The sequence below is a fragment of the Cupressus sempervirens genome, chromosome 4 (genome assembly GCF_028749045.1).
Source record: "Cupressus sempervirens isolate cs-2001-9-10 chromosome 4, ASM2874904v1, whole genome shotgun sequence".
Classification (NCBI taxonomy): Eukaryota; Viridiplantae; Streptophyta; class Pinopsida; order Cupressales; family Cupressaceae; genus Cupressus; species Cupressus sempervirens.
Window position 1 is genome coordinate 631,331,174 of NC_143121.1, and position 144,179 is coordinate 631,475,352.

General features: G+C 35.0%; 1 protein-coding gene across 1 annotated transcript; it reads left to right on the plus strand.

Annotated features, from left to right (window-relative positions):
• The first annotated feature begins 34,620 nt into the window (after nt 1-34,620).
• On the plus strand, nt 34,621-96,864 carry LOC149562824 (2-oxoglutarate (2OG) and Fe(II)-dependent oxygenase superfamily protein). The gene is made up of 7 exons (XM_089826274.1): nt 34,621-35,232; nt 71,871-72,044; nt 72,141-72,233; nt 72,359-72,427; nt 72,534-72,740; nt 72,839-72,964; nt 96,271-96,864. Exons 1-7 carry the CDS (start codon nt 34,924-34,926, stop codon nt 96,466-96,468), a joined length of 1,176 nt encoding a protein of 391 aa, XP_089682400.1. The 5' UTR covers nt 34,621-34,923; the 3' UTR covers nt 96,469-96,864.
• The last annotated feature ends 47,315 nt before the right edge of the window (nt 96,865-144,179 follow it).

Sequence of the window (144,179 nt, forward strand, 5' to 3'; positions counted from 1 at the left end):
GATCGATGAAGAGGATTTAATCAATAAGAGGTAACAATAACACCTAGAGGAAAGGTTGAGTTATGATTATGTAATGAAGTACAAGGATTAGTTAAGACAGTGATGACATGATGTACTGATAATCTACTTAAGGTTACAAATGTTGGCTACACTAAGAAAGTTTAGAAAAACAAGTTACACAGAGTTTTTCTTCCAAGCTTGCCCGAGTGAACAGAAGGTGCCGAGCAAAGTCAATGTAAGTTGAGCAGAAAGTCAGTTGGAGCTGAGTGAAAGAAAATTCTAGTAGATGTCAAACAAGACAGTTGATGTCAAGTAAAGTTTAGTTGATGCCTAGCATCAACTTTAGTTGATGCCAAGTGATTTTATAGTTGATGCTGAGCAACATAGTATGTGCCAAGCATTAGAAGGTTGATAATGTTGAGCTGTTGTATTATTTTAAAGATCAAAGATTCACCAAGTCTAAGCTGACAAGTTTATTTTATTGAAACTTATGAATTGAGAGGAAGATAAGGTTGATGAGCTAGTGGCATAAAACTTGATGTAAACCATTTTTAGGTGAATTCAAATGGATTCTAGAAGAAATTTCTAAAAGTGTATACAAGATATGGGATAAATACATTGTATCCCACCTAATATAATCAAAAACCTAAATTGGATGATGGAAAATGAGTAGGAAAATATCCTAATTTCCTATTTATAGGAATGTCTAGTCACGAAGAAAAAGTTGTCATGTGTGAGAACCTAAGGAGGAGAAGGAGTTAAGGATTCTTCTTCATCGAGTGACCCAAGAGAAGAGTCTGCAATGGCATGTTAAGCAAGAAGGCTTAAGGAGATGAATGCTTGAAGGGTGAACAAGCTGTCAGAGCTGCAAAGTATGAAGGCCAAGTAGAATTGAGGACTGAACAGAGATTTGTAATTTGTAAGAGAAGTTGTAAGTTGTATCAGATCAAAGCTCTATTGTTATTCTCTAACAATTGTATCAGTCTAGGGTAAATCCTTTGGATTAAGGTTGACCTAACAGTCATTTGTAAATCCTTTAACTAGGTGGCATTCCAAGTGAATAACCTAAAATCCTCTAACAAGGCTCACTTCTAACAAGGTGATTGAAATCCCTTAACTGGGTCACATTTAACAGTGTGTATTGTAACCTTTAACAGGGTTGGTCATTCATAGAGCATCACTTTAGAAGAGTGAAAAGGAGTAGCATGTTACTGGTGTTTTTCCCAAATTGGGTTTTCACATAAATTAGTGTGGCAAGTGTGTTGATGAATCTATTGTGATTCATGCTTTATATTTCTGCAAGTTGATTTGATAGTAACATACAAGTTTTAATGATTGCATAATCCAGTAAGTTGCATGTATGGGTATAAATGTTTTATGAGTTCAATAAGCTGTGAAAAGTTTTATTTATACATCTAGAACTTGGATAACTGATTAACCCACCCCCTCCCCCCTCTCAGTTATTCTAAAGTATTCCAACAATTGGTTTCAGAGCCATATGCTTAAGAAGACTAGTTTCAAGGTACTAGAAGCACAAAGATCTAGATGTCTAAAGGAGAAGTGCCCAAGCTCACTAGAGATAACTTTCCTACAAGGAAAAGTTTGATGAAGCTACACCTTGGAGGACTTGGAGATCATGCACAATCTACCATTACAATGGAACATGTTGATCTAGTTGGAGCCCTAACTAATGAAGATATGAAGAAGAAGAAAGAACACAATCATGCGATGTTGGAGATTGCCTCTGCTCTAAGCTATGCCAAGTTTGATGATATCAAAGGTCTTGACAATGCAAAGAAAATGTAGGATGCCCTAGCCACCATCTATGGAGGAGACAAAAATGTTCAAAGAGCCAAATCTGAAAGCCTCTAAGGTAAGTTTGATGATATGAGAATGGAAGAAGGTGAAAATTTTTCTCAATATGTTGCTAGAGCAAAAGAAGTTGTTAGTGCAATAAGAGGAGCTACTAGTCACATAGATGATGATACTATGTTAAGCAAAGTTTTGAGAAAACTATTGCCTATTTATGCTATTAGAGTTTCTGCAATTCAAGAACTAAGATGTATTCCAAGAAATGATCTAACCCTTGAAGGTTTGGTAGGTAGACTCACTGCTTTTGAGCTATCTAACTTTGATAATTACAAACCTGAGAGCCTAGAATATGCTTTTAAAGCTAGGCTATTATTGAAGGACTCAGATGATGTGAAGCAAAAGAAGAAGAAGAAGAGAAAGATAAAATATGTATCCAATGATAATGATATAAATAAGAAGGATGTTGAACAATTGGAAGCACTAATTGAAAGAAGATTTCACAGAGGTAAAGGAAAGTTCAAAGGTAAGTTACCCATCATTTGTTTCAATCGCAATGAGGTTGGTCATATTGCTGTAAGATGTACACAGAAGAAGAACTACAGAGGAGGTGATAAGTACAAGATCAAAAGAGAAGATGACAACAAAGATTAAAAAGACAAAGGCAAAGAGTCATGCTACATTGCTGAAGAGGAAACCAAGGATGATTCTGATGAACATGATGATGAAGTGGTGTATGTTGCAATGAAGGATGAATCTGATGAAGATGAGGCAACTACACTTGTGACTTGTATGAACAAAAATGATAGATGGATCATTAACAGTGGATGCTTGCATCACATGAATGGAGACAAAAGTAAGTTCATTCCCTTGAATTGTTATGATGGAAATAGTGTAAGATTTGGTAATGATGCACCATGTTTGATAAAAGGAAAAGGTTCTATCAAACTCATAGATAAAATTTCACGTGACAATGCTTACTATGTTGAAGGACTAAACTATAACTTGTTGAGTGTATCAAAACTGAACAATTTGGGATGCAAGGTTGAATTTGGAAACAAGACTACTAAGATATATGACACAAATGGGAAATTGATTAAAAAAGGTGATCAAACTAGGAGTAATATATTCTATCTTGATATAGAGGATGCTACTTGTCTTGTTGCAAAATTTGATAATGTATGGCTTTGGTACAAAATATTATGTCATGTTAACTTTGATAACTTGATTAGTATTAGTAACATGAAGAAAGTTAGAGGTTTACCTAAGTTGAACAAACTTGAAAATGTAATGTGAAAACAATGTCAGTTAGGAAAAATAGCAAATTCAAGCTTTAAGAGTAAAGCTTATACATCTAAATAAATACTAGAGATTGTTCATACTGATTTGTGTGGACCAATTGAAGTGCAAAGCTATAGAGGAGATAAGTACATAATGTTGTTTGTTGATGATTATTCTAGGATGATGACAGTTATGTTTTTGAAACAAAAATCTAATGCTTTTCAAATGTTTAAATGGTACTTGGCAAGAGTTGAGAAAGAAACAGCTAAGAGTCTAAAATGTTTGAAATCAGACAGAGGAGGAGAATTCAAATCAAATGAGTTTGAGATATTCTGTAATGACAGAGGAATCAAAAGATAGACATCTGCCCCTAGGACCCCTCCACAAAATGGAATTGTGAAAAGAAGAAATAGGTCTATAACGAACTATGCCAAAACACTTATGATGGAGAAGAATGTTACTTTGAAATACCAGAGAGAAGTTGTAAGTACAACTATCAATATTTTGAACCGTGTGCAAATCGAGAAAGGTACTCATTCAACACCTTTTGAACTATGGCATGGATATTCACCCAATGTAAAATACTTTAAGGTATTTGGAAGTAAGTGTTACATTCTTAAAGATGTTAGGAATGGCAAACTTGATGCAAAAAGTGAAGAAGGTATATTCCTAGGATACTCCACAAGAAGTAAAGCTTATAAGTGTTTGAATACTAACACTAAAAAAATTGTGAAAAGTGCAAATGTGAATTTTGATGAATATACAGAAGTACACAAGGCTAAACCTATGAAAGAACCAGAAAGATACAAATCATTTGTATACTTTTATGAAGGAATGCCTGCTGAGGAAGATGTTGTAAATCAAGATACAAACCAACAGCAAGTTTTAGTGACTGTCGAGTCACATCTTATGAATGCCAAGTTGCATTCAGATGTCGAGTTATAGAATGAAGGGGGTGCACATTCTGATTCTACGATTAGTACACATGAAAGAGATGTTAAGATACCTGACAAAGATGTACACAGTGATTCTGAAGCTAAAAGACAAAATGAAGAAACAAGAGTTGAGCCAAGATTGTCTAAATATGTTAAAAGACATCATCTAGCTGATCAAATCATTAGAGATAGAGATGTCAAGCCAATGATGAGAAACAAATTTAGAAGTGAATCATGTTTTTTGAGCATGAAGGAGCCCAAAATAGTGAAAGAAGCAGTAGAAGACGTGGACTGGTACACAGCCATGGAAGAAGAGATTGAATAGATAGAGAAGAATAAAACATGGATTCTGGTTCCTAAACCAGAAGACAACAATGTGATTGGCACCAAGTGGGTATTCAAAAACAAGCTAGATGAAAATGGTGAAGTCACACGAAATAAAGCAAGATTAGTTTCCAAGAGATATGCACAAGAAGAAGGAATTGACTATGGGGAGACATTTTCCCCTATTGCTAGAATGGAAGGAGTAAGAACTCTACTTGCTTATGCTATATACAAAGGTTTCAAATTTTATCAGATGGATATTAAATCTGCATTTCTGAATTGCATACTAGAGGAATAAGTTTACATAGAATAGCCAGAAGGTTTTGTTGATGATAACAATAAGAACATGGTATGTAGACTACAAAAATCTCTATATGGTTTGAAACAAGCAAGAAGAGCATGGTATGAGACAGTTCATACTTATCTTGTGAAAATTGGATTTGAGAGGACTAATGATAACAACAATCTGTACATAAAGATAGAGAAAGGCAAAGCTATTTTGCTATCTAAAATATTTGTTGATGATATCATATTTGGAGGACAAGATGCTTTATGTAAAGATTTTGCAAATCGGATGAAGCAAGAATTTGAAATGTTTATGTTTGGAGAAATCAATTTTTTTGTAGGTTTTCAAGTTTATTAGATGAAGTATGGTATATACATCACTCAGTCAAAGCATGTCAAAGAAATATTGAAGACTTTTGGATTAGAAAATTCCAATCCAGTAAGTACACCTATGGTGACAAGACACAAGTTGTCAAAGAATGAAAATTATGCTGAGGTGAATCAAACATTATATAGGTCTATGATTGGAAAATTACAATATGTAGTACATAGTAGACCTGATATTACATTATTTGCAGGGATAGTTGCAAGATTCTCTGCTAATCCTAGGGAGAATCATTTAATGGTTGTGAAGAGAATAATAAGATATTTGAAAGGAACATAAGAGTTTGGTCTATACTACAAGTAGAATGAAAAGTTTGAACTAAGAGCCTACATTGATGTTGATTGGGCTGGAAACATTGATGACATAAAGAGCACTAGTGGAGGAGCATTTTTCTTAGGCAGGAGACTAGTTACATGGACTAGCAAGAAATAGAGTTGTACTTCACAATCTATTGCTAAAGTTGAATATGTTGTTGCTGCTATAAACTGCACAAACATTATATGGATCAAATAGCTACTCAAAGGAATAAAGGAAGAAATCACAGAACCAATGATACTTTATTGTGATAATACAAGTGCTATAAATATATCAAAGAATCTAGTCATGCACACGAAGACAAAACACATTGCAATCAAGTATCGTTACTTGAGAGAGTTAGTTCAAGACAAAGAGGTGAAGATGGAATATGTTAACTCAAAGGAGCAAATTGCCAATATCTTCACAAAACCATTACCTTAGGATGCTCATGAGTATTTAAGAGGTAAATTAGGGGTGATGCCCCTATCAAAGGCTATCTGAGCAACAAGAGGAGTGCCCTGTATCAAACAAGCTGATATTCATATATTACACATTGATGCAGAGGATCTTACTTTAGGAGCTGCCTAAAGTAATTACAGATCAGTCATGAGCAAGATGATAGAGGAAGAAGCTAAAGAAACTGCAAAAGCTTATATCTGCATATTTTAAGATGACAAGTTTTTGGTATATGTTTTTGGCATTGCTGTCAAAGAGGGAGAAAGTACATTAAACTGATCAAATTCAGAAAGGGAGATCTACTGATTAGAAAAAGAGAAAGTACATCAAAGAGAGAAAGTGTAATCACAGAAAGGAGATATTGATTAGAGAGCTAAAATGTACAATCAGAGAGGGAGATATTCCTTATAAATGTTGAGGGAGAAAGTACAAGAGATTGTTATCAAAGAAGCTAGAGAAGCTACTGATCTTAGAGGGAGATCATATAATTGCTAATGCTGTTGATTAGAAGAAGACACATGTATGTAAGAAAGAGGGAGAAATCCTTTTCTACCTAGTAAGAGGAAGATACAAGAAGGAGCTCAGAGGGAGTTATAAGAAAGAGTTTTGTAACCTAATCAAAAGATGGAAGTTGCTGATAGAAGGAGAAATTTTGGTGCAAATTTTCTTTTTGGTATTGTCTTACTATTTTAGCTTAGTCAGTTTGTTTGAACAAGATGTTCATCATTTGATTGACTTGGTTGATCAATTTGATTTGCCATCAATGCCAAAGAGGGAGATTGTTGAAATCTGATTGAAAAGATCATTGTTAAGAGAGATTGTTGAAAGAGAGAGATTATTGAAGAAGACTATGTGTTTCAATCATTATTTTGTCACTGATGTCAAAGATGCTATTTGCTAGTAAGAAAACTAGTTACAAGATTCAAGTACTATCATTTAGTTGATCGATGAAGAGGATTTCATCAATAAGAGACCTAACAATAGCACCTAGAGGAAAGGTTCAGTTATGATTATGTAATAAAGTACAAGGATCGATTAAGATAGTGATGACATGATGTATTGATAATCTACTTAAGGTTACAAATGTTGGCTATACTAAGAAAGTTTAGAAGAACAAGTTACACAAAGTTTGTCTGCCAAGCTTGGCTAAGTGAATAGGAGGTACCGAGCAAAGTCAATGCAAGCTGAGCAGAAAGTCAGTTGAAGTGAGTGAAACAAATTCTAGTGGATGCTAAGCAAGATAGTTGATGCTGAGTAAATTTTAGTTGATGCCAAGCATTAGTAAACTTTAGTTGATGCCAATAGATTTTACAGTTGATGTTGAGCAACACAATATGTGTCGAGCATCAGAAGGTTGATAATGTTGAGCTATTGCATTATGTTAAAGATCAAAGATTCACTAAATCTAAGCTGACAAGTTTATTTTCTTGAAACTTGTGAACCAGAAGGAAGATAAGGTTGATGAGCTGGTAGCACAAAACTTAATGTAAACCATTTTAGGAAAATTCAAATGGATTCTAGGAGAAATTTCTACAAGAGATACAAGATATGGGATAAATACATTGTATCCTACCTTATCCATCCAAAAATCTAAATTAGATGATGGAAAATGAGCGGGAAGATATCCTAATTTCCTATTTATAGGAATGTCTGGTAATGAAGCAAAAGTTGTCATGTGCGAGAACCTAAGGAGGAGAAGGAGTTAAGTGTTTTTCTTCATCAAGTGACCCAAGAGAAGAGTCTACAATGGCATTTTAAGCAAGAAGGCTTAAGAAGAAGAATGCTTGAAGGGTGAAGAAGTTGTGAGAGCTACAAAGCATGAAGGCCAAGTAGAATTGAGGACTAAACAAACATCTGTAATATGCAAGAGAAGTTGTAAGTTGTATCAAATCAAAGCTTTACTGTTACTATCTAACAATTGTATCAGTATAAGGTCAATCCTTTGGATTAAGGTCAACCTAACAGTCATTTGTAAATCCTTTAACTAGGTGGCATTCCAAGTGAATGGTTTAAAGTCCTCTAACAAGGCTCACTTCTAACAGGGTGATTGAAATCCCTTAACCGGGTCACATTTAACAGTGTGTATTGTAACCTTTAATAGGGTTGGCCTTTCATAGGGCATCACTTCAAAAGAGTGAAAAGGAGTAGCATGTTACTGGTGGTTTTTCCCAATTTGGGTTTCCACATAAATCAGTGTGTCAAGTGTGTTGATGAATTAGTTGTGCTTCATGCTTTACATTCCTACAAGTTGTTTTGATAGTAACATACAAGTTTTAGTGATTGCATAATCCAATAAGTTGCATGTATGGGTATAAATGTTTTATTGGTTCACTAAGCTGTCAAAAGTTTTATTTATACATTTGGACCTTGGATAACTAATTCAACACCCCCCCCCACTTTCAGTTATTCTAAAGTATTTGAATAAATTGCTCATAGCTCTAATACCATGTTAAATTATAATAACTCGACTATAGATTAATTGTACAATAAATTCACAGAAAGAAACTCAATCTGATTTAGAACAATTAATACTTTGGGTTAATTAGTTGAAACTAATAGTGAAAACACAAATAACATAAGCCAATCACACATAGATAATAACATATATATTTCCAAAAAATCATATTTTGGGAAAAACCTAACAACCAACTTTCTCTTCGAGAATATAATAGAATCTAATACAAGTTTGCTATTGCAACCTTACATATATAGATCTCAATTGCTTTACCTAGCTTGTAAGAAAATGATTTTTTTTTTGCTTTCTTTGGTTTTGAATCTGAAGGATTTGATGAGAATAAATCCACAGATCCAATAGAACACCTGAATGCAAGAACTTGTCATAGAGAAGAAAAAGACAAGAGAAGGCAAGCGTTTGGCTTTGAAATATGAAAGATTATATTATCAAACAAAATGAATAATAGAAATATATAATGGATCAATCCTTGTAGAAGGAGATTATAAAACCTAGGAGGTAAATGAAATTTAATAATTAAATGGGAATGCATGTGAATAATGTGTAATCTTAAGTAGGGAGTAAAGATAATTTAATAAATTAAATTAAATTAATCCTTTACTCTAACACCCCCCCCTTAAGATGAGCAATGATGCAAGAAAAAGAAAGGAAACTATAATGCTGAAAGCATAAATGGGTCCTAGCAACATGGCCTGATGAGGTACCTAACACAACCAAATCTCTAGAAAATAGAGAAATAGCAAAAATCTCATGGGAAAAAACCCTACTCCAAAAAGAGATAGAAGAATGCTAAAAACAAAAGAAGGAAGTAAGGACTCATCACAAAGACCCCCCCAAGGAGAACTTCCTTCACCCCAATCATAGAACATAGTTGAAGATATAGTGGGGATGCAAAGGGTTTAGTGAAGATGCCTACAACTTGCTCAATAGTGGGAATATACTCCAAGCTAAGAGAGTCATCCTAAATCAAATGCATATGAAGCTCAACATGCTTGGTTTGTTGATGCTCAACTGGGTTGTGGGAAATGTGAACAGCACTTAGATTGTCACACCAAAGAAAGGTGGAACTATCAGGGGGAAATCTAAACTCTATCATCAAATGTCGAAACCATAAAACCTCCTAAATAGCTAGCACAACTACCCAGTAATCTGCCTCTGTAGATGATAATGTGTGAGGATGCTTTGTCTTGCAAGACCATGTGATAGGACCAGAACCAAGACAAAAAATAAAGCTAGAAGTAGACCTTTGATCATCAATATCACTAGCCCAATTTGAGTCTATATAACCATCAATGTAAGGATCCCCTGATTTGTAGTGAATGGCATAACATGTAGTACCCCATATATACCTCAAAATATGTTTTGTATCTTGTTAATGACTCTCATGAGGATTATGGGAGAATTGAGAGACAAGGTCAACCACAAAGGAAAGATCAAGACGTGTGTGCACTAAGTACAAAAAACTACCCACAAGCTATTTATATAAAGTGGAATCCACTATATGAGTAGAGCAAGTGGTAGACAAAATAACACCCAACTAAAAAGGTGTGGGAGCAGGCTTGCAATCAAGCATGTTGAATCTTTGAAGTATATTAAAAGCATACTTCTGTGGGAGTATGGATATCCCATCTAAAACCTGAACAACCTATAGGCCTAAAAATTAGTGCACAAGTCTAAGGTCTATCATCTCAAACTTCTCTCTCAAAGCTCTTTGAACACTCTAAATCATAGAGGGTGAGCTACTTGTAAAATGAGGATCATCAAAATACAACACAAGTATCAATAGATCAGCCCCATGGCGCTGAATGTACACTATAGGATCAAAATGATAGTGTGTGAAGTGTGATGCAAGCGAGAAGGAATCCAACTTCTCATACCAAGCCTAAGGGGCTTATTTGAGATCATACAAGGACCTTCGAAGTCTGCACACCATAGAAGAGTCCTACACAAAACCTTGAGGGCACTCCATATAGATACAATTATGTAGGTATTCATGCAAAAAGGCACTCTTCACATCCATACTAAATACTATCCATCCCTGAGAAGTTACAAGAGAGAGGACAAGGAGAAAATAATTCATCTTGGCAACAAGAGAAAAGGTCTCGGAGTAATCAATACCCTTCACTTGTGAAAAGCCCTTTGTAACAAGAAGTGCCTTATACCTACCAATAGACCCATTTTCAACATACTTGGTATGGTACACCCAACTATACCAGACCAAATTTCTTCCTTTCAAAAGAGGAGAAAGATCCCAAGTGTGGTTCTTCATCAAGCAAGAGTACTCCTCATCTATAGCCCTATCCTAATATGAGTGTCCTGTCACCCGTAAAAAAAACTTTGTGGATCATCTAAATGTCATGACCCAATAGTCTAGTACTAGATGTCTGAGCACGAGTGTGACAAGAATTTGAAGGATCTCTTGCTATAGGTCCAACTGCATCAACATTATTACGAGCCCACTTGGGTACTTGCAGAACATTAGGGGGATGAGGGGAAGGTGGATCATCATCAAGATCTTCCTTGAAGGATAAGGAATCCTATAGAGAAGAAGATGAAGTACTGGATAGTGAGGGAGAAGCTGGTGATGGAGGATCCATTAGAGGATAACGCTCATCAAACTGGACATCTTGTCGAAATAAGACCTCTCTCGAATTAGGATCAAACAATTGGCACACCTTCACATCCTCGCAATAGCCAACAAATATGAGTGGTTGACTCTTCCTCTTCATGGATTTCCTCGTTGTATATGGAATAAATGCCCAAGCCTCACTACCAAAAATACAAAATATAGAAACATCAGACATGACATGAGTTCAAGCCTCCTAAGGAATCAAATTGCAATGCCTTGCGAGGCATTTGATTTTGAATATAGTTGGCACAATTGATAGCCTCAACCCAAAAAGAAAGAACTCATATCTTGGGACTGTCTCATATAATTGGCCATCGCATATAATGTTATGTTCTTTCTCTCATCAACCCCATTCTGTTGAGGGGTATGGGGAAATGTGAACTGATGATGTAAACCATGCTCAGTGCAAAAATCTCTGAAAGATTGATTCACATATTCCCTGCCATTGTCAATTCATATATGCTTAATAGAAAGACTAGACTGCTTCTCCATAAATTTCTTAAAGATTTGAAATGACTACAAACATTAGACTTTTACTTCATAATGTACACCCATGTGCATCTAGAGAAGTCATCTACAAAGGTAAGCACATATCGAGCACCTAAAAAATTTAGAGTGGGAAATGGCATAGATCATTGTGTATAAACTCCAATGGTGCCTTAGCATGTGTGGATCTACCTACTAGAAAATGATCTTTGTGATGTTTTCCAAGTGCACAACCTTGACAAATATCGTTAGTACAAGAGATCTAAGGTAGCCCAATCACTAACTCCTGTGTACTCATCTGTTGTAGAGATCTGTAGTTGACATGGCCAAAAGGCTAATACCAAAGTTTACTCACAGTATCAGCATGAGAAACAAGAGAAATACCTATAGAATCAGAGCTCTCGAAGTTGTCAAACTAATATAAGTGAGACTGTAAATCAACAACCAAATCAAGATCGTGGAGGTCTCAAATTAGTTAATAACCACATCATGTGGCAAGAACTCAATTGTCTTACTAGAGCCAAAATGAAAAATCTGATAGAGAGAAAATAGGTTCATAGAAATGGAAGGAACCAATAGAACATCCTATAGGGAACCACCCTCCAAAGAGATAGTGTGAGAACCTGAAACTAAAAAATGTGTGGAGTCACCAACTGCAATATATGTAGTAACACTTAGAGAAAGTGAGGCAACCAAATCAGGTGAGTGTGCCATATGGTACCCTATTATGCCAAAAAAAAGGGCTTAAAAAAGCCTCCTAAGGTGTCCACATGACCATCATCTAAGTGGGGCTGGCTTGGTGGTGCATAGGTGATGGATCTGAGCAAAGGCAAAGCATGGGTCGGGCGACGATAGTGGAGTCAGGAGGTCGTGGTGACACCTTGGTGATGCACTGGCCATGAATTATACGGGTGGCGCGTTGGCAGCTGTGTGACAATACATTTTAAAAAAACACATTTAACAAAAAAATTTGCATCGAAATGTGTGCTAGGGGTCGTATGACCCATGTATACAATTTTTTTGCCTCCACTGTCAACTGTGGCCAAAATTGAAGTGTTTTATATGAAAATACGGGTTTAGACATGCTCTAAATCCAACAGTGATATTGTTTAGACTCAAAGTGCCCCAAAATTCAGAGACCCCCCTATTTCCACAAAAAAAAACTTGAAAAATGTTAGATATGATCCAGCAAACCCTTGTTCCTACTTTCTTCAATAAACTCAAACAAGCTATAGTAGATCCAACTCTGATACCATGAAGGATTCGATGAGAAAAAATCCACAGATCCAGTAGAATACCTACATGGAAGAACTTGTCATAGAGAAGAAAAAGACAAGAGAAGGCAAGGGTTTGGCTTTGAAATATGCAAGAATATATTATTAGACAAAAGAATAATAGAAATATACAATGGATCAATCCTTATAGAAGAAGATCGTAAAACCTAAAAGGGAAACCCTAAGAGTTATATGACATTTAATAATTAACTTTTAATTATCAAGTGAGAATGCATGTGCATAAGGTGAAATCTTAAGTAGGGAGTAAAGGTAATTTAATAAATTAAATGAAATGAATCCTTTACTCTAACAAAAAAATATATAAAATCACTTCTTATTTTTCTCAAACTCACAAACTTAGAAATATTCTTTTAAAGAATAAAAATATGATCGTTGTTAAATATCCAACTCAAGTTGCTTTAAAGAAACTCCACTCCATATTCCGAGCTAAATAACATAAAACTAACATGATACATTGTCAAGAACCTAGATGGCTATAGAAAAGCTTATCAAGAAAACACTAACGATTGTAAAATATCACATGAAAAACCATGATACATAGTTCAAAACACATCAATGATATAATAATATATCATTGATAAGTTTAGTGTAATGGACTATGAAAGATGTATCTTACAAAAGACTAATAAAACACTCAATCCAACATATAACATGCATATCAAATAATACACACCAGTATTTTTTACACCTTGATCTTACATATACCTTCAGGTATATTAGAAGTCCCTCTGGGTTTCACATAAGCCTCAATGTAAGTAATTGGTTATGATTTGTATATCTATAACACACTCATTATTAGTTATCCCCAAAAAAAAAAAAATTATTTTGTACAATGGAGACAAGATAACGTCTCTATGAGAAGGTGTTCATTCCTCTCCAGTAATCTCCAAAATATATGAGACATTCACTATTTATTAATGGGTCAAGTATATTGAAGGTCATGTAGATTAGATATACCTTTGCTCAATAAATTCAATTGTAGACCCCAATTGTGAATCTAGGTTGGGAATCTTGTGTAGTGATTAGTAGATTTTAGAAGTATTATACATATATGAGTCAATCTATATAACCTCATTTGATTCAACCACATTGAGTATATTTTTAAAAAATACAATGGGTTAGTGGTATATTATGTTTAATACAATCATTCTATTTGTGTGATGGAGCTCGAGCCTTATAAAATTTGACAAACTAAACTTTCAAGCCCAATCTCTCTCCAATTTTTAGTAATTTGCTAGTTTTGGCTAAAAATCCACCTATAGTGTGATATTCACATTAAAAAATTAAGTTAGATAGTTTCCTCCATGCAAATAATTATACTACTACAATAATCTCATCAAAATTATCATTTCGAGAGATAACCTTAATACACCTTTTTGTAAACTCAAGTAACCACCATGTTTCATGGTCATAGATAAGATGACCATCATGGTCCTCCTTTAAAAAAGTACCAACATTTCTTTGAAATTTACAATCTACTATGATAGCTCAATTATCTAAATATTAAAAATGCTAAATGATCTTGACATCCACTTTGTCAAGCTTAATGCTAAACATGAAATACAAATAGAAAGACCTAATATAATGCATCTCTCTCTCTCTCTCTCTCTCTCTCTCTCTCTCTCTCTCTCTCTCCCTCAATCAATACGATGCTTAAAATCTTTGTAGGACGCAACACATGCCTAATTTTACTTTCCATAGTTTGATAATCACAACCATACCAATAATTGAGGTCAACAAATAATTATGGAATACACTTAGATCACAATGAATTGGGGATTTTTCTTTTATATGCCACATGTAATTTGAAACATTTCGACATTTAGTTGACTCATAACAACTACAAAGATCGAGGAAAAAAGTTCAAATTTAGAAGTTTAGGAATCATTTCCATTATATGCAAAACTAATTCACATTAGTTCTACATTCTACAAATTTGACTCAATATAAAAATAAAAAATAAAAATTAACGATAATCCCTTAAATTATAATATTAGATCATATTAAAAACAAATTCTTTTGCAAAATTATATGCATAATTGATTTCATTTTCCAAACATTAGATTAAATAATCCTTTGAGAATGAGCCAAAAAAAAGTGTATGTATTTTAATCTATTGCAAATATATAAAGATCAATTATATAGATAACTAGTAAGATCCATTAATCTAATTTGGAGTTCTACATAGAGAAGGTTGAGATCCTCATGATAGTTTACTCAATTAAGAACTCTCATCAACTTTGTTGTGATATCAAGTGTTGGAAAAGACCAAAAGCAAATTGAGAAAGAGTGTATTTTTTCACTTCAAAACAAATAGAAATAAAAACATATTTCATTTTAAATTATACCGTCAAAGACAATAAGAACATTTATATGATATTATATAATTATTAATTAATTAGTTGTTGGAATGATTTATCCTTGTCAAATTGCATTAAAAAATCAAAATACACTAGTTTAACCTCATAGACGTTTTAATACACTATACTCATAACCATTTTTTAGCCAATAGGTTATTATAGGTGGGCATTTCAGCCCAAACCTGTCCGTCTAAACCCCATACAATTTAGGGCCCATTTGGCTGCGAGAATAGGAATATGTATTTTGGAATAGAAAATGGGGCTACGTGTTCCTATTCTCCGTTTGGTTCAACCAATATTTGATGGGAATTTGCGGACCTCAAAATTTATGTTTTCTAAAATTTAAAAAAATGGAATAGGAATACGTATTCCAATAACACCTATTTTGGTAGAATTGCAAAACCCCATTTTCGGGCAAAAAATGGAATACAAATTCCATTTTTACTTCGTATTCCAATTCTATTTTGGTGCATCCAAACAAATAATTCAAAATTTTTGAAATTTACATATGCCTATTCCGCTTGTATTCCGCTCGCCAAACGGGCCCTTACTGTTTTAATCTCAGTTGAAAACTGCTAAATGGAGCAATAAATGTAGAACCATGTGTAATCTTATACGTCACATACTACATTAACGCAACGATGTATTAATTTTTTATCGATTTACACAATATTGCTGAGATTTTTCAGAGGTCATGGTTGAGAATGAGTTGGCAGCCCAGCCTGGCATGTTAGATTTCAAAATGTAGAGCTCATCTTCGGAACGGGGAGGAAGTTTTTAGAGACTATCGACGGTGACACTGACCTTGCACTCAGCAGAGCAGGCAACAAGATCCTCCAGGCGATGTGAGCCCGGATTGATGAGGTCGTTGTTGGCAAGGGCTTTCAACAGGGTGTGGCCAGTAAGCCCCCATAATGGAGTGCGTCTCGTCGTCTGGGTCGACTACGTTAATTTTGAAATTGAAATGCCATAGCCATTTGTGCATGATGGGTTTGTTACTATCTATAGGGGCCGTCTCCCCGACGTTGTAGAAGCTAACAGAAAAGAGGCGGCGTTCTTGTTCCATATGCATAGAAATGCCCTCTCATCATCGGCGCCCGGGACAGTTGTAAAATGAATGCCCTGAACTGGTAAGATAGATGGGAATTGAAATAACTGTCCCATGTCATCGGTCCCTATATCTGGATTATAGTTGAAAGGTGCATTTTCGTGGGACTGAGAGGTGTGGTGACTCCAAGCTTCAATGATTTTGGCCTCTAGGATGCACAATCTTATCAATTAACAATATCAAGATAAAATTTCAACCATTTTTATTCGTAGCATAAGCTTATCAAATTTGATCATCATTTAAATATACATGTACTATATGTAGCACATGCATGGAGTAGACAAGGTGGTGTGACATCTAGGACTACTGAGATTTGTACATGTGATGGATCTTGGTTATGAATTTTATTATATGATTATCATATATTTCTTTTGTAGACCTATCTATCGGTATGTCAAGAGCTATGAGTGTGCAAAACTAAGGTTTTGTGGTTTTAGGGGTTTTAGAATTCTAATGTTAGACTTATTTTTACATATTTTACCAATGAATTCTCTCTCATATAGTGTAGTAAATGATAAATGAAAACAAAAATATCTTTTCATCCAAATGAACGTTATATATTTTTGTAAAATGATGAATAAATGATTTTCTGAAATGGTGAAGATGTTTATTGAATTATATTATTTTTTGTCAATGTTGATCTCGATCAATGGAAGCGCATTTTTTTTGTGTCTCTCAAAGATTAATGTTTGTTGATAAAAATAATAATAATATTTGGCTTGTCCTATAATTTCATCACCTATAATGTTCGGGCTCCATTAATAAAAACAAGTAGGAAGATGATTTCATGCAAGAAACAATTTCTTACTACTAAAAATCTAATGATAGCATAATGACTCTATAAACATCTAAAATGACAAATTGTATATACATGTTGATCGACAATGATCGACAAAATGTACTCAAAATACCTCCATTACATGCCTTTCTTCTACAAAACATAACTTCTCTATTATTTCTAACACACACTTCTACATTGAAATCATTTAAACATGTTTGTTCATTATGCATGATTCACAAGGACCAAGTAATTAATAATGTGGTTTGCACCAACCAAAAAAATAGCAATAGGTTTAGTGAATTCATGGGTTCCAATCACAGGAAGTATTATTTTTGTTTTAGCAAATGGTTGAGAAGGTGCCGGATAGGTTTCCTTGGGATGATTTTTCTTTTGATAACAAGTAATATTGTTACTCTGATTTGTTAGGGATTTTTCTTTGATGAGTGAGAATTTGATCCAAGATCTCTTGCCTTGTAAATGTGGGGCTTTTGGATGACAAGCATTGTTTTATTGAGTACACCCAAATTTTCTTGTGTAGTGAATTTTGTTTGAATTTCAAGGTATTTTATGATTGAAGCGATCAAGATTTAATAACCTTGATTCCCAATGACCATTTGTGCAACCTCATTCATTCAAGTTAGATGATTAGGCCAATCCTCTTATTGGGTACACAAAAGTAAGACTATTAGGCATCTACCTTCGGTAGGATTCGAGCAATTCTATTATAAATAAGTACCTCCTTGGATCAATGGATAGCCTTCAACCCAACTTACAACAAAAGTGGAAGTCATTTTTTTGTGCCTTTCAAGCTCAAAGCTCAAAACTTTGATTTGTGAAATTATTATAGATATGAAATAATAGGTGAGCATCTAAGAATAATATACACCTTTTTGAGATAATGTATCAATATTCTTGCGACTTTGAGAAAAGAAAATCTTTGCAATTTTTTTAATGTTCTTTAGTTTGCCAGTATTATGATAATGGTAGTAGGAATGAGTTGCTTTTTGTTGAGAAACTTGTAAAAATGTAGGAATAACTACAATTTTAAGAGTGATATGAGCTTGTGATCTAAAGTCATATTTCAAGCTCTCCTCTCTGGAAAGTTTTCGATTTTCAAGTGTAGTCTAGATTTCTCATAATTTATAGTTACTCTAAATTGTAAGAAGTAGAATTTAAAATGCTATAGAAGATTTGACATATCCCATGAAACCATTTTAATTCAAAAGAAGCTTCCAACTCTTGTATATGCTTCTTGATGCATATACTTGTGATTGTAGTTGTGGTATGCACTAGGAAACATACTACTAGAGAGAATCACATGACCTCTCATTAGGGAGAGAGGTATAAATATGGTGACAATTGATAATGGTTATTCCAGTTTATTAGATTTAGTGAGTTTCTCTATTGCGTGCATTTGTTATTTCCCCCACACTAAATTTCACCAATTTATTTCTAGTGATAAACCTTTTAGCGAATAAAATGGGTGGTGAATCTATTGTCAATTGTTTCTCTTAGTTTTTAAGATTAATTTCATTAGAGTTGCAATTTTTTAATGCTCACTAGGACTTAAATCATGCAAGGTTAGTGTAATGCCCCGCCAAGGGATCCAAAGAATTAACCTAGAATTTCACTAAGTTTGGTAACTTTTTTTTTTTTTTTTTGAAAGTAAATACCACATAAAACTTATTCACATTAACGGAAGCAACAACAATGTCCATCTAAAGAGTAAACATGATATGCACAACAGGTTACATTCTTTAAGATCCCTTAATGTGAATTACATACATGATTACAACATCCACATGTAATAATAATGATAAGTCCAATGTTCAATTATTACATATTCAACTGCTCATTCATCCATTATACATGTCACAGGGTATGAAGGCTTAAAAGAGTATACATATGTAGAATAAGGTACATCATCCTATTCTAATCCATGATACATCAAAGTAAAGATAATCACATGATACTCATGATACATCATCATAAAAGTCATTTACATCCATCATAAAGATCAAATAAAATAAACTAAGTGCACGGTTCCTCCCAACTGTTAATAGCATCATTAGACCATCGTGGGCCCTAGCCATCCCTCTGTGCGTAACATCCCAAATCACCGAAGAGATCATCGGTATTAACATAGTAGGAATGTCACTCCTAATAAATACAACATCATATGTAGAAAGTAATCTAACATGCAGATATAAGCATAATATAACATCATCTAACATATACTAATCATCAATGAAAGGATACATATCCACCATCACGAAGGACGCATCAGCCACGATATCTCAATGAATCTCAAATGATAAGAGTGAAAAATACACTACCACCTGACCGCGTGGTACCTAAGTGGTCCACTCCCACCGTGCTGAGGAGATAATCTCAAGTCCCAAACAGGCTATCAAAACCACATAGCACAAGTCTCTAAAGTCCAGGAATCCTAAAAGTATACTAACTCAAAGGTTCCAATCACGAAATAGACATCTACTTCCCAGAGGCACATGATGACATGTAGGAACTTACTATGCAAGCGGGAAAGTGTCATCGCATTTATCTCGTACAAGTTACCCTGGCAGTTAGCTAAACTCCACGGGTCCATACAGATCTCATGCGGCTACTAGTATCCTTTCATACTGACAAGGCATACTATGGAATGCAAGGTCGCAACCATGCGTTCTCTCTACTCCCATCCTAGCCTGTACAAGCACTCAAGGCATGGGCGAGAACCAAAACTCTTATCCTTTTAGGTTCATTCAGTTAGTATTAAGTGTGAATGTTATCACTTATTAATCCAACTTACAATGAGTTACCTTGGCAGCCTCTTAGGGCCCCAGCCCCCATTGCAAGCCACTTCTCGACACTACATGCAGATATCCTACCCTAATGCTCATGGTATCATAATCATAAAGAAAGTCCATAAAAATCATCAAATATCCACAATAAAAATCATCAAATATCCATGATAAAATCATCAAATATGCATAAAAGCATCAAATCTCCATGAGTGCAATATCCATAGAAAATCATGACTACAACAACTCTCTATTGGCAACTGAAGTATCACTAAAGTATCCATTGGTTCTTAATAACCAGAATATATCTCAAAATAGATCATCATATCCATTGGTTCTCAACAAGCAACCAAGAATATCTCAAAACATACTGATCGAAGACTCCAAAATGGTTGAGTCATACATGTCACCACATGACATCATCAAGAATAAATCCACATATTAGTCCCATCATGGCGACTAGAATATATCCAAGGATAACTGATCGATGACCAAAAATAATGGTTAAGTCAAGGGTCTCAAACATAAGATTCTCAACTATAACAATCAGTATACACAACCAATACATAGAGCATTCCATCACATAATCATGGTTGGGTTTATAAAGATCGAGAAATAAAACATCATCATGACATCACAATCACATAATCCCCCAAGCCTCTGGTAGACGTCTTATACTGGTCAACACTAGTCAACCCAAAACCCAAAATATTAACATAAGGAATACACAATGTAAACACATGTTTTGGTTTCGCTAAGTGTTCAAATTTAAATTCAAATGCCAAATTTTAGTTTATGTTTCCAAGTTTAGAGAAAGAATTTAAAGAATCCCTTATGTACGTTTTTCCCCATGTACTATTTTTGAATAGATTAAAAGTTCCCTCTAAACTTCAGTTTCCAATTATAATATTTAAAAACGTTTCCACCAACTTTGATTTTTCATGTACTTTATATATTTTATAATCTTAAACTATTAATTAAATCTTAATAGTTAAAACTATAAAATTACAAAACTATTCATCATTATAAAGATGAATTCTTAAATCTTTTATCAACAAATTTAAATCTTTTAATAACATATTTATATATTACATATATATATATATATATATATATATATATATATATATATATATATATATATATATATATATATATATATATATATATATACACACATACATACATATATAATATATAATATTTATTTTCGCATTTTAAAAAAAACCGAATTTTATTAATTTCGATTCATATCACATAATAATAAAAAAATCGAATAACAAACTTTCCTTTTAAACAAAACCGAATTGAACATGCCGTCGGCTGTCACTGATGTGACTCTTGCCGCAGGTACCCTACGATCGATACTATCGCGAGTACGCTGCGTAGCAGGTACCGCGCGACCCCTCTGAGCACGGGTACGGGGTGCAATTCCGCCCCCACCCAAACATGCATCAATATATGTTTTTTTTAAACATACAATCGCAGCGCAATTTTATAAATTGTGAAATACGTTTATTAAAACGTTTCCGCCCACAGTAAGGGTATCTGACTTTTAATTCATATGAACATATTATATATATATATATATAGAATCACAGTATATTTAGAAATGATAATTTATGAATACAAGCTTTCATTTTCAGAATCTCTCTATGAAACTTGTTCTTTTAAAAAAATTTTGATAACTAACTCTAATGGGTTTGTCCATGAATTGCAACCCTAGCCCGTGGCATTTTCAGATCTAAGCATATAGAATCCTCAAATAAATTTTATTTGCCCAAATTGAAAATGCATATTGAAGACATATGGAAGACACGACGAAGACAGGGGAAAGCAAGATGCAGAAGTAGCATAAGTGAAAACACAAGAATCTACCCGGATTCTGATGCTAACTCGCTCTCCCTCAGATAACCCGCAGAGCAAGCTCCCCTTCTTCAGAATTCCCGAATCCTTCAATGCTTCAATTGTTCTCCACGCTATCCACACTATCCACACTATGTCCAAGCTTCTAAGGAATGCCCGAATATAAAGAGCTCTCAGGAAAACCCTAGAATGCTTCTAGAACCAGCTGGAAGATGTCACCAACTAAGCATGGGCCTTTTTCCAACCTTTTTGATAAGCCCTAGGGTTGTAGACACCATGTGCTCAATTGATGCACTAACCCCCGTGTTGTTGACACATGAAAAATGGAGAACTGCATTAATTTCCAAGCAAGCTTATAATTCCAATTATTTTTAAATAATTTCCATTTAAATATTTATAACTCCCATTTTAATTTAATAACTTTTATTTTAATTTTTATAACTTTTATTATTATTATTTGTTTATTAATTTATTAGTATTTTATAATTATTATTTATTTTAATTTTCTAATTTTCTTTTTATTTAATTCTTTTCTCTCAATTAATTCTCCTTGAATTAATTATAATCAAAATATCAAAATCATGATATTTAATCTTCTCAAATAATTAATTTTATTAATTAAATCTATTTGTTAAGATTTAATTAACAGAAAATTCACCATAGACCTTCATAACAAAATATGAAAACCCATCATAGGTCAATTCATACAAAACCAGTCTAAAGGATTAAAAATTACGAAATATGTCATCCGACACATTCAGTGGGTGCTCAACTCTGATACTTGTCCCAACTCACTAGGACAAATGGTTTTAGGGTTTGGGATTTGGACTTGAGAATTTACCTCCCTTCTCTTATCATTGAGATAGTATAATAGGGTACGCTCATCCTGGCAATTCAGGGAAGTCGATACCCGGTACCTGCAACCTGCAGAAAAACCATGCATGTACATACAATATATATAGTGCTAAGCTAAACAGGCAATGGCAGGAAGTGGTGCATCGTGTAGATCCCGACTAAGCAGGTGACTACGACTCCCTTCCTTAACCACATCAAAAATGCCATACAATAAAAAAACACGCACACCATACACATGCAAGTATGGGGTAAGTATCCATAATAAAACACATGAAATAATAACCATCTAACTAATCATCAACAATAACTGAAAACAATATAATGATCATCATACATACATGAAATGTAAAGTCTAAATGATCTCATCATATGACAACTGAATCCATAACATAATGTCAGATAGTCTCAAAACAATACCACTAATCCATCAAAGTCTGATAATAATAGAAACAAAGAGTCTAGAAAAGATGTGAACGAGGGTAGGCACTACATCCACCCCCCCTTGGATTAGGCTTACTCCTGGAAGCCTACAAACAAGTAGAGATATAACTCCCTCAATCTAGCTGCATCCTCCCAAGTAGCTGAAGAATCATCAGTAGGGTCCCATTGGACCCTTACCTGCTTGATGGTTCGACCCTTGAGGGTCATCTCCCGCTACTCCAGAATACGAACCGGCTCCAAAGCCAGCTGCCAGTCCTCTACTTGCAACGCATTCCAATCAAGGACATGCACAATATCAGGAATATACTGTCTAAGCACTGAAACATTGAAAACATCATGAATGCGAGCTAGGCTGGGCGGTAGAGCAAGGTGGTAAGCAACCGGGCCAATCCTCTCCAGAATCTCGAATGGTCCAACAAAACGAGGTGCTAGCTTAGAACCCTTTCCGTAACGGATCGGACTCTTTCGCGGTCGCACTCTCAAGAAAACCTTATCTCCCACTGCAAACTGCTTATCAGTCCTATGAGCATCAGCATACTTCTTCTGTCTATCCTGTGCCGTAGTCAAATGCTCGTGGATACGCACTACCTGTTGCTCCATATCACGAAGCATCTCAGGACCCAACAGAATGCGATCCTCAAGGTTGTCCCAACTCAAGGGTGTATGACAAGGACGACCATATAATGCCTGAAAAGGTGCCATGCCAATAGAACTATGATACCCATTGTTATAAGCAAACTCCACTAGATAGAGATAGTCCTCCCAATGTGTCTGCCTATCCATCACATACATCCGTAACATATCCTCCAAAACTTGATTCACCCTCTCTGTCTGACCATCAGTCTCTGGATGATATGTCGAACTGAAGTTTAACTGCGCTCCAAGCTTATGCTGCAACGATGTCCAGAATGCAGATGTGAATACAGGATCCCTGTCAGAAATGATCTTCCTAGGAATACCATGTAATCTCACAATGTCACGCATGAAAACATTAGCTACAGAAGCTGCTGTGTAGGAAGACTTGATAGGTGAAAAATGTGCCACCTTAGTCAACCAATCAACGGTGACCATGATAGCATCATGATGACGAATGGTCATAGGTAATCCTACAATGAATTCTATGGAAATGATATCCCACTTCCAAGAAGGAATGAGATTTGGCTGCAAAAGTCCAGCTGGGTGCTGATGTTCTGCCTTGACTCTTGACACTCAAGACATCTAGCCACAAAATCAGCAATATCTCGCTTCATTCTGGACCAAAAGAACAAACGTCTCAAATCAGCATGCATCTTCTTGACACCTGGATGTGCTGAGTATGGTGTACGATGGGCTTCTGCTAGAATCAGGGTGCGAAGCTCATCCAGTAATGGCACATAAATCCTCCCCAAATGTCTCAAAAGACCATCTGATTCTCGAACGTAACCTGCAAACTTTCCTTCCAAGGGTCTTCCTGAATCTATCTCTCTGCACACTTCCTGATACCATGAATCCGTAGGAAGTGCCTAAAGAATTTGACTCCTCAAATCGACACTAAGAGTCATAGATGTTACCACATGTCTCCTGCGACTCAAAGCATCCGCCACCACATTCTCCTTACCCTGAATGTACTTAACCTCAAAATCATACTCGCATAGAAACTCCATCCATTGTCTCTGGCGAGCATTCAAATTAGGCTGAGTAAAAATATACTGAAGACTGCGATGATCGCTATGTAACTCAAATCTATGCCCCAACAAGAAATGTCTCCATCTTGTCAAAGCATGAACTACTGCTGCTAACTCAAGATCATGCGTAGGATAATTTAACTCATGATCCTTGAGCTTGCGTGATTCATATGCTATCACCCGTCCATTCTGCATCAACACTGCCCCAATCCCTTCAAGAGAAGGATCTGTACACACCATGAAATCTCCCTCTGGATTAGGTACTGCTAAAATTGGTGCACTAGTCAAAAGCTCCTTGAGCTTCTGAAACGCTTCCTCACATTTCTTTGTCCACACAAACTTCTTTCCTTTCCTCTGAAGAGAAGTGATAGGATATGCTATCCTAGAGAAGTTTTGGACAAATCTGCGATAATATCCTGCTAGGCCCATGAAACTACGAATCTCTGACACGTTAGTCGGTGTCGGCCAATCTATTATCGCCTGAATCTTTGCAGGATCCACTGAAATACCATCACCTGAGATGACATGCCCTAAATATGGAATCTTTGATTTTAAGAATTCGCACTTGGCTGCATTAGCATAAAGCTGGTTGTCTCTCAAACACTGCAATACCAACCGCAGGTGTTCCTCATGCTCCTTTTGATTCTTAGAGTATATCAATATATCATCAAGAAACACAAGTACAAACCTGTCAAGATATGATCGAAATACACCATTCATCAAACTCATGAACACCGATGGAGCGTTAGTCAACCCAAAAGGTACCATTGTGAACTCATAATGCCCATAGCGAGTTTGAAAAGCGGTCTTGTGAATATCAGCTTCCTTAATGCGAAGCTGGTGGTATCCTGACTTAAGGTCAATCTTGGAGAAAACTGTAGCCCCCTTGATCTGATCGAATAAGTCATCAATCCTAGGCAAAGGATACCTATTCTTAATAGTCACCTTGTTCAACTATCTGTAGTCGATACAAAGGCGCAAGGAACCGTCTTTCTTCACAAAGAGCACTGGAGCTCCCCATGGTGATACACTAGGTCGAATGCTCCCTTTGGCCAAAAGTTCCTCTAACTGAAGACGTAGCTCTCCCAGTTCCTGTGTAGTCATGCGATAAGGAGCTTTAGAGATAGGCTCTGCTCCAGGAACTAGATCAATGCTAAAGTCGATATCCCTCTTTGGAGGCATGCCTGGAATCTCACTTGGAAAAACATCTGCGTACTCTTGCAAAATTGGGTGATCTAAAGTCTTCCTCACAGGATCTTCCTCATCAAGATAATTTACCCTAACAGCAAATATTTGACATCCCTTACGAAAACTTTGCTTCATTTGCATAGCAGAAATCATCCGCAGAGATATAGGCCTTGGTATCCCAACTATCTTCACATCATTCCCTTGGTCATCTTGGCACATAATAATCTTCTTCCTGCAATCTATACTGGCTTTATGAGTTCCAAGCCAATCCATGCCCAAAACCACATCATAGGAACCAAGGGGTATGACTCGAAGATCCACTACGGATATAAAGCTTCCTAAGCTAAGCCCACATTTATGAATTACAGAGTTCGTGGAGACCTTGATACCTGAGGCTAGTTCCACTTGCCAACCATGATCTTGCTTCACCGCATCCAGCTTACACTTAGAAACTATAGATGGTGAAATAAATGAGTCTGTAGCTCCTGAATCAAATAATACTGAAAGAGATATACCTCGAATAGCACCTGTGGTCTCAACCACTGTACCCTGATGATCCGCCTGACGGTGATCAACTGCTGCAAATACTCTGTGAGCTCTACCTGCATCACCAACTATAGGCTCTGAAGCTGTAGGCCTAGGTCCTGAAAACTGAGGTGCTCGCTGTGGACACTGAGCTGCATAATGACCAATCTGTCCACATGAAAAACATTCTGTATTCCTGCCAGATCCTCTACCCATAGGTGGTACATTTGATTGCTGTCGGCTGTTCCTACTGACAAACGACTGACTACTCTGAGTTGGCTGACTGGGCTGATTTTGTTTATTGCGTTGAGTATTGCGGTTTTTCTTAAAGTTAGAACCTTTGCCACCACCTTGAGCCTGAGAATTTGATCCCTTTTGTTGTTGCGTCTGCTGAGACTGTTGCTGAAATTGTTTCCCCTTAGTAAAGAAAGGCTTCTTGTTACCACCTGAATTGAAGTTGCCTTTAGATCCTGACGCTGCTGGTGCCCCTGCAAAACCACCTTGACCAAGGTTGATGCTTTTCTCAACAAGAATTGCTTGATGAACCACATCCTTGAGGGTTTTTGGCTCAAATACTTTGACACCCCTAATAATACGATTGTTCAAACCCCTAATAAAGTGTTGTGTCAACTGAGCTGAATTTTCACTGAACCCTGAAAAAGACATGAGCTCATAAAACTTACGCTCATACTCGGTCATTGACATAGTGTACTGCTTGAGATTATGAAATTCATCTGCCCTTTGCTGTTTCCATTCCTCTGGTAGGAATCGTTCATGGAAACTCTCCAAAAATAGTTCCCAAGTGACACTGCTCATATCGATCCCTAGCTTCTTCTCCTCAATTGTCCACCAAGTGGCCCCAAAGTTCTCTAAATTGGTGATCGCAAATCTTGCCTTAACATTGCCGTCAAAGTCTTGCATAGCAAACATCTTGTCGAGAGAAATAAGCCACTGCTCAGCCACATAACCAGAACCTTGCCCATTGAAAGGCTTAACCTTGGATCTTGAAAGATCCTTCATCTGAGTGGACACAATGGACCTCTGACGATCCTTCCGAGGACTTCTAGACCTAGGTCTATGCTCTTGTTCTGTCTGATGTACTTTAGGCTGTTCTTGAACAGGAGGTAGACGTTCTAGTATAGTCTGCATCAATTGTCTTAGACCAACCTCTTCAGACTCAACTTGGTCCTCTCTACGGCTCTCTTCCTGCTGTCTATTAGAGTGCTCTTCCCTTCCCTCTAAACGAGCCAATCCCTCATGGGCAGACTCATGGGCACTAACAGTTCTGCCACGACCACGGCTTCTTCCATGGCCCCTACCACGGCCTCTAACAGAAGACCTAGTCCCAGATACCATCCTGCAATAGTACAGAGTACTATTACAATCAAAAGACACATATTACAATAGACTAAGTTCAGTCTATGTTTAGGTCTAAGTAAAATTTCAGTTTACCTAGTTTCAAGTTGAAGAGATATACTTATTAGTTCAAGTTCTAGTTGTTCCAAAATACCCAGAGCTCCCAATGTAGAAACTCAAGCTCTGATACCAAATGTAATGCCCCGCCAAGGGATCCAAAGAATTAACCTAGAATTTCACTAAGTTTGGTACCTTTTTTTTTTTTTTTGAAAGTAAATACCACATAAAACTTATTCACATTAATGGAAGCAACAACAATGTCCGTCTAAAGAGTAAACATGATATGCACAACAGGTTACATTCTTTAAGATCCCTTAACGTGAATTACATACATGATTACAACATCCACATGTAATAATAATGATAAGTCCAATGTTCAATTATTACATATTCAACTGCTCATTCATCCACTATACATGTCACAGGGTATGAAGGCTTAAAAGAATATACATATGTAGAATAAGGTACATCATCCTATTCTAATCCATGATACATCAAAGTAAAGATAATCACATGATACTCATGATACATCATCATAAAAGTCATTTACATCCATCATAAAGATCAAATAAAATAAACTAAGTGCATGGTTCCTCCCAACTGTTAATAGCATCATTAGACCATCGTGGGCCCTAGCCATCCCTCCGTGCGTAACATCCCAAATCACCGAAGAGATCATCGGTATTAACATAGTAGGAATGTCACTCCTAATAAATACAACATCATATGTAGAAAGTAATCTAACATGCAGATATAAGCATAATATAACATCATCTAACATATACTAATCATCAATGAAAGGATACATATCCACCATCACGAAGGACGCATCGGCCACGATATCTCAATGAATCTCAAATGATAAGAGTGAAAAATACACTACCACCTGACCGCGTGGTACCTAAGTGGTCCACTCCCACCGTGCTGAGGAGATAATCTCAAGTCCCAAATAGGCTATCAAAACCACATAGCACAAGTCTCTAAAGTCCAGGAATCCTAAAAGTATACTAACTCAAAGGTTCCAATCACGAAACAGACATCTACTTCCCAGAGGCACACAATGACATGTAGGAACTTACTATGCAAGCGGGAAAGTGTCATCGCATTTATCTCGTACAAGTTACCCTGGCAGTTAGCTAAACTCCACGGGTCCATACAGATCTCATGCGGCCACTAGTATCCTTTCATACTGACAAGGCATACTATGGAATGCAAGGTCGCAACCATGCGTTCTCTCTACTCCCATCCTAGCCTATACAAGCACTCAAGGCATGGGCGAGAACCAAAACTCTTATCTTTTTAGGTTCATTCAGTTAGTATTAAGTGTGAATGTTATCACTTATTAATCCAACTTACAATGAGTTACCCTAGCAGCCTCTTAGGGCCCCAACCCCCATTGCAAGCCACTTCCCGACACTACATGCAGATATCCTACCCTAATGCTCATGGTATCATAATCATAAAGAAAGTCCATAAAAATCATCAAATATCCACAATAAAAATCATCAAATATCCATGATAAAATCATCAAATATGCATAAAAGCATCAAATCTCCATGAGCAATATCCATAGAAAATCATGACTACAACAGCTCTCTATTGGCAACTAAAGTATCACTAAAGTATCCATTGGTTCTTAATAACCAGAATATATCTCAAAATAGATCATCATATCCATTGGTTCTCAACAAGCAACCAAGAATATCTCAAAACATACTGATCGAAGACTCCAAAATGGTTGAGTCATACATTTCACCACATGACATCATCAAGAATAAATCCACATATTAGTCCCATCATGGCGACTAGAATATATCCAAGGATAACTGATCGATGACCAAAAATAATGGTTAAGTCAAGGGTCTCAAACATAAGATTCTCAACTATAACAATCAGTATACACAACCAATACATAGAGCATTCCATCACATAATCATGGTTGGGTTTATAAAGATCGAGAAATAAAACATCATCATGACATCACAATCACATAATCTCCCAAGCCTCTGGTAGATGTCCTATACTGGTCAACACTAGTCAACCCAAAACCCAAAACATTAACATAAGGAATACACAATGTAAACACATGTTTTGGTTTCGCTAAGTGTTCAAATTTAAATTCAAATGCCAAATTTCAGTTTATGTTTCCAAGTTTAGAGAAAGAATTTAAAGAATCCCTTATGTACGTTTTTCCCCATGTACTATTTTTGAATAGATTAAAAGTTCCCTCTAAACTTCAGTTTCCAATTATAATATTTATAAACGTTTCCACCAACTTTGATTTTTCATGTACTTTATATATTTTATAATCTTAAACTATTAATTAAATCTTAATAGTTAAAACTATAAAATTACAAAACTATTCATCATTATAAAGATGAATTCTTAAATCTTTTATCAACAAATTTAAATCTTTTAATAACATATTTATATATTACATACATACATACATGCATACGTATACAATATATAATATTTATTTTCGCATTTAAAAAAAAAATCAAATAACAAACTTTCCTTTTAAACAAAACCGAATTGAACATGCCGTCGGCTGTCACTGATGTGACTCTTGCCGCGGGTACCCTACTAACGCAGGTACCTTGTGACCGATACTGTCGCGGGTACGCTGCGTAGCAGGTACCGCGCGACCCCTCTGAGCACGGGTACGGGGTGCAATTCCGCCCCCACCCAAACATGCATCAATATTTTTTTTTTTAAACATACAATTGCAGCGCGATTTTATAAATTGCGAAATACGTTTATTAAAACGTTTCCGCCCACAGTAAGGGTATCCGACTTTTAATTCATATGAACATATTATATATATATATATATATATATATATATATATATATATATATATATATATATATATATATATATATATATATATATATATATATATATAGAATCACAGTATATTTAGAAATGATAATTTATGAATACAAGCTTTCATTTTCAGAATCTCTCTATGAAGCTTGTTCTTTAAAAAAATTTCTGATAACTAACTCTAATGGGTTTGTCCATGAATTGCAACCCTAGCCCGTGCCATTTTCATATCTAAGCATATAGAATCCTCAAATAAATTTTATTTACCCAAATTGAAAATGCATATTGAAGACATATGGAAGACACGACGAAGACAGGGGAAAGCAAGATGCAGAAGTAGCATAAGTGAAAACACAAGAATCTACCCGGATTCTGATGCTAACTCGCTCTCCCTCAGATAACCCGCAAAGCAAGCTCCCCTTCTTCAGAATTCCCGAATCCTCCAATGCTTCAATTGTTCTCCACGCTATCCACACTATCCACGCTATGTCCAAGCTTCTAAGGAATGCCCGAATATAAAGAGCTCTCAGGAAAACCCTAGAATGCTTCTAGAACCAGCTGGAAGATGTCACCAACTAAGCATGGGCCTTTTTCCAACCTTTTTGATAAGCCCTAGGGTTGTAGACACCATGTGCTCAATTGATGCACTAACCCCCGTGTTGTTGACACATGAAAAATGGAGAACTGCATTAATTTCCAAGCAAGCTTATAATTCCAATTATTTTTAAATAATTTCCATTTAAATATTTATAACTCCCATTTTAATTTAATAACTTTTATTTTAATTTTTATAACTTTTATTATTATTATTTGTTTATTAATTTATTAGTATTTTATAATTATTATTTATTTTAATTTTCTAATTTTTTTTTTTATTTAATTCTTTTCTCTCAATTAATTCTCCTTGAATTAATTATAATCAAAATATCAAAATCATGATATTTAATCTTCTCAAATAATTAATTTTATTAATTAAATCTATTTGTTAAGATTTAATTAACAAAAAATTCACCATAGACCTTCATAACAAAATATGAAAACCCATCATAGGTCAATTCATACAAAACCAGTCTAAAGGATTAAAAATCACGAAATATGTCATCCGACACATTCAGTGGGTGCTCAACTCTGATACTTGTCCCAACTCATTAGGACAAATGGTTTTAGGGTTTGGGATTTGGACTTGAGAATTTACCTCCCTTCTCTTATCATTGAGATAGTATAATAGGGTACGCTCATCCTGGCAATTCAGGGAAGTCGATACCCGGTACCTGCAACCTGCAGAAAAACCATGCATGTACATACAATATATATAGTGCTAAGCTAAACAGGCAATGTCAGGAAGTGGTGCATCGTGTAGATCCCGACTAAGCAGGTGACTACGACTCCCTTCCTTAACCACATCAGAAATGCCATATGATAAAAAAACACGCACACCATACACATGCAAGTATGGGGTAAGTATCCATAATAAAACACATGAAATAATAACCATCTAACTAATCATCAACAATAACTGAAAACAATATAATGATCATCATACATACATGAAATGTAAAGTCTAAATGATCTCATCATATGACAACTGAATCCATAACATAATGTCAGATAGTCTCAAAACAATACCACTAATCCATCAAAGTCTGATAATAATAGCAACAAAGAGTCTAGAAAAGATGTGAACAAGGGTAGGCACTACAGTTAGTGTTTAAACAAGTTAACTTCAAGCTTAGAATGTTTGAATATATTCACCACATTTTAACCCACACGAATGTCAATGTGCATCGATGAACTTACAATAATTGTTGCAATGATGCAACATCTTCACAATCACCAAACAACATTACCAAATTCCAACAATGACTTTAATGGTTTCAAATACTTTCCATATTTTTATTTATATATTGTGTGCTTTACATATAATTCTAACCTCATATTTTCACAACTCCATGGTGTATAGGTGTAGACTTTACATTTGATAGAGTAATTTTCCCATGTTACCAAGATTACATTTCCTTCTCTACAATATTTTCTCTTAAGACATTTTTTTATACTATGTACTTAACAAAATCTACGCACTTATGATGTCATTCCACTACCTTTTTTCCATGTGTGGGAGGGAAAAATGAACAAGCATAAAACTCTCGCAAGGCTCATCCCATAAAAAAATCACAATCATAAATGAGCAAATATGTAATACAAAGTTTTATCAAATGTTCAAATAATATTGTTTAGATCTAAAAGTTGTACCATGTTCTAATTCACATGGACACGTAATGAAATCACATGCATGAGAAGAACATTTCAAATCTAGTACATAAATTTTGCATAAGGTAGAATATAAATGACTATCAATAGTTCAATTTCGGGAAGCCTACAATATATTGTTATTTTGGTCATAACAATCCATGAAATTAGAACCCTCCATTAATTGGAGTATCACCTATTTTCAAAGGTTTTTATTAGGCATAGGTAAACCTATGGATTAAGAAAATTTGTCATCCAATTGAAGAAACTAAGAAATCATTTGGGTTTTCTCATGTGTAAAGACACATATTTTTATAATCAAGCACACTTGAACAAGTGTGCGTCTTAAGCTTCAACATACATCTTATATTATCAATTATTGAAAACATATTTGTATGTTTCATCATTTTTAGTTTAAATTTTAGGAGTTTGTGAAAGACTAAGATAAAATCACATATGAGTGTGTGTTAGTGCACAAAATCATGTAAAATGACAATTGTTTGATTACAAGGTACGTAAGCCTTTAATGCATGGGACACGTTTGGAAGATTCTTTGGTTGGACATTATTTAAGATCACTCATAAGAAAATTATGCATGTTAAATTATTTTTGGTTTATTGTTCTTCTACACCAAAGAAACAAATTATATGACATGAAATAGTGTTTTGATATGTAATTTGTAAATTCTCAAGTGTTTCTTGCTTGTTTCAACTTCCAATTGAAAAAGATTGGGAATTACTAATGCATTGTACAAACAAAACACTATGTATTTTTGAACAACGTGCATTTGACTAGTCAATACACCTTTACTCTAGCAAACATTGATAACTTGATGTTGATCGACTTCCAAAAAAACTCTTGCTATGTAGAGGCCAACGAACAATGTTAACAACAAACTTGTGGATTCAAGTGGTCTTGTAAATGGATCAATTGGGGGGGGGGGGGGGGGGGGGGGTGGTAGATATTGTGGTATAAAAACCCATTCTTTCCCTTATTATATATGATTCTATGTGTGTTTCCTTCATTACTTTTTAATTGGCTAAGATTAAGCATTTCAATATCATCTTTCACTACTAAATAAAGTTGTTTGTTACAGGTATGGTGAGAAGATACCCCTTGCGACAATGCAATCATGGTTTTGTAAAATCCATTTCTTCTTATTTCATAAACAATCTAGCCATTACCTTGTACTATATAATAGTATATAAAAATTACTTTAAAAAAAAGTCTCTAAAAGCATTTTTTCTTGCAATATAATTTTTACTTTGTGAAAAAAACACGTACCAACTTAATTACCTTTGCTTTTGTATTCCTTTCTACATTTCCTTTAATTTTATTATAAAAGAATAACCAAATTAAACTATTTCAAATTAAAAATGTTTAATTTATTTCTTAACCATTTTTTCTTTTCTATTATATTAAGGGCCCATTTGGTTGCTGGCATAAGAATTGAAAATTAGAAGAGAAAAATGGAATAAGACTGGAATTAAATTCTTTTTTTTTTAATAAAAAAATAGATTGGGAATATGAATGGCTATTCTAATTCCATCTTTTTTTTGGCATAGACATATGCTCATTTTGGGGGCAAAATTGGAATATGTCTTCCTATTCCCAATTCTAATTGAGCGTACCAAACAGCGAATATAAAAAATATTCTAATTTTCTCTTCCTATTCCACTCTATTCTAGCAACCAAACGGGCCCTAAATGTCTAACTATATATATATAGACTACCATCTTATATAAATTTGTACCTTTTGTACACCCCTTCTCCCTTGGGTGCAAATGCTAGTAATATTTCCTTTCTTCTGTCCTCTGCTGCAAGGTATACGGCCTTTTCCACTAATTGAGTAAACATAAAATATTCCCAATAGACCGTAGGTTTGTCCACTTTTAGCTTTTCCGTTGAGAACCAATTCTGCTTACGCCTTACGACCCGAATATGGTTTTCGTCCTTCATCAGTTTACAAGCCGCTTCGCTTGAAAGCACTTATGCGTCATAATCTTCAATTTAAAATTCCTATACATGGGCAATTCATTCATACGTGCTCATCCTCAATTCCCTCCATACGGGTCCTGATCGCAAAATTTCTGTTCAATTCGTCAAGTCTTCCCGCCAGATTAAACTTCCCAACGAAAAACAATTAGAGCTTTCGTCCTACGTTAGAACACATTTGTACTGTCTAAAATGGAGCTACCTGTGATAGATTTGGAGCCATACTTGAAATTCATAGGTAGATCTGGTTGTGGGTCTAATCTCAAATGTGAGCCAGATGACTCCGCTCTTCAACCGGCTGGAGATTTTGAGCTCAGGCCGGAGCTGAAGAGATTATGTGAGCGAGTGGGCGAATCTCTGAAGGAAACAGGGGCATTACTAATTAGAGATCCCAGATGCCCAGCTCAGGAAAACGATAGGTTTCTCGACATGATGGAAACGTATTTTGAAAAATCAGATGAATTCAAGCGCACGCAAGAGCGTCCACATCTCCACTATCAGGTTACTTTTCTGTTTTATTAGGTTTCTAAATACTTGTAATTTTTCCCCTCATGTTGTCCTTTATGGTTGAGCGATTTTTCTTCCAAGTTCTCTGATCTGCAAGCATTTTTTTCAATTTCTCTTTGGCAAGGCTGAATATGGTGAGCTCGGTCCTCATCCTCCAAAATTTTAAACAATGGATCGGAAGGGCGTACTGTAATTCTTATGCACTTAAGCTGGAATTGCAGACCATGCTATTAAGTTTGACCTCATTACCATTACACGGTTCTCTTGCTTCTATGATTGATTGGTTTTGAAGGCTTGTAGTCTACCATTTTTCATGTTTATTTTCATTGTTTTTATTTGAATTGAGTCAATATAAGCCCACAGTTCTGAACTTGCAATGTCCTGAGAAGGCTCTCCGATTTCTGATATTTAGTTTTCAGTTTTTTAATATTGAGGATTTTATTTTATTGTTATTGCACCGAATGGTCTTGTGATGCTGTCTGTTTTCCGATTTCTGATATGCAATTTGAATTGTCAAGGTTTCAATCTTTCTCCCTTCCGATTTTATTAGACTGAATGAGCCTTAAAGACTTCTCATATTTTTGCCTTGTTTTTCTTTAACAATTTTCAGCAGCCATTATATAGCAATCATAGTTCTTCGCACAATATAGACACTCAAGAGTTAATGTTCTGTTTTGGCGGGCAACATGTTTGTGGGGTTGAAGCTTGATCTCCTCATGGTAGGTGTCATTTGCTTACTACTGTAACGTAGGCTTGGATTTGTATAATGAACCAGAATTATTTACATGCTAGTTTACAGCCTGGGTGGCCAGGAAGATTTCCTAATTTCAATTTCAGTCCCAATATTTAATTCCTGTTTGAAAGAAAACTATTGTAACAGTTTCTAAATTATATTGAAGGGCCAGGGGAAACTGAAAATTACAATTCAATCTTCATATTCAGTGATTCCACATCCGTCACGATCACTGAATATGAATCAATGCATTTTGGTATAATCAATGCGTAGAATACCTTTCATGGTATTAGAAAGATATTATACAAAGAAGTTTATTTTGGTTTTTTTTGATGGTATTTTGTTAATCCAAAAAAAGGAAGGATTATTCGTACAGCAACAGAAAATATTTGAAAAAGCCTCGAGTTATCATGGTTTGTACTGGTTGGTGATCCAACCTGGGTTATCACCGATTTTTTATTGGAGACATGGACACAAATTTCAAGGCAACGTAAATTCTTGATTAAGTCTTTATATCTATAAGATTGCTATATAACTCTGATTTTGGACTGACTGAAAATACTACTTGTTTTTGTCCTTGTTTGTGTGAAAATTTCACTCTCTGGAGTAATTTGGAAGAAGTTTTCATCCCTCTCTTTGGTTTGTGGGCCTATGTCCATCTGTATAACCTATAAATCTGAAGCCTAAACCTCAAGTATGGCTTTTTCCTCGAGAGTAATCGCCATTGCAACTACTATATGTTCTTCTGAATCTTTCTTTACCTGTGATTGCCTCTTTCATTTCTCTACATTGAACTGTATGAGAAGAAAGGAATGAGTTTTAATATAAGAGGATGTAAATGCACTGCTGTCACATTGGAATGCACTCTTGTGAGGATTCATGTGACAAGACTCCTTCCAACTGCAAAAATGAAAACACTTGAAGGCTGTGGGTGACCTTTAAAAGGAGTGAATCTCTAGAGAGGGCTGGTTCTGCTATTACATCACCTAGAACTAACTGCCGCTGCAAGTAAAAGGGGTAGAGCACAGAATTGAATCTGAAACTGAATAAAAGAAGGTCACATGCCAGAAATTTAATGACTTTTTGAAACATACATGATATAATTGAAGAATCAGTATGCCTTACAGAACTCAAAATTAAACATGTTTTTGCATAATTTTTTTATAGAAATGTTTGGCATCCATTACAATATTCAGAAGGAAAGCTATTATAAAGCTGAAACTTGCATAAACTTTATAAACACAAACTATGACATGCAAGGAATATGCACTTCTGTATAGGGCAGAGAAACTTAGACAACAATCCAAGGACAAACAAATTTATCACAAGAAAAGACAGTCATTCCAAGACCTGTGTAGAATACAGCTTATGAGATGGTAGAAACGATGCTGTATTATATTGTTGATTAAAAAGGCATTACTCCACAATGTACATACAATAAAATTGGCTCTATGGTAGATGCTGGTCAGAATATGTTAAGCAGGAATCTTTTGAAACACCTCTACAATGAAAATGATTTATCTTTCAAAGACTAAGGGTGATATTTCAAGTTGATGGGAAGTAGAGGTGCGCTTTGAGTTCAACAAGCACTGTGTGTGTTAAGTGTTATCATTGATGTCAACTTGTTGCTTATATTAATGTCAACTGATGAAGGGTTGCGTTGTCTCTTGTATGGGAAGCTGAGATATGCAGGAAAGAGTATTTGAAGTATGACAAAGGTTTGGTATTGAGTGATCAGATGCTTTTCAGATGTCTGGTGATGATGGTAGGTTAGTAATGGTATATCCAGAAGGTAGAAGTATGGGAAGCTGGAATATGAAGGAACAAGTATCTGAAGTCCTTGTGGGAGAATGCTTTATATTCCTTCGCATAAGATGTTGATTGCTTGTGGTTGTGGTTATAATGTGTGTGGTCTGTGAATGTTGGACAATTATGTTTTCAGGTCCCCAACTATTTAGTGGTTGAAGTTGTGTTTTGCTGTTTGCTGACAATAAGGCTGGCTGTTAGGAATGGTCAGGACAGGTTTGGAGAATGCTTTGCATTGATGTTTCAAGGTATGTGGTTCAGTAGACATGTTCCTAATATTTGTGCAGTGTTCAAGTTTAGGTATCTTATGTTGGTTTGCTTCGCAAGTGATGTTGTGTTGCTTTATGTTTAACATAATTGTCTGTGTTCGTCTCTAGCCAATTTAGTAGGTTACCTTGAATGAATTATGATCTTTCAGTCTAGATATGCTTTGGAGAAAGAGTCAAGTAGTTGTTATGGATCTTATCGTGCCTTGCAGAAACCCACATTGTGTTATGAGATATGGAGAAGGTTTTTGGTGTTTGAATATGAAAATGAATAAGCTTGACCAATTCGGTGAACTATTTGTTAGACTATGTTTTGACTTTTTGGTTCATATCTTGGTGCATTGAGTTATACCACCTTGCAGTTGGAGTAAGTTGTTGGTTGAAATTAGAGGTTACTACTTATCAGGTCTCATGATTTGATTTTGTCCACAACAAGAGATATTGTGTTCTGAGGTCTGGCTTGATAATGATAAAGTAAAATGTTGTAGGAATGTTAGCATTCCTCACTCTTTAGGTGATCCAATTTGGCAGTTCATTGATTTAGATATGTTGGTGTCAGGTGATGATATGTTGTGCATCTACAATTGTTTTGGATGACCGTACTTCCATTTGAGTTAGTTTGGCCAACAAGTATTAACAATTTTATCCTTTGAGGCCGCCGGAGATTTTTTGGTCCTTGTGGTAGCATGCAGTGTTTATGGTGAATATTTTTAGGTCTAGAGGAAGGTGTACTGATTCCACAGACTTCATTTCCCTTTCACATGCTTTGTAGATTGTGTTTGGGGCTGATGACCTATGTGTTAGATGCTACATCTCATCAGGCCAACCTAATGGATGCTATTTTGTGTTGCGGCAGATATATATTGGTGGAAATCCTTTGGAGATGAAAGTACAGTGTGTATATGAATGTATAAGGTATATTTTGGAGTGCGAAAGTGCAAATTCACAGACAGTAGAGATGAAATTATACATAGTTGTATATATAGAGAACTATAATCAGCATTGCAAAGAATGCTCTTGTACCTAGTTCATTCAGTATAAATGATTGCAATCAATGCTCATGTATCTTGCCCTGAAGTAGTGATCTTTAGTCATTTGCAAGTACTTTGTATGTTTTCCTAAGGCAACGTGCCTTAGGCTGCAAGTCTTTTTCAAGAGAAGTGAGCTTCTTGGCCTCTAACCTAAAACACTGTAATCTGTTATTCTTATAGTGAGTGTTATTCTCACTGTGGTAATTCCTGACATTGGGTTTTCCACATAAAAATTCGGTTTTCATATGTTTGTGTTGTTACTAAAATATCTTTCATTGGCAGTTAGTTGGATAAAGCTAAGTGATAAGCATTTGTGAGAGAAGAGGTTTTAGTTTTAGTGCATGCTGATTCAACCCCCACTCTTAGCATTTGGAAGTGTTCAACAGTTTTGGGTTCAACTTTGCTGTCAAACTAGAAAATCACAATCCTTCTAATGCAATTGATAGTTCTTTGTTGGTGCAAAATTGGCATGAAATTTACATGAAGTGGCTTGGTGCATGCTTAAACATCAGTGTGGCATGTGTTTGGTACTTTGTTAATAATTTGGAACTAAACAACACTTAAATTGACATCAAAACGACAAGTTTGAGGCTTTAATAGGTGATATAGGACTTTGTTAGTGGTTTATTATCAATCATAAACTTATTCGGGGGTTTAGAATGTTCCTCATAACACTTGGATCATTTGACTTGCCTTTTTATTGCTTGCTCTTCACTTTGAGGGTTCACCAAGGGATGGGAACTTAGTTAGGAGAATCGAAAGCTCCTAGAATCGCTCCTAGGTCCAACCTTCTTCCATTACTCATGCTTTCCTTAACCTTTCACCTTCTATAATATATTGTCCTATTTTTCCTTGAGATTTTTTGATTTTTGGTTTGTGTTTTGAGAATGCTTGATAGTGAAGATAGGAGATATAAGGCAATAGATACAAACTTGTCACATAAGCTTAATAATGAAGATAGGAGATATAAGGCAATAGATACAAACTTGTCACATAAAATAACAATGAAATAGCTTGCAATTTTCATTACTTATAATCTACCATATCATGAAAGTCCAATGCAAAAACAAAGCCGAAGATACCAAATGGTCAAATCTGATTGCTAAAATTAGTATAAAATACTCGTTTTTTGATAATACGAAATCTAAGCAATGACAACAATAAGTAGCAAATAAGGGTTATGTTGTGAGGTTTTCACACCATCACACATTGCAAATGGAGATCCCTCCTTTTGCTTGGGAGTGGAGTAGGTGTCCTAGGTAGTCTTAGTTTAGCAGCAATTTTCAAGTTTCCGAGTCTAAGAGACTAGTTTGAGCAAAATTGGCTTGCTAGGGGGTCGAGTTGGGGATATGAGTAAGAGCTGGGCCAAGCTGGTCAAGGATGTGGAGTTGAAGAGATTTGCAATGAAATGAATTGGCTGAAGTGTAAAAAGATGAAGTGAAGATGGAAAACAAGAAGAGATGAAGTCTTAACCTTAAAGTGGTGGAGAGTTGTGAAGGTTCTTGATTCCAATCGAGGAGAAGTTGTGAAAATTCTTAGAAAATTCTTGTTCCAGTATCAAATTTATCTTGGAAAGTCAGGAAAAGGCTATGGAAAAGAACTTTGATTGAAGTGTGTTGTTTATTGAAATTAGATTGAGTTTGGAGATTTGTAGGATCTTCTAAAATCTAGAATCTCCATTATACCTGCTAGAGATCTGAAACCACTGTCAAACATTCTAACAATACATTTATAAAATATAACTTAAAGTATAAGAAAGGAAAAATATACTTAAATGTTATATTTTATGTTTTCTGCCCTGCCATTTGACTCTCATTTCACCTGTGCCCAAGCCCACCTTGTACTTCACAAGCATGGAATCCACACTTGCCTTGTATAAAGCTGTACTTGACTAGTGCGGAATCCACTCTTGCTTTGTACAAGTGTGTGCAAGAATTTCAAGGAAAGATTTAGGAAAAATGACGCCAAAATAAGGGAAGAAGTTATAGTTTCGCAAAGTAATTAGATGCTGGAAATGATCTTAAAGCCAAAATCTTGTACTTGACAAGTGTGGAATCTGCACTTGCCTTGTACAAGGCTGTACTTGATTTGTGCAGATTCCACACTTGTCAAGTACAAGTACACCTAACCCCCATCAAAATCCCTAGCCATTAGGAGGCCTTCCAATGCAACTTCTATGTGATCTCGAGCATGGACAAATGTATTTTGAGGCATTTTAAGCATGATTCAAACTAATAAGGAGGGTATTCTGTCACTAAAATCAGAATTTCAAATTAAAATATGTTAAACATTCTTAGATTTCATGATGTATTCTTATCCAAAATATTATGTAGTGATCAGAGAACAAAATTTCAACTCGAAAAGATCAGTTTGAGTGTGATACATGTTAAAGTTTTTCCCCAAAAATAATGATAAACATCAATAATCAAAGTAGAATAAAATTGCACAAAAGATACAGGAGATTACCCTGGGAAAACCCTTCCACTTGAAGGGAAAAACCCAACCACCAGAAAAATATCTCTTATATTGATAAAAATTCAAATGCATGATTTCCACTTGATACCATTGATTCATTACACTAAGCAATCACATATATAAATTAAAATGAGTGACTCTTCATATTACACTCGAAGGTCTCTTCAATTTCCAAATACAAGACTCTTCACGTTTCCAAACACATGACACTTTGCATGACACATGTCTCTCCAAATAATATTATCTCAAATACTATCATAAATATATTCTCTAGCTGTTGACACAATATTATCTCTATTTCAACATATGGAAAAATCAGAGATAAAGATCTCTATCACAGCTACAATCTTCAACACTCCCTCTTAGCAAGAGAGAGATCCTTAGTATGATAAGCAGACATAGCTGCAAACAAATATGTCAATCATAAATTCACATCACATAGATTCACATAACAACATGATATCTTAGCATAACACAATTCACCATAGTTACTTCATAAACACATAGAATTAAAGTCATGGAGTCACACACATGATTTCCACCATGCCTATTTTGTTACAAGATTCAAGAAGAGTTGGCAGATTAACAGATTTCCAGATGATTCATTGATTAACAGAGGAACAAATGTGTTCCTTATAAAGAATTACAAGGACGTTGTTTCTAAAAGAAACAACATAGACTGAAGACAGAATTAGAAACAAAACTAGAGACAAGATAGGAAACATTCCTATCTGGACTGAAGAAAAAAGAGACGGGATAGGAAACATTCCTATCTAGATTGAAAGACGGACTACAGACAAGTAGTTTACTATTATAGAAAGTATAAGATATTATCTTAATACCCTCCCTTAATGGTCAACGTACGGATGTCAGAACATTCTGTGATAATTGAGACCCTCCCTGGATCTACATAATGCTGAAACCAAGAAGCTTTGCCAGAAGAGTGCTATGACTCAAAATAAGTTGCATTTACAAAACTTCGTTTTTGTGGAAAAAAGGTAAAACCCAAAATCTCACACAACCTTGCGTATTACAGACAACTTGAAATGATTTTTGAGGAGAAAATCAACAAACCCAGAATCTCACGCAACCTTGCGTATTACAGACAACTTGAAATGATTTTTGAGGAGAAAATCAACAAACCCATGAAAAACAGAAACAGATTCAGAAGGCGAAAAATGCAGCTTCGCCTTGATCAGGACCTGGAGAAGTCGGACGCTGCGTAACACCCAAAACAAGTTGATCGGTGTTTAGATATTCGAAGATTGCGATGATGCGCTGCTTCCAGGTTCCATAATTGCGACCATTGAATTTGGAATTATTCTCGAGCAGAATATTTGTCAGAGATGCCATGGCACGTTTTTCAATGAAAAACTGTGAAAATCTGTGAAGGCACATTTTTCGAGGCAAAAATACGAAAGACCCAGAAGAATCAAAGAATGACCCAGAAGAGAGCTCGAAAAACACAGAAGGAATATGCTGTCGTTTTCTGGATCCGCTGGCTCGAAAATCGAGGCACCCAGGAAAAACGGACAACCCAGTTGAGCTCTCGAAAAACCCACCAAGAATTTATCCTTGACCCTATAATCGCGATTTTGCTGTCAAATGAGCTTGAAAATATATGGACGCAAGTTGCAGAAAAAAAATTGCGAGCTTTCCCAAGGATACAGGCACGGATTTTGCAGACCAGGAGGCAGTCGTGAGCAGATAATTTCAAAAGAAATTATAAATTTTTCGAAAAATTGCTTATCATGGCTCTGATACCATGTTACAAGATTCAAGAAGAGTTGGCAGATTAACGGATTTCCGGATGATTCATTGATTAACAGAGGAACAAATGTGTTCCTTATAAAGAATTACAAGGACATTGTTTCTAAAAGAAACAACATAGACTGAAGACAGAATTAGAAACAAAACTAGAGACAAGATAGGAAACATTCTTATCTGGACTGAAGAAAAAAGAGTCGGGATAGGAAACATTCCTATCTAGACTGAAAGACAGACTACAGACAAGTAGTTTACTATTATAGAAAGTATAAGATATTATCTTAATATATTCACAGAGGGAGTTCCTGTCAGAAATGTATGGTGGGCTAGGTGGCTGAGAGGGGGGGGGGGGGTGTGAATCAGGAACCAATATAACTTTAACTTCAATTCACCAATCAATCTTCTTTAAGCTGATATGATCTAATTGCATGCATGAAAGACTAACAACAATAAAACATTCATAACAGTTGAGACAATAATTGGTAACCTAAAAACTTTCCAACTAGAAAGTAAATCTGGGGTGGGGATGATACCCACAAGCTTTAGTACTGCAGTATAAAGTTGACCGGTTAAGGCTCACAAATGATCATTTCTGATGATCTGCTTTGTTAGAAGCAATAAGGATTGTTAGGTCCACCTTGTAAAAGGATTTATACAATACAATGAAGTATGCACTCGATTAAGAGATTTAGCATAAAACTTTTAAGTCCACCTTGTTAAAGGATTTGATTGATGCACCTATTAGGATGAACCAGTGGCTGATCTTTGCTTTTGCAACTCGGTTTATTGATTGAGATTCCTTTGATGTAGAAATGACCGCCTTGCTGTGATAGACGAGTGCTTGTAGCTTTTACTCTTCAATTTGCATTCATACTTGTTTCATAAACATACTCTTTTCACACTTGGATATGACAAGATGTCTTACAGATATACCAATCCAAATAATTACCTTCTGGAGTTGGTTACAATACCTAATTCAACAATCTTCACTAAGTCAGCTCAATTTTGTAACTCGTGTTTTGAAGACTACCTGGGTGATATTTTGACACTTGGCAACACTGTCAACTCGGCAAGCTTTAGCACTCGGTTGACACTGGTGCTCAGTCTACATTGATCACTCGGGAGTAGGCACAAACTTGGTTAGCATTGAAGACTTGGCGAACACTGGAGAACTCGGTTGACATTGAAGGGCTCAATTGACACTGCAACTTGGTCAACACGACCTTCCTTTTGCTTGGTTAACACTGCTAACTCAGTAGATACTGTTAGCTTGGTTAACACATCTTGCTTGGTTTATACTGTGAAGTTCGGTAGACTCTATCAAGCTCGGCTTACACTACTTGAAGCTTGGTAGACTCTTTGAAGCTTGGTAGCAATGTAACTAGCCAAATGATTAGGTGTTTAGGCACTAATTGACAAATGATTTGACCATGAGGTCAACAGGTCCACCATACCTACTTGTAGAGGGTGGAATGAGGGATTTCACATCAGGCATTTTTCTAGAGAAGAATGCATTTCCACCATGCCTATTTGTAGAGGGTGGTCCATTGTAACCAATTGTAGAGGGTGGAACAAGGGCTTTCACCTTAGATTTCTCCTTGAGAAGATTGCATTTCCACTTGCCTACTCATAGAGGGTGGATCCACCATACCTACTTGAAGAGGATGGACAAGGGATTTCACCTTGAACTTCTTTCGCAATGAAGAACTCATTAACAAGGGACTTAACCACGAACTTCTCTTATAGAGAAGAACTCATTAACAAATGTACACGAATGGTTGAGATTTTCTCTCAATAGAGACTCCCTCTTAGCAAGGACAACTTTGATCACCACAATAAGATAGCTGATTCCAATTATTATATAAGCTTGCAAAGAATTATACATCTCCCTTTGTCACACAAGCTCCCTCTTAATCTCATTTCTTCTTCCGAATGCAAATACAATCTATATATGTTCTCCTTCTTAATGAAGATATGCATCATCAATTCAGTCCAAGAGTACAACCAATGTCCTCATACAGTCTGCATAATCTCCCATCATCCCTCAAGACTCATCCTATCATGAAGAGAAATATGGAAATCAATGCTAAAAGCATACACTATTCTTAGTAATATAACAAAAATTCATGATCTATATTCAAAGGTATAATCATAGAATGCTTATTTCTTTGTAATCTAGTTTTCTTGAACTGGGTAGTCATTGGGGTAGAATGCAAAACATTTGGTTTTGAGAGTTGCAGGGTAAGCCTTGCAAATTACAACTAACAACTCACTCACGATCTCTTAATCGGGCGATGAAGAACAATGAAAGAGCCCAATTACTCCCAAAACCTTCCCATTGACCTAAAAATCTTCTCATGGACTTTGCTAAACTTTGCCCGCCAAATGCTTATTCTTCTAGTGCTTAGTAAAGGAGCTTAAAAAACAACCATATGACAACAAACACATAGTCCCTCATATGACTGCTTGACGTGGAGGATCACATTGCTAGTATCATCACACCCTCCAAAATAAGAGCCCAAGCATAAGGAAGATAAGAAATGACAAAAATAAAAAAACACTTTTGAATTTTGAAGAAGCTATTGATTAAAAAAAAAGAACAAAATAGAATTTGATAAAGGCAACATATTATTGACAAGGTAACAAAATAATAAGAATAAAGCCCAACTGATAGAAGAAGTTGACAATGCTGAAACATATGCCACGATGATGCATAGAAAAAAAATGAACTTAGGAACATGTCATAGTTACTTAGACATTTTCCCGAATGATTTTCACACCACTAAAGCTCATAGTTGCTTTTGCTGCTTTTCCAGCTTCAGCTTGATCTAATCAGTCATCGTAATTATTTTCATTGCCATAAATACTAATACTTTTGCAAGATAAATGACCATCGATACTTCATCATCACAATACCTTAGATGTCAAGCTTTCCATGGCATGCTCTGCTCCACCACAACAAATATGCCTACCTTGAGCTTCACCGATAAATCATTAGAAGGACTCTTCAATCCATTGTTGTAATCTTTTCCATCGCCAAGTAATCTGACCTTTCTTGCAAGCGGCTGCTATGAAGTGATAAAACAATGAATTAAAAAAAATCGACGACTAAAGAAAAAGTTGTGAAGGATTTGAATTCTTTCTTCAAACCATGCAAACACATAAAAGATAAAGGGTGATTATAACACGTTGATAGCAAGCACATAATTTATTCAAATTTATGCTTCCATTCACAAATTCACTCCCATATCGAAGATGATCCTTTGTGTGAGATTCTTGTTCAACGATGACATTGTGCATTGTGATTTTGGGATTGAAGCTATAATGATGTAATAAAAATTCCTTTGAGAGCCAAAAAACTCAACGACAAAGCACATTAATGCACTCTTGAACTTTGCTTCAAGGTTATTTGAGAGCTTTGGACAAATTACTTTGACATCTCAAAAACCCAATGGCTTCTGTAGATGCTCTGTCAGTGATGTTGAGATCTTTGTTCTTTGTTCAATTGTTTTGATAGACACAACTTCTTCCATCTTTTTTTCTTTTATCCATTCACTTGCAAGAGAAAAGAAGGCAATCACAGAGCCACAACCAAAGATTTTAAAGCAAGCATCTCCTACTTCCCCCGTTTATTTTAAAGAAAGCATGTCTTACCTCTTCTGTTTTCTCATCCACTTTAATCTGCAAATTCATGATACCACCATAGGTGAGATCATCCTCCAAGCTTGTGCCTACGTCTAGATCATTTTTGTCAAAAGACTTAATGTTGCACGTATTGTTTTAAGGATTGATCACAAACTTGTGGTATGCTCGAACGTCAATAGCTAGAGGTCCTCCGCTCGATGCCCCTTCCCAATTGCCTCCACAAAGAAGCCAACCCATGTTTTGAACAACATTGCTCAATATGATTAATGATTTTCCAATAACAGAAAACAAAATCTAATAGGTTGTTGAAGAAATATAGAGTGGTTAAAATGGAGGATCATCCAAATTGTAGACAAAATACTTGAAGCAATATGAAACATGTATAGATTCTTTTATTGCTGTTATCTAACCTGACTCTGCTACCAAGTTAAAGTTTTGCCCAGAAAATAATGATAAAGAACAATAAAATTGTACAAAAGACATGAGTTTATCCTGGGAAAACCCTTCTACTTGAAGGGAAAAACCCAACCACCCCATAAAAAAATCTCTTATATTAATAAAATTCAAGTACAATGCTTTCCAATTGATACCATTGATTTATTACACTAAGCAATCACATATATAAATTGAAATGAGAGAATCTTCATATTACACTTGAAGGTCTCTTCAATTTCCAAATACAAGACTCTTCATGTTTCCAAATGCATGACACCTTCAATGACACATCTCTTCAAATAATATTATTTCAAATATTTATCATAAATATATTCTCTAGCTTTTGACACAATATTATCTCTATTTTTCAACATATGGCAAAGCCAAAGATAAAGAGCTCTATTGTAGCTACAATCTTCAACAATACAATGTTAAATCTAAAGTGGTTAAGAAGAACCCAAAGAAAGAAAATCAAATTAGAAATGAGGTTTGAAATAGAAAATGATGTTTGAATGTTGTTAAGGTGGTTTGTGAGTAAGGTTTATTTCATCTAGGTGCTATGTTGAAATCATTTTAGCAATATTATAATCTTGTTCATGATCATCCTTCAAACTTAATACAATCCTCTCCTTTGTTTTGCAAGGCAACTATGAAAGGAGGATTGAATCTATATTCATTCATTGGAACCATTTAGGAGATCAGATCATGGATGGTATGCAAACATTCCATTGTCACGCTAACAAAAAATGACACTACAAGAAGAACAAGTTCAACGATTCAAGGCTGGCAAGATGGTTCAAAGATTGAATGCCAAAATGAAATGAAGATTCCAATCCAAGTCCAAGATCAGATTATGAAAATGGTTATAAAAGAACAAGTGCAAGAATATGATCAAAGCTACAAGTGTAGGAAATCACTATCAACTTGGATTCCCTCTGTAAATTAAGTGGAATAATCTAGTTACATGAAGAACCTCATCACTTCAAGAGGATCAAGGCCAATAAATAAAGTCTTCCAAGTGCAAGCAAGTTCAAAATCATGGCAATGAGAAAATTTCCACAAGGTAATTTGTGAAAATGAAGCGATTTGGAAATACACCACCATAATTAAAGGCTTGATAATGTTGAGTATCAAGAGATATTTTCTCATCACCAAGGGATTTATCAAGCTTGTAAGATAAACATGTTGAGGTGGCACCCAGTCATCTTCAATCAATCACAGGGCTCTGAGTGCACATGTCCAAGCTTGTTAAATCAGATCATGCTAAATGCACATGTGAAGTCCAAATCTTGTCTCTACCTAATCTATTTTTGCATTGGCTCTCAAGGGCTTTGTAATATTCTCATCAATCCACAAGGTGGTGCCTCCATGTAATTGGATAAGCATTTAATGTTTGTAGATGTTTGTTGGCATAATCTAGGCCCTTGGTCTTGATTCAATTCGGCCACTCATTTCTACTTGAACTACTATAAAAAACCAAGGCATTCTCATTTGTAACTCAGTTGACTAAATTATAATAAGATTAGAAAGTAGATATAGAGAAAGGAGGAGAGAATTGTTGAAATTGTTGCCATAATCAAAGTAATCACTAATTCTTTGTTGGTCTTCTCGGTGGGTTACTTGTGTTGTTTTGGAGTATTGCATGGTTTCTACATATCCTTACTTAGATTAGGATTTAATTTCATGTTGTTTAGAAATAGTGTTTAGTTGAATGAAAGATATCTTGAATGTGTCTTTGGTGAAGTTGCTTAGACTAAACACCAACGGCTTGCTGATTGTAAGTCTTCCTTGCATGATTGAATGACATATATATGAGATTTACCTTGATTATTGCTTGCACATTGATATACATTGATGGATGGTGTTAATGGAATGGTAATAGCTTGAACATCTTACATCTACCTCAGGCGATTGGACTAGCTTGAACATCTTATATCTACCTTAGGCAATTGCACTAGCTTGGGTGATGTCGATGGCTACACTAAGTTTAGGAGAGTCATAGAGGCATTCATCATGTCTTGCATTCTAGGAGTAGAATAACTTTCTAAACCCTTTCTTTTTGTAGTGGTTAAAGTAGTTGATGTCCATTGAATGAACAATGCAAGTCCCTTTGTGATACCCAACATATCACATCATTAAAACTGAATGAAAGTACACAATAGGAAGGAAACTTGTTGTTGTCTCATTTGATCACAAAATTTGTATGCATTGTGTAGCATAGGAGCATCCTTATTCAAGAGAGATGTGAAGATCTGGTGTTTCATTTGGAATACTAAGTTTTTGATTTTGCATGTTGTGATGGCATAAAATTCACATCAATAGGTTCCCCTAGCTGCCTACACCTTTGACCCAATTCTAAAAAGCCTCTTTATTAAATATAAAACATTCTCTTTAATATTTGGCGTCAATATAGTCCTTGTTTAATAATTTAAAATAATGATAAAGTTAAATCTTTATTAATTAATATTTTATTGTTATTTTCTTTAAAATCACCAAAATAAATGAAATGTTGAGATAACAACAAAAATTGAATCCCTTGAAACTACTATGGTTTTGGGAACCATTATCGATGGTGATGGTGGTTCTTGGAACCACTTCGAGCTTTGAATTTATTGTAGCCAACTCACTTGAGCACTTAGTTAAGACTTTTACCTAAGACAAGAACTATCCAAGGTTCTCAGAACATTCTAAACTTTGTGATTTTTTGAAATTTGTCTATTTTTTTTTCCTTTAATAGTGATGCCACCACCTCCATAAGAAGTTATAGTGAGTTTGTAAATTGTTCCAACTAGGACTTTACTTGATTTACCAAAAATTCTCAATGAGGGTTTGGATTGTGTTTGGGAATGACAATTTGTTTAGTCTTTGTAATGTTCCCCACTAGGAAGCTTCCAATTTCCAATGATTAACATACACCACTATTTGTTTTATTTGAATTGATTTAAGTAGGAATGAATGATTCATAATACATTTGATAGTTATCATACTTAAACCCCAATTCCTTACTTCTCTCCTAAACATCTACCCTAAGAAGGATGAGGAATTGCTTGCCCTTGGGGCATGTGGAAATTAATACAAGCAGCAAGCTCCCTCAAGGCATTGGGAATGCATGTTCATAACTTCATACCCATCTTGAAACTTTTCCCTTGAGGCATTGGAAATACATATCCTTACCCATCTTGGGACTCACCTACCTTGTGAGGAATTACAACGCCTCTCCTCGACAAGACCAACCTATATATGCATTGCTCCTTTAATTCCTATGCTCTCTTCTTCCTTTCTACATATCGCTTTCAAATGAAATTTCCTCCCTTTTTGGAATAGGAAGACCAATTAATCAAACCTAGGCCAAGGGCAGGTTGACCATCAAATAGATTAGGAAGGATGTAATAAGACTATGGTTCATTTGTGCAATTGATGTAATAAGTCAAGAATAATGTAAGGCCAAAATTGGCCAAACTCGTCATTTAGGACCAATTGGGGCTAGTAGGGTCAATATTGGTCAAACGGTCAAAATAGGTTAGACCAAGTGGAAAATGGTGTAATTGAGTCCTTTTGATGCATCTAAGAACATAAAATATTCAAATGTGAAAGATAGCAAAAGTTGCAAAAGTTGTCATGGCAACTTTGCAATTTCTCTTTCGAGGGTGACAAAGCCCCTGGTCCTGATGGGTTTCCTCTTTTGTTCTTTCATAAATATTGGAATATCATTGGTGCTGATATTTGTAATGGTGTGAAGGAATTTTTTGGTATTAGAAACATCCTTAAATGGTACCTTTATTGCCCTTATTCTGAAGAAGTTGGGTGCTGATAGATTGGATCAGTTTAGGCCTATTAGCTTGTGTAATTCCTTTTATAAGATTATTTCTAAAGTTTTTACTCTTAGAATTTTATCCCTTCTTCCAGCTATCATCTCAAGGCAGCAAAATGGGTTTGTTTCGGGAAGACAGATCTTGGATTCCATTATTTCAGTTCATGAAAATATCCATTCTCTTGCGGTGTCGAAGAAGGAAGGGTTTCTTCTTAAGCTTGATCTCTCAAAAGCTTATGACAAAGTGGACTGGAATTTCCTCCTCCGTGGTTTGGAAGCGTTTGGCTTTAATAAGAGATTTTGGGACCTTATCTACATGTTAGTTTCGTCGGTCTCCTTCTCGGTGCTTGTTAATGGTTCCCCTACCTCTTTCTTTAAGGCTTCTAGGGGTCTTAGACAAGGAGACCCGATCTCTCCTATTCTTTTTGTTATTTTGGCTGAATGCTTGGGGAGATTTGTGAACAATATGGTGGTGAAAGAGGACTTTGTGGGCCTTAACCCCTCATCTTTTGCTCCAGTTTGCTCTCATCAACAATTTGTAGATGATTCTATTGTTATGGGGGAGGCTTCGGTGAGAAATGCTAGGAACATTAAGAAGGCTTTGGGTGACTATGGGATGGTCATTGGTCAAATCATTAACTGGAGCAAAAGTGTGATCTACTTTATTAATGTTAGTGAGGCTAGACAAAATAAGATCAAAAAGATTATTGGCTGTGAGAGCGGTTCTCTGCTTGGAATCTATCTGGGTTTACCTTTGGGTTTAGCCCCTCTTGACAGCTTTTGGAACTCACTGATTGATAAAATCCACTTGAAACTTGCTGGTTGGAAAGGCTCTCTCCTCAATTAGGCTGGTAAAGTTATTGTTTTGAAGTCTATCCTACAAAGTGTTCCGCTTTATGCTTTGAGTGTTTTCAAAATTCCGAGAAAGTTTGCTCTTGCTATTGAGAAAATTTAGAAGACTTTCTTGTGGATTGGAACGGAGACTAAAAAAAGACTCCCCTGATTGCTTGGGAAAATGTTTGTATACCTCGGGGGAAGGGAGGGCTTGGCTTGCGAAGGAATACTACAATGAATGAATTCTTATTGGCTAAATTATTATGGAGATGGCACAAGGAAGAGGGGAAATGGAAGAATATTTGGGTTGATAAATATAATAGGGACCACTTTGATTTTCATCATTTCCTTAATACTGATGTAAAACAAGGGGGATCTCTGATCTAGAAGAATGCTAAGAAATTCAAATATATTTTAAGGAAAGGGGTTAAATAGAAGGTGGGCAATGGTAGGAAAGTTCTTTTTTGGGAAGACTTTTGGATCTTGGATCACCCTCTTTGTGACGATCCAAGGTGGAATAGGTATATGGAGCAATGCAAGAATCAGTTTGGTACTTTCGTGGGTGATTATTGGAAGGATGATATGTGGGTGAATCTTCATAGTGTGGACCATAACTTGGTTGAGCTTGGCAAGTGTTTGAATGCGTTCTTTTTAAACCATGAAGAGGATGTTTTGATTTGGAAAACTAACCTCGGTGGTATGTACTCTATTGCCTCAGCCTATGCTAACTCTTTTGATGATCATGATGAACCTTGCTGGGCTAAGGCTTGGGTGAAAGGCATGACACCCAAAGTTAATATCTTCTTTTGGATTCTTCTACAGAATAAAATTCCGACTCTTGATAATCTTAAGAAGAGAGGTTTCATCATTGTTAATCGATGTGTTCTTTGCAAGAATGATGGGGAATCCGTGGATCATATTATGCTACATTGTCCCTTTACCAAGAAGCTTTGGGATAAAGTCTGTAGCTTATTGAAAGTGGATTGGGTTTTCCATGCTACCATCCAACTATTCTTTTTTAGTTGGATGGCTCCTTCCAAGAATGCTTTGATTGTCAAATTGTGGGACTTCATTCCTCCTTATCTGTGTTTGGGCATTTGGAAGGAGCGCAAAGATAAGATCTTTGGAGGAGTGGAATCCGGTCCTGATTAGGTGTTCTATAAAATTAAGGTCCTTATGATTGAAAATATTAAAATTATTGGTTTTGGACAGCAACCTTGTGATGAGTGGGAAGAAGGGGTCCTTAATAGCTGGAATATAAGGAGTTTGGGAATGAATATTAAGGATCTTAATCCAAGGGATAATGCTAGATGGGATTGTCCTTTGGTGAATTGGTTTAAGATAAACTTTGATGGGGCCTCGAAAGGGAACCGGGGCAAAGCAGGATACGGAGTTGTTATTAGAAACTCTAATGGTGACTATGTGGGTTGCATGGCTATTCCAGTAGGGAGTCAAACTAATCATGTCGCAAAAGCCTTTGCTGCTCTTCATGGTTTTATCTATGCCAAAAGTATGAATTTGAGGAACATATGGATGGAAGGCGATTCCCTCAACATAATTAATTGTTTGAATAAAATTACTCAACCATCGTAGACTATTAGCAATATTATTTTCAAGGGTATTAACATTATAAATTCTTTTCAAACTTGCATTATAACTCATAATTTTAGAGAAGCCAACCGTACTGCTGATTGGGCTGCGAATGTGGCTTGTTTCAGTGATCATAAAATCATTTGGGATTTTTATGAGTCCTTACCTCTAGATGGCCGCCAACTTATCGAGTATGATAAATGGAGATCTAAGCAAAAATATTTTAATTATGTTGGTGTTAGTGATTTGTAATTATGAGGTGAACTTGTTTGGAGTATGGTGGGTTATGATTTTTAGAAAGTAGAGCATTTCGCACGAATTTTGGGCAGTTTTTGCCATTCCTCCTTTCATTTATGGTGTGGCATTTCGCTGTAGAGTGATTTGGGGTTTTTAGAGAACGAAAACCAGCGAATTTGGTGCAGAGAATATGGGGGCTATGATTTTGATACCCAAGATGAAGCTGAAGGGGGTTTGGGTAGTTTGAAAAAGGGCTCGGGTGGCAGTTCCAAAAAGAAGAAAAAGATTGTTGAGGAAGGTGATTTTGACTAGGAGAGCGACTTCATGGAGGAATTAGTGAGAGACCACTACAATAAGAGGAGTGCAGGTAAAGGAAAGAGTAGTAAGGGTCTTCAAGATGATCGGGTCTCTCCTCCTTCTGATGATGAGACTCTGGCTCACCGGTTGGAAAGGAAAAGAAAATCTTTAAGGCGGCAGGAGGATAGGTCACAGACTAGGAAGAATGGGGACTCGGATAATGAGGATGTTGGAGAACAGGGGCATATACCAGATTTGGATGATAATATTGAAGGTGGGCTTGGGTTGTCCAAGGGTCTTTTTGGTAACCTGGGTTCAATTCTGAAGGAGATTGGCTTTCTTAAGCAACAAATACAGTTGCTAGGCAAGGAAATGGAGCAAGTCAGCAAAACTGCCAAAGTTGAGTGTACATTGGGCCAACATATAGACAAACTTTCAGAGGTTATTGGGAATGCAGAAGAAGTGAAAAATCTCATGCATAAGATACCACTGCTTGAGGCCAAACAAAGGGTGATGGATAAAGAGATAAGTGGTATTCAAGGGAAGGTGTCAAAAATGGATACTAAACTGGGCAATTTGGAAAAATTGTTCAAACAGATGGCAGACAATGTGGGTAACCTCTTGAAGAGGAATGAGATTGACAAAGGGCAGGACTCCCCTCTGGTGGTAGAGACTCAGGGACCAAGCAAACGTACTTGTGCTTATTCTAAGAAGAATGAGGATGTCAGTAAGAAGGACGAGGTGAAGGCCGGAGCTGATAATATGCATATTCTGGCGGATTAGGTTGTTGACCTGATAAAGACTTCTTAGCTGGTTGGGTTGATGTTCTTTTACTATTCTTTTGTTGTCTTTTCCAGCTCTGTCTTAAGTGACCCTCATGGTTGTTCTTTTTGGAGGTCTGTTTCATGTTGTCCTATGTTGCTTTTCTTTGATGTTTACATCTCTTGTTTATCTCTAGACTTTTGGTCTTTGTAAAGGTTTGGGTCCTTTAAAACCTGTTTTTACTTGATCAAAACTTTGCAATTTTGGCCGACAAAGTGCATTTTGTAAAACCAACGGACAAATGATTTAAAAAACAGTTGAAGATGGCTGTAGCTATTGGAATGAGTCTATATATTTTTCACAGGGTCAAGGCAAGTGTTGTATTGAATTTTTGGCCATTGAATAAAAGCAATCTGTTGGTGTTTTCTGAGCATTTTGGCTGTCATTTACAATTTTCATTGTTTTAATGGTTTGTGAGGCATGATGTGATCAAAGATCCTTGAAGCCCTCAAAATCACCTTTCTTTTGAAGATGGTTTGAAGATTTGGTATTAACTTTGGTGTATTTGGAAAGCAAATCTCTTTCGGGTGGTTTGAAACCCTCATCCACCTAGGTTTTTTGCACAAATGAAGGAACTTGACCTTTCTTCCTTTGGCCAAAAATTCTGAAACCTAGGGGAAAGATAGGCCATATGATGTACTTTTAATATTCTGAGGGCCCCAAATTTGTTTGCATTAATGGCTAATAATGGAAGCAAGCCCTAGGTCTGGCATCTTCATGTGACGGGCCTAGTTTAGCATGACAGTGTGTAATTGAGAGAATTACAACATGGTAGAAGGGGTTTGCATGAGTTCTGAAGTTGTGGTAGATGATTTGTGAGTTGGGGTTGGGGGGGAAGTCCCAAGTCAGAGATTGGAAAGAGTAAGGTCTAATAGTGAAGTTGCCATTTGCAGGGAGGCCTAATAGGGCTAACTGCCTAGTGTGTTCAATCTATAATTACCCACTTAGATTCTTGATCAAAGTCTGGCTTTGGAACATTTTATACAATTCCCAAAAGGGTATCTAGAATGAACATTTGTTTTGTCAGGTATAAAGGTGTTTAAAAGGCCATTTGTGAAGCAAGTACCCTTAGTCTCTTCGCGGGTCTGGTCTTGTGTGGTTAAATTGAGTTGTTTTGATCGAAAAGGGTGGGAATTGTTCTAATTTGCAGACTAGGGTAAGGGTGGACCCCCATTATCATTCAAGCTCCATAACTAGCCTAAAGCTTAAAGGGGCTGATAAGATAGCCAAGTAATTAGGAGCAAAAATATTGTTAAGAAGAGTATGTGTAGTAACCTTTCCAAACATGTTTTGGAACATGTGTAATTGTGAATAGAGCATGGTAGAACAAGTTGTTGTTCTCTCCTTATGTCATTGCTCTAGTAGAGTGAAGTAAGTGGTCCCTTGTAGGGAAGAGTATTTGAGTTAGGGTGTATTGAAAGGTTGTTCAATAGTTACTCATGACTTTTATATCTTATTTTGGGGGACTCACAACTCTTCATTACATATTTCTTGACCTTTCATTGAATTTTGTTAATTTATATTCTATATATGTTTTAATTAAATGTTATTATAAATTTTTATCATTTGAATCCTATTTCGGAAAGGGGACATTAAAGTCCGCCTTTACCAAAATTGCTTGCCCTCAGGCAATGCCAAATTTTGTATAAATCTTTCAATGTGGATAGCTACTATTGCGCAACTTTGATATTAACCAAAACAATGAGAATTTGCAACGTTTACAATTTTAAGACAAGTTTTTTCCCGTTTTCTAGAGAAAAGGATTAAGACCCTTTTTGAATGGCATCAAAACTATTTTGGATTGACCACTGTTTGCCAGTATATCCATATCTTTGGGTTTACTCTAGTTATTCTCATATTATAGATCTGTTGAACCCTTGGTGTTTGGTCTTTGATCGTTGTCATTGATGTCAATAATGTAATTATAATGAGCATATGGTATGGTTAACATTATGTAATTATCTTATTTGATGTTCTTAAATATTGTTCAAAACATATTCAAGACAAATGCTTAAGTGTTAAACAATTGACACTTAATGTTCACATTGGTTTAGAAAATGGTTATAAAAAATAGTTTTGGTTTATGAGAAAGTCAACAAGCTTTTTATATCAGATAGACCCCAACTATTATACCTTTTTGGAAAGGTCTTTGAGTTAGCTAAAATGGGTCTTTGTTAGTTTTTGCATAACACATGTATGGAAAGAGGAAAAGTCTGTTTATCAGAAACAATTACCAAAGTGTTATGACAGTTTTAACAGTTTGAGCGGTTTTGGTCTAATGGAAGTTTGGGGTATGTACTTGTCTCCAAAATTTTGACTTTCTTGGTTTATAAGTAGATGATACATTCCTCTAAAACATCCAACAGGTGGTTTTGATAGAAGTTGTAGAATTGGTGTGGAATTTCTTGTAGATCGAACAGTTTGCAGGCAGATTTTTAACAGCAAAGAAAAGGGTAATGCTTTATGTTTCTATTTTCATATTTGTGATTTGATTTTCATTGTAGAAGTTTATCAGAGGTAGAAGAAGAGTTATATATTGCTGCTTCATTCATTCATATCAGTATTTGATCAGATTTTTTAATGGAAAAAGAAAATATATTTGGATATTGGATGTTTTGAGGAGAATAGAAGTATATCCTGCATTGTGTTTTCAACAAAAAGTTGAAACTATTGATTCATGATTTGTGTTGTAATAGAGACCATCCTCTGATTTTATATTTCATTTGTTCATTTTGGAAGTTGGTACTTATTGTATTCAGGAAGTTGGTACTTCAGGCGTAAGGAATTGGTGTTTCTAAAATAGGGTGTTGGTGCTTCCCAGAGTTGTAGCTCTAAAAATTTTGCCCAAGAGGCCAATAAAGTTTCAGATTCAAAGTGGTTTTTTACCCTAAGGGGTTTTCTACGTTAAAATATTGTGTCACTTTGTTATTTATTAATTATCTTGCTCACGTGTTAAATTTTTATAACTTGTAATTGTTTCGAGTTTTTAAAAGTATTTTGAACCACTGATTCACCCCCCCTCTCAGTGGTGTTTGTATTCCAACAAGTGGTATTAGAGCAAGGTTCCCTATATCAAGTTTAACAACTTTCGGTAGATTTTGGTTGAGTGGAATACTTGTCTTTTATGGCTCATGATAGTTCTTCAAAGCTTCCTATATTTGATGGATCAAATTATGCTTTTTGGGAAGTAATGATGCAAACATATTTGTTATCTATTAATGTTGATGTTTGGGCTTCAATTGTTAATGGTTATAAAGTTCCTAATACTTTACCTATAGATCCCGATGAAAATAGGAAGTATGAAACTAATATGAAAGCTAAATTTTCTATAGTTAACAGTTTCTCTAAAGATGTTTTTGTTAAGGTAATGCATTGCAGTTCTTCTAAAGAAGTGTGGGACAAATTGAAAAACACATATCATGGTAATGATAGAGTTAAAGAAGCCAAGATACAACATTTGAAATCAAGATTTGAAGACCTTAAGATGGGTAATTATGAAAAGGTAGAAGACTATCTCCTTAAGATAGATGAAACTGTAAATGGCATAAGAGGACTTGGTGAAACAATTGATGATATTGATGTTGTAAAGAAAGTTTTGAGATCTCTTCTTGATAAATTTGATTCTAAGATATGTTGTATAGAAGAAACTAGAGATATTAACAATTATACAATGGAAGATATTCATGGAGCACTTGTAGCTTATGAAATGAGGAAGTTTGGCAAACAAGAATCCACGAGCAAAGAAGCAACACTCAAGGTGGAAAAGAAAGTGAAGCAAGTCTCTTTAGAATTAGAAGATCTTGATGTTCTTGAAGCGCATTTATCAAGGAAATTAAATAAAGGAGTAGGTAAATACAAAGGTAAACTTCTTTTCAAATGCTTTAATTGTGGTAAAATAGGACACTTCGCATCTAAATGTCCTTATAATAGTCATGATGAAGTTGATGATGAGAAAGAGAAATCAAGTAAAAAGAAATTCTATAACAAAAAGAAGTTCTTTAAGAAGAAGAGGAGTTTGATTGCTGATGTATCAAATAGTGATTCTAGTAGTTTTGAATGTGATGAAAATGAAGTTTCATTCATGGCTATAGAAACTACTTGTCAAGAATCAGATAGTAATGATGATGTTGAACTTGTTGAAGCTGATTTAGAAGGTGAATTTCTTTATGCACTTAAAAAGATCAAGGAATTAAAAAGGAATTTAAGTGTTCAAGAAAATCAATTGTTGAAAGAAAAAGAGAACTTTGAAAAAGAAACTAAGGACTTAAATCAACAAGTTATAGAATTGAAATTACAAGTTGAGGAACAAAAGAGAATTGTTTTTGTTACTAAGGAAGAGTTAAATTCTAAAGATCAGAAATGTATGAGGTTAATGAATGAAGTAGTATCATATACAAGAAAGTTAGAAAAATATGAGAACACTACTTTGGATGATATGTTAAGGAAACAAAGAAGAACTCATGATCTAACAATAATTGGTTTTGAACTTGGACAATGTTCTGGTGACAAAAAAGATAAATCTTTATTCGAGATATTTAAATCTGAAAGTAAGGATACAAATCAGAATGCTACCACTTCAAATGCAGGTAAAAATGCAGATTTTAATCAGATTTATAATGATAAAAATCAGGTTATATCAAGCACTTCATTCATGGGAAAAAGATACTCAAACAAGTTCACTTCTTTCTTTGATGAGTATTGCTTCACGTGTCATCAATATGGACATAGAATAAGTAATTGCAGATTCATGTCAAGGAGATATTCAAAGTTTCATTTTGGTTATTCCTTTCCTAAAATGAATGGTCTAAGATGTTACAAATGCAATCTCTTTGGTCATGTTATGAGTAATTATGAAACTAAGTCAATTCAGAATGATCAATTTCATGCTAGTCTACAAGTGGATAAAGAATTTGATACTAAAGTGACTAAGATATGGAGGCCCAAGATTAATAAGTCTTTGTTTGTTCAAATGGCTCTACATTCTGAAGAAAAGGACTTTTGGATTATTAATAGTGGTTGTTCTAGACGCATGATAGGAGATAAAACAAAGTTTGACAAATTGAGTAACTACAAAGGTGGCAGTGATAGTTTTGGTGATGATTCTTCAAGGAAAATTAAAGGTTTGGGTTCTTTGATGCTTAGTGACAAAATGTCCATTCATGATGTGTCACATGTTGATGGATTAAAGTACAATCTTCTAAGTGTTAGTCAAATTTGTGGTCATGAATATGAAGTTGTTTTTGATGACCATGGTTGCCAAATCAAATTAAAATCTGGACAGTTGGTTGCATCAGGTAAAAGATCTAAAGGCAATGTATACAATTTAAAAGATATCACAAATAGTAACAATCATGAAGATGTTTTTCTTATGGGATAGGTGAATGAAAGTTGGTTACGACACAAAAGGCTTGGGCACTTGAATTTTGACAACTTGGTAAAAGTTAGTAAGCATTAGAAAGTAAGAGGTATGCCATGTATAAGTAAGCCAGAGAATGTTATTTGTGAAGGCTGTCCATATGGTAAACAAACAAAGGCATCTTTTCCTTCAAAAGAATATTTTGCTTCTAAACCATTGCAATTAGTGCATATTGATTTATGTGGTCCTACAAGGACAATGTCGTTAAATGGTGAAAAGTATTTCATGCTTTTTATAGATGATTATACAAGAATGACATGGGTAACATTCTTAAAGCATAAATCAAAGGCATTTAACAAGTTTAAGATTTTCAGGAAAATGGTTGAAAATGAGTCAGAGATGAAGATTAAATGCTTACGATCAGATAAAGGTGGTGAGTTTACTTAAGATGAATTTGTTGATTATTGTGAAAAACATGGCATCAAAAGACAATATGCAGCATCTAGGACACCTCAACAAAATGGAGTTGTTGAGAGAAATAATCGAACAGTAAAAGAAATGGCAAAGATTGTTAGATGAATCTAAAGTACCAAGTAGGTATTGGAAAGAAGCAGTTCAAACAGCAGTATATATTTTAAACAGGGCACAACTAAGGGTAAAAACTAAGTACACTCCTTATGAGTTATGGTATAGACATCTTGCATCTATTAAGCATTTTAGAATTTTCGGAAGTAGATGCTTCATTAAGAATTCTGATTATAAAATAGGAAGCTTTGATTCAAGATGTGATGAAGGAATCTTTTTAGGATATTCTTTTCAAAGTAAAGCTTACAAATGTTTTAATAAAAGGTTGAATAAACTTATTGAAAGTGTACATGTGAAAGTGGATGAAGTTGTGCAGGATAAAAAGGAAATAAGAATGGATAATACTTTCCTACAAGACAGTGATAAAGACTTGAAAGAAGTAGATAATAATGTTGATGAAGGTAAAAAAGTAGGTAATAGAGTTGATGAAGGTGAAGAAGAGATAAAAGATCAAATAGAAACACGAGAATCCAAAGGTACAAAGGCTATAGGAACAAGATTGAAGAAGTATCATCCTCAAGAACAGATTATAGGGGATAAACATGCAGGTATTCAAACAAGAACAAGAACTACATCTAGTGAATGTGCTAATCTCTGTTTGTTATCTCAGATTGAACCAAAATCATGTAAAGAAGCTAGTATGGATGAGTTTTGGCTTAATGCTATGAAAGAGGAACTAAGTCAAATTGAAAAGAATAAAATTTGGTAATTAGTGCCTAGACCTAAAGATAAAAATGTAATAGGTACTAAATGGGTCTTTAGAAATAAACTTGATGAAAATGGAAAGATATCAAGGAACAAGGCTAGATTGGTTTGTAAGGGTTATGCACAAATTGAAGGTGTGGACTTTGATGAAACTTTTGCACCAGTGGCTAGAATTGAAGCAAATAGAATCTTTCTTTCATCTTCAACTTTCAAGGGCTTTAGAATGTACCAAATGGATGTTAAAACGACATTTCTTAATGGTTATCTTGATGAAGAGGTTTATATGGATCAACCTGAAGGATTTGAAAACAAAGACTATCCTAATCATGTCTACAGGCTAAAAAAGGCTCTTTATGGTTTGAAACAAGTTCTGAGGGATTGGTATTCTAGGTTGGATCAGTATCTAATCAAAATTGGCTTTGGAAGAGGTGGTGTTGATAGCAATTTGTACATATATGATGCATGTGATGATGTTCTCAGTGTTCTTGTTTATGTTGATGATATAGTATTTGGATCCAATGATGATGCTTTAAGTCAAGGTTTCTCAAAGCTTATGCAATCGGAATTTGAAATGTCCATGCTTGGGGAACTATCCTATTTTCTTGGGTTGCAAATTTCTCAGTTGGAAAGTGGTATATTCTTATCCCAAACTAAGTATGCAAAAGAAATGTTAAAGAAATTTCATATGGAAGATTCTAAGCCCATGTGAACACCAATGATAACAGGATGTAAACTTACTAAAAATGATGATTCTCTTAATGTTGATCAAACTACTTATAGATCCATGATTGGTAGTTTACTATATCTCACAACTTCAAGGCCTGATATCATGCATGTTGTATGTTTGGTTGCAAGATTTCAATCTTCAACTAAAGAATCTCATGTTATGGCAATTAAAAGAATTTACAAATATATTTAGGGTACTTTGGATTATGGGATTTGGTATCCTAAACATGATGATTTCAGATTTGTTGCTTATACTGACTCAGATTGGGCAGCTTGTTTAGATGAAAGAAAAAGTACTTAAGGAGCAGCATTTTTCTTGGGTAATAGGCTAGTGCATTGGCATAGTAAGAAGAAAAAATCTACTACACTTTCTATTGCAGAGGCTGAATATATAGCCGCATGTTCTTGTTGTCAACAGGTCCTTTGGATGGTTCAAACTTTATCAAATATGAAAGTAGCAGTATCTAAACCAGTTCCTATCTATTGTGATAATCAGAGCGCAATCAGCATTTCTAAGAATCCAGTTATACATTCACGCACGAAGCACATTGATGTTTGTTATCATTTCATAAGGGAACATGTCTTGAATGGTAATATTGAATTAGAATTTGTTCCTTCTTCAGATCAGCTTGCTGACATATTTACAAAACCTCTCTCAAAAGCCACATTTGAAGGGTTAAGAACAAGATTAGGGGTTTAATCTCTCTCTTCTCTTGCATAAGTTCATAAATGAGTGATAGGTTTCAGGGGTAGCATATTTTGCTTATCTTTTTGTTACACTGAAACCTTGGTATATCTCCTTTGTCATTGACGTCAAAGGGGGAGAAAAATGAAGAAGATGTCTACATGATGGATATACAGGTACAAGTACACATAGATATACAGGTACAGATACAGGATATACAGGTGGAAGTTGGTATTGACATTAATGCCAAAGGAGAAGTATGTTGAACTCTTGGTGTTTGGTCTTTGATTGTTGTCATTGATGTCAATAATGTAATTATAATGAGCATATGGTATGGTTAACATCATGTAATTAGCTTATTTGATGTCTTTAAATATTGTTCAAAACATATTCAAGACAAATACTTAAGTGTTAAACAATTAGCACCTAATGTTCACATTGGTTTAGAAAATGGTTATAAAAAAAATAGTTTTGGTCTATGAGAAAGTCGACAAGCCTTTTTATCAAATAGGCCTCAACTATCATACCTTTTTGGAAAGGTCTTTAAGTTAGCTAAAATGGGTCTTTGCTAGTTTTTGCATAACACATGTATGGAAAGAGAAAAAAAGCCTATTTATCAGAAATTGTTACCAAATTGTTATGACAGTGTTAGCAGTTTTGAGCGGTTTTGGTCTAATGGAAGTTTGGGGTATGTACCTGCCTCCAAAATTTCGACTTTCTTGGTTTATAAGTAGAGGATACATTTCTCTAAAACATCCAACAGGTGGTTTTTATAGAAGTTGCAGAATTGGTGTGGAATTCCTTGTAGACCGAATAGTTTACAGGCAGATTTTCAACAACAAAGAAGAGGGTAATGCTTTCTATTTCTATTTTCATATTTGTGATTTGATTTTCATTGCATAAGTTTATTAGAGGTAGAAGAAGGGTTATATATTGTTGCTTCATTCATTCATATCAGTATTTGATCAAATCTTATAATGGAAAAAGAAAATATATTTGGATATTGGATGTTTTGAGGAGAATAGAAGTATATCTTGGATTGCATAAGTTTATTAGAGGTAGAAGAAGGGTTATATATTGTTGCTTCATTCATTCATATCGGTATTTGATCAAATCTTATAATGGAAAAAGAAAATATATTTGGATATTGGATGTTTTGAGGAGAATAGAAGTATATTCTGGATTGTGTTTTCAACAAGAAGTTGAAACTAGTGATTCATGATTTGTGTTGTAACAGAGATGATCCTCTGATTTTATATCTCATTTGTTCATTTTGGAAGTTGGTGCTTCAGGTGTAAGGGATTGGTGTCCCTTGAAATTGGTGTTTCTAAAATAGGGTGTTGGTGCTTCCCAGAGTTGTAGCTCTAAAAGATTTGGCCAAGAGGCCAATAAAGTTTCAGATTCAAAGTGTTTTTTTACCCTAAGGGGTTTTCCATGTTAAAATATTGTGTCACTTTGTTATTTACTAACTATCTTGCTCATGTGTTAAATTTTTATAACTTGTAATTGTTTCAAGTTTTTAAAAGTATTTTAAACCACTGATTCACACTCCTCCCCCTACCCCCCCAGTGGTGTTTGTATTCCAACAAGATCAACCAAATGTAGAACCACACATGGAACATACACTTGAAAACATAAAATATACACATGAATGCATGAAGATACAAAGTACACACAAATGTATAAAGACATGAATTATACACAAAGAATACACACAATACACACATTGTTAGATTCCTTCTTATTAACTAGAATGATTCCTTGTTTCATCTTTTAGGGTATGGGATTCAAAATCAAAGCTTTCATACCATTTGTAATGTCCCCAAATGGGACTTCACTTAATTTACCCTAAAATTTTCAACTTAGGGTTTTGATTATGCTTAAGAATGACAATTTACTTTCTCTGTAATGTTCCCTACTAGGAAGATGCCCATTTCCAATGATTAACATACATCACTATGTGTTTCAATTGAATTGAATTAAGCAATAATGAATGATTCATAATACATTTGATAGTTAACATACTTAAACTCCAATTCGTTACTTCTCGTCTAAACATCAACCCTTAGAAGGATGGGGAATTAATTGTCCTTAGGGTGCTTGGAAACCAATTTACAAGGAAGCTCCCCCAAGGCACTGGTAATGCATGTCCATAGCCTTCTTGGAACTTTTCCCTCGAGGCTTCAAAAATGCATGTCCTAAGCCATCTTGGGGCTCACCTCCCTTTTGAGGAATTATTCTGGCTCTCTAGACAAAACCAACCTTTCTATGCTCCTTTACTCCTATCTTGTCTTCTTCTGTTCTCCATATCCCATTCAAATGAGATCTCCTCCCTTTTATATCTTATTTTGAGGGAGTTACAACTCTTTAGTACATATCTCTTGACCTTTCATTAAAGTTAATTATACTATGTTATAGTATTATTATTTTTTAATTCTTATTGTTTAATATAATGTATTATGAAATAATATTTCAGAGGGGGACATTATAGAGTCAACAATCAGGGAGGCATCATGTCTCATGCTTCAAATGATATGATAAGATGGGAAACACAAAAGGAAGGACCCTAGGTGAAAGTCTTATTTAGGATGGGGAAACAAAGTGACCCTCAAGGTGGTATATGGGGATGAAGTCTATGAAAAGGTTGACAAAGTTTCAACTAAGTATTAGGGGGGAATTGATAATTGGTTTGCTAGAGTGATGCATGGCAATAAAGATAGTATTGGAAAAGAACCCCCCCAAACATTGATGAGCGACAAGCATAGTGCACAAGGGCAACTAGCAAGGAAGAAAAATAGGGTTTCGAGGTGATAAAGAAAGCATGACCACATGGAAGACTTGAAAATCACTATAATACCTTAGTTTGTATTTTTTGGTCTTGGACACTTGGCTTTGGTGATCCCTGTCAGATGCTTGCCGGCTAAGCATCTAAAACCAATGGCTTTGGATATGAATTAAAATATCCCTTTTGCTTATAATACTAAAGCAATATATTGGTTCCTATTTTGACTATTTGAACAACACTAATATCCATGCACATGTTAAGGTATTTGTTGATGAGAGTTTTTGTACCACTACATAACATATTAGTAATTGAATATTTGATATAGAGTATCAAACACACAATTCCTCTTTTGAAAAGTTAATGCTCATGGGATATGAGAATAACTCCAATGTTCCTTACACTTGGGGATACTCACTCAGTTTTATCGATGTGATTTGTTGGTAATCATGTAGGCGGCCTTACGCAAATTGTAGAGGATAACTTGGACTTTGGTGGGATGATGGAGATGGTGGTTCGGTGTGAATGCTAGATGATGTTGGTGGTAAAGTAATGGTGGTGGAGGGTGAATGGTTCTTATGATTGGTATCTTTCTAACTCTCTTCCTCTAAATTCCAAGTCATAAACTTCTTGCTATCCTACTCCTACTCCTATGGATGGAAGATTAGCAAATGGATTCGGATCGAATCTAATGAAAGTTAACCAGTGGCTCCACCTTCACAGATGCAATGATTCAAAGGAAAAGTAAACTAGTTTTCCACACAAGGCTTCCCAACAAATTGCTAGGATGCTAGTGGTCTAGTATTGATCCCTATCAAACATCTACTAATGCTACCATACAACTATCCATCTACTTTACTCTTACTTAACAACTTGAAATGCAACCAACTTCAACAACTTGAAAAGAAATTTTACTCTAACTATTTGGAAGTAGAAACCATGCAATAATACCAAAGGCTCTTAATCACCATGCAAGTCACAACAATGAGAAAGAAATAGTGAATTTTGGCATTATCTTTGCAACAATTTTCTTCGATCATTACAAATGAGAGCAAATGGCCTTATATAGAGCCCAAAATGTACAACCAACGGTAGAGATAAAGAGGCAAAATCGACGATCCAGATTGAATTCTAGAAACCCTAATTAGGGTTGCCACCCCATCGGCCAATGAGAAGACACCACCTCGTCAATGGACCAATGAAAAAAGTGTAAAAGTGGCAACCAATGAGAAGGCACTAAAATGGTGGCCAATCAAAATTAGACACTTGTCCTATCCTAGAAGAAAGAGAAATTGCCACTTGGGCTTACATCAAATGATCTTGTAATATAACTCTCCCTTTCTCTTTCATTCTTTTAGCTAAGGCAATGAACCTAGCTAGCCTTTCGTTGACTTCTTCCATGGGAGGACAAGGTGTGTGCTTTATCTTGAGCTCCGTCGATTTCATCCTGCTATTTGCTGCTTGTAGTGTCTTCTCATGATCTTTCTCATACTCTTTTGCGAATCCAATAAAAACATTTAGGGAGGAAAGGGTGTTCAAATGTTTCTTTTTGATAGCAACCTTTCTTAACTCATCCAATCTTGATCCAAGTCTTGTCTCATTGATATCCTTTTCTTTGGTGTCTTCAAAATCAAGCGTCACCCCAATGGTTGCTCATCATGGTTGAAATGGAAGTGTCGACGTTTGGGCTGTGATGTGCAATTGTCTTCTGTATCTCTTCTTTGTCAAGGGGGATTGTCCTTCCTTTAGTCTGTCCTTCACTTGTATCATGTTTACTGTACCGACATTGATATCGGTTATTCGCCTCATTTTTGAGGAAAAAAGTTGTTTTGGGCATCCTATCCTCTTTGTCTCTCTTAGTGTTTGTTCTCTTAGGATTCTTGCTTGCACTACCATCCTCCATCTCGTCGCCCTATTACGGGATGGTAAAGTGGTAGACAATGAATGCAAGAAGAAACAAGGGAGACAATATCTGGACAAGAAAGAAAAAAGGAAACCAGCTTAAGGACCCCTTTCAACTCTAAATGATTTAGAGTTACCTCTACCGATAGCCGGATCTTTCTTTTGGAATTTAGGATCAGACTTTGAGAATTTCAAATCCCTTGCAAATCAGAATTTTAATCTTTTGGAATTGTGAACCTTTTTGCCCAAAAAAATTAGACTTTCATTATGTATTTCTTCTCCAAATAAAATTGCTCAGATCTGAAGTAAAAAAATGCAGTCCCTCTAGAAGAAATCAGACCCTAACCATAAATTGCTTAGGGTATAAAAATCAGATCTGCCCTCTCAAAAACGTGCCAAGGATGGACAATTCTGCCCTCAAATGAATTCGCCCAAGCATGGAAGATGTTCTTTCTCAATAAAAATCACCACACATGAGAGAAATCAGACTGCCCTAGTAAAAATTGCCCAACATGAAGAAGAAATCTGCCCTTTTCAAAATTGTCGAAGCATGGAAATTCTGCCCAAAGAAGAAAATCGCCAAAGGAAGGAGAAATCTGCACTAACAAGAAAAATTGCCCAAGGAAGAGCTGCTACAAGTCAAAATCGCCAAACACCAAAGAGTAGGAAGATGAGAAGTGAGGAGAAAATAGGAAAGAGTTTCCTCTTATACTCAACTCTCCTACTCTCCATAGCTGGCTGACTGGGACCCTAGGAGCAAGAAAATATTAATTAGAACACCAAAATTGGCCCCCAATTAAATGCTTGGCCAAAAATTAACTTTGCCAAGATAAAATTTACTTTTAAAAAAAATTGCCAATTAGACCAAAATTGCAAAAAAAAAAAAAATAATGCCTTGGAGATGCTAAATGTTTCTATTTAATGATGATTTAGCAATTAATATGTCATTAAAGTCGGATTTTGGCTAGTCAAAAGCCATTTTTAAATATTAAATTACCAATTTCATTAAAGGCTTAAGAATTTTCAAGGCAATTTTAATCCATTAAAGCCAATTTGTGCAATTCGATTCAAATCGATTTTGCCAAGCAATTTTAGTTCTTGACAAAAAAAAAATCATTTCTAGAGTCTAAAATCGATTTTGCAATTTGATTTCATCTTCATAAAATAAATTTTTTTTTTCCACCAAAGAAATTCAAGATTTTCCAAAAAACTCAAATCTAACAAAATTTTACCTTTTGAAAATTATCCAAATTTATACAATTATATCAAAATTTTCAAAAGAAATCGCCTAAGTACAAATTTTGCAATTTTATCTTATCAATTGTTGTTTTTTTTTTTTTTTTGAAAATTTAGCCCGGCCTAAGGATGAAATTGGTTGTTTTGGAAAATCAAGTTGAAACCGGGTGAAAATAAACCTAGCCTTCTCCCCTCTGGCCCTGAAGGTGTCCAAGACTTAAAATTAAAAAAAAAAAATTGAATGAAAATTTTTCGGACAACTCAAAAATTTGCCATGGCAACTAAAAAGAAAAAGGGGGGGGGGGGGGGTCCCCAAAGTTTTGGGGCGATGGTGTGAGAACCTCACAGCAGTATTCTTTTGAGTTATTCCTTTAGGAATCACCTAGATGCAATGAATGCTAAGTGGATCATTCATGATCACCAAAGATGGCTTCGTGTGAATACTACTCATAAGATAGGGGTTGATAAAGGTTGAGCCCAAAGTCGGGAGCTGAATCATCATCCTATAATTTGATACACACCAGAAACAACACCCATATGAATATTATTTTGCATTATGAACATTCTGATTCAACATTTGTATTGTTGTCAGTTAGTGGAATTGATGTTTACTGGATTGGCTTTATCTGATGGGAATTTTGTGTAATGCGACATTGGTTTACTTTGCACCTATTGTAAAATACTACAAAGTAACCAGCACAAGGAGGTAAACATTGAATTTGCATTTGAAATTTTTTTTTTTGCTGTCACTGAAAGTACATCTGAATTTCAAAAATCCATGTGGACATTACTGTGGTAGATCCACTTATCGATGGCACAGAGGGTTCGAAAATGAGTAGAATCTCAAAATTGCAAGTACGCCATTTAGAGGTAACATACTGGTGCAAAACAAAGATAGCACTAGATTATTACATATTGGGGTAGAACTGGTAGAAACAAGAGGAATGAAACAGATGCCGTAGGCAGAGGATATACATGGTGAAATGTAGGAATAGTTTCATGAAAATATGTAAGTATTCAAAAAGAATGGGATATATCTTGCTCTCCAATATAAAGTAACGTGCACAGAATTATTTATCGATATTATCATATATTTGGGCAAACACAAAAAAGTACAAGGGACATTATAATTGATTCATGATAAAGAGTTGCTTCAATCTACCCTCAACAGAACTGGAGTGTTGCTCAATGTTTACAGTATTCTACATTCAAATACAAAATCTGTTTGCTTCTTTCATTGTATGCATTGTTTTCAGTCTGAAAACATTCCCTTTTCTTTCTAGATACGCATACTTTGACTTTGTCTGTAAAAACTTGCTGCAAAGTTCTTGTAGAGGTACTAGAAAATTCTTTGAAGATCTTCCATGGATAAATTTCAATAGGTATCTATGAAAAGTCATTAAAAGTTTGATGGAACAAGCATGGAGTGAATGCAATGGATAAAAATAATAAAAAGCTATTGCATATTCTTGCAGAAAAATGTTTAGTGTTTTCTTCCTTCACATGGTCTATGATATTTAATTGGACATGTTTTTCTAGTTAGTTGCATCTGACCAGATTTTCAGCATTGAGTTGGCCATCTGATTTGAATTTCTAGAACTCATAGCTTGTGAAATTGGTCTAATAGCATCTGACCAACAGCTGGATGAAAAGTTTGCATCTGAAAAGCCATTACTCAATCTTGCCAAAAATTCTTTTTCTTTCATCAAACAGTCTATGATATTAATCAATCATGTTTTTATCCAGTGGCATCTGACACAGCCTTGAGTTGGTCATCTGACTTGATTTTATGTATCTCAATGCTATTGAAATTGGTCTAATAGCAGCTGATTGATGGCACTTCGTAGATGGAATACGCGCCGAGTCACCAATCGCCTGTAGGAAATTCGTGACTTGCAGAAAAAGATGTGCTTAGGATCCTGAAATTGCATGTGCCCTTGCAGTTTTAATTATTTACAGACTTCCCAAGTTCTGATGATGCCCTCCTGACATTTTTAACAGACACGTACAAATGTTTACAGCCCTTTCTAACAATTGTTTACAGGCATTTTTACTAGATATTTTCAGATTTGTGATTTACAGGTTATAACACTCTACCTGTCAGGCAGATCAAAACCCTATCCATTTTGTATAAAATTTATGTTTTTAAAGGAATTTAATTTTTTTCAATAGCACAGTTTTGTCTGATAGCTGCTGTAAACCATGCCATCTTGTCACCTGCTATTTTTTCTTTGTCATGCATGCACTAATAAGTCACTAATATTTCCTTGGTTTTCTGTCAATAATACTTTAGGCAATGAAATTATGGACTAGATCACCCTTGCTCTGCTGTGTATATCTAGATCTTTTTCTATTTGGTGTGTTTGAGGGAGAATGGTAACTATTGGTTGATTGATCCTACCACTTTCATTGTCCTTTTTCATGCCTCCAATATGTCACATATAGGGCACAACTGATCAAATTATAGGTTGGCTAAGCACATCTCTGTATGGCCAACATTACAACAATTTTTTTCTCAATGACTAGAATAATGTGAGAATCCTTATGATTGGATTCACTGCACCCTATATGTGTGACTCTTTGTTGTGATTTCTATATTTTCTTAATATTAAAGGACGCTTTAGGAGCATTGCTTGAACTTTGTGGATGCCTATAGTTATGTTAATTATTGCATGAGATAAAATAAAGTCTTGATGCATCATTCTTTTTAAATTTTGAGGGTACATACTATAAATGTTTGTTATGCATATGGCTATGTTCCTAAATATGATTCATCCCTTGTAGTTATTAAATTTACAAGTCTGATTAAGGGATATGTTTATCATTATCACAGAGTTCACCCTAATATGATGTAAATCAAAAGTCATAGTTTGTAACATATTTTCTTTTGGATGATTGTAGAGCAGGTAGGAGTGACGCCAGAAGGAGTTGAGCTGCCTAGATCTGCTGTAGACATAGAGATGCAATTAAAAATAAAAAACATAGCAGAGGAATATCGACCCAACATTCCTGTTGGACCTGATCCTAAATGGAGATACATGTGGAGAGTGGGACCTCGACCATTGAAGACACGCTTTCAGGTTAGATACAAGACATAACCTTCATGGTACATATGGTTAGTGCTTTTTCAAGCTACATCGCCTGCATTATCGCTTATATTTTCCTTCTTTGGCTAGGAACTAAACTCGGAACCTGTTGTCCCAGAGGGTTTTCCGGAATGGGTTGAGACAATGAATGGATGGGGCTATAAGATGATCTCAGCTGTGGAGGTTGTCCATAGATCCTTTCTCATTTCTTTCTAAATTAGTAGTACGTTTCCTGTTTATTTTTCATATTTTATTTGATTCTTGAAGTCTTTGCAACCTTATTTCCAAAATTTCAAGTTTCTATGCAGGTTGTTGCAGAGATGGCAGCTATTGGGTTTGGGCTTTCAAAAGATTCCTTTACATCGCTTATGCTAGAGGTACAGTCCATGATATTATCACTTCATTAGATCTGTAAAGTGTGCATTTTTTGAGCATTAATACTCCTAATTGTTTCCTCCTGATTTAATTCCCTGACAATTGCAGGGACCCCATTTACTTGCCCCTACAGGTAGTGATCTTTTGCGGCATGGAAAAGAAGGAACTGTATTTGCAGGTTATCATTACGATCTCAATTTTATGACAATCCATGGTCGAAGCAGATTCCCTGGTCTTCACATTTGGTTGCGAAATGGTCAGAAAGTTGAAGTAAGTGTTCCTGTAGGGTGTCTTTTGATCCAAGCTGGCAAACAGGTATTAAAGCACATCTTGCATTTTTACTTTTAACAATCGATTTTTGCTTCTAGGAAGTCAAGGTAATGGTACTAACATATTGTTTTCTTGCCAACCAGCTTGAGTGGCTCACTGGAGGCCATTGTCTAGCTGGAATGCATGAAGTTGTTGTTAGTAAAAAGACTCTTTCGGCTATTGAAGAGGCACGTCAGGCTGGACGCAGCTTGTGGAGGGTTTCTTCTACTGTGAGTGCATTGATAAATGATAATTATAATCTAGCTTTAATTACACAGCGAGTTCAGTGATGACCGTCTGTCCTAGGTTTTCTCTGTTATATTATTATGATATCATAGGGAAATCATTTCAATATTTGGAATTTCAGAGAATAGAAGATCTCAGCAGTGTAGGGAGTTACTTATAATGACCTCTTAATAGGGTTTTGTTGATGGGTGTTTTATGACCACACCAACACAAAATAGAGTGCTAGAAGGACACTCTATTCTCTCTTGAGCAGAGATCCCTCGTATGCCAAGATTGTGAATATCATAGACATGTCCAAGGTTCCTATTGTGAATTTGACACTTTATGTTAGATACAATCTTGTTTGATTTTATGTATGTTGGTAATCCAAGGGGGGACTTATGTTTGATATCATTCTACACTTCCTTAATGCTGTGGCTGGAACTTCATCATTGTATGTGTCAATTTGTGATGCTTTTGTCTTTGAACAAACTTAACTAAAGTGAACTATAATCAAAGGGGAAGGGGTTAGAAGGATCTAAATCTACTCCTAAGGGCAATGATATTGATGGATAATGCTCTAATGCACGAATCCCAAATAAACCAAGTTTTACTTTGCCAAGCTTAGGAACGACTCCATAGGAATTGTGTAATCTTCCAAGGGTCACACAAAGAGATTTCATATTATAATGAACACCATCATAATGAACAATGTACATTGATGATTGAAGTTAAGCATCCATAAAAAAGGTCTTAGGCTAACTTTACATAGCAACTCATAATCAACAAGATGCAAAAAGTGTGAGCAATGTAAATTCATAAATATTGTTACATTCTTCATTGAAATCAAAGCACTTAATCTAACAATTGAGAAATTGGAAGAACACCATGCAACAAGTAGAAATAAACATGAATCCACCACATCTTCGATGAAATCAAATTCTATTTGTCCAAGTCTTACAATAATGTCTTCTCTTTCTCTTATCCTACTTCTACTGTAAGGAGTGGGAGCACTTCACTTTAATGAGATAAATATGAATTAGAAATGAGAAGGTATGGCCTTTTATAGAGAGCTTCTTTTGCAAATGAATGACCAAGATTGATTTGAAATCAATAGCCTAGATTACAAGATGGTACCTTGATTAGGGTTATCCTAACAATGGCTTCTCTGGAATAGAAAAGTGGGGTCAATTGTAACAATGAGAAAAAAATACACTCACTTGTAGAAAGTGGGATCAAGTAGAGCAATGAGGAAACAACATGCCCACTAGGCTTTTAATACCTCATTGGTTAAAGTAGCCTGTCCTTTATTCCTCTCTCTAAATGCATTGAAGCTGAACATGTCAACTTGAAGACCTTACATTAGTTGGTGAAAATGATTAGGCACCATGGTAGCATGTTGGGTGCCATTTAGTGAAACATTTGGTTTTCCCGGGTCTTAATTAATAATTAAGATACTCAAATAAATACAGTTATCACTTCATCATCATAGGAAGTCAGTTAAATCAATTTCGTGTTCATGTGAATAAGATTTACCGTTAAAATCAATTAGACAAAATTTCTTAACTAAAAACTTAAAACACCATCAAATGAAATTACTACAGAAATTAAAAACCACATACCTCAGAAAACTAAGATTGAAATCAGAACTAGGAATGCTTCTGCAACCACCCGGGTTAGTTCACAAATACACTATAACAATTTCTCATGATGACTATCATCTAAAATCCGCTATCTCAAAATCAAATGATGATTACAATTAAATACCACTATATTTAAAATTAGGGCATCACATACCATTGTATCAATTAGGGCATCGTTTACCATCGGTTTAATTTGGGCTTCTAATACCACTATATCACTTAGGGCTTCTGCTACCACAGATTCAATTAGGGCTTCCTATACCACTGATTCAAATAGGGCTTCTGATACCACTGATTCGAATAGAGCTTCCGATTCCATGGATTCAATTAGGGCTTTTGATACCGCTTTATCATTTAAGGTTCCAGCGATCACTCAATCAATTAGGGCTTCTGGTTCCTTTCCATCTAATTACTTAACTGCTGCAGGAATTCAAGATTAGAAATATGCTTATATCTGATATTCATATAAATGAAAAACAACCCATAAATCTATCTACTGCATCTAGGTGTAATGATGAAAGAACTCATTTAATCTTACCTTGCATATTAATCATAAAAGTGATATTACCTGTTTTTGACAAACATTTGAATGTACAGTTTATCTGTGTCTGTTGTTCATCTGATAACTTGGGAAGAGGTGAAACATTGTCAGGGGCTTTACCACCCAACCTCGGACCAAATCTTATCCCCACATGATCTCTAATGAGAAAGGCCCTCCCTACCCGGAATAGACAGGGGACATCTTACCATCCACTGGGCTTCCTGGTATTTATCCACACCACAAGACTTGACGGCAGGAGTTACAACAATAGGATCAAGTATGAGCTATTAAATATTCATTATTCAAATCTGATTTCTTGATTTTGTTTACTGGTTAAATCTTCACCTCTTCACCTTTCATTGGCCTCTCTGCCAGGTGAATTTCCTCGGTGTCATTATGTTCTAATTTCATGCTTGGTAATATGTTTAAGCCTTGCAACATTTGGATACCCTCCAAGTTATCTTGGTTCAAAATAAATCTAAATCTCTGGTGTGAAATTTGTTATTTGACAAAATCATGAATACTCCATATATATCAGCGGATGGTATAGTGAATTATTCTTAACATTTCATTCTCAACTATCTAAGAAGATTAATTCATTTTAGATAGAGGAAGAAAAAAAACTATAAGTATTGGTTGGAATATGTATGAGTTTAAATAATGATTTTACTTATCAATCGGAGTCTCAAAATTCCATATTTAGGTTCTTAGATTTATCATTGTAATATAAGAATACGACTTTCAAATTCAACTATACTCTTCATTACACATCCAGCTCAATATAGCTTTCAAGGATCATTTACTTGTATCATTATAGTTTCATTCCTCATACCATGGTTGACACAAATTCATAGATTAAAGAACAACAGTGGCAAGGTACAGATTCTATGAATTCCCTCTGAGAAAATAATTATAAAACATTCGGCTGACACAAAATTCATAGACTAAAGAACAACAATAGAATGGTATGGATTCTATGTATCCCATCTGAGAGAATAAATATAAAACATTCTCCTATTGGTTTGTATAAACTTACTACTGGATTTAATGACGTAAAGTATAAGGCAGGACACCGACTGGTGAAGTGTAAGAAATAAACGAAATTGAATACAGACTTGATTGACAAAACTTAGAATGGCTTACGTGAGCTTAACAATCTAGTCTTCTAGCTTCCGCAGTTGGAGAAGATAATCTCCATCTTCCTTGAATTGATTCCCGCAGTTAGAGATGCCGGAATGGATTGATGGATATGGAAGTAAATAAGTCACAGCAAATGTGACAATCTCTGATTCTCTCAAACGTACAGCAGAGGTAGGAAAGCCACGGAATTGCTGAGAGGAGTAAGTTATGAGAAATACGATCAAGGAGACTCTTCAATAAAGGAAATAGCTTGGCTCTTCGGCTAGCATTAGTTACAAGAAGCCATTCAAATGCATCACAAATATAAAAGTATATGAAAAAGAAATAAAGAGGGAAAATAATGAGTTGAAGAGAAGTTGGAAAGGCAATTTGAATTGCCAAATATTAATCGATTAATCATGCCAAATGTTATCATTTAAAAGCAAAGAATATTAAATTGAAAAGAATAAAGTTGGAAGGTTGTAATTCGAATATTATAATAATTCTAATGTTATTATAACTCGAATATTATTAAAATCTTATATGTACTTATAAACATCACTTTATTAAATTATTAAATTATAATGATGCCAAATCATTTTATAGTATATGCACGTTTATCAATAATATGATGAAAGATAAATTAAAATCCTTTGAGACACATTTTATATTTTAACCCAATTATTTTAATTAAATTGTTTATTTAAATAACTCACGAGGGTCTCATAGATGTATTCTGTTCCAAGTCGCTTGGTCCTCTTCCTATCCACTTAGTGATGGTGATGCTCCTGCCTAATTCTTTTTTGACAATGCTTCCACCCTTTTGACATGCTCCTATAAGGAATTTCTCCGTAATTAAATTGTAAATTATTTAATCATAAATAATCATAATGATTAACCTTCATCTCAATTCCATGAATTCGTGATTAACGATCAACTAGCATGTTATCTTCACTTGAAATCATAACGACTAACTATCTTACCATTATAACAAATTAAACTGCCAACTGACTTCATGTGAACCTCAACAGCTATATTTCAAATTAGGTCAAAAATTGGGATGTAACATTTGGATTCAGTAACTTATCATAGGCAATATATTCTAATTGCATCATTTTGTGATCGAAGTTTTAATTTTGGTTAACTCTTGTGAGACTCTGTCCTTGATCATTTTCTTCCTTCCAGGCACTTGCCTGGGAATTCACCTTGAAATGGATTGGATTCCCTTGTTGACAATTCTATCATTCAGAAATTTCTTACGTAGATTTCCTTGACAATGGTCTTGGATTTTTGGAGGAAACTCAAGATGTTTTATGCTTCCCTCTACATTTTTGTCATCCGTAAAATTGTGTATCAGCTGACGGGTCCCTTTGGGAAGGTTCTTCGGAAAGTATTTATACACTCTTCAGGATCATTGTAATGATCATCATAAGCATAATGTATTGTCTGGGCATATGCGAACGCTGAATAATACAAGGAGTTCTGCTGTTCCTATCTATTGTCTGTGTGCATTGATCCATTGATCTATTTACCTCATATGGTAAACATCTGGTGCCGTTGTCGGGGGACCTGGTATGAAGGCAAAGGAATGAAGACTAATGCCGAATCAGCTAAACAAGAATAAGAATAAGCTAAAAGAAAAGGACGAAATACGCATTGTGCAAGAAAATTTAATTTTGGCACAACAGGCCGAACGTAGACGGAGGTTTCAGCAAATTACCGACGGACACCGTAGCACTGAAGAATTGTTGGAGGAGACTTGATAGCAGCTGGATTTGGTTGAAGAAGCAAGGGAGGAGTTTCTGAACTTGCATATGCCAAGGGAAGAGAATCTCCACAGAAGGGGATTAACTCGCATGGCTCGAAGTGCCGAGGGAGCATGAGCGTGGAGTGAACTCTTTGTCCGAGATACACTTCTGGAATGGACAGCTTTGGTTGACAAAAACCCTTCACCAAATCACGACTGTCGAAAATAGCGCGGGTGTACAGAACAAGGCGGGTGTTCAGAACAGTGTGGGTGTGTAGAACAACTTGGGTGTACAAAACATTGCGGGTTTGTAGAACAGTGCGGGAGTGCTGAACAGCACAGGTACACAACAAACCCCTCAACCTCGAATAGTGATGGTAGGACCAAAGGAAAAGTTACGAAGAGAACTAAGAAGAGGGAAGGAAATTGCTGTAGGTGGAGAAGACCTAATGCTGCTAGCCCTCACATTCGGACGACATCTGGTGGTCGTCGAGATGGGGATTCTCGGAAATGTGTTGATAGACATAATCGTCGACGGAGAGTCCGGCGTGAATGTCTTACTCGAGGATACCTGGAAGAGGTTGGGACAGTCGACGTTGTGGCCACCTACATTCCAGTTGCTGACAACGGACCAACACGGTATTAAACCTCTCAGCGTTCTGATGGCACAACCGGTGATGATTGGCACACAACCATTCCTGCTTGACAACCATGCCTGCTTGACTTCGTTGTGATCCCGCTGAAGAGAAAAGGATACGATGCCATTTTGGGCCGCAGATGGCTTATTCAAGCCAAAGTTAAACACAATTGGAAGAAAAACACTATCACTTGAAAGCAAAGGGCGGAAATTCGTCATTGATTTACACACCCAAATAGTTGGAGAAGAAGCTCTGTCATCAGATTTTGAAGAAGAAGATGAAGGGAGGCAGCGTATGGAACTAGATCAGGAGGAAGTCCTGCGGTTGGAAGGAGGATCAACTGACGACGATTTGGATTTTGTCAACGGTCTTTACCACTGGTAGATGGAGGACTATGAGTTGTTCCAAAGTTGCAACATACTGACAATAGAGGAAGGCCACAACGGAGATGAATTTCCATGAGAATTCAGATAAATGAAAGAGGGGGATGTGCCGTTGGATGAAATACCCGCCCATACATTTAGTGAGGGGGAGCCGATCAAGTACAACGAAGCCACACTGCAAACCGTGAATTTGGGAGATGAAGCCGAACCAAGAAACATACTGGTGGGGGATAACTGGGATCTAGTACTAAAAGCAGTGGCATTCAAGGTATTTTTGGAATACAAAGATGTATTTGTATGGACATATAGGGATCTGAAAGGAGTATCGCCGGAGTTGTGTGTGCACCGCATCCCGTTGGTCGAAGGAGCAGTACCTGTACGAAAGTGACCCTATAGGATGAATAAAAACTATGTGGCACGGGTTACTATAAGAACTAAGAGATCAACCGGATCCTGGAAGCCGTTATTATTTTCAAGGTGCAGACAAGTGAATGGGTGTCACCCATAGTAATCTCACTGAAGAAGGACACCACCCAGATCCGGATATGTGTTGATTTCAGATGCCTTACTGCAGTCACAATCAAGGATCCCTTCTTGATTCCATTTACAAACAGTATATTGGAGGAGGTAGCAGGACATGAAATTTATTCCTTTATGGACGGATTTTCGGGATACAATTAGATTTCCATAGCGTAGGAGGACAAACTAAAGACGACATTTGTTGTAGAGGATTGGGTGTACACATACAACTAGATGCCATTTGGCCTGTGCAACGCGTCGGCTACATTCCAACAGATCATACTACACCTTTGACAAAATGTTCGTCGGAAACTTCAAGGCATTCTTGGATGATTGGTTTGTATTCAGCGCCAAGGACAAACATTTGGTAGTGTTGGGCGAATGTATGGAGAGAGGTCGATGGGTGCAACTAGCCCTAAATCCGAAGAAATGCAGATTCATGGTTCTGTAGTGAAGGTTGCTCGGACATATAGTCTGTAAGGAGGGATTGAAGACAGATCCGGACAAAGTCAGAGTCATATTGGAAATGCAGCCATCCACCAATGTAACGGAGGTAAAGTCTTTCTTGGGACACAAGCTATTACAGAAGGTTCATCAAAATTTTTGCCAAAGTATCATACCCGTTGGATAGGTTAACATGCAAAAGAGAATCGTTTAGATGGGAGAAAGAACAGGATGAGGCATTTGAAGCGTTGAAGGTAAGATTGGCTACGACACCCATCTTGGCATACTCGGATTGGAACAAGGAATTCCATTTTCATGTCGACGCATCCAACTATGCGATCGGAGCAACCTTGGCGCAAACAGGTAGCCATAGGTTGGATCACCTGATATATTTTGCCAACTAATTGTTATCAAAAGCAGAGCAGAACTACAGTACAACAAAATAGGAAGCGTTGGTTGAAACATCAAAAGGTAGGGGATTGAAGAAAACAAACATATAGGAGGGATCATGGTGATGCTTGATGGATTTAGTTAAGAGCAGACTTATGGGATCAAGTAGGGCATTCGATATCTCCTTTTCGCAGGTATCTATGATGAATGTTATAATGAACGGGAAAGTGTATGATTGGGCATTTGTGTTGGCCGAATGTATGCACGAATTTATGACTCTCTAGCATAAGACATTTTATATGCCATATTATGCCATAGGACTGTTCCTCGATGCTACAGGGCGGATGATTCCGAAGGACAGGTTGGAGGCGAAACTTGGGCCACTAGCTCTTGAGGAACCTCCTATCATGCAGTGGAGACACTTAGACTCAGCCACTGTGCAGAAGGGCCCTGCAGGACAGAAGAGACTTTGGCTTGATACAGGAGGTGATACAGATAGCGGACGGTAGGAGACATCTCCCGAGGAGAACAGTGTGGGGGAGGAAGAAGGGGAGGATGACGACGAAGAGGTTGAGATTGTCATAGCCACTCCCTTATTATTTCCGTGCCCTGCTTTATCCACCACTTCCTGTATGGTCCCAGCGGGTCTACACATGGATCATATACCAGGGTTTGGATAGACACGGTGGCCGATAGTGATGACTACAACATCTCAGTAGGCGGTTACAGTAGCAGCACCCTGGCAGCACGAGGTAAGGCCTTCCCTAGTCCGACCAGCAGTTGGGTTTGTTGTAGGGTTTGCACGAGTGGCAACACCTGTTAGCTGAGAGAGTATGCTAGCTCTTGCTGTAGCACTTCCGGTAGCAGAAATAGTGGCACTTGCGGAAACACAACTAGCAGCAGCAACTGGCGCACCTGCAGTAGAGAGCGTACCGGAGGCGAGAGAAGAGACTACCATGGAGATACCTGACTTACTAGTACTAGAGATAGTAGAGAGCCAGAGTATGTCGGGTGTGCACTTGGATGTAGTTGGGTCAGATGTCGTAGTTACGGTGGATGCAACACTCTTGGCATCACCCAAGCGTGTCAGGGAGAGTAGAGTGCAGAGGTTGAGTACTTGAGTACACGGTTCCACCGTACTCCAGTCCCTCGGATGGCCAGCATACAGACACCTACGTGGGATGAAATTCTGGAGGGAGGTACTTAGCAGGAACAGGTAGCGGAGCCAGTGTAGGATGAGGGACCGTCGCATAGTGTTGTTGAGCGTATGGCAAAAGAGGTAGAGGCGGCGATGGGTGTGCAGTAGGAACATTCACTGGCGCAGGAGACAGGGATGAGAGAGGCATTTCTTGCTGATGTAGCAGCTCTAGCGTCTCTAGCATCTCGAGCTCGCTAGGTGTTAGCTTCAACGGAGACTCAAGCATTGGACTCAGTCATGAAGGAGCTCGAGAGGGTTATATCTTTTATGAAATTGGGATGTCCAACTGCCTTTACTCTTTGCTTTGAGGAGTGGGGGTGGTCGGATGTGGAGACTGTAGAGATGCGCTAGGATTGGGCTACGACGAGGGATCTCGGTATGGAGAGTTGAGTAGAGGGTTTGATTCATGAGGTTGTGAAGATATATAGGGAGGCGTATTACACTCTTCGGAGGAGTCAGGCGGATCAGGTAGCAGCTGAGAGAGCTCAGGAGGAGTCAGTTGCCAGGTTAGCTTCAGAAAGGGCAGCCTGGGAATCTGAGAAAGCACCCTGGAACTTCGAGAGGGTAGCCCTGTTGGACAGACAAAGTCAGCTAGAGAAGTTAGTAGAAAAAAAAGAACAGTTAGCAATTGAAAAGGAGCAAGTGGCAGCAACAAAGGAAAAAAAATTAGGAGAGATGCAGTTAGCTCTAGAGCTTCAGATGGAGGCAGAAGCAGAACTGAAGGTTAGGAAAGAACAAGTCTACAAGCTATGGGCGGAGCTGAACGAGTTGAGAGCACGAACCACTACGCTAGGGACCCATCCTGCTGTTTAATATTTATGTATTGATGTACTTGGGTTATTCGTTATTTTGAGTTTTGTTGTATTGTCGTCCGGAGACGACTTTTCTTTTTGGGGGGGATGAGAATGGATCAATGCACACAGACAATAGATAAGAAGAACACAACTCCTTGTATTATTCGCATATGCCCAGACATTACATTATGTTTATGATGATCATTACAATGATCTCGAAGGGTGTATAAATACTTTCTGAAGAACCTTTTCGAAGGGTTCTGTCGGCTACATGACAATTACTGAAGAGCCTGTTAGCTACATAAAAAGAACTTTCCCGAAGGGACTCGTCAGCTACATAAAAAGAACCTTCCCAAAGGGACTCATTGGCTAATACACAATTTTACTGACGACAATTTTTTCTTGAACTTTGATCTTTGAGGTCTTGAACCTTGAATGCTTTGAACTTGATTGTTTGGAACTTAGGTGTCTTTCACCCTAGATATTCATGTATCCTGATATTGAGATGTTGTCTTTGGATTGGATAGATAAATCCTTGATGTTCAATCATTTTCTAACATGTCAAGAATGCCACATTTTATCAAAATATCTCTTTAGGAACTTCAATTTTATGTCTCTAGTCACTTCTCTTCCATGGGCGCATTTGAGATTTGGAGAGGGAATTTCCACTTCACTACCTAAGTCAAATTTGAACATGATCCATGTTTTGAATGCTTGAGCGCATATTAGAGGGAGATGAAGAATTTTTCCTATTGAGGCCAAATCTTTGTTTTTGCATGCCATTTGAATGCTTGGGCGCACTCAAGAGGTGAAGGAGGATTTTTCTTTGCTAGCCTTATATCCTTCATCATAGTGAATTCCTTTTCCTTGGCGCATTTGGGGAGTAGTGAGGGATTTTGGATTGTTGTCATCCTTTAGCAAGATTTTCTCACTTTAGCCTTTCACTTAAATTGACTTGAATCTGGATATTCTTTGTTTCTTTCATCGTCAATGCTCATGTGTTGTCAAAAAAGACTCAATAAAAATAGAAGTTGCAAAAAATAGTAAGTTTTTCCAAACCCAAAATTAGGCCAAACAGAGACATGATGAAATTTACTAAAAATAAACTTACTAAAATAAAAATCACTAGAAATAGAAATTACTAAAAATAGTAAGTTGTCGAAAACACTCATAAACATCATTGGTAGCCCTCTTGAAATATTTTTTTATACTTAAGTCAAATTCCACCTTTAAAACTCTTTTGATTAGAAGCTTTCTCTTTTTAAGATTTCATGACAAAACCCTAAAAGTTGATGCTGGATTCCAGACTTAGCACAAATCACCAATGCATTTTAAGGATCGGGAGACAACATTGATTGCAAGACTTGACTTATTCAATGAAAAGAGGGGGCCCTAATTTACAATGGCGTGATGTGTGAAGAGGTCATAATAGGTTCCATCTAAACAAGTTATGCAAGATGTCACAAATTTATCTATTCTTTGGCACAGTTGGCACAACTTTCTTGTTGACAAATGGAGGAATGGTCTAAACCTTAAACTAGAAATGACCGTTTTGATGTGTGCTTTGTGGCACTCATCAACACAGAATAAAATAACAAGTATTTTATCTTCTCTTGAACAAGGAAACCTCAAACACTAAACAATGTGATCAATTAAGGAAATCCCAAGGTTTACAATGCGAGCTATGTGTGAGTTTATGATGGATAGACTTAGTGAATGATGTGATTTTCTGTTCTCATAGAGGGATTGACGCAATTGTTCAACAAAGCGACTAGAACTTGAACATCTTATATTGCAATTTAAGTGATGCTTTCTTCCTAAACTAATTTAAACTCAAATGAAAGACAAAAAGGAAAGGATTAGGTAATCTAAACTAACACCTTAGGACAATCTAACAATGGATAATGCTTGGATAGACAAATTCCTTATGGAACTACTTTCTATTAAACCAAAGACACAATGCAATAGAAAGAGTGCATTCTTCAAAGACAGCAAAGCATTTTCATATTGTAAATAATCCATCCACATATCCAATGCTAGCACAATCCAATTAAGCATCCACAATTGAACTATGCCAAATTGAGGTTTAGACTAACCATGCAAAGTAAGTTTCAATCAAGAAGATACAAAAGGCACGAACCAAGGATTTCATCAAATATCTCCACATTTCTCCATCAAAATCAATGACTTTAACAAAAACTTGAGAAGTAGAAGCCATGCAAAATGTAGAAACTTATACAAAGATCCACCATATCTTAAATGAAAATTCTGTACTAACTTCTATAGTCTTGGCAAATTTGTTGATCTCCTTCTCCTACTGCTACTACTACTACTTGCTCCTGGTATTCTGAGTACTATATTATCTACATTAGCCCTTCACAACTGTTATAGACTTCCCTTTTACAAATGAAAGGTCTAGATTGATTCTAAATCAACTACCAATCATTCAATGAAAACCCTAAGTGGGGTAGTTACAACTACCACCTTCATTCATTTAATATTCACCAATAGGAAAATTACAAATCCTTTAATATAGACACTTTTAAGGATGAACCAATGTGAATGGACCCAAATAAACCCAAAACTTCATATGAAAATTTAGCCATACTGGCGAACCGGGTTCTCAAACTTGAACCCAAATTGGCAACTTAGAAATAACTCTTACAACATGGCCATCAATGATCCTCCAAGTATTCTTACCCTTCCTTGTGGTTAGTTGAGGGATGTGTCCATACAGATAAGCCCTTTGCTAGGTGAAATAGGTGAAAAACTTGTTGTAGCTCCTCAAATGAAATATTCAGATCACAAAAACCTCAAAACATGGAATACAGATCAAATAAAGTCCTCTCACATGATTAAATCTTTTCCGTGTGCCGAAAAATCCGATTAGTAAACCAGATATTGAATACACAAAATCCTGAATAAAATGTGCTTGGTGCAAAATTTGGAAAATTTACCTATATAGATCTAAAGAGCACTAAATCACCTTTCCAACATTGTAAGAATCATTAAAATCAGCAACACTAGTGAAAAAGTACAAGCTCACAAGTAGTAACTAAAGATCTGATTTCGATTGAGTAATAAAATTCTGGAGCAGAATCTGAAGATGTGACCACTGCCACTGGAATGTGCACAAAATTTCCTCAGCAACATTATATTTTTCGTCCAATTTTAACTCTGTATGCAAAAGTTACGATAAAAAGTAAAACAAGCAAATTTAGCTAGTTGATAAGCAGTAAGCTTGACACCTCTGATCTGAAATCTACAAAATTTACTCATAGCATGCATAATCCAATATTTATCCAGATACAAACAAAGCCTAGAAAAAATATATTGTCAGAAATATGTAGAAAAAAGTTATGGCTGAATCTTTTTTTTTTTGCTTTATTTTTCCTGGAAAATTTGACAACTTTGGTAAAGAGATGATACTCAGATGCCTTTTCATGTCTGTGATGCAAACCCGAAAAATGTTTTTCTTCAAGATGAACCAACTTTTTTTCTTCAAGTTGAACCAACTTTTCTCAGAATTTCGATAGGAACTCAACAGGTTTGGAGCTTTGATGCCAGTAGCAGTTATTTGTTGAAATCCATAAGCCCATGTTCAAGCAAGATAAATTTGCTCAACAATGTAAATTTTTTATTGAAGCACAAAATATTTATGAATATAAATGAATAAAGGCTTTCTTTACAGAAAGCGAAAGAAACTTAAACTAAAATTAGGAAACTCAAACTAGTGCAAGGAACTAAAGACTAGCTCAACTAAGTGTAGTGTTATTAGCTTAATTTAAGAAAAGATAAAATAACCTAATTGAATATAGTAATTAAAGGCTATGATTGTATAATTAATTAGATGATGTCTGAAGACTCCAACAATTATCACATCGATAAAGGATACAATTGGGTTATTGATATGTATTATGATGACCGGAAATCATCATAAAAAATTACAAGTTGCTACTATTTATCATTTTTTCTTCTCCATATGCATTTTGGCAATGGTTGGGGTCCTCCTTGTAGTTGGTTGTGAATCCACCCTTGACCTAGAAGGTGATGACTGCAACATCATCATCAATTGTGATGTCTTCTAATCAAATGCCTATTTCTATTTCTTTTGTCGCACCCTCCTTTGCTTATTTCTCAAAATCAAGTCTCATCTTATGTACCATGGGGTCCTCATTCTAGTCAGTCTTGTCACTATATTGATCAATGCTATCCAAGTCAATCACCCTATGACCATTTGAGACCACTTATTTTGAGTAAAGGTGAAGATTTGATTGTAGGGACATGAGGTCATTGAGGGACTTTTTCATTGACTTTGTTGCACCTTTTATGTGAATGACTTCAAATAAGCTCTAGTTGTACTCACATCAAGAAGCCTTATGAGGTTGGGACAAAATTGGAAGGGCAATTGTTGAAGATTTGGGGTATGTCTGCTTCACTATTCTCATCATGTGGCTTCAAATAAGTTTCACAAGTTTTTGAGTATTTAAGAATCATACACATAAAATATATGAATTTTTGAAGTGAAATGAAGATAGCTTTTTCTTGCTATTTGTGGCTTAGATGGTTCTCCCTTAGTGGTGTAGACAAGAGCTTCTTGTTAGCTTGCTTATTTCTTTGTGACTCTTCAATAATCAGATTCCTGACCACAAGGTGATATCTTCTCAATGTATTTTGAGAAGCTCTCTATGATCTCCGTAAATTCACTTGTGAATAAAAAATGGGGTTGGTGGAGTTGATCCTTTCACCTTTTATCAATAATATTCCAAATGGGTTCAAAAAAATATCCTAGCACACATGCGATAGTTTTGGTGCTCCTCAAACCTACTCATGGCTTTCTAAATGCACATCATTTGTTTTGATCTCCAACTATCAAGTACATTACCCTGACTAAAGGTTCTAAAACCTAAAAACAAGAATACGAAATAAGAAATAAATAAGTCAAGTCCATGGTAAAGTCAGTGTGGCCTAGCCCATGCATTGAGTGCCCTCCGTGATGTGTTGCCTCAACATTTCTATCCAAGATGACTGATACACTTTGCTTGCATGGCATCCTTGCTCTCACGATAGTGTGGACTCCTCTGCAGTAAAGAGAAAACCAAATAAGACAAATGAATAGTTGAAGAGTTCAAAACTTTCACTACTTATAGGTAAATTCTGTCTAAACCCTTATCTACCATAATTTAATCATTTCATCATAACTTGAGCTAGAGAGCTCCGACTTGCATGCCGTTTGTTGCATTGGAATCATGATTTAGCTCTCGTTCTTACTAAATGCTCTTTGATATGGTTCTGTTTTCATTAATTGCCCAATTGAAAGCATTTGTCAGCACTACTCTTAACAATTCGACATAGTATACATGATACCCTGTTTCTACATACATAATGAGCAAGCAAAAACAAAGGGGCATATATCTACCCTTGAATTTCAACATTTTTAGTAAGCGTTCTAGGTGATTTTGATTTCCCTAACAAAGTGGTTTTGTAGGATGCAGTTCCTAACATTGTATTGGAAGTGTTGCTACATTGGGGGGTTCATTTGGCACCCTTATGAGCATCCATTTTCATGAATGTTTACTTTTATGTAGTTCAGTTTGCATATTCATGTAATATCACATTGACCCCTAAGCCTAAACATAGTGTTGCACTCTTTGTTGTGTGCCTTATTTTACACTCTTCTTAGAAATTGCTTAGTTTCCATTCCCCTAGGCATTTAGGATCATTTATAGCCTTGAATTTAACCCTCAACTCAAGAAGATTGGTCCTATCCTATTTTAATTAATTATTGTCAAATAAAAATATAAGGTTGATTAGCATACAAGTCCAGATAGGATTTCTCAAAATATTGGGTATTTTTAGTGCTTCTTGTGACATTTTTTTGGAATCTGGCCTCTACTTTGAATTTGACTATTTTATGTCAGTTTTTTATTAACATTAAGTTTGTAACTCATATAGGCAAGTAGCTTTCCTCATTTGGGATACACAATCTTTATGATAAGGAAGCTGCTAAAATTGAGTCTACAGGTCTGCAAAGGTGAGGAATAATCAGCAACATTAAACCTTCATTAAGAGTTCATCATTTATCATTCACAATGATGGAGGCCTCAAGGAATGTTGTAGGATGATAGGGAATCACAAATTGATGATTGAATTTTAACACTCCTTAAGGGTTTGGTGTGATTTCATGTTATGCTTGCGTTTTTTAGTTTTAGCTTCAGATCTGGCATTTATCCTTATTCATGTTCATTCATGTGACTTATGTATTATTTAGTTGACTTAAGTATCACCTTTGATTGACTTGTCTAAGGTTTAGTCACATATTTGAGTAGGGCTCTTGTTTATGTTTATGCACTTATTTGCTAGCCACAATCTTAGACACACTTAAAAGTTCAGAGCACACACTTTTGTATTAGATCCAACCTGGCTACCTGTGGAGGTGTGAATCACTAAAACGGGGGTTTAACTAAAGGAAGCTCCTACATAGCTACAATACTATTTTCCTCATCTTTTTGTGCATTCACAGATTGAGACACAGCTTCTAGATCCAATTTGCAGGTAGAAGAATATTGAGACATCTGAGACAAATATTAGTAGAGAAAAGATAATAAAATGCTTGGACTAGGGCGCCTTGTGCCATATTCCTGCTAGTTTGACCTGAGATTTGGAGAGCTTTGCTTGTGATATTGGATTTATCAACACCCAAACACTTGTCTGGGCTTAGATGCTTAGAAACTAGTCTGACAGTTTCGGGCTCATGTTTCTGTTATAAGTGCACCTCTATATCCGAGTTTTGTTTTTGTATTTGTTTCTAGCTTTTTGTTTGTTTTATCAGTTTACATGAACACTAATGCAGGCTTTAGGACCTAATTAGCTCATTTCTAAGTCAATCAATCAGTCTTTCGTGCAACAAAAGAACATAGCATAAGTAGCTTGAGTAAGAGTTAGTCAAATGTAACACCTTTGTGGTTTTTATTTTTACAGAAGAGGCTTTGGTTCTGGTTAAGTTACTAGCTAGATTACTCCATCTCTTAAAAATATCCAAAAGAGCTAAAAAAGGGAAAAAAAAAAGTATGTTCTTGAACTTGAAAATTGTATAAATTATTCTTTTACAATCATTTTAAATCACCACAAGAATTGCTCAAAGGAGAAGAAAAAAGATGAAATATGAGAGAGCAGGTTTGTTGATGATTTGTAGCTTCAGTCAGAGAACTGATTAATATGTAAATCATTCTCAGATATATATATATATGAATATATAAAATAGACGTATGATTATATTCACAAGTGTCTTAATACAAATTGAATGATTTAATTGTATTTTTGATGAAGTAGTTAGAATATTTGAGAGGAGGGGTTGGGCGGAGGGGGGGTGAATCAGTTATCCAAGGTCCAGATGTACCAATTGAACAAACAAACACTAAAACAACTTAAGATCTTATCATTCCATAGCTCAGTCGCTACAGTTAACTTTCAGTAACATCAACTAGCTGTCCGCTGTCCTAAAATAACAGACTTGCAGAATGTAAACATTAATAGTAAAACATCATAATAACATCCACACAAGTTTGACACTAGGATTTAACGTGGAAACCCAACTTGGGAAAAACCACTAGCAACATGTCACGAAATTTTCACTCTTTTGAAGTGAGCTCTGTTAGGAGCCAACCCTGTTAATGCTTACAAAACACACTGTTAAATGTGACTTTGTTAAAGGATTTAATCACCCTGTTAGGAGTGGCCTTGTTAGAGGACTTTAGAACATTCCATTAGAATGTCACCCTGTTAAAGGATTTACATACGACTATTAGGTTAATATGATTGTTAGGTCAACCTTGATTAAAGGATTTCAAATATTGTTTACAATGGTTAGAAAGTAACAACAGGTTTTTGATTTGTCAAGTACAACTCACTTTTGCATGTATAGATCTTTGTTCGACTCTGTCCACTGAATCACTGTCTGGCCTCCATTCTCATCTCTGTCTGTGATTCACTTGACAACTCTTCAAGCAATCACTCTCCTTCTCAACTCTTCTCAACCTTTTGCTTAGATTCGCCAGTCAATAATATTAGTCACTGCTCCAACTTTACAAGCATCTGCACATAGGCACACGCACAGACACTCTGTAGGTTAGGCCTTGTACCTCCTTAAATAGGTAATTCTATTCTTTTGTTGCTTAAACATCATCGTAGATTTTAGGGTTTGCGATTCGAGTCGTCTCATACAATGAATCTGATCGCCATTTCGTTTTTCCTCTTCTTTTCTAGAAACTTCTCTTGGAATCCACTCCTTAGGTCATTTACCTAATCCTCTCCTGGAATTAAATGATGCAACTTATTGATGCTTATCTTCAACACGCTTTCCATATCCCCAGAAATTGATTTAGCTGGTTGGAAATTATGATTTCTCATAAACAGTTAAAGCGTTGTTCCTTGGCCAACATTAAGTTCTGATACTCAATCATCATTGGGTTACTCGATCACTATTGAATATTTCGCTCAACACATACACTGTCACTTGATCGATACTAATGCTCGGTCAACACTAATTTTGCTTGGCTTATTCTAGCACTTGGTCGACACTTGCATCACTCGGTATATACTTTGAATTCTTCATTCTTCTTCTCTATTGCTCGGTCAAGTCTATGCATTTGGTTTGTCTTTGATCATACTTTCAAGACTTGCGCATTACTGTCTTGTCCACTTATAACATGATTCAAACAATCAATTTATCTTGTCAAAATCCAACTAATCAAGTGTCCAGTTGTAGTTTCCTTTTCATAACTCAACCTATCCTCTAGATGCTTTTGTTATGAACAACTTCTCAAATCCTTATCATCAATCAAATAGATATGACACTTAGATCAGGTAGCAAATTGTCTCACCAATAGGTTGACATCAATGACAACATAAACAATTGTTTCAATTGTAGTTTCCAACAATAGTTAATATGCATTTATAATAGATGAGATTGCCAAATTGTATATATATACTAACTATTATAAATCATATCAAATTAAGTCAATTATGAAAACTGACTAAAAGCAAATATGTTTGATTGGCAGGTGTCTTCACTGTTCGAAAGCTGTTGAGAGCCCATGGAGCCATGTCCACTTGGAGACATGACTCCGCGTGAAGTCACAGGGAGTCATGCCTCCCCGTGGCCATGTCCCATGATCCTATATTCAATCTCACTACAGACCATGAGATATTCACTATGAACACATAACATCATTCAAGTCTTCAAGGTGTATTATTATTTCTGCGATCAATAATAATTATAGTGCATATAAATTATTAAAATGAGCAAAGAAACAAAACAAAGCATAAACAAAGAAGATGAATACAAGAACACAAGATTTATCGTGGTTCGACAAATCTTGCCCACATCCACACTCCACTAGGGAATTCTTGTATTAATGAATAATCGATGCATAACATGGGCTGAACACAACCTTTATAAAGAGATTTATTAAAATGAAGAGTCGAGGGAGAATGAACACTCCGTGACTGTTGGGCTTCATATTCCAACAAACTCCCCCGTGAAGTCCAACCGGTACACCCATGTGCTTTAGCATCCTTGCTTCCCATTTTGAATTTCATAAAACAATTAAACCTTGAGAAGATCTCAAGGTCGCCAAACTTTGCTCCAGCATAGTTTGGATGAACCTTCTCCAAGTTAAATCAGAATAAAAAATATCTTCTCCTATTCTTGTGCTCCCCTTTTGGACAATATTAACTGGCTTAAAAAACCAAACATAAAATTGCTAATTGTAAAATTTTAACATTTCCTCCTCCACAGGAGTTATAGCAGACAACATCCCTTTTTCAATCGCACACATATCCCTTTGAGGTTTCGATTTTCGCTTGGCTTTGCAATTATCTCTCCCCTTTCGTAATTTAGCCTCTCGAACTCTTCAAGAAGAGCCCCTTGAAAATGGTAAATCGGTGCAGCCTTAAATATCTTAAATTTCTGCATCTTTTCTAGTTGCACTTGATTGGATCCCACGTTGTTTGCAAAGAACACAAACACCTGCTTATAGGATGGAGCTATTCCTTGATTTGGGTATTGGTTATAACAGTGGTACTGCTCATTTTCTTGAGCATTTTCTTGTTCTACGTTGAATGTCTTGAGAGGAAATTTCATGGAAGGAAGAATGTTTGTGTGGATAGTGTCCACATTACCATGCATCACATTTAGGAAATGCATCATAGCCTTTCACAACCTGTACATATTAGAAAAATATTTTTGTTGAGAACCCAGTGCTATAGATAAACTCTAGTCAAACCATCATTATTTATACTCTGGTTGAGGCTACTCAACGAATTGTCAAGATCTTCTTTCTCTTCTGGCTCGTTTCACACATTACGACAATTAATGTCATTTTCTTCCAAAATAATAATAGCCTAAATATTTTTCTATAGGGGTTTGGGGGTAGCGTCCCCATGGTAGGGGTCAAGGGGCAATACCCCTTGTGGAGGCGGGGTCAAGGGGTAGTACCAAAAACAAATTTACTATTGTAGAAGGCATTATGAGTCAATTTTTTTCTATTGGATAACATATTCCAGCCCTAATTTTGTAAGCGGCAAAAGCCTTGTATAAAATGGCGTAGGGTTAGGTATTTTATGATGTATGATGATTTAGTAGCTTCTTGTGGCAGTATTGAGTTGCAAGGGATTGCAGATTGTAATTAGGTATTGGATAATAAGAATAGTGGACTTACTGTTTGGTGGACATAGTCTAGGAGTTGGGTGAACCACGTTAAATCTTTGTGTCTTGTGTTCTCTTCTGTGTGCTTTATTCTTTTTTGATATTGGTTATATTTGCATGTAATTGTTATTTTTGTCTCTAATTTTAACAAGTGGTATCGGAGCAAGGTTGTTTTAGTTATCCTCTGCAAGGTCTCACAGTTAAGTGGGAGTCTCAAAGTTGAGTGGGAGCAATGGTAGATGAGGGTAAGATGAAGGTTGATAAGTTTAATGGGCAAAACTTTCAGTAATGGAAAATGCAAATGGAGGTTATCTTTATCAAAAGGATTTATGGCAGCCATTGGAAAGAAAGGCCAAGAAAGACGCAAATATGTTAGACGAGGACTGATAAGTTTTAGGTAGAAAGACATTTGGAAACATTCATTTATGCCTGGCACAATTGGTGGCATTTAATATTACAACTAAAGAGTTGATGCAAACCCTAGAAAAGTTGCATGAATAGCCTTCTGCTTCAAACGAGATATTTGTCTTGAAGCGTTTATTTAATATGAAGATAGTAGAAGGTGAATCTATTGCTGATCATTTAAATGAGTTTAACATGACTACCAGTTGGTCATCTTTTGTTAATGTCAATTTTGATGAAGAAATTAGAGCTCTCTTGATTTTGTGTTCATTGCTTGAAAGCTGGAATGACTTGGTAATGACTTAAACTCTTTCTGGTTCTAATAACCTAAAATTTGATGATGTGGTTGGTGTCATTTTGAGTGAGGAAATTTATAGGAAAAACTCAGGTGGATCTACATTAGGAAGTGTCTTGAATGCACAAAGCAGTTGACTTGTTTGTGCACTCATTTCCTGAGAAGGAAACATGTTGCAATCTCTGAAACACATATCAGGAAGTCAGAGACGTGTCTCCTTGCTACCTTGACAATATGATTATAATATAACTATTGAAGCTTAGGATCCTTTACTTTTTACCCATGTACACTGCAAACACTTTGCAGATGTGCTTTTTGTAACTAAGGTTACCGTGTTGTGTTCCTTGCCTTTCTTGGGGAGTGGTAAGGAAAGTTTTCCCGTCTCTTAAAAAATATAGCCCTTTTGGGCCATTTGAAGTAAACTATATAGGTATAAATTTGATATATTGAGCCCCACTAATCATGTTCGAACCTTCCCTTGGATTTGGGGGGTCGCGAATGTGGAATAGTAGCTCCAATCTTCATAGAATGCCATCTCTCACCTGCACAAGTAGCTACACCATCCTCTACAATGAGCATCACCTCCACCATAGAAGACAATAAAATAGTCATTTACCAAACATACGATGAGTACACTATCAAGTATTTATGCTCGCTTGAGCGAATGGAATAGAGCATCATTGGCAAAGGATGGAAGAAAGAAACACTTGTTACATCCAAACTCCACCATGGTGAGAATCTACTAAAGCTTAATTGCCTGTTGAAGATCTTGAAACAAATCAGTTAAAATGCCCTACGACTTTGCTAAATATCTTGAAATCTTCTGTTGTAATCCCATTACTCACCACAGCTAGAAATAAAGTATTAGGCGACTCCTTCTGCACCAGCTCTGTGAAACTCTCATCCCCATTGAGACTAAATGAAACAAGATACCATATGCAATGGTGGACTGGAACATTCTTGACCACCTCCTCTACCTTATTGTGAAAATACACTAAAACGGTAGCACATAACCTTCAATGACACTGAATCTTCCACCCAATCAGGACTCAGTATTGCCTTAATTTAAGGCCCTGGACTGATAAACAATGGCTTCTTCTGCCCGGAGTCAAATATGTGCCCATGCTTGAATGTATCTCTAGGAGAAGGAACCACCACTGCCCACCAAGCAAGAAATGCCAAGTTTTACCATAAAAAGTGAAAAACAGTGCTTGATAGCCGACCGTGAAAACCCTTTACACCATACAAACAAAAACAACCCATGAGACCTCCAGAAGTACATTCTTATCATAGCAGGCATACTCATAGCAAAATAACATTAACATTATTTTATAGATAGATAGATAGAGAGAGAGAGAGAGAGAGAGAGAGAGAGAGAGAGAGAGTTAACTATTAAACACTATCAGTCATCATTGATGTGCATGATTCCATTCACCGGCAAACAATAAGAGATCAAATATTGGGAGAAGCAAAGCAAGTTTACAAAAGCCTCAATTTATAATTAAGAAGAAGAAAGTCATTAAGGCCTTTCCAATGACCACTTGTCTCAATAGTTTGAAGTATATGACTATTTGCATGCTTGTTAGCCAACACATTTGCAGTTATATTTTGTTAATGAAAGCAGTGTAGGAATTTGACATATGTGAGTTTTTTAATCCAAATCATATCTTCCCGTGCATTTCATCCTTTCATTCAATCTACCTTTTTCAAGCTTGGATTACTTGAAAGCCTCCTTTAACTTCAACTTCCCCATTAAACCCTATCAAAATTAAAGATAAGCTAGCTATAAATGCTTCTCATATCTCTTCATTGTTAGTTTTTGAGCCAAGGTATTATGCAAGGGAATTGCTACTTTCCCTGAATAAATTAACAGCTTCTGTTGTACCTGGATTTCTCATAGATGTCCTGCCAAAATTCATTTTGACACCTTTGACTGGTCTAGACCAATCAATACTTTATCCAAATCATCACTCTTTCTCAATCCGCTAGCAAGCAACTTCTTCATCCTTTTTAACATGTTGCAAATACTGAGTGATTTTTTTGTTTTGCATAATATAAATTTCTTTATGTTAAATTACTTGTTAAATTTGTGCCGTTTATTGTGACCCATTTAGTTTGCTTTACCAGTTTAAGTAAGTGATTATGCCGAATTTACACTTTATAATGTAAGGAAGGTATTAGTTGTACAGCTAGAGTTGTCTAGTAGTGAACATGTGTTCCTGAAAAAGAGGTCACAAGTTCAAATTCTACATAAGACAAGATATGCACATCTTGTTTGTAATACAATTGTGTACTTACCACAATGAAATACATAATTTGAAAATTTCAACATCAGCATAACTTTCCCACTGTGTATAACTCCATCTAATGGCATATTTGCAAACATTTATACATAGAACTCTTTGTTATATATTTGGTCCCTTCAGGTGAGGAGTGTTTCAATGGAATGCTCGCTGATTGTCAACATCTATTTTTCTTTTGACTCGACAGGTTTTTGGACACGTTGCTTCTGATGCAATGTTAAAACCTCTGGGCCACTTCGCAGATTCACCTCTTGCTCTATGTTATCCCGCAATGTGTGCTGGAGATTTTGTGGAGTTAGAACTTGCAGCCATAAATCTTAAAAAAAAGCAAGATAGCATTTCAAATCCAGAAGATGGGAGCTGTGAGCAACAAAAGGTGGAATAATATCCTCCCAACAGTAGCAGTGATCTTTTAAAATAGAAGAAAAAGCATAAGGGCCTCAGAGAAATATCAGCATCCTTTTGATCTTTGCATACGTTTTACTTGGGAATCTAACTGTCTAAAAACAAAGAAATAATATCAAGATTGGCTGACAGCCAATTGTTTGTAATTTACCTTTCTAAATTTCATATAATCTTTCAGATGTCATCTATTAAATAAAGCGCATAATCCGAAAAATGGAACAGGCTCAATTTTTCTTATGCTTATGAGTTTGAGATCCCTAACAGCTTCAAACTTCTCAAATTATTTTGGATCCTGCTTACTGTGATGATTTACTATAAAAATGTCTTGCCAGTGAGAGAGATAATCAGAAGACTTTCACACTTTCCCCTTTTTAAAGAGATTCTGTATTGATCATTTGTTTTGTTTTTCATACTTAAAATATGTGGTATGTTTCCATAGCAAGTCAAATTGTGATATTACTATTTCAATTCAACTGTGTAGTTTTTGAGAGTAACACTTCTCTAATGAAGATGAATGGAATATTCAGCACTCATTGTATCTAGGTGATGCTCAGAGTCAAGAGTGAAGCATTGGACTTTCCTCAGAAGTCTCCCATACCAGTACTACTCTAATTGAAGCTTGTTTAACTAAAGGATTTGCAACTACTTAGCTTACTAGAAATTAATGAGATCATACTATTCCAATTTTAAGAACATTCGTAAACTCATCTAAAATAAATAAGATTCCAATTTCATTCTGAATTTGGATGTTTCTATTGCTTAAAGCTTAAGCTTAAGTGAATTCTTGTTGAATTATTCACCTTACTAATATATTAAGATAATAGTATATACATCAAATAAACCATCTCTATTCATTACATTATTTTGCGATTCTTGAAATTTGGTAAACCTTTTTAAAAGGATACAAAGTAAAGGTTTTCCCCTTTTTTTCTCTTCACATCTTTACTACAAGTATAATTGTTTGTGGAGTAAGGTCATGGTTATATTGCTTAGTTTTTTTTTTCCCTCCCCAACTTCTCATTTTCTTGACACACTTAAATGCTAATTTGTTACAGTGAGGTCGTATATCTGATGGCTTTTAAATTGCAGTGGTGTTTGAACCTATAAATGCAAGTTCACATGTCTCGGTGGATGGCCTACACAAAACTTGATATCCACCATATGCAGTATTCTGCCTATGAAATTCCAATTTGATCTTGCAACATGTGGGAGCATGAGAGAGGTTAGGGCGCCTAACAGTTGATGACAAGTTTAAATTTAGATCCATGTAGATGGATTTAATGGCCAATACAATAATGAGATTCATTTATGAAGCCCGATGTGTGTTCCTACTACATCGTTTCACTATTTGCAACCCATATGCTAGATGGACACTTATGGCAATCCTACTATTATAATGCACACTAACACCTCTCAAAGTGCCAAATTGCAAAAATATGTAAAACTGTTGTGAAATCACCTTCCATTTTCAATATGCTTTAATTTGTAACTTGTGTGCTCATTTACAAACCTTGCAAGTAAAGACATCTACACACTGTAGAATAGGGAGAATCAATGAGAGATAAACCTCCAGATCTCAGAAGAATATGCACACCATTCTCCAATCTAGTATTGCCAACTCTCAATTTCTTGTGGATATAAAAAAGACATTACCCTTGAGAACAATAAACCCTCTAAACAAATAAATGTATATAAATGGGTGATAAAACTAGTTAAATGCATTCGTAAGTTCATGTTTCCATCTATCTACATTTCTATATTTGCCTTGAAGTCTATCTAAATGTGTACCACATTCACGAACTCTTTATTACACATGCAAATGTTACATTGCACAAATAAAGAACTCACACTTGCTTTAGAGGTTCTTGGAAATGACATTTTCAATTCAGACATATTCTCTTTGTAGAAATTGGGTGTGTTATAAACCTTTCAAGTCCCACTGTTTGGACTATTTAATTAATTATTATTTTTGTATCTTAATGAAATTGGATGTTCTACTTTATGCCTTGGCCATTATGCCATGTGTGATTTATTTTTCAATTTTGCATTTACACATGTCAATATATATTTAAATAATACATTGTCATGAAAGATGCGTAAGAGGATCAATGACAAAAATAATGGTGTAAAAAATAATAGTGTGGGTCATATGGATTTTTATGTAGTATTTTGAAATCTCATTAAGTCCATGGTAATGCCTTACGGTGGTTTTTGGGCATCCACGAGTCTCTATTTGAGGGCTTGAGATGGAGACATTTTGAGAGGAATTTTTGTGGTTATGCAGTCAAATTTCTACTAGAGGAAGAGGATGCTGATCTTTGTGGAGACAATAGCTTGCATGTATTATGATAGATTAATTATTGTTTCATAATCATTAATTCAATGCTTTTGAGTCAAGGATTTTCTCAAAAGTGTTTCCTGGGGTATATTTGTGTCAATGTTTCTTATGGTTGATTTCTCTTTGAGAGATTGTCTCTCATTCTTTTATAAATGGTATTTATATACCAGAATGTTGTCAAAATTCTTGTAAATATAATTAATGTGTTATTACCTTCAAAATGTTAATACTAAAATGGTTCCAATGCTTAATAATTATAATAAAAAACCAACACCTTTTCAATTCCCCCCTAACTTCCACACAAATCAACACTTTGCCATACACATAATTCAACTTTGTTTTTCCCAAATTTTAACTCATTTATTTTCCTTGTTTGCATTATCAGCGAATTTTATACAATATTTATTTAACTTTTTTGCACACTCCTTTTTATGCCTTTTTAATTTGCATTACAATTGATTTTGAGTCGTGCACAATACATATTATTTAAACACAACTTATATATAGATTTCAATATCCTTGTATATAGAGTAAGATATAAGCATTCGTATGAGTTAGTTGCTTCCATCACATCTCTTATGCACTATCTTGACCTTGGGTACACTATCTAGACAAGTACACCTTGCCATTTGAACTTGTTTGTTCTCATGGGTGTGTTGTTTGCTTCAGATGTCTTGCTAATAAATATTCAATGGATTTTAATATACCTCTTGCAATGCATGAAGCATCTTTCAATCTCTTTTTCTATAAGTTGAAGATGTTGAATATTTGAAGAAATGCTAACATTCATATGCTCCATCGATGAAATATCATCTCTAAATTTTGTGTGAACTCTAGTATGATATAGAAATATAGTCAAATTAAACATGAATGGGCTACTAGATTTTTAAGGTACCCATGTGTTAGAAATAGGGAATACAGAGAGAGTGGGGGGTGAATCAATATTCTACAAACTTTTGTTACCAACTGCATATTTTTTATTATTTTGAACCATGCATAAGAAAGTAAACAAATAATGCTGAACAATAAGAGTAACCATGCATAAAGAGAACTCATAGCACCATATTTTGTTAACTAGGGAAACCTTGGCCAAGGGAAAACCATGATGGGAATGATGCCCACAAAGATATATATTCTCTTTGTTAGAGGATGAACCCTGTTACGAGTCTATAAACACACTTAGTATATGAGAGTCCTGTTAGAAGACTTTGAATCCTTGTTAGTAGATTCCAACCCTATTAGGAGTTGTGGTACAATGGATGCAAGAAGCGCTCACTGCCCAAACATGCACTTCCAATTACAAGAAGAGCTCACTGCCCAAACAAGTAATTTATCCTCTAAGTTCCTCAAATACAAAAGTATAGATGCTGTACCTTCTTTCAATTGATCTCTGACCTCAGCTCGATCTCGAATCATAAAATTAGGTTATAAAAAACTCACTTTAGCATATGATACAAAACCTCACATTCACAACTTTCGCATGTTACTTCACAATAGTTTCGCAAGATGTCTTTGCATAAATACCATGCCTTTTCACAAATTGTTGCTAGGTCAACTAGGACCAAAATAAACTTTCCCAACTTTGAGTAAACATCTAGGATGTCGTCCCTAATTGGTCAATTAATTATTTTGTAAATAAAATAATTCCTTTACCTTTCATTCCATTGTTCTGTAAATCTAATTATCTCTTTTTCGTACAGTCTATATAGATGTCTGAGGTTATACACATAATCATCAACATGTATACTGTTTCCATATATTTTGTCTCTCAAAAATAATCATTGTATAAACAAGTTATACTGCAAATATTGTTCTCTGTTCCTGTCTGATAAACACATAACTACATTCACTAGAACTTGAATAACAAATATCAGAGTTAGTATTCCTGCAAGGGATGTCAACTGTATGTTCAACTCACTTCATTCTTCCTCCATGCAACCTTGCTAGTCATAATATGACATCAGCAACAGGTTGCATACAAAACAATACACTGCTGTAAACCATTTTCATACTTGGACAATTTTTTGAGTACCAAAAAGCTAAGTATCTTTATTTCCGAGGTTTTCTACAAGCATGTACATCATGTGTTGCCATTAATGACAACATTTACATATCTACATATAGCCAATTGTCAACACCATGATCGTTGAGAAGTAACTTGTTATATAGTTTTAGCAATAAATGTTGGCAGATAGATCAACATTTTGAACACTAGTGGCTTTCTAGTGCTACAATCTTATACCTTGGACTTAGTCTCATTAAGGAAATATGAGATTCTTCTTGGACATGAGAATATGTGCTAAGAAAAGAACACATACAACACGTATTACAATGCAAAAAAAATTGCATAATTAATGTTCATCAATACATCATATACATCCTTACGGTTCTTTACATTCTTTTGTGTATTCATGTTAGATCCCTTATTCCACTCCTTTCTCCATGTCTTATCTCTCTACTACTATATCACTCTTACTACGAGTGATCACTTTATCATATGGTAGGTTACCCAAACATATATCTTCAATCTACATTCTATGTTCCAACTTGTCAATTCCATCGGCTTCATGCAACATGTTCTTCGGAAGTTTGTGTGCATGCTCTTTCCTTGCCAACACCATCTCCCCTTCAAACCTTGAGTTTTCTTCTAGTAATTTTATTGTGTTGGAAGGATATCCTTATATATCTTGTTAATGTTCTCATTTGTTATGTCATACTAATTCTTTTCCAAGTGTTATTGTTGCATGTGGCCTTGGATCTACAATAGTGTCTATTTTGCTCCAAATTATGAGGGGTAATTGGATGTTCTAGGTTAAATATTGTGCCTTTTGAACAATGCTGGTAATATGGGTCTACTTTAGTTCACAACATCTTTGAATAAAGGAAACTAGTGTTGGGTTCTATCCCTCTGATACTCTATCTGTTGATAGTAGTTGTATGAGGCTTCTATGCCTACCTAATGTTGACTATCTAGATCTTTTAGTGCATTGCAATTAGTTAATTTTTATCATTATCTAAAGCTCAATGATTGCAAACAAAATTAATACATACTAATCACATCCCCCTTTTCTTTCTTCATTGTTTTGATATAGTTTTATCATGCATAGAAATAGACAACACACTTCTTCCCTCATCCATTTTATTTTTTTGAAGTTTTCTAGAGGATTTTTTTTTTTTTTTTTTTTGCATTTTTGTCTTAAGGCATCTTTCTATGATATTTTATCTTTCATTACTCTTCCACAAAATCCTCATCGAGATCGAAAATGGATGCAATGGGTCCCCTTTTTGGTAAGGGAACTTGTTTTGCATCTCCTTCACCAAATCATCTATCTATACTAAGGTCTTTGCATGTTGATTAAGATGTAATACCAGGCTATGTCACGTAAGTTGATGTTGGAGCATCTGATAGTGTTAGGATTGGGTTTGTGGCTTAGAGGTCAAGATGACTCCCAGTATAATGCATGGCATGTGTAGTGGTAGAAATGATGGAGGAAGGAACACCCTAGTAGATGAGGGTCTTAGATCTATCCACAGACAAATTTTTTGCATTGCAAGAGAAGATGAATATAGTGTTCATCCCACGTAGAAGGGAAGAATCTAAAGAGGAAGAAGAGATTGAAGATCTATCCGAGGATGAAGGAGAAGAACCTGTAGATCAAAACCAAGTGCAACTATTAAGGGAAATCTAAAAGATAGGGAAACACCCAAGGTTGAGGTTTGCTATTACTATGGAAATCTAAACCGATAGGAGCTTATTGAGTGGATAAATGAGGTAGAGGAATAGTTTGGGTGTGAGGAGATACAAGACCTAGATCAGGTCAAGTTTGCAAAGACACATTTGAAGGTTCATGCCAATATCTAGTGGAAGAAAGTCTAGTTAGAAAGAAATAGGAGGGGAAGGGAAAAATCATCAAGTGGGATCAAATGGTAGAGAAGCTAAAGAAATAGTTCTGTGCAATAGACCACAAGCTAGATTTTTTGAAGAAGTTACAAGGTTTGAGGCAAGGGAGTATGGTCATTAAGGAGTACAAGGAATCTTTAAAAAAAAATGATTACTAGAATAGGCCATGAAAAACCTAACAAGGAAAAGGTTTCTCATTATCTCAATGGATTAAGATCAAGTATTTAGGAGGAGTTAAGTCTAGCCAGAATGACTAACATTGAAGATGCTTACTAGTTTTGTTTGAAGGTGGAAGAGAAACCGAACAAGAGATTTAAAGGAAATAAAAGATTAAAAACTTATGGGGGAAGGGGCAGGGGAAGATCTTTTGGAAATAAAAACGAGGAACAAAGGAAGAATGAAGATGCATGTACTGGTTAAAACAAGAAGAATGGTAGTCTCAACTACCCTTGCGATCAAAACCATGGAGAACAAAGAGGAAGAGGAAGAGGAAGACTCAAACAAGGGTTTGGGAGAGATTAATGTAAATGTACTTATTTCCAATGTGGAGAGGAATGCCTATGAGCATGAATACCCCCAATGCCAAGGAACAACATATAAAGGAACTGAAGGCCATGCACAAGTTTCTCATGTAGATGAAGACACCTAGTCAAAGAGCTTAGATGATGCTAAGAGGGGAGAAAACCTTGTTGCTAGGAGGAAACTTTTCAATGGAGAAAGGGAGTCACACTAGAGGAAGATCCTATTTCATACTGGATGAAAGTGTGAGGATAAATGTTGTTATGTGGTTATTAACAGTGGAAGCACTAATAACCTAGTGTTAGAAGAAATGGTCAAAAAGTTAAAGTTGAAGAGGGAGAGACACCCACATTCATATTAGATTGCCTCGTTGCACAATGATCAAAATGCATTAGTCAGTGACCAGAGCTTGGTGAAATTCAAGATTGGAAGTTATCAAGATGAGGTACCCTTTGACATCATACCATGGTTGCATGCCATATTCTATAAGGAAGGCCATGATAGTTTGATATGCATGCTATACATGATGGTCAAGAAAACACATATTCTTTGACAAAGGATGGATTTCGTCATAGAATGAAAGCCTTTGTGAAGGAATATTAAAAGCCATGTAGCAGTGCTAGTGTATATTTTTTCTAAGGGAGAAAGTTTCTAGAGGACATGAAACACAAGAACATGTGTTATGAATTAATCCCTAGAATGGATAAAGAAGACGATAGAGAAGTGACACTACAAGTTTCAGGTTTTTTGAATGAGTTTTAGGATATTTTGTCTAATAATGTCCTCGAGGGATTACCACTAGTTAGGAAGACCAATACTCAAATATACTTAACTCCTAGAGCCAGTTTTCTAAATAATATAATAGGATGACTCCTACTCAAAATGAGGAGTTGAAAATGTACAAGTTTATAAATTACTAATGAATGGGTTGATTACGGAGATCTTGAGTCCATGCATAGTACCTATAGTACTAGCACTAAAAATGGGTGGGGAGTGAAGGATGTGTACATAATCTCAGACCATAAACAAGTTACAATCAAATACATATTTCCTCTTCCAAGGATGGATGACCTTATGGACTGCTTGAGTGGAGCTCAATATTTCATGAAGATAGATCTCAAGAACGTGCATCACCAAATTAGTGCCAAGGAAGGGGATGAATGAAGGTCTACTTTCAAGACAAAAGATGTTCTAGATGAATGATTAGTCATGCCTTTTGGGCTAACCAATGAACAAAATACATTCACACAACTGATGAATGAGGTAGTGAAAGATTTTTTGTGAAAATTTGTTATTGGGGATCTCGATAATGTTTTGATTTTTAATAGGATACTAAATGGGCACTTAATGCACATTCATAGAGTCTTTAAGAAGTTAAGGGAGGAGAAATTTTCAATCAACTTGAAGAAATGTAGTTTTTCAAACAAGAGTTAGTGTATTTAGGATTTTTTAATCTCTGTAGATGGTCTTAAGATGGACTCAAAAAAGGTGAAGGTCATTCTAGAATGACATGCCCCCAAGAATTCAATTGAGGTGAGGTCATTTCATGGTCTAGCTAGATTTTATAAGAAGTTTATTAGAAACCTTAGTAGTATTCATGGACCATTGATTGAGACAATGGGAGATGATAGAAAAGAGTTCAATTAGACTGGATGAGAAACAAAAAGTTTTGACATGCTAAAGAAGAAGGTGACATAAAAACCTATTTTAGCCCTCCTTGATTTCAATAAGGTGTTTTAGTGAGAATTTGAATGATGCAAAGAAAAAGTACTTTATTTATGACTAGAAATTCTATGAAATAGCTCAAGATTTAAAGAAATGGAGAAGTTATTTATTTTACCAAAATAATTTATTTTAAATAATAGTTATTAAACATTATTTGAATAACCGAGGTAAATTGAATCAGATACCTTTCGAATGCGTAGAGTATTTACAAAGCTATACTTTTATTTTGAAGCATAGATGTGGGAAGTATAATAGAGTAGCAAATGCCTTAAGTAGGAGGCAAACCTTGTTGATAGAAATGGAAATTAAATAGGATGGGTTCAATAAACTCAAGATCCTATATTCCAAGGATCCTCATTTTGAAGAGGCTTGGAAGGCTTGTAAGGCATGACACATTGGTTGAATTACATGATCCAACATAGTATGTTGTTTAGTGTAAGACAAGTGTGTATCCCAAGGAGTTCCATGAGAGAGAGAACTTGATCAAAGAGAAGCACAATGGAGGGATATGACACTTTGTTTAAGTCAACACCATTGCCATTAGAAATAAGCATTATTATTTACTACAATTATTAGTGGATGTAAAGAAATTTGTGCAGAGCTATCAAGTCTTCCACACATATAAAGGAGTTAGTCAAAACATGAGACTTTATCAACCATTACATGTACCATCAAGGTCTTGGGAAGATATAAGAATGGATTTTTTTCTTGGTTCATGAAGGATATAGATGCGTAATGGTTCAGTATTTTTGGTCGTTAACATGCTTTCAATGATGACACATTTTGTTCCTTTTTAGAAAATCTACGATATTGTTGACATTGCCAACTTATTCTTTAGAAAGGTGGTAATACTACATGATCTACTAAAGAGTATAGTCTTAGTTCATGATATCGAGTTTGTTGGATACTTTTGGAAGACCCTTTAGAAGAAGTTGAAGATGGTGTTGAAGATCAATTATGTACACCACCCACAAATTGATGGGAAGGTTGTAGTAGAGAACTAGACTTTGAGTAACCTACTAAGATGCCTGGTTGGAGATAAACCTAAGGGATGAGATTTGGTTCTACCATAGGAAACATTTTCTTACAACAATCATGTCAAATGGAACATTGGTAGATCACCATTTCAAATTGTATATGGAGGAAACCCTAGGAATTCTCTAGAATTAACAAAGATAGACCGGGGCAATAGGATAGGTATTGAAGCTGAAGACTATGCAAACCATATCAAAAGTCTATATAAGAAAGTACAAGAACACATTAACAAGATGAATATGTAGTGTAAAGCCAAGGCCGATCAAAATAGGAGACATAAGGAGTCTCAAGTTGGGGATGAAGTTATGGTTTATTCGAGGAAGAAAAGGTTTCCAGTAGGGATATACAATAAGTTGAACACATGAATCTTTTTGGTTCCTATAAGATTTTGAAAAGGTATGATTAAAGAAATGCCTATGAAGTAGAAGTGCTAGATGGAGTCAATATTTCCTCTGTTATAGATTTAACAGAGTAATGAGAAGGTGGAACAAAGGAATAACCTATGTTGGAATAATGTAGCATCTTGATACCTACTTTAGAGAGGTGAGAAATTGAAGAAATCTTGGATAGTTACATGGGAAGAAGTACTATAAATTGGTAGTGTGACAAATATTTGGTAAAGTGAAAAGATAGCCCTATGAAAGATTCATTCTACTTTTCCAAAGAAAAGGTTAACTGACTAGGTTTTTCTCAACTAGTTGAGATGTGACAGGGTCACTTCTCAAATTACTCTGGGTATTTGATGTAGGAGCATCTACTAATGTCAAGGAAATTTTGCATCACCCATTTAAAAAAAAAAACTTTTTGATAGTTTCTTTTATAGGTTTTGAATTTATGGATCACCCATTTGGGAAAATTAGAGATTCTAATTCTCAATCTTCTATTGCTACATTTTTGGGACAACTTTCTATTTTTAGTTAGTTCTAATTTTTGGGTAGATGGAGCCATACATTTTAGGGAAGCTTGGAAATGAGAAATTAAGAACCTTGACAAAATGATTGGGTCAAAATCATTCATAGTTTAAAAGTTTTGAGGGGCCTCCAAAACTTTTACATCAACATTACTAGTGCAGGAGCATCCTTGTTTGGCTAACAATCTTGTATGTTGGTGTGGTTTGACTTAGAGTTGGAGGAATCAGTCAAAGAGTGAAGGGGACTCGATCGATACTGAGTTGGTTTGGTTGCTGAGTTAATCGAGTGACTCGGTTAATGTAGATGTTTGGCGATGCTTGGGGCACTTGGTAGATACTATTAGAAACAATAGTCCACCAAGATAACTGAGGGGGGGGGGGTGAATCAATTATCAACCAATTAAAACATTTATCTTCCTTAAATAAACTTAACCAGTCAACCAAAGTAAACAAAAACCATACAAAGATGCGCATAAACAATTACACCAGATATGTTAACTACGAAAACCCTTGATCAGAGCGAAAACCCCAGTGGGAATGATGCCCACAAGATAATGTACTAATATAAATATTCCTTGTTAGAGGATGGACCCTATTAGTAGTATATTACAACATTTAGTAGATATGAGTCCTTGTTAGGAGACTTTGAATCCTTGTTAGGAGATTCCAATCCTGTTAGGAGTTGTGCCAACCCTATTAGGAGTTGTAGTCTAATGTATGTAAGATGAGCCCATTGTCCAAACATACAATTTCAACTGCAAGAAGAGCTCATTGCTCAAACATGCAATTTACTATTATATTCCTCTTTCCTTTGTTCTGTCAACCGAACCAATCATTGTTAGACCTTGTAGACTAGGTCATGAACTTTAGATCCAAATATCAAACCTCAGATCATACAATAAAACCTCAGCAATGAAGTTTCCTTCACTTTCACTTTGCTTTGCTCAACTTTGCATTCTGCTCTCTCTGCTGCTTACAATCACTTCTAATCCACACAATACTATGCTTCATGATAAAGGAAAATTTCCTTCCTTTATACCAAGTCGATAAAACAATTCCATAAGTTGGCTGTTAGACCTTCTCAATTAATCATTATAGGACCACATTAAGAACACATTTCAATTAGCGATAACATTAATCTTTCATCTTGCAACTCGAATAAATATCCATAAATGTAATATTATGATGAGTGAACTTAGCCACGCCATCACCAACATTCCTTCTATATATCCTCAACCTGGATTCTCAGAATAACAACTCTGCTAAGAGATATAGCAAGTTTACCATAACATGCCTCTATAAACTCTATCTCAGAATAGACATTGCCAAAACTTACATAACTTCTTCCAGGCTTATCATTTCTCCATCTAATGTTAACTGCATATACTAGATACTCAGAAGTATCTCCCACAACCTCAGATAGTGAGAATACTCAACTAGCCATCCATACCAACTTGATCTTTCTATTGTTCTTCTGTCATATACCATAGAAGACTACTATGTTGACATCAATGAGAAACTTAGTCATGATTGTAACATATCATCATAGTAATATATCTACAATACTCCCCCATAGGAATTTCATCAGCATTCATGCTTCCAACATCTCCCCCTTTGGCATTGATGGTAAGATAGATGAAAAACATCTAGTTCCATGAATATCAAAAAAAGACTCTTCATCTTTCTTTTTAAATCCTCTTCATCAATCATTCTCCCCCATTGATATACCTCAATGTGCTTTTTGTCAAACTGTCATTCCATGTTGTACTTCTTCTGAACATGTTGTACTTGTCTTTGCTTCTCCCCATGATGTTCTCCCTCGTGATCTTCTCATGATGTTTTTCATGCCGAACTTTCCTCCATTGACATCAATGTCAAAATTTTCAGCAACCATCAAACTCTGCAACAACTTATTCTTACTATCTCAAGTGTCCAAAGACATTGTTCAAAACAACATCCAACAAGATTCCTAAAAGATATTCCCCCATATAAGAATCATCAACATTCAATTCAGACAAACAATGGTGCTCTGTTACACTGGATTGATGCACTCTTGCATCTTCTACTCTGATGTAGGAAGGGGCATAACCCCTAGCATACCTTGCAAATATTCAAAAGTCTCTTTGAGAAAAGGCTTAGTGAATATATCTGCAATATGCTCTTTAGTGCTCACATACTCCAATCTAATTTCCTTTTCTGCAACTTTCTCTCTCAACATGTGATACTTAATAGAAATGTGCTTGGTCTTCAAATGGAAAACTAGATTTTTAGACATATTTCCTGTGCTTGTGTTGTCACAATGTATGACAATAGGTTCACTGATTTCTATCCTTATATCCTTTAGCATCTACTTCATCCAATCATCTTGATTGCAATTGTTTACTGCTGCAACATATTCTACTTCTACTATCTTTGTGAGGTACAATCCTGCTTCTTGCTTAGCCAAGAAACCAATCTTCCTCCAAGAAAGAAGGCTTCACCACTGGTGCTCTTTATGTCATCCATATTGCCTGCCCAATCAACATCAGTATAAGCACTTAGAGTAAAATAATTAGATCTGTCATACCACAATCTGAACTTAGATGTTCCTTTTAGATATCTAAATATCCTTTTGACTGCTGTATAATGTGCTTCTCTGGGATCAACTTGGAATCTTGCACAATTCCAATTGCATTTTCTATATCCAGCCTTGTGCGAGTCAGTATTGCAATCCTCCGATCATAGATCTATACTTCTTTTGCTCAAAAGTAGGTGTCTCATCCTTTGTAGATAACTTATGTCCAGTTACCATAGGTGTTCCAACGGGTTTACATGTTTCCAAACCAAACCTTTTCAATAAATCTTTCAAATATTTTGTCTAAGAAATAAAGATTCCTTCTTTATCCTACACAATTTGTAATCCTAGAAAATATTTCATTTCTCCTATCATACTCATCTCAAATTCTCTTTTCATCTCTTCTACAAACTTGTCACTTTCATCGTCATTTCCTCCAAATATGATATCATCAACAAACATTACCAAAATCACCAAACCATCATCAATTTATTTCCAATATAGATTAGATCTGCCATACATTTTCTATATCCAAGCTTTGTCAAATGCTTTTCCAACCTTGCATACCAGGTTTTGGGTGCTTGCTTCAAGCCATTCAATGCTTTCTTCAGTTTGCATACTATGTCCTTGTTATCTATCAAAGGACAACCTTCACACTCCTCTTTGTACACTTCTTCAAGTTCTCCATTCAGAAATGCTGACTTGACATCCATTTGATACTCTTTAAATTTCTTTTGTGCTACATAGGCTAAGAATAATCTTACTGCTTCTATTCTAGCCACAAGAGCATAAGTCTCATCATAGTCTATTCCTTCTTACTGTGAGTAACTTTTACATACGAATCTTGCCTTGTTCCTTACAACTTTGCCTTGCTCATTCATCTTGTTCCTGAATACCCATTTAGTTCCTATCACATTCTTGTTTGCTAGTCTGGGGTTCAATTCCCATGTCTCATTCTTTACTATTTGATTCAATTCTTGTTTCATAGCTTGTTTCCAGTAATTGTCTTTACATGCCTCATCTGCATTCTTAGGTTCAACTTAAGATATCAAGCATAGTTCTTCATTAACTCTGCTTCTTGTCATCACACCTTTATCTTTGCTTTTGATGATATGTTTGGATGGGTGATTCTTTATCATATTCTTTCTTGAAGTAGGAGTTGCTATCTCAACTCTTGGCTCTACTAAAGGTTCTGAGCTTTGTTCCTGCCTCAGCTCTCCATTTTGCAAATCATTATTAATCTCAAGAAATACTTCATCATTCCTTGGCTTAGTAATAACATCATCATTTGGATTGTAATCAACTATTCTCTCTTGTATCTTGATTTTCTCATCAATTCTCACATTTGCACTTTTCATAATTGTCATGCCCAAAATTTACAGAGTAAAAACACAACTAACCTATTTTTTTTTGAAATCACATAGTAATTTATGCATGTTACAACAAGGTTATTGAATGGTTACGTGTTCAGAATACATCTATGCAAGGTCTTCGGGTAATGGTCATGTTCATAAGGTTGCAACATGTTGCAAACCACTACCAAAGTGATCCCTATATAAGTCAGTTGAATGCTCAATACTAGTTGGCATCATGATTTGATGACTCAATCCATCAATAATTTGGTTGAAAGTAAATCTTATTCCTTTAAGATATCAATACAACATATAGAATCAGTAACAATCTCCAAAGGGGGTGTTCCCTTACAAGGTTTGATGATGTAATTATTGATAGAAGGGGTATCCCTTAAGGTTATCAGCTTGACTTGAAATATATGACTATATTAATAAAGTATCATGTAAGAATCTATTCTAAATAGAGATTCATAGTCACATTGGTTGGAGTGACTATATGGTGATAACATCCATAGTCATGTTGGACCTTGAACTCTATTCCTAAGGTAGGGTTACATTATATGATACTTTTGTGATAGGATGGTTTAGGAAGATAATGTATACGTATTTGTCTCTTGCTACTAATCCTAATTACTTATGTTTGATATATACTATATTACTATAAAATACCTCCCATATGGCTTATATGACTTGCCACATAATACTTATCTAATCCACTTAACCATTTAGCTAGTTGTTTAACCTTACCATTTAGTGTCATCTTCTAACCCAACTGTCATTAACTATTCCATTTACTCTAACTACCACTCACCATAAATTTATAAACACTTACGGTACTCCACCACTAACTAATATATAAAGCACAACATTAGGGTAGTAATGATTCCAATTCATGTATATCACTTAATGTGATCATTATGATTAACATTCTTCCATATAATATATTTATATACGTATTACTGACAATATATAGTTTATATACTATAGTATTCATTACTAAATATAATTATTATACATACGACCCCTTTACCTTTTACAATTTACTAATTATATAAAATTAACTTCCAACTAAAAATTATCATTAGTTCTCAAAGTCTACCACACATAATATTAATCCTAACTCCCTAGCACACCTTCTAACACATAGTTTTATATTATAATTTATCCCAAAGCATTACTAACTACCCCATTTAAATAAAGTAACGTACCCTACTAACTACCCCCACTTACCTCTTACTTTCCTAAACTTATCTTATTAACTCCCTAACATATACACTCAACGAATCCCAAACACCCATGTGCTCTTTCCAAAACCCAAGTGCTTCTCCTAACATACTTACTCCCCACTTAATCATCCATGTTGCTTTCATGTTCCTCCTTTTCCACATGAAACTTCCCTATGCACTCGGCGCTACCCTTCCATGGTGGTGGCTTTCTCAATGGCATGGGGGAGTGTGAAGGGTGGTCCCCTTTTTCTCCACAGTATCGGTCTAGTCAGGGTGGTCGGGGTATTAGCAAGAGAGAGGGCCGCCGATCCAAATGGGCCTCTCTCCTCCACGTTAAACATATATCATTTAAAAAAAATTATTTTATTATATAAAAACAAAAAGTTCCTCCTGTTTTTGTTTGTAAGGGTCAATTTTCTTGGCCCAAGAGCAAACATAAGGGATTATCTTAGTTTATTTTTTATTTGGGTGAAATGACTTAACACTCCTCTATGCACGTGGATTACTAAGTACATTTCACTTGGATTATTATCTTTGAGTACTAGCCATGTCTTAGTCTCCTAGGTATTTATTGATTATTTTTGAGTCTTATCTCTTAGTTGGACGTATTATTTTATTAATATTTTGTATAGTGGATTCCAAGGTATATTTTTTCTTCATATTTTATTGGTCTATAATAAAAAGTGGATTTTCACTACTCATAAAAAATCCATAGAGTTAGATATCCACTTATAGGCTTGTTTGCTTATGCATTTTCTTTGGTTTTCTATTTCTGCTTAGTTATTTATTTCTATTCAAAGGTTATGGCATTAGTTTGGTATTGTTCCAACATCTAATGTATTTGTTTAGATAAAAAATCTATCAAATTCAATCTAAGAATAGGTTTAATACATGTGATGCATTTCGAAACAATATAAGTATGAACTAATAGATCAAATTGAAACTATTTGAAAATCTACAAATTCCAAACTTCTATCCTAAAATGAAAATTTAAGTGACATTTCTCATCGAACTACTTACATTATGCAAATCTCTTTTCATGATCAACTTATTTGAAATACCATGTCCTCACATTATTTCATGGCTTGAAAATGAATACAATTTCACATATACTTGATGCATTCCATTAATCATTAAATGCAATGGATTCTCTATTTGAAATGATTTCTCTCTACTTTCTAACTATATCACCAATGATATTCAAATCTTCATTCATTACCTGTAAATGCACATCATTAACAATGATACAATTACATCTCTACAAATCCCTATATTGCCAACATGCAATCATACATCACCATAAGTGAACAAGATGGATATTTCCTTATTACATGTGCAATACACAAATGACAAGTTTCTTTTCCACATCGCTTCCACCCATGAACAATTAAAGCTTTCTTCTATGGATCCAAGAGCACAAACTTGCAAAAAAATTTACACAAGAACCATGGAGGCTCACCTCCCATCCTAGGCTTCTAATTATCCACCCACTGAATTGGGGAAACAAGACTCAAACAACTTACACTCAATTAGCTGATAGTGCATGCAACATAACATCATAATACATATACAATCCCTCCAAGGTTTAACACAATGATTCACCATTGGAATCATGAAACAATGGGTGAAGGTGGGCTCTTCAAAGAGGATAATGCCATATCCAAATACATGTATATTTTTAATTGTGTAATGCCTCTTCAAGGCTATCAAAATACATCCTCCTTATCACATCAATACACTTATACCTTTTATAATAAAAAACAAGGCATATGGCTTCAATGAAGCCCATACTCCATGAACAACAAAACCTTCTCCAAGAGGAAAAACTCTCAACTTCAACATTGATCTTGACTAATCTCTTCACCCAAGGCATCTCTTCCCTCCTAAGGGTGAGTGAAGCCTTCACACCCATTAACATTCATACACACAAAAACAAGGAAAAAATATGCAAGAGAAATCCATCCCAACAATGGTACATACCAACAATCTCAACACAAACACATGACATGAACTTTAACATAATATGAACAAGAAAAACATCATTGAGCAAGTGCAATGAGAGTTATGGCATGGGCACCAACCTTGGTTTAAGCTAAAGGAAAAATGAAAGTTGTTGCAGAGCTCCTTCTCCTTAGTCTTTTCTCCTTCCAAACCCTAATTGTCTCTAAACTTAGAGAGTGGGTGAACACTCCATTGGTTTGTCAAAGTTCACTAAAAAGACTCTCCCACTATCTCTATTTGGAAAAAAACATCAAGCCACTATCTCTTACAACTTTTTCCCTACCAAATTTGCTATTTTGATCAAGTGGAAAGATGGGGATGGACTCATGGACAACTCAATTTTCGAATTGGTGGAAGAATGCATTGGTTAAGGGACCCCCTAGGCTAGCTAAGCAGTAAAATGGTCAAATTTAGGCCCCTAGCATGTTATGCTAACATATGGTTAGCTTATTTTCACAAAAAAGCACTTTGGGACCACATATTGACCCTATAAAATCCTTGTCAAGTTTGAATTCGAAATTCCCCTTGATGGTGACCCATCCTATCCTTTCTCCAAGTGTATTTTCTTAAATCTTTCAAAGGACATATAGTTAAAGCTTAAGTATTGCCATGACCAAAGCCCTAGGTGACATGTCATCAACACATAAACAATTATAAGTGTCAAGTGACACATATAAAACACAGTACACATCACCATGACATGTCCCTAATGTATTTATGAGACTAAATTTACCACACACATGCAAGCTTACATTTATGAAAAAACACATCACAACAAGGCTTTTGAATCTTCTGAAGATTCGCCTTGGCTAAATTGTGTCCACATAAGTTTGGACCTTGTTTCCCCGATTAAATTCCATGTTTCCCCGATTAAATTCCATGGTTCAATTGCTTACACACTAAACTTGAGCATCAGTGGTCCAATGAAAATCATATAAAAATACATGTGTATAGATGCATGATAATTTTAACATTTCATAATCAACATATTCAAATTTCCAAAATTAACCTTTCTTTTTCTATTGATATTCATATAAAAAGCATTCAAAACATCAAGATATCAAAATCTGCATATCAACATTAACCTTTCCCTATCACGATCAAATTAATATTTTGAATCACATTATATTCAATTTTCTATCATGTTGATGAAATGTTGAATCTATACTATTAAGTCAACCAACATGAAAATTAGTTCTGAATACATATTTTAGGTCAAGATCACCAAAATGTAACCATCATGACCAGTGCCCTTTGGTTTAATATAGTTTAATTACTAACAGTATCCCGTTATCATTATGAGATAAAACACATAATAAAATTATGTCAGGTAAATCAAGAGGTTTGCATAGTCACATAGTTTTCAAAATCAATCATAGAATAAATCTATTACATTTTATTGAGCCACTCAATTTGTCCTCATGAATACCAACATATCCACCTAATACTACTTGCACAATAATTGGCTTATTGCATTACATCATACTGAGTTCTACCATGTAGACCCTTATCCAATTTTGATAACAATTTTCATCTGTGAATATTAGTAATGTTCACAAGGGTGCATGTTGTTTTATCTTTCCAAAATTCAATTATTCTAATAGCCCATACAATATCATGAACCCATTAACATAGTTTCTAGGTTATGACATCTCGAGCCTTTATTCCATAGGTCATAGCTTATCAACCTAATCTAATTCTGAATGTGATACTTAACACAACAAGGACTAAACTGTATATAAGTCCCAATAAGATCCCAAGTTCATTATTGATAGGAAAAATTCCAAACCTGGCATACTTAGATCTCGAAACCTTCCCACCATCACTCAAACTTAAGGTATAAAGTACTAGTATAAATCCACATTCTACGCACAAGACAAAACATGAGCTCTCATCCCCTTACATCTCCTAGCTTCAACCATATTTGTGTTATTAAGTTTTATAATAGGGTACTAGGGAAGGGGCCTTATAATAATAGTCTTAGTTCTCAGATTATAACATCTATAAGCATTGCTTTTCAATGAATAACTAAGAAACATACCTTCATCACTTCTAGCATTGAACTTACCAATATCATCATATCTTTTGTTATAACATTTACTACCAAATTTTTTAAAATTCTTAACTGTAGGTGAGTGACCAAACCACAATTCATAAGGGGTCTTGTTTGTATCTTTTCTGACTTGCACTCTATTCATAGGGTAGACTTCTTTATTCACAACTTCTCTCCAAATAATCTTGGATACATTATTCTCAAATAACATAGCTCTTGTTGCTTCTGTTACTGATCTATTTCTTCTCTCTGCAATTCCGTTCTCAACTTTTTCTTCTGCTCTAGGATCAGATCTCTGCTCTTCAATCTGATTCTCATTCTGCAAATCATTGCTAATAATAACTTCCACATTTTCATGGTTAGCCTTTGGATCAATAATAGTTACCAAAGCTATCTCTTCTAATACTTCCTCTTTCTTAACTAATTCAAGCTCATTATCACAATCATTCAAGAATCTTTCCACACTTGTTTTAAATTCTTCATCTTCATTAGAAAGCAAACTCTTAATTCTAGTTTTCCTTACTCTCTTAGGGCATGTAGATGAAAAATGACCAAATTGATTACACGTCCAACAAGTAAAAACTTCCACACTTTCTTTTTCTATTTTCATAAGCAAATTAATACCTTCTTTGATCTCCATGTCTTCTTCAGATCTCAATCTATCTTTACTTGTGCCTCTATCTTGAAGCTTAATGCTCAATTCTATACACAATTTTGATCTCTCACCAAGAAGCTCCATCTTCTGGGTGTCAAAATTTCCTCCATCAGACTTAGGACTATCTTTTTTGAAATAGCTCGGCATTGATCTCCCAAAGCTATTAAAATTTATCTTCAAGGACCTGATGCTTTGATACCAATTATCGTAAACAATAGTCCACCAAGGGTGAATCTGTTATCCAATAATTAAAACATTTGTCTTCCTTAAATAAAGTTAACCATTCAACCAAATTAAAAAACAACCATACAAAGATGCAAATAGACAATTACACCAGGTATGTTATGTAGGGAAAACCCTGGTGGGAATGATGCCCACAAGATAATTAACTAATATAAATATTCCTTGTTAGAGGATGGACACTGTTAGGAGTCTATTACAACATTTAGTACATATGAGTCCCTGCTAGGAGACTTTGAATCCCTATTAGGAGATTCTAACCCTATTAGGAGTTGTACCAACGTTGCTAAGATTTGTAGTGTAATGTATGCAAGTTGAGTCCATTGCCCAAACATGAAATTTCAACTACAAGAAGAGCTCACTGCTCAAACATATAATTTACAGTTATGTTCCTCTTTCCTTTGTTCTGTCAACCAAACCAATCACTATTAGACCTTGTAGACTAGGTCACGAACCTCAGATCCAACTATCAAACCTTGGATCACACAATAAAACTTTGACAATAAAGTTTTCTTCACTTCCGCTCTGCTCTGCTCAACTTCGCATTCCGCTCTCTCTATTGCTTATGATCACTTCTAATCCATACAATACCATACTTTATGATAAAGGAGAATGTGTTAGCATGAATGCTGATTCTACGGGAAACATTGTAGAACATTGATACATGATGTATTCATGACTATGTTTGTCATTGATGATAACATAGTAATAAGTTTGTAAAGATTGACAGAGCAGTAGACTGTGATTTTTGCATTAAGAAAAATATATTACTTATTTATTAATACACAATTTCTAGTGCATACTACAGTATGTCTTTGTTACAAGGGTAAGTGCATAGAACCTAATTTGATAGTGTATGGAAGATATGATTGATCTATAGAGAACTATATGGAAACAAAGTATTAGAAAATAAATTCCTATTGTGTGATTGCTGTATTTCATTACAAATGTGGTGAAAGTTTGTATAGTTAATTGGATACAGTATCCTAGCTGTTGATGATGTCAGAGAGTGTGCATGTATGGAAGTCACACATGTGAAAGTTTGTTTATAACTGCGAGCCGACAACATTGATTAAATGTGTATTCATTTAATTAATGTATTATAATTAAGTGGGAGGCTAACTCAAGGATTTATTATTGATCATGGTATAAAGGAAAGATGTTTTCCATGTTTAACATATAGAGAGTAGATAAGACTTGTGAATTATTGAGCAACAAAGCGCTACAAAAGCAGAGTACTTACCAATACATGTAAGTGACCTTAAGGGTTATTGTTACTAAGTAAAAAGTTTTAGATTTGATTGCATTGTTTGAAGGAGAAGAAGTATGATGTACTAGATAGAGGAAGAAGTAAAATCTTGTTTCACATATATTATTCTGAAAGGAATAGTACCGAGGTCAATTAAATAGTGGGTTTGTTGATTTGATCCTGAAGCTGTTTGAACAATGGGTTTAGCTATCTTTCACAACTCCTAATAGGGTTGGCGCAACTCCTAATAGAGTTGGAATCTCCTGACAGGGATTCAAAATCACCTAATAGGGACTCTTTGTACTAAATGTTATAATAGACTCATAACAGGGTCCATCCTCTAACAAGGAATATTTATATTAGTACATCATCTTGTGGGCATCATTCCCTTTGGGGCTTTCTCTCTGATCAAGGGTTTCCCTAGTCAACATATCTGGTGTAATTGTATATGTGCATCTCTTTATGGTTGCTATTTACTTTGGTTGAATGGTTAAGTTTGTTTAAAGAGGATAAATATTTAAATTGTTGGATAACTGATTCATCCCCCCTCTCAGTTATCTTGGTGGACTATTGTTTCTAACAATTTGTATCAGAGCTTTAGGTCCTTGAAGAAGAAGTTTAACAACTTTGGGAGGTCCATGGAAAACATGCTCAAAAAGGAAAGTTCAAGATTTGATGACACTAATTATGACAGCTAGAAGGATAAGATGAAGACTCATCTTTTGTGCATGGGTCTAGGATATTGGCTTGTAACTAAGGCATCTAAGAATATTGCAAAAGAAGATAATCTTGAAATTTCTACCGAGGAGTAGAGAGAAGTATTTATGTGCAACGTAAGGGCAAGAGAAGCAATATTGTCAGCTCTACTTGAAAGTAAGTATAGTGAAGTAAAACTACTCAAAAAATCTCATGAAATTTGGAAAACTTTAGAAGCTAATTATGAGGGTGATACACATGCAAAAAGAGTTAGATTACAAAATTTTCATTGTGCATTTCCTGATGCTAGAATGATGCAAGGTGAATGTGTAAGAAGCTATATTGGCAAAATATCTGAGATTGTTGCAGGAATCACATCTCATGGTGGAAAGAAATCAGATGATGAAGTAATATGGAAGATCTTGAAAAATCTAACACCACCTTTCAAGACAATAATATAGATGATTCAACTGATGATACCCTGTACTAAAAATTTCACCAAAGAAACATTGCTTGGTAGATTGGAAGTTGCATAATTTGATTTGAAACAATTTGGAGAATTAGCAAAAGTTGAGATAACATTTAGTGCATTAAGTGTTAAAACTGGTCTAGCAAAGAACACAAAAGCGCAAGGAGACATTGCTAGCAACAACAAAAATATTGAGGAAAAGATCAAAGAAGGATTAGCTCTTCTTGTGGAAAGAGAAAAAGATGGTAAGAACATTTTTAAATGTTTGACATGCAATGAATATGGTCATTATGCATCGAAGTGTCCTAAAACAACAAGGAAGTATAAGGGAAGATTTAAATCTAGAAGACCTAGGAATTGCTTATATGCTAATGAAGAAGAAGAAGAAGAAGAAGAATCTAATCAAAGAAAAAGTGAAGATGAATTAGGATTCATAGCTATGAAGGAGGATGATCTTGACAAAGAAATTAGAGAAGAAAGTGCACTGATTTCACAAGTTGGAAGGAAAGATTGGATCATTGATAGTGGTTGTTCACGTCACATGACTGGTGATATGAAAAAAATTGTCAAATTCAAAAGCCATGATGGAGAGATTGTCAGAGTAGGGAAAAATGCAACCTGTCACATTACAGGAATTGGATCCATTACACTTGATGGTAAAACAAATACTGATGATGTTTACTTTTTTGATGGAGTAAAACATAACTTGTTAATTGTTGGACAACTTATGGACAAGGGTTACTAATTACAGTTTGGTAATGACACATGTATCATTAAGGACAAGGAAGAAAAATTTCTTGGTACTGGCACAAGAACTAGAGGTAATGTATTTTAGTTGAACACCACCAAAATAACATATTTAGTTGCTAAAGTTGACAACAATTGGTTATGGCATAGAATATTTTGTCACATAAAATTTGATAACATTGTGAAATCTAGTAATACACTTGTTGTAAGAGATTTACCTAAGATCACTAAGCCCACTGACATTATTTTAAGGAATGTATCTTGGCTAAGCAAAAGAAAATTTCATTTCCTAGCAAGCAGTTTGGTACTACACAGATTTAAGTGGTCCTTCAAGAACAAGAAGATTCTATGGAGAAATGTATTTTTTGATTTTTGTTGTTGATTTTACCATAATGATGTGGGTAGCTTTTCTTAGAGAAAAATTAGAAGCATTTCAGAAATTCAAGATATTCAAGAACAAAGAAGAGAATGATTCTAGAGTTAAAATCAAGAGCTTAAGATCTGATAGAGGAGGAGAATTCACTTCTAGAGAATTCAACATCTACTGTGAAGAGCATGGAATCAAGAGACAACTATCTTCACCTCGTTCACCTAAGTAGAATGGGATTGCTGAAAGAAGAAACAGACCAGTTACTGAAGCAACAAGAGCTATGCTATTTGAGAATGATGTACCAAAGAAATTTTGGAGAAAGCAATTAATATAGCAGTATACACTCTGAACAAAGTACAAATTAGAAAAGATATGTGGAAAACACTTTATGAGTTATGGTTTGGTTACTCATCATCATTCAAATATTTCAGAATATTTGGAAGCAAATGTTACATCAAAAGAGATGATGATATTGGCAAGTTTGATCCAAGGAGTGATGAAGGTATGTTTCTTGGATATTCATTAAAAAGTAAAGCTCACATATGTTTCAACTATAGAACAAAAACTATAGTAGAGTGCACAAATGTGAGAATAGATGAAAAGTTTGGCACCAAAGAGAAGATGATGGATTATAACTCTGAGATGACAAATAGATACAATGAATTATTTCTCAAGACTAACAATGACTTGTAGAATAATGTGCAAACTAAAGAACTAAGAGAAGAACATATCACAGTACCTGAAATAAGAGTTGAAGCAACAACTCCTACCCCAAATAAGAATATGATAAAAAATCATCCTGCTGACCAGATAATAGGAAGTAAAGAAAAAGGAGTAATGACAAGAAGCAAAATCAATGAATAACTATTCATAATATCTCAAGTAGAACGAAAGAGAGTAGATGAAACAATCAAGGATGAAAGAAATGGAGGACGAAATTCAACAGATAATAAATAATGACACATGGGAATTAGTTCCTTGACCTAAGGACAAAAATGTGATTGGCACAAAGTGGGCATTCAGAAACAAAATGAATGAATAAGGAGAAGTAATAAGAAACAAAGCAAGATTAGTATGCAAAGGCTACTCTTAGCAAGAAGGAATAGACTATGAGGAAACATACACACCTATAGCAAGAATGGAAATAGTCAATATGTTCTTGGGATATGCAGCAAATAAAAACTTCAAGGTATATCAGATGGATGTTAAGTCAGCATTATTGAATGAAGAACTTGAAGAAGAAGTTTATATTGAGAAACCAGAAGGTTTTCCTTTGATAGAATAGAAGGATCTGGTTTATAGATTAAAGAAAGTCTTGTACGGATTAAAGCAAGTACCTAGAACCTGGTATGCAAGGTTAGATAAATACTTAGCAAAGCTTGGATTTGCTAAAGGAACAACAGACAACAACTTGTACCTAAAAGAAATAGAAAATAGTTTGTTGATAATCATTGTATTTGTTGATGATATCATTTTTGGAGGAAATGATGAAGCCAATAACAAATTCTCAGCAGATATGAAGAATGAATTTGAGATGAGTATGATAGGAGAAATGACATTTTTATTACGATTGCAAATTGTTCAAAACAAAGAAGATATCTTTATTTCTCAACCCAAGTATTTGAAAGATTTGCTAAAAAGATTTGGACTAAAAAATTGTAAACTTGTTGAAACTCCTATGGTAACTGGTCACAAGTTATCAAGCACAGATGACACACTTGCTATTGAACAAAAGAAGTACAAGTCTATGATTGGAGGATTGTAATATCTAACTCATAGTAGACCAGATATAGCTAATGCAGTTGAAATTGTGGCAATATTTTAGGCTAATCCTAAAGAATATCACTATGCAGTAATAAAATGGATATTTAGATATCTGAAGGGGACATCTGATTATGTCATTTGATATGAAAAAAGTAACGATTTTACTCTTTATAGTTATACTGATGCTGATTGGGCTGGAGATATGGATGATAGAAAAAGCACCAGTGGAGGAGCATTCTTTCTTGGTAGAAGGCTAGTTTCTTGGCTCAATAAGAAACAAGATTGTACTTCATAGAGTACTGCAGATGCAGAATATGTTGCAGCAACAAACAACTGGAAGCAAGTTATATGGATGAAGTAGATGATGAAAGATACTATAATTACATTCAAAGAACCTATTTTTTTTTACTATGATAACACAAGTACAATAAGCATGTCTAAGAATCCTATTTTGTATTCTAAGACTAAGCACATCTCTATAAAGTATCATGTGTTGAGAGAGAAAGTTGTAGAGAAAGAAATCAGACTAGAGTATATTAACACTAAGGAATAGATTGCATACATTTTCATAAAGGCCTTACCAAAGGATATATTTGAGTACCTAAGAGGTATACTTGGGGTTATGCCCTTGCCTACTTCAAAATAGAAGATGCAAAAGTGCATTAGTCTAGGGAACAAAGCACCATTGTTAGACTGGACTAAATGCTGATGCTTCCTCAATGGGGGAGTTTCTGTGATGAACATAGTCAACAAAGGACTCTTGGTAATTGGTAATTGGTATGCAAAAATGTCTCTAGACACTTGAGTTGTTTATGGATTTATATACAAAAGTTGTAAAGAAACAGACCAGCTTGTGGTTGTGTTGGTAAATTATTGTATCTTCGAGCAATTGAACCATTTTTGTATTACCTTTGACATTAAATTCAATTGGGGAGAGAGTTTCATGAAAAAAATTCTATGTAGATCAATTGGGAAGAAAGCATAACATGATGATGAAGATGTGTATTTGGTATTCTTGGAACTTGGATGTTTTTTATCTATGTTGTCATCAATGCCAAATGGGGAGATTGTTAGCATGAATGCTAATGCTATGGGGGAACATTGCAGAACGTTGATATGATGTATTCATGACTGTGTTTGTCATTGATGACAACATAGTAACAAGTTTGTAAAGACTAACAAAGCAGTAGATTGTGAATTTTGTATTAAGAACAATATATTACTTATCTTTTAATGTGCAGTTTCCAACGCATACTACAATATGTCTCTATTACAAGGGTAAGTGCACATAACCTAATTTGATAGTGTACATAAGATATGATTGATCTATAGAGAACTGTATGGAAACTAAGTATTAGGAAAGTAGTTCCTATTGTGTGATTGTTGTAGTTCATTACAAATGTAGTGAAAGGTTGCCCAGTTAACTAGAGATAGTATACTGGCCATTGATAATGTTAGAGAGTGCCCATGTACAAAAATCACATGTGTGAAAGTTTGTTTATAACTATAAGCTGAGAACATTGATTAAATGTGTATTCATTTAATTAACGTATTATAATTAAGTGGGAAGCTAACTCAAGGATTTATTACTGAGCATGGTATAAAGGGAAGATGTTTTTCATGTTTAACATATAGAGAGCATATAAGACTTGCAAATTATTGAGCAGTAGAGTGCTACAAAAGTAGAGTGACTTACCAGTGCGTGTAAGTGACCTTAAGGGTTATTTTTACTAAGTACAGAGTTCCATATCTGATTGCATGGTTTGAAGGAGAAGAATTTTGATGCATTGGATAGAGGAAGAAGCAAAAACTTGTTTCACATCTATTATTTTGAAAGAAATAGTACCGAGGTCAATTGGATAGTGGGTTTGTTGATTTGATCCTGAAGCTATTTGAATAGTGGGTTTAGCTATCTTCCACAACTCCTAACAAGGTTGGAATCTCCTAACAGGGATTCAAAGTATCCTAACAGGGACTCTTTCTACTAAATGTTGTAATAGATTCCTAATAGGGTCCATCCTCTACAAAGGAATATTTATATTAGTACATCATCTTGAGGGCATCATTTCCACTAGGGTTTTCCCTCTGATCAAGGGTTTCCCTAGTCAACATATCTGGTGTAATTGTTTATGTGCATCTCTTTATGGTTGCTATTTACTCTGATTGAATGTTTAAGTTTGTTTAAAGAGGATAAATGTTTTAATTGTTGGATAACTGATTCACCCCCCCTCTCAGTTATCTTGGTAGACTATTATTTCTAACAAAATGTCCTTCCTTCATACCGAGTCCATAAAAAATTCTTTGAGTTGGCTGTTAAACCTTCTCAATTAATCATTATAGGACCACATTAAGAACATGTTTCACTTAGTGATAACATTAATCTTTCATCTTACAACTTGAATAACTTTCCATACAACTAATATTATGACAAGTGAATTTAGCCACATCATCACCAACATGTCTCCTACCTATCCTCAACTTTGATTCCTAGAATAACAACTATGCAAAGAGATATAGCAAGTTTACCATAGCATGCCTCTGTACCAAAACTTACATAACTTCTTTCAGAGTTATAATTTCTTCATCCAATGTTAACCGCATATAGTAGATACTTAGAAGTATCTCTCATAACCTCGGATAGTGAGAATATTCAACTAGCCATCCGTACCAACTTGATCTTTCAATTGTTCTTCTATTAGATACCATAGAAGACTGCTATGTAGACATCAATGAAAAACTCAATCATGAATGTAACATATCATCATAGTAATATATCTACAATACTCCCCCATAGGAATATCATTAGCATTCATGCTTCCAACATATACTGGGAGCTTGGTTTGCACTGGGAGCTCAGAAATAATGTTGTCCGAGTCATCTTGGTTGATGATGGGGCTTAGTTGCTTCTAAAGGACTCAACATATGCTTGTGATCGGTTAGTGAAGGAACTCAATTGGGTTTGGTAGAATGCTAGCACTCAACATGGTTTTCTTTGACACTCAGTTTGGTCTTGGTTTTTATGGTGCTCGAGTTGTCAATGAGCCAAATTTTGGCATTTAATTTGTGTATGGGTAGTTAATGAGTGTTGTAGCAGACTTGTGGCTTATGAAAATATTTAATGTAAGGGTTTATTTTAATTGTAATGGGCTAGGCTAACCTATGGCTTAGTTGGGTATTAGTAGGGGTGTTTTGTGGAGTCTTAAGGCAGATTGGTAGATCATCCAACTTGGAGAAAAGGATGAAGTGTAGGAGAAAACTTTGAGAAGGGCTAGTAGCTAAGGCTTAGTAAACAAGGAGATTACTTGGTGGAATTGTGAGCACAAGTTTAGATCTTCCTTGCAGCTTTCTACCAAAGTGTGGATCTGGACTAGTTGGGATTAATGTGAATTTGAAACTTGAGGGATCTTGCAGAACTATTTTGGAATTAATTTTTGTATTTGAACTTAACTTGGAACACCTTACAATCAAGCATATTGCATGTAAATTTTTGTTTATGAATAAATAATTGCAATTGGTATTAGATCTTGCATTGTTGTTGTGTTTGCGTTGTGTGGTTATTTGCAGGGATCCAGATTACCTCTAGTAGGGGTACCCTTAGATTCTTGCTACATCAATTACATAAAGATTTTCATAGATTGAAAGTTATTAATATTTTAAGCTTCCAAAAAATGTCAAAATATCTTTTGGGTAGTGTTGTAGACACTATATGGCCTTGTAGGGCCTAGAAAATGCAGGGATAGATAAATATGGTTTACAAGAATGTAGATAACATAGAGAGATTTTGGATAGTGTGAATGGTTCATTAATCAAAGTTTTAGATCAAAAGCTATGCCTCCCACAAGTTAGACCAATTTTGGGAATTACCTTATGTCTAGTCCTAGTTCAAATTTGAATTTCAAATTCTCGATTTAGTGCCCAACCACCAAAATCCAAAATTCAAAATTCAAAATTTGAGTCTTGATAGGAAACTAGGTTATGTAGACCGAGGGAGGGGGAAAAGATAGTTTTGGAGAGAAGGCATTATTGTGAGAAAAAGGGGGTTTTCCAAAAATTTTATAAATTGTATAGTCTATGCCATGTGAGATACAAAGTTTAATTTTATGTTGTAATGTCCATGTAATAGAATCTATTAACTAGATAACATAAATCTCTTTTTGGTTGTGTTCTTTGGTGTCTCAAGTTTGGCCCTCATCATAAGATCTACCCCAATTGAAATTTGTGCAATGATGAAATACTAAATCTACTTAATAATCCAATGAGAAGTAACGGAAGAGTCGTAGAGAGGCCACTAGTTGGATTTTCTTTTCTTTCACCAAGAAATCTTCAATGTAAAACATAGGATAAGCCATAGAGGAGGGTGTATCTCACCATGGATGCTGAGAAGACCATGATGAAGAAATTTTTTTATATATATTTTTTCCTTGCATAAATTATGATAATCCTTTGTAGCAACTTCTCTTATGTCTACCTTAATAGCTTCTATAATCTCCAGTCTTCAACCTTGACCTATCCAACATTTGATTGGATTAAAGTTCTTTAGTTTGTATATTAATCACTCTTTTCATTTATGGTGGTGTGATATTAAGGACCACCTTAATAATGACCAATATCCTTTTTTTTAATCACTTATTTAATATTTCTTCACTTCAAAAACTTATCCATAAAATCTTCTAAAACTTATCCATAAAATCTTCTAATGTTTGATTTATAGCCACCATATATGTACAAGATTATTGATTTCTTTTTGATGAACTAGTTATCCACTATTAGCTCTAATGCATTGCTAATGCTTTCTCCATGGTCTTTGGATTGAATAGTCCATTGTATAATTTGTCCCCGTTAATGAATTTAGGCACCTCTATGGTAAATGTATCCTTCAAAACTTCTTTTTCTTCTTTTTCTATTTCTAGAGCTTATGTGGATAACTCTCTTTATACTTTCTCCTTTCTTCTTTTGTGTTTATTCTCCACACACATTTGCAATATCGCCTTTGCTGATTCTGCTTCACTAGGGTCCTTACGTGAAGGTGTAGTTGGAAGTGACCTCTTATTTTTCCAACTACATTGCCATTTTCTAGGTTATGCATAATGTGTGCCTACTTTTAACCTTCTAGATATCCTTAGTTTGGACTCACTTTGTTCCTTTTGGTTTGGATTAATAAACACTACTCTCATGGTCTTTTATGCTTATGCTCTTTGGTTCTTTTTCTTATCAAATCAATGAACTTCGTGGGTTGTCTTTTCTTTATGGTCCTTCAAGTCTTAGTAAATTAGTTGCATATGATTCGATTATGGCACCTACCACCTCATAGGGAAATTTTAGTATCTAAGGTGGCGGGGTTATTTTGCCTCCATCATAGTGTGATCTTTGTCTACTAGAAAAACAATATCATATAGAAAAATCCACACCATATCATATCAAAATTACTCTCTATCTTGGAATCGCTTTTTCACATATTTGTATGTCATTGTGAAGGTAGTGATATCTTGGAATGCTAAACACATTCTTGTAATTGTCTTGCAAATGGTCTATTATGGTCGCATACCTCCCCTGAATAGGTTGGTATTTCATGCATGAAATGGAGAGCCAAAAAAATGAGTCGAGTATCATACATGAGACTTCCCACAAATCAATGTCCTTTCCTTTAACCACCATCTAGTAGGTAGTATGTATAATAGTTGTATAGTTGCATATTTTATTAGTGGGCTGGTGATTCTAGTTACATCCAAGCTTCTTCGGCACTAGCTAAATAGCCGAATATTTGCACCGGCCTATTAGCCACCGCCTTCCTTCCGTCAGTCTGCCTCGTTAGTCTATAACATTTTAATTGCCATGCAATAAAGTGAAATGCACTAACAACGAAATATTGTACGTTATGTTTGTAATGTCAACAAAAGCAAACTAACAAATACTAGAGAACATATGGACTTCAGCAATATATTAATTTTTTTAAACAAAATTGAAAACTTTTTATTATTAAAATTCTAGAAATTTGTTAATTTAATAATATAATATTTTAGGCAAGTAAGATTAATTAATTTGTTATATATAGTATTGAGTAATTATTTCAATATATTTATTATTTGAAATATCTATATTATTAAATATAATTAAAAAAATTATATATTATTAAAAATTTATCTATCTTAAGAAGTTAAAATAATGTATAGTCTATTTCAAAATTAAGTAGTTTGCACTTTTAAAAAGATGATTTTTTTCTATATAAATAAAAATAATTTAATGAAATAAAATAAAAAATGATATTTTTAAAAATTCTTAAAAAGTTTAAAATAAATTCACTTATTCCAAATATATTCTAAATATATTTTCCCATACAAAATATAATGGGAAAATATAATATTAAATTTTTAAACAAAAGTACAATACTTAGATATTAATAAATAATACTTATAATAATTTAAAAAATATTACATACTATTAAAAATTGAATTTTAATTTATAAAAGTTATTTGAAAGAGTTTTAATTTAATATTGCCAGTTACAATTTCTAAACTTAATTTTAAAAATAATAATTGAAGTTAAATTTTATAAAATTTTAACTTAAACTATTAAATTATAAATTTAGTTTAAGTTGTAAAATATACTTTTTAAATTTAATTTAAAAATCTAAATTTAAGTTTATAATGTATTTTTTTAAAAAGTTCAATAGAAGTTTATTAAATTATTATTTTTAAATAAAGATTTATAATTTAACTATTAAACTAATAAACTTAAACTTTGAAAGAGTTGTTAATTTAGTTTTTAAAAAAAATAGATTTGTTTTGTTTAAAATAATTTAATTTTTAATTTTTGAATAGTATATGATATTTTAAAAAATATTATGTATATTATATTTTTATCTTTATTTCTTAAATTATTTTTACTTACATATAAAATTATTTAATTTAATTTATTTAACTTTTTTAGTTACAATTAAATTTTAACATAGACTTCAAGCTTATTTAAGATATTATTTTTTTAATAATATACGACTTTTATATTTATAATTATATTTAAAATAGAATTAAAGTAAATGATCTTATTTATATAAAATAATATAATATAAATTTAATATTATATATAATTACTTAAATACTTTTGTTACTATAAAATAATATATTATTAAATATTATATATAATTAATTAAATACTTTTGTTACAATATGAACTTGTAAAAAAATCTAAGAAAAGAAAATGGAAAAAATAAAAATGAATTGTATGCTTTGATTGACATTTCTAAAATAATATAGAATATTCTAGAAGCGTCATTTGATTGGAAATTACAATGTCATCGGTACTAGTACATTTCTTTGCAAGTACAGAGTAATTGGAAGTACAGAGTGACGGGAATAACGGAAGCAACGACATTGGCTAATAGGCCGGTGCAAATATTCGGCTATTTAGCTAGTGCTAGCTTCTTCCATCATATGTTTCTTTGGTCAACTTCGACACTATTGTCACACAATATTTCACCCTAGCTAAGTGTGAGATACAAATGTATTATAAGATAAAAGGAAGCAACGGTGTGGAAAAATCTTCCTAACACTAATTTAGTGGGGAAATAATGCATATTTTATTTGGAAATATTATCCATTATAGAATAAAAAATATATTCATAGATTTAAAATTTACATAAAGATTATACCATATAGATCAAATGATATATCATGGAAGAAATCTTATTGGCTAGAGAAAAAACCCACACTCCAAAATAAAAATGCTTTGTAGTACTAAAACAAAAATTGTGTACAATATAAGTACACTGCTTCCAACCAACAATCCAATTATTTGAATTAATTTTGGCAATAAAAATATTCACTTGCAAACATGACATGCCTAATGCTTTCGAAGGCTATGTTTTATAGAGAAATACAACACAAGAGACAACTTCTAGATGAAGATATAAGATAGGGTCATGCATAATATATCACCATTTTCAACCACCAAAAACCATGAATTTGACACATTTACATCTCCAAATGACTCCCCATTAAAAACGTTCTATGATGGGTGCTCAAAATTTACTATTTGGAAGAATATTGCGAAGAATTTTCTTTTATCATTCCTATGGGAATATTTACTATCTATAGAATGATGTAAATGGTTAAATACTTAAGTGACGAGGTCTTATAATATTAATCATTCATTCATTTCTTTCCAATTGCCTTTGAACTAAATTCTATTTTATCAAAAGGTCTTAATAAAGTATTTCAAATATTACGTAAGATGAGGGTTATACTTTAAAAGATAATGAATTGCAATATCTCTGAAAAATTTACCCTAAATATTAGATAATGTTTTTATATTTAATTGAATACTTCCATTTGATGGAAATATTTTTTACTTGATAAGAAAATTACAAATCAGGCCAAAAAAACTTAATTAAAATGTATGGTTTTCAATTTTTTTAAAATCAAGTACTCTACTAGATTATTTTCTATGTAGGACTTATTAATCGAATGATTATTATTATTGAGCACAAAAGTATTTATTGAAAGAGATTAAGGAGATCAATGAGGCATTAGATGTTTATATTTTTTCTTTTAGCCAAGGGATGTGATTTTTCAGCAAATATGATCTTCTAGATTAATTATTTTAAAGCTTTGCATTGTAAAAAAATGTGTTATATTGCATTTAATTTTTAGTTAGGAAGCGTCATGATGATCTGAAGCTTGTATGCATCCTTTGATTTTTATAGAGGATACCAGGATCATTCACAATAGGATATACAATAGCAAAAATAATAAGACATTTTAAAGATCATGAGATATTGGCTAGATGCGTTTTGCAATTTGAATAGGTAATGCAACTAAACATGACTCAATTGTACTTCCTTTTTTTGAATAAATAAAAGATATTATTTTTGTCTCAATTTGGAAATTGGTTTTTTAATACTTGCGTACTAAATTATCCTATTGGATCCTGAATTACCGTCAGATAGATCACACTTAATATGCACTCTTGATTATCAAATATTTTAGGCAATACGATGTTTATCTAATTGGTCTCTTTTAATTGGAGTTAAATTTGTTTAGATTAGGGTTCATGTTTTAAGTTCTTAGTTCGATAGTTGATAGTCTGTGCAACCATCTCCAAAAGAGTTTGATGATAAGTTCTTGCAAGGTTGACTCCATTTTCTCAATTGGATTGAGGACTGGTCTTGCTTGATTCATTTGAGTTGATATATAATTATAGTTTGTGAGATTCTTTGCCTTGTTCATCCACATGTCATTTGTCCTCTCCCATTTATATTTTCCAATTACCTTTGAAGCATTCCAAAAGCTTCCTGTTTTATACTTGTGATTTTTCCTTGATAATTACTTACCATCTCAAGAGCATCACCTAGAAAGCCTACATTTAGAAGCATTGAATCATTGTGATCATATATTGTGCAGGCACACCCACCTAGGTTTTGCAAGGTTCGAAGAGAAGGGTATTTAATTCTCAAAGGATCAAACTTGTCCATTGGACAAATTGTGTCATATTTACTAACATTGAGTGGACACTACTCATAGGAATCTAACCAACAATTGTGGGAACCAACCGATTGGTGACTATGTTGGGGAGCTATCCATTAGGTATTTTGGAAGTTTACCTAGTTTGATTTATAAGAGATTTTGATAGCTTTTACTTGCCCCATTCGAGTCCACCAACAGATTGTTGACTCTGCTGGGTAGAGTTGCTCAAAATTAATATTGTGAAGTTACCCAAAAATTTCAGTTTGTAGATCAGAAGAAGAGAAGATAAGATCTTGTTTAGTGTACTCAACTAAAGGGAGAACCTAGAAGACCTAGCAATATATATTCCTCGAAAGAGGTGGTGACTCTATTCAATTATTTTTAAGCTGGTAACTCTACCAAGGGAGAAGATCCAGAAGGAAATGAAAATTCCATTTCTAAATGAGGCACTAAGGAGGAAAGTATGTGCTATGCACATGAAGAGGATCAATGCTACATCATGGAAGAAGACCCACATCTATTCCCCTTGGATGTATTCTACAATCTGGAAAGATACAAAGATGAATCCACAACACATGTGTTCATGAGAATGCTAAACATTTTTCATAAAATACCTTTAGATCTGAAGCCTCCATACAATGAATGGATGAATAAAATAAAAAATATCAGGTGATCCTGATTTAAAGATTCTTATTGAATATTTATTAAGTGCAGTGATTGAGGAAGATAATGAACGTAAGGAGCGTAATTTAGAGAAGAAACAAAACAATAATATGGTTCTAAGTAGAGAAAAAGGTATGGATCAAATTGAAGATGATTTCATACAAGATAAGGCTGATGTAGAAATGAATGAAGAAAATCTTTTCACTTCAGAAGAAATTTCAGATTTACTAGACATGGAATATTAGAGATATACTCATAAAAATGGTTCAAATTTTGTCTCTATCCATCAAAACAAGCATATTAATGAATCGACAGATATTTAGGAGGGGTTTGATGAAAAGGATAATAAATCCCAAGGCCAATTTTTTTTATTATACTCTCCTTGGAAATGATGTTTCTGAATCATTCTCTAATCCTCTTTATGATATGGATATAATCTTCTCAAACCATGAAAACGAAAAGGAATGCATATAGTATGTGAAGACGAGATTTTTTTTTGGAGATATTATTAAAGAATAAATCAATCTTGTAGATGAAGAAGTTAATGAATCTCAGGAAAATCTATGGAGTAAAGGCATAAAGTATGACATACTAGATGACAATTCATATGATAGATCAGATAATAGCTTTCACAAAGGTATGTCTAAATTCTTTGTAATTTTTAATCCATTGTTTGAAGAAGGATCAAAAGAAATCATATTGGATAAAATACATTTACTAAATAATGTGGAAGATAACATGGACGCTAATGGAGAAAATAAAATATGTACAAAATATAAGGAAGAAGAAAATATATTTGACAGGAACACCAAAAGTATTTTGAATTCGTCTTGTGGTAAGGTGATATGTAATGAGGATTCACACATATTATCTAATTCTTAGTTTGAAAGAAATGAGAATCATTAAGAAAACTAGAAAATATTCCCAATGGGAAAAATAAAATATGGTGTAAGTAGTGATTGTTACAAGTTTCTGGATTCCATTGCACATATTATGCTTTGAAAGAATATACATTAAAAGGACATAGATATGAATAAATTTTTCCAAAAGATTTTCCTCTAATAAATACTCCAAAGTAAAAAATGGACTGCTTAGATTCCAAATATGAGGAGTCTATAATGGGCATTATGAAAGACCTTGGGAAACTATACACCACACTCATTTATCCCTAGAATTTATATTCTTCAATAAATTTATCACCGTGTCTAACCCTAACACCCTTAAATCTAAGAATTTTTTAATCAAATATTACTATAGATAATAGGAAGTTTAAGGTCATGATATAATTAAAATTATTACACAAGAGCTATTAATAAAGACCACTATTATGAGAGGGAAGGGGGATGGGTGAAATAATAACCACTAAATAAAAATAAAATCTCACCAAGTTCACTGATCTAAATATTAGCCTATTGGACATTCAATACAATAGGCAAAATAAACTTTTAGCAACATACAACCATAATAAACTCAACCAAAAAGTGTAGATACAAGATTTATCTTATGGAAATGCAATTTGGGTAAAAATCATGACGTGAGATGATACTCACAAATTTTGTACTCTTTTGGAATATGCCTTGTGAGGATATTTCTTGGTTAAGGGTTACAATCAATATTGTTAGGTGCTACCCTGTTAAGGGATTTGCCTATAGGCTTGTTAAAGTATTTTCCCTACTAGGAAAAACTTGGTTAGAGGATTTTTAACACTCTTTTGAATGCTACTTGGTTTGAGGATTTTACAATAGGGACCTATTACGATCCACCCGATTAACAAATTTTTTTGTTATAATGGTTAGAGATTAACAAAAAGAAAATGATATGTTATTTGCACCACCTCTAGATGATCAGATCCAATTAACTTCAAAAAATGTTTGGCATACCATACTCTACTCTCTAGCTTGATCATACTTTATTCCAATGATTGCTTTGTGGTCACAACCTTCTCCAATTCTACAACCAACAATCAACACCTTCATTATTTTTTGTTTAAGTAGAACTTCCTTTCACCACCTAAACAAACCCTATATCTAGTGATCCAAATCAAGTTTGATAAGATGAAACACATTTGACCATCCATATATTATTTTCCTTTGAGATTAGAATTGCAATTTACCTTGGAGTTTGATCCATTTTGTGAGCTATTTTGACCAAAAAGAAACTTCTTGAACAATCCTCCTCAATCACATACTTTGATCAATTTGTTATCAATTATTTTCCATAAATTATGCAACTTCCTTCCAATTATTCAAAAGTCATCATTGATCCCAATGATTTTTTTAATCTTATTATTTCTTCTTAAATCTTCATCAACTTTGCTTGTTCACCTATTCATTCTTTAATAATTTACCTATTCACCTAGTTATCCAGGCCACCTATTTGTCTAGTTTACTAGTTTGTTTAGTTCATCTGTTTGTCAATATCACTTCCAAATCAATTAACTACCTTTACTTGTGCACTTTATAAGGTGTTCTCTTAACCAAAAGATTAGGATTTATATCCTATGATTAATCCAACAAAAAAATTACTAATATAAAGTTACATTTAAATCAATTGACTATCTATCACTATCCATTTTAGCGATTCCCCAGTTTGAGTTCATTAAGCACAACTTACTCAATTATTCACATAAATAGTTTCTATCATAAACATAGCATCATGACTCATTAATTAACCTTCTTTTAGGATACCAACATTCAATCCATACTACAACTCATCCTTTACTCAATTGATATATGGTAACATGCTAAAAATACTTAGTCAAATAGTTGACATCAATGACAACCAAATAATTGCTTTATCTATTATCAAATCTATACTAATTCATCACCAAATCACCATTTACCATAGTAAAATAGAATCTTCATCATTTATACCAACAATATCATCATTAATTAGTTAGTCCAAAAATCTCCCCCTTTGGCATTGATGGAAACACTCATCACATGATATCATATCACTACAACATCTTCAGGAATAACTTTACGAAACCCCTCTAGAAAAAAATGCCTAAAACGCTGGTGAATCCAACATTTTGTGGGTGAGAAAACTTAAATCTCAAAGGATATTTTTTTGTTCCACGTAGGGAAATAAAATATTCTATGTTGGTAGCTTTTTTCTTGCCTTAGCAAAAATCATTTTAAATGTGGCGAATTAATTTTTTTTTCTTGTTGACAGATAAATAAACGATGTCTATTTTTTCCCTTGCCAAAAATGAATTAATAATGTCAGAGGAAAATTACTTTTTTTGTAGGAAAATGAATAATAACATTGGCCTTGGCTAATCTTTAGTGGTAAACTGAAAAATTATTTAATTTGAAAGCGAATTTGCACATGTATTGGCTAGTGACTATACTAACTAGTCTATTGAGTAGTCACTTCAACTTGTGTACTATCTTAGGTCTATTATTAATAATGTCATTACATTAGTGTCACTATTACCAAGTTGGCTACCATCACTTTTGTATCGTTAATACAATAGTTCTATCGACCGTTGATTAAGTAGAGATCAACGACATAAGATGCATTTTGGGGCCAGTTGCTTGAAAATACCTGGAGTGGCATGAAATTATTTGAAATGGAGACACTTGGAAAGTTTTGCATAGAAATAATTAACTGGAATGTAGTGAACATCACATCAAGATTAAAATCATAAATGTGGTACTGATAGTTACAAATATTACATTTCATTTACAGCCACCTTGGCAGGCACTCTGACTGTCCGACAATAATGCGAGTACATTTCACACACTTGAAAATTAATAGGAATACAAAAAAATAAGATATGAAAGATTACAAATGCCAAACATTTAATGCAACTGCCATTAAATAGCCTCTTCAATTCCTCTTTCATTATTATTTCTCAAATTCTTGAATCTGTATTCAATTTGTACAATTTCATAGTTTGTAGAGTTTCTTAGTCATGGATATGCCAATTTGCTTGAAATGCACTACAGTGGTTCTACAAAAGCCCTTTTTGGGCATGATACCTGATGATGTCCTAGCCATGGTTTGCAAGTAAGATGCCCAAGGTCCAGCTGCCATGTTTTATTCATGGTCCTTGGCCATGAATACTTAAGAAATGATAAGAGGTACCACGTGTCCATAAATATCAACTCCCACTTCCTCGTGTCTCTTCTCAACCATGGAGTCAATCAAGAAGAAATTATAATGCTTCTACGTAATGCTTTTAGAAGATGACATCAAAATTCTTGTATTGGTCGAGTAGGTATCAGGGCTAGGCATTGACATCCCTTTTGTAGATGTAGCAGACAAGTGTTGGAACAAAGGCATAGGGAGAATTGTATAGAAGCATACCTTCCTGCTTGACATAAATGAACACAAATTAGCTCGCTATCGAAAGTGGGTGTGGTTCAGGAGGGATTTTCTTCGAAAGTGGTTATTGTTGGATGACGTTAGCAAGACCAACTTCACATGGGTGGATGAATTTAGCAACATCATCTTCTCCAAGAGATTCCTTGCGGAGGGGCTTGAAGACCTTTTGATTGAAGGCTTCAAGTACTCCTCAGCTCCTCAGCTTTCTAATGATCCCAACCTCCCTATTCCATGTTTCCTGAATCTTTTTTCCTTGACCCTTTCCCTTTGGACGAAAAAATGTTTTTAAGATATCTATTTTTCTTCAGATTGGGCCTTTCCCTTTAATCTAAATTACAAAACAGTAAAACCAGGGTTATTTAACAAGCTATTTTTAATATCTATACTATGAATTAATATTATGTACTTCCTCATGTAAAACTGTAATTTGTGTTTTCTTGCGTAAAACATAGGGGGTATGTCCATTATTTTTTGGAGAACACAATTTGGCAATTTGAGTATCCTTTTGAGTTGCTAGTATTTCCATGCCATGACGGATATGAGATTTCATGTTCTATTGTCATCTTTAGATTTTGTTTCCTATTTGAACATGTCAGTTTGGTAGTAGCGTATGGAGATTTGTTGTATGTCAAGATTGTTGGTTAAGTCTTCTGTTGTGATCTTATTGATCCTCGTATGTTGATTGTCATGTGCATCCATGCTTGTTTAAAAAAAATATATTGGCCTATATAGAATCCTTGTTCCAAGGATGTCTGGGTGAGGCATTACATCTTATATCATCAATAATATCCTAGAAGATGACTAAATAAATTACTTAGTGATGTAATCAAATTTATGTGTCTACATTTTACTCATCACTTGAAGCTTGAAGCATGCTTGAGAACACATCCACCATCATCGCACCGGGCATTCCAAAATGTGGTGCTATGAAATGAGTATGTAAAGAACATCAAAGTTAATTTAACATTCACAAACTAAAGAGAACAATAATATTTATGAGAGGATGAAAGAAACACTATAGAGGAATGCAAACCAAGTATGGTGAGCTCCCCAAGTGTGACCTTGATACTTTGATGTGTCCAAATGATGGTGGATGTGTGCTTGAGCATGCTTCAAGCTTCAAGTGATGGGTTATAATTGATCATGAGGGTGAGTGAATGGTTTTAGCAATAAGAGCATGAATGATTTTTTTTATTATGGGTGGTATTTTGGTAGTTTTTAGGTTCTCAAAATAGCATTATAATGTTAGCATAAAAAGTGTGGTATTTTGTGAGAGAGGAAGGGTCCAATTTGTTAGTTTATGGTGATTGATCGGGGAAGTATTGTACATACTTCATAATTTTTTTGGGGTACTATTTATTGATTTACCACTAAAGTGTGGGCTAATATTTGCCAATTTATGGCTGATATGTTGTAATCCTAAAGCAACAAAAATACTTGTATAAAAGGGCTTAGGGTTAGGGATTGTTTCATAGTGAGTGATGCAAAAATTGGTTCTTGTGACACTATTAAGCTATAAGGGATTACAGATTGTAATCAGGTTGTAATCATTGGATCGTAATAATATTGGACTTTCTATTTGGTGGACGTAGCCTAGGGACTAGGTGAACCATGTTAAATCTTGGTGTCTTGTGTTCTTTTTTGTGTGATCTATTATTTTTTGATATTGTTTATATTTGCATGTAATTTTTATTTCTATTCATGGTTAAATCCTAACAAGTGGTATCAGAGCAAGATTGTTTTTCTAGTTAGCCTTTGTAGAAAAGTCTTAGGGTTGAGTGGGAGTGATGGCAGCCGAGGGTAAGTTGAGGGTTGACAAGTTTAATGGGCAGAACTTTTAGTTATGGAAGATGAAAATGGAAGACTATCTTTATTAGAAGGATTTATCGAAGTTGTTGGAAGGCAAAACCAAGAATTAGGGATCTATGTCAAATGATGACTGGGATCTTTTGGACAAAAAGGCACTTGGAAGCATTCGATTATGCTTGGCACCATCAATGGCATTTAATATTACAAAAGTGAAGAAAATAGAAGAGTTGATGCAAACCCTAGTGAAACTGTATGAAAAGCCCCCCGCTTTAAAAAAGGTATTTCTCATGAAGTGTTTATTTAATATGAAAATGGCAGAAGATGGATCTGTTGTAGATCATTTAAATGAGTTTAATTCTATTACTAGTTAGTTATCATCTGTGGGTATCAATTTTGATGAAGAAATTAGGGCTCTCTTGATTTTGTGTTCTTTGTTTGAAAGTTGGAATGGCTTGGTAATGGCTATGATTAATTCTATTCCTAGATCTAGTACCCTAAAATATGATGATGTGATTGATTTTATTTTGAGTGAGGAAACTCATAGAAAATCTTTAGGTGGACCTACATTAGGAAGTGCTTTGATTGCACAAAGTCAAGGTAGAACAACTAAGAGAGGAAGTAATTCTATAAATCATGGGAAATCAAGAGGAAAGTCAAAGGGGAGGAGGTCTTGATCAAGAGGACTGAATGACTACTAGTACAGTAGGAAACTACAGCATAAAAAAAAGATTGTTCAAATAAAAAGAAAAATGAAGGAGATAAACCAGATGGAGACAAGGAGGCAAATGTGGTAAGTAACAAATCCAAAGAAGATGATTTTCTTCTATCTTTAAAAAGTGTTGATGATTCATGGGTTTTAGATTCTTGTGCTTCATTTCATGCTACACCTTATAGAGGTTATTTCATTGATTATGTCCAAGGGGATTTTGGACTTGTTTATTTGGGAGATAATGAACTCTGTTAGATTGTTGGAAAGGGAAAAGTTAAGATTAAGTTGCAGAATGAGAATCATTGGCTACTACATGAGGTAAGACAAGTTCCAAGGCTATGTAGGAATTTAATTTTAGCAGGGAAACTCGGTGATGAGGGTTGTGTAGTTACTTTTAATGATAAAAATTGGAAGGTTTCAAAAGGTTCCCTTGTAGTAGAAAAAGGTGTTTATAGGTCATATTGTTTCTTCTACTCAAATTGTTTCAGAGAAAAATGAATGTTTAGGAACAATTGCTACAATTGAGCAAGAAGAACAAATAGTTGTTGTAAATTCTAATATAGCACTGTGGAACAATAGACTTGGGCACATGAGTGAGAAAGGTATGAAAGTACTTCATTCAAATAATGTTTTAATAGGTCTGAAATGTGTTAATATGGATTTATGTGAAAGTTGTGTGTATGGAAAACAAAAGATAGTGAGTTTTGTGAAGATTGGGAAGGAAAATAGAAAGGAGAAATTAGAGCTTGTGCATAACGATGTATGGGGATCGTCTTAGGTATCCTCCCTTGGTGGATCTCATTATTATGCTACATTCATTGATGATGCAACTAGAAGAGTATGGGTTTATGTCATTAGATAGAAATCTGATGTATTTCAAACTTTTGAGAAATGGAAATGCTTGGTTGAAAATGAGACTAGTAAGAAATCAAAATGTCTCAGATTTTATAATGGTGGTGAGTATTGCAGTCATGAATTTGAAGATTATTGCTCCATTAATGGTATTCATAGATAGAAAACTATTCCAAGGACTCCACAGGAAAATGGAGTGTGGAGCATGCAAGGAGCATGAGGTTGCATGCTGGGTTGCCCTTACACATGTGGGTGGAGGCTATCAATACTATTGTATATTTGATTAATAGAGGTCCCTCTACTCCTTTGGGCTATAGTATTCTAGATGAAGCATAGACTGGTAAGAAGGTGAGTTATTCTTCTTAGAAATGCTTTAGAATAACTGAGAGGGGTGGTGAATCAATTATTCAAGGTCTAAATGTCCAAATAAAACTTTTTCACCAAATAAAGTGAGCCCACTAAACTATTCATGTATTCAAATTTAGACTTTCCTACTTAGCAAGTTATTATAAAATCTACATGTAAAAATAACACATGTAGAATCAACACATAACATAATGATTTATGTGGAAACCCAATTTGGGAAAAACTACCTGTAACATGCTACTCAATTCTCACTCTTCTAAAGTGATGCCCTGTGAAAGGCCTACCTTGTTAAAGGCTACAACACATTGTTAAATGTGACTTGGTTAAAGGATTTCAGCCACCTTGTTAGAAGTGGGCCTGGTTAGAGGACTTTAGAATAGTCACTTGGAATGTCACCCTGTTAAAGGATTTACAAATGGCTATTCTTGTTAAAGAATTTACAAATGGCTATTAAACCAACCTAAGTCTATAGGATTTTACCCTAACTAATACAATTGTTAAAGATTAACAACAAGGTCTTTTGACCTTATACAATTAACAACTTAACTTGCAAATTTCAAATCTTGATTCAACTAACACATTTGCCTAGTTTTTAGTCTTTGTAGCTTTGATAGTTGTCCTTTCAAGCTTCATCTCCTTGAGTCTCCATGCTCGATGTACCAATGCAATCTTCTATATGGCCACTTATCAAAGAAGAATCTCTGTGCTCTATTCCTTCCTCTCGATGCCTTTACCTGGACACCTTATCAACCACTTCACAACTTGACAACTCAATAACTCTTGCTTGTTGACCTATAACTCCTTAAATAGAAGTTTGAAAAACTTTTCTCGCTTGAATCTTCCTACTCTTTCTTTTAGTTCGAATGGATTAGGTAGGATTCAATGAATATTTCCCATATCTTGTTCCTTCTAGAAACATCATGAAGAATCCTCTTGAATTCACTCAAAAATGGTTTACCTAAAGTTTTGTGCCTCCAGCTCATCATCCTTATCCTCCATCTAGTTTACAAAATTCAAGGTAAAAAATTTGTCAGCTTAGTTTTGGTGAATCTTTGACTTTTCCAATAACGTAGTAGCTCTGCACTATTGAAATCTTGATGCTCGACACATACTATGTTACTCGACACCAACTACATTTTACTGATGCTCGACACCTATTACTTGCTCGACACCTGAACTTTCTCGACTCCTTCTGTTTCACTCGGCACACACTAGATTTCTCATTTGCTCGACACTTACTAAAAATATGCTCAACATGAGCTAGCTTGCTCAACACCCACTAATGAACTTAGTCAAGCTTTGTAGATACCATTGTTACAACTTATTCTTCTAGAGTTTCTAAGTGTAGCCAACATCTATATCTTCAAGTATACTATTAATACATCATTTCAACATTGTCTTAACTAATCCTTGTACTTCATTACAAAATCATAACTCAACCTTTCCTTTAGGTGTTTTTGTTACATCTTATTGATTAAATCTTCTTCATCAATAAACTAAGTGATAGTACTTGGATCTTATAAGTAATTTTCCTTCCAGCAAATAGCAGGTTTGACATCAGTGACAAAATAATGATTGAAAACATTCTTTATTAACAATCTCCCTCTTTGCAAAAAATCTTCTTTCTTCAATAATGATCTTTTCAATTAGATTTTCAACAATCTCCCTCTTTGGCATTGATAGAAAACCAAACTAATCAAACAAGTTATCAAAATGCTGAATAGGTTAAAAAGTAAATCAAATGCCAAAAATAAATTTTGTTACAATTTCTATTTTCATAAGCTTTCATATCTCCCTCTTTGTTGATACATTGTCTTCTCCTCTTTGTTCTGTTCTCTCTCTACTTGATGCTTGTTTGATCCTTGGTATGAAGATTTGCAGAGATAGGAAGAATAGGAAATTGATGATATCTCAGGCTGATAATGTTAAGAAGGTGTTGCAACATTTATCTATGGAGAATGCTAAAGTTGTCAGTACACCTTTACCTAGTCATTTGAAGTTGACTAAGGAGATGTGTCCTAAGACATAAGAAGAGGAGGATAAGATGTCCAAGGTACCATATGCTTTAGCTATAGGATGCTTGATGTATGCTATGGTATGTACAAGGCTAGATATTGTACATGCAGTGGGAGTTAGCATATATATGAGTCATCCGAGAATTGAGCATTGGAATGCAGTAAAATGGATTCTTAGATATTTGAGAGGAACATCCAGTAAGTTTTACACTTTGGGGGCTCTACTACTAATTTACAAGGCTATATTGACTCATATTTGGTAGGAAATATTGATACCAGGTAGAGTACTACAAGTTATGTAGTTACTATTGGTGGGGCAGCGGTGAGCTGGGTTTCTAGGTTACAGAAGGTTAATGCTTTATCCACTACAGAGGCAGAGTATGTTACTGCTACAAAGGAAACCAAGGAGATGATATGGATTTAGTTCTTCTTGGAAGAATTGGGACAACTAATTATTTGTTTACAGATAGTCAGAGTGCCATTCATCTTGCAAATAATTCAACTCTGCATTCAAAGACTAAACACATTTAGTTGCGATACCATTTCATTTGGTCAATTTTAGATGATGGATAGTTAAAGCAGGATAAGATACATATAGATGAGAATCCAGTGGATATGTTTACAAAGGTAGCGACAAGGGAGAAGCTGCATTCCTCTTTAGCTTTGGTTGGTCTTCTAGACTGAACATGAATACAAGAACAATAGAGTCTAGGGAGTTTGATCTAATAAGAGCCTCATGGCATAGCGACATAGCTACAAGATTAGTCTCCAAGTGGGAGATTATTGTCTAGTGTGGAGTCTAATCAGTCCCCAAGTGGGAGATTGTTAGTTTGTGGTGACTGATCAGGGAAGTATTTTACATACTTCATAAATTCTTTGGGGTTCAGGGCATCACCTTGAATTTTTTTGGTACTATTCATTGATTTGCCACTAAAGTTTGGGCTAATATTCACCAATTTATGGCCATTATGTTGTAACCCTAAAGTGGCAAAAATACTTGTATAAAAGGGCTTAGGCTTAGGGATTGTTTCATAGTGAGTGATGCAAAAATGGTTCTTTGTGGCATTATTGAGCTATAAGGGATTATTGATTGTAATCAAGTTGTAATCACAAGATCATAATAATATCAGACTTCTTGTTTGGTGACCGTATCCAAGGGATTAGGTGAACCACATTAAATATTGGTGTCTTGTGTTCTTTTTTGCGTGATCTATTATTTTATGATATTATTTATATTTTCATATAATTTTTATTTCTATCTGAGGTTTAATCCTAACACAATTTATAAGTTAAAGGGTGGTGAGATGGATGTCTAGGATGCAAGGATGAATAAAGGATGGGGGAGGGCTAGGATTCAAGGAAGGGGAATCACATGGGTTGTGCTTCTTCAAATCCATAGGCTTGTGACAAGTGTCACAAGGGGATTAATGGGGGAAGAGGGAAATGGAGGATCAAAGGCAGTTGTGAGGGAGAAGGAGTGTGGAAGGGGGACGTAAGAGGCATTAAAGAGCCCTTAAGGCATGTAAGAGCCTTAAAGTCTTTGGATAGGAATGTAAGAAGGATGAGATAGGACTTTGAATTTGGGTTGGATTAGAAAGTCTTAACCCTTGTTTAAAGTTGTGCACATATTTAGGAGGGGGATTAGGCTTAACTTAGGAGGAGATTAGAATGTAAGTGGGTTGA

What these genes read in the sequence shown, in the direction of transcription:
- LOC149562824 (XM_089826274.1), top strand. Translation starts at nt 34,924, where the DNA reads ATGGAGCTACCTGTGATAGATTTGGAGCCATACTTGAAATTCATAGGT. An exon ending in CATTGAAGACACGCTTTCAG is followed by an intron (nt 72,045 to 72,140) that starts GTTAGATACAAG and finishes TTCTTTGGCTAG; the next exon opens with GAACTAAACTCGGAACCTGT. An exon ending in TTACATCGCTTATGCTAGAG is followed by an intron (nt 72,428 to 72,533) that starts GTACAGTCCATG and finishes TGACAATTGCAG; the next exon opens with GGACCCCATTTACTTGCCCC.